This window comes from Labeo rohita, chromosome 9, assembly GCF_022985175.1.
Source record: "Labeo rohita strain BAU-BD-2019 chromosome 9, IGBB_LRoh.1.0, whole genome shotgun sequence".
In the NCBI taxonomy this organism is placed as follows: Eukaryota; Metazoa; Chordata; class Actinopteri; order Cypriniformes; family Cyprinidae; genus Labeo; species Labeo rohita.
In genome coordinates, this window is record NC_066877.1 from 3,862,575 (window position 1) to 3,986,679 (window position 124,105).

At 37.7% G+C, this 124,105-nt stretch overlaps 4 protein-coding genes and 1 long non-coding RNA gene across 11 annotated transcripts; 2 read left to right on the forward strand and 3 right to left on the reverse strand.

Annotated features, from left to right (window-relative positions):
- Positions 1–6,514: 6,514 nt before the first annotated feature.
- Positions 6,515–11,909, reverse strand: prkra (protein kinase, interferon-inducible double stranded RNA dependent activator). Of its 2 annotated transcripts, none has more exons than XM_051119667.1 (8): positions 11,864–11,909; positions 11,371–11,543; positions 10,260–10,341; positions 10,096–10,159; positions 9,560–9,677; positions 9,382–9,476; positions 6,846–7,008; positions 6,515–6,761 (listed from the first exon to the last, which is right to left on the reverse strand). In XM_051119667.1, exons 1-8 carry the CDS (start codon positions 11,875–11,877, stop codon positions 6,604–6,606), a joined length of 867 nt encoding a protein of 288 aa, XP_050975624.1. In that variant the 5' UTR covers positions 11,878–11,909; the 3' UTR covers positions 6,515–6,603. The 2 variants fall into 2 exon arrangements, with proteins under 2 accessions (XP_050975624.1, XP_050975625.1); XM_051119668.1 differs by having other exon boundaries at positions 11,772–11,892.
- Positions 11,910–12,357: 448 nt separating this feature from the next.
- On the reverse strand, positions 12,358–29,784 carry casp10 (caspase 10, apoptosis-related cysteine peptidase). Of its 4 annotated transcripts, none has more exons than XM_051119666.1 (11): positions 29,645–29,784; positions 21,323–21,630; positions 21,068–21,173; positions 20,837–20,978; positions 20,605–20,669; positions 20,044–20,107; positions 19,668–19,724; positions 19,502–19,578; positions 17,438–17,534; positions 15,274–15,772; positions 12,358–13,660 (listed from the first exon to the last, which is right to left on the reverse strand). In XM_051119666.1, the coding sequence occupies exons 2-11, from the start codon at positions 21,628–21,630 to the stop codon at positions 13,504–13,506; spliced, it is 1,572 nt and encodes a 523-aa protein (XP_050975623.1). In that variant the 5' UTR covers positions 29,645–29,784; the 3' UTR covers positions 12,358–13,503. The 4 variants fall into 4 exon arrangements, with proteins under 4 accessions (XP_050975623.1, XP_050975621.1, XP_050975620.1 ...); XM_051119664.1 differs by lacking the exon at positions 29,645–29,784 and adding an exon at positions 29,232–29,593 and having other exon boundaries at positions 20,605–20,666; XM_051119663.1 differs by lacking the exon at positions 29,645–29,784 and adding an exon at positions 29,232–29,590.
- Positions 29,785–37,507: 7,723 nt separating this feature from the next.
- On the reverse strand, positions 37,508–98,162 carry LOC127170905 (disintegrin and metalloproteinase domain-containing protein 23). 3 transcript variants are annotated; one of them, XR_007828422.1, is made up of 26 exons: positions 97,935–98,162; positions 94,697–94,908; positions 91,935–92,011; positions 77,549–77,612; positions 75,504–75,586; positions 75,277–75,340; positions 73,137–73,209; positions 67,800–67,846; positions 65,073–65,138; positions 61,787–61,855; positions 60,770–60,936; positions 60,599–60,683; positions 59,310–59,397; positions 58,922–58,973; positions 58,370–58,469; positions 55,860–55,931; positions 55,663–55,749; positions 55,457–55,537; positions 55,318–55,368; positions 54,330–54,393; positions 50,292–50,397; positions 49,324–49,443; positions 49,012–49,180; positions 48,751–48,862; positions 43,846–47,187; positions 37,508–42,822 (listed from the first exon to the last, which is right to left on the reverse strand). XR_007828422.1 is itself a non-coding variant. In XM_051119230.1 (26 exons), the coding sequence occupies exons 1-26, from the start codon at positions 98,014–98,016 to the stop codon at positions 42,777–42,779; spliced, it is 2,328 nt and encodes a 775-aa protein (XP_050975187.1). In that variant the 5' UTR covers positions 98,017–98,162; the 3' UTR covers positions 37,508–42,776. The 3 variants fall into 3 exon arrangements, 1 of the variants encoding a protein (XP_050975187.1); XM_051119230.1 differs by having other exon boundaries at positions 47,097–47,187; XR_007828423.1 differs by having other exon boundaries at positions 42,806–42,822; positions 43,601–47,187.
- On the forward strand, positions 82,827–85,002 carry LOC127170907 (uncharacterized). The gene is made up of 3 exons (XR_007828424.1): positions 82,827–83,391; positions 83,514–83,581; positions 84,502–85,002. It is a non-coding gene; the product is annotated as an uncharacterized LOC127170907 (long non-coding RNA).
- A 3,364-nt stretch (positions 98,163–101,526) lies between the features above and the next one.
- On the forward strand, positions 101,527–107,100 carry cmklr2 (chemerin chemokine-like receptor 2). The gene is made up of 3 exons (XM_051118252.1): positions 101,527–101,741; positions 102,739–102,832; positions 105,501–107,100. Exon 3 carries the CDS (start codon positions 105,502–105,504, stop codon positions 106,567–106,569), a length of 1,068 nt encoding a protein of 355 aa, XP_050974209.1. The 5' UTR covers positions 101,527–101,741; positions 102,739–102,832; position 105,501; the 3' UTR covers positions 106,570–107,100.
- The last annotated feature ends 17,005 nt before the right edge of the window (positions 107,101–124,105 follow it).

A 124,105-nucleotide genomic window follows, 5' to 3' on the forward strand; every position in this document is an offset into this window, starting at 1 on the left:
ACTTTTAGACCAAAGAGCAGACATATCAGCCCATGCCTTCTTCAGTGCTCATTAGACAGTAAAGCAACAACACACTCATATAGGCACAATTGCAAAATGTTAACAGTTGATCTTAATCAATAAGGGATAGTTGTCAAGCCAACAATTTCCCTTTACAAAAAACATGCAAGATCCATCTCTTCATTTAATCCAGTCAGGGTTTATGATTTCAACTCAAAAATCTAAAAAGCCTCTCTTTGTAACAATTTTCTATCAGGTCCTATGCAGGAGAACCCTCTCAGTTGAGTTTTACAGACTCAAAATGACGAAAGACCGGAGGAGATAGCACTCACATGTTCAACAATTATAGTGTGCAATGCACGTTTCGTTTTACCAACATACAGTAAAGGGCAAGAACAGAGTTATGTATCTCACATGTGTTGTTTTGCATGCAATCAGTCGTTTAATTTTGTCAGTTTTACCCATTTGTGGATGTATACATGATTTACATTTTAAATAATAAGAACAGGAATGGAAATGGAAAATGGAAATGGAAAATTTTCACTGGCATCAGAGAGGGTCCCAGGACAGGGGATGTAGTATCTGTTTGCACCAATTTATCCCGTAGATTTGGAGGCCTGGAGTAAACAAAGAGAGGTGGATCAGTGAACAAACAGGTAAAATTGACAAAATTAAACAACTGATCACATGCAAAACAACATGTGATATACATGCATGTTCTTGCCCTTCACTGTTGGTAAAACAAAACGTGCAATGCACACTAGAATTGTTGAACATATGAGTGCTATCAGGAGACAAGATCACACTTTTCTTGTCTTTTGTCATTTTGAGTCTGCAAAAGATTCTAGTATGATTTCTAATTCTTGGGCATTTAGAGGGTTCTCCTGCATAGGAGAGGTGGTAACTGTGATAGAAAATTGTTACAAAGAGTTTTTGAGTTGAAATCGTAAATCCCGACTGCCATGTCCACACTAATACGTTTTCATTTGAAAACGCATCTTTTTCTCTCGGTTTTGGCCTCCCGTCCACACTGAGACCGCATTTTGGTCAAGGAAAACTGAGCTTTTTGAAAACGCCATTTTCGCGTTGCAGTGTTGACTGTGAAAACGGAGGCTTTTGAAAACGATGATGCATGTTATACCAATAGATATCTTCTTATGTCTCTTCCGTCTGTATCATCTCAGTGAGTTTTTACGCACGCACAGTATGGCGAATTCAACGTTTTCCTATGTTTCAGTGTGGATGAGAAACATTCGGAAAACGCTAGTGTGGACGGAGAATGTTTTAAAATGAAAACTCAGTTTTCAAATGTGTCCGGATTAATGTAGACGATAGATTTTGCATGTTTTTTGTAAAGGGAAATTGTTGGTTTGACAATTATCCCTCATTAATTAAGATCAGCTGTCAACAATTTGCAATTGTGCCTATATGAGTGTGTTGTTGCTTTTCTGTCTGATGAGCACTGAAGAAAGCATGGGCTGAAACATATTTGGTCTCTTTTTAAAGACACTTTGTCACTTCTGCATATGGAAAATTAACAGTGTATTTTTGATAGACCTTTTTTGGTCTGATTGGATTTTTCCATTGTGCTGACTTTTCCTTTTGTTCTACAAAGCAGTGAATTTATAATTTGTTTTTGAGTGCACACAATTCTTGTTTGCTGAAATTAGAAATGTTGTTACAATGTTATCCTTTGGTTTAGTGTACATGCAGTGTCTTTTTAACATTTAATCAGTCCAGAGACAGAAGATGAAACTGGCCTTAACTGTTAATGGATGTGTGCTGTCCTTGATAAATAAATAAACACTGATTATATTTTATTGTTTATTATACATGCTTTCGTATAAAACATGTACAATATAACACAATATAAATATTAAATATTTACAAATGCTCCTTTAAACATATGAATATACTACATAAGTGCTTTAAGATGCCTGGTAACTGTTGATCTCTGATTTTGTTTGCCTTGTGCTGCTTTTTTTTTTTTTCTGGAGGGAGACTAACCATCTTCTGGGTGAGCTGGGACAGGGGTGGAAGGCTGCTCTGAGCTCTCTGCTTCAGGTGTGAAGTGCTTATCTAAGGGGCTTAATGGTTCTGCTTCCCCAGTTTAAGTTTGCACTTTTTTTATGTGGAGGTGGCTCACACACATCTACATGGTCCTGTACATAATTATGTAATGCAGGGTAGGTTAAAGGAGTGTTTCTTAAATCTAAAGATATATCTACCGTTTTAAACTATAATGTAATAGGAAATTGAATAGACAACCTAGACAACATGGGAGCTTAGGTAAAGCCAGGTTTAATTTTTCTAATAAATCTGAAAATAATTTAAAACAAGAGGGAAGGGACTTACTGTTTGCTGCCTCCACACCTTCCTCTGCTTCTGCCTCTGCTGCTCAGTCATCCTGAAGTTTGCTTCCTGTTGAAGGGAACTTGTACTCCCTGTGGGGTCCCAGAATGCACAGGTACACATGTTGTGGTCCTGGATGGCATAGGTAATCCCTGGGTAGTTGAGACATGCATGCTCAGATGCTAAGCCTCAGTTTTTTCTCTTTATGGTCCTGGTTAGCATTGCTGCTCCCTTCAGAGACTTGGTGGGCACTGCCTTTGGTGGTGGAAGCCTGGGAAGCACCCACTGGTGCACCCGTGCCGATATTGGGCTTCTGTCAGGTAAAGGTGTTTCCGGTGGGGACTTGGAAGGCATGGGTGCACCCTGTACAGAATAGGCTTGAGGCTTCTGCTGCATCAGTTCCTTCCTCAGCACCTCAGGGATTTTTAGTCTTTGCCTCTGTTTGGTCTTATACAGGTAATCCCTGAGGAGAAGAGGCTTGAGGTGACAACTGCAGCAGCTCCTACCTCAGTGGTTTAGAGATTTTGGGGGGTTTGCCTCATTGGGGTCTTTTTGGGCACAGGTACTCCTTAAAGAGAAGACGCTTGAGGCTTCTGCTGCAGCAACTCCTGCCTCAGCAGCTCACGGATTTTGTATCTTTGCCACTTTGGAGTCTTTTGAGCTCGGGTGCTCCCTGAACCGAAGAGACTCGAAATGACAGCTGCAGCAGCTCCTGTCTCAACAGTTCAGGGATCTTTAGTCTTTGCCTCTGTTTGGTCTTATTGAGGACAGGTACTCCCTGAGGAGAAGAGACTCGAGGTAACAACTGCAGCAGATCCTGCCTCAGTGGTTTAGGGATTTTGGGGGTTTGCCTCACTGGGGTCTTTTTGGACACGGGCACTCCCTAAACAGTAGAGGCTCAAGACAACAGCTGCAGGAGCTCCTGCTTCAGTAGCTCAGGGATCTTCAGTCTTTGCCTCTGTTTGGTCTTATTGGGCACAGGTACCCCTAAGGAGAATCCAAGAATAAACTCAAGTGTTGTAAATGTATTTATTTTCTGTATAGAGTCAGCTCTCTTACAGCAGAATGTGTCCATTGGTTGCAGTGCTTGTATATGCCATTTGAAACAGGCCCGGGTCAGTTGATCTGCAGGATGTGCAGAATTCTGCGCACACTGATCTCCGACCTGCCATTAGTGTTTACTAGCAACCATCTTGAGATACTGCAGGGTGTTATGTGCTGCAGTGTTGTAGGTATTACTGCTGATCATCCCTGTACCGTGGTACACCATCACCAGCAGACCAAACACTGGTACTGGCCGTTCGCTCTCAGCTCATCTACTAAACACAAACACACAAACACACACATATCAAACATATCCAGCCCTGATGACACAAAATGTTACAAACTGAGAAATGGAAACCAACCGATGTCTATGTATGTGACCTGAAAGCCCAGCTCCAGTGAGATCTCCAGCAGCATCTGAATGGAGTCTGTGTTTGGGATGCTAAGTGACGTCCTCAAGAGGAAAATCTTCTCCCCCGTTTACTGACGTAAGCTCCTGCCTCAGTGGCTCAGGAATTTTGAGGATTTGAGGCCTCACTGGGGTCTTTTGGGCACAGGCACTCCCTGAACAGTAGAGGCTTGATACAACAGCTGCAGGAGCTCCTGTCTCAACAGCTCAGGGATCTTTAGTCTTTGCATCTGTTTGGTTTTATTGGGGACAGGTACTTCCTGAGGAGAAGGGGCTCAAGGTAACAACTGCAGCAGCTACTGCCTCAGTGGCTTAGGGATTTTGGGGGTTTGCCTCACTGGGGTCTTTTTGGTCATGGGCGCTCCCTGAACAGTAGAGGTTTGAGATGACAACTGCAGGAGCTCCTGCTTTAGTGGCTCAGGGATCTTCTGTCTTTGCCTCTGTTTGGTCTTATTGGGCACAGGTACTCCCTAAGGAGAAGATGCTTGAGGCTTCTACTGCAGCAGCTCCTGCCTCAGCAGTTTAGGGATTTTGGGTCTTTGCCTCTCTAGGGTCTTTTTGGGCACATGTTCCCCCTGAACAGAAGAGGCTTGAGACGACAGCTGCAGCAGCTCCTGACTCAACTGCTCAAAGATCTTTAGTCTTTGCCTCTGTTTGGTCTTATCAGCCACATGAGCTTCCTGAAAAGAAGATGCTTGAGGCTTCTGCTACAGCAGCTCTTGCCTCAGTGGCTCAGGTATCTTTAATTTTTGCACCTTTGCGGTAGCACAGGTGCTCTCTGTAGAGACTTGGTGGGTATGGGTGTTTCTTGGGACTCCGCGGAGACTGGTGCTCCCTGTGAGGATCTAGCAGGCACAGGTGGTCCCAGTTCAAAAACAGACTTTAGCAGATGATGATTTCTTCTTTGTTGGGACACAGTAGGCATAGGTGCCCCCTGTGGGGATCTTGCAGTCACAGGTGCCTCCTGTATCTTCTTCTCACTCCACTTCCTTCGCTGTTGCCTCCACTGCTTAGTGGTCTTCAGTGTGGCTTCTGAGAATTCTGAGTCCCTCCACTCAGCTCTCTTAGACCCAGCAGACACAGGGTGCTCCCTATGGGGACCCGCCAGGCACAGATGCTGTCTGAGGCTTCTTCTGCAGCTCCATGGGCAGGTACTCAGCCTTCTCCAATGCATCACTGAAGACCAGGGATGAGGTGAGGTTTCCTCTCTCAGCTTTCTCAGGTCTGGCAGCCAGAGGTGTTCCCCGTGGCTTTTCTGCCTCCACATTCTCCTCTGCCCCATAGTCTAAATTGTTGGATCAGATAAACTTAAGTGCATGGACTCAACCTTTTCAGATGCATCACTGAAGACTTAGGATGTCGTCCGTCTTTTCAGTATAGGCAGGCATAGGTGCTCCCTGTTGGGACCAAGTCTTAAAAAGTGAAGCCAGAACATTTTGTTTGCCCGTGGGTGGCAGGTCCCAGAATAGGTCATAAACCCGGCCCTCTCCATGTAATCTAATGGGACGTGAGACAAACTAAATAATTAAATTTCACTTAAAATATTTTTTCCGAAGATGTTTTTTTGTCATTTTATGTTGTTTTTATCAGTTTTTTATAAGTTCGACAGTTCGTTTTTTAAATGTTTGTTTTTAGCTAGTTATGTAATGCTATAAAAACAGGAGTGTGACATCATGATTGACAGCTTTTATGAGCGAAATGAGGCACAAACAGACATTTTCAGGATCTTCAGGAGATTGGAGTTGTATTGACCTTATTTTAACGCAAGCCTCTTGTACGGCAATCAACAGACCAAATTGGAGCAATCAGGCTAATTAGGGGCATGTGCTTGCAATTGTCTCTGCGGGAGTGTGGGCAAAATATGGCTCCACTTCGCTCTCTACTGCGCAGACTCGAGTCCAGAGTTCACTACTGCGCAGACTCTGGTCCTAAATCAGCACAACATGTTCACACCCTATTGGGACATTGGTGGCTTCACTTTTCTTCAATGGAAGAGAGTTAAAGAGTGATTTAATATACTGAAAGGTATTGTGTTGATTTTAATGAGTCATTAAATTTCAGGAATATAGGAGGATATTATCTGTATATGGGATAATAATGAGAAACAAGTTTAAAAAACTATTTTCATTACTTTGATTATTATTATTATTAATTTACATATTAACATATTAGTTTCTAGCATACTTGGTGTGCTGAGGCTGAGGGCTTCGAACTCAGAATTTAGCCCGAACCCAAAGAACTGTTGTGGGACAGAGGTAAGTTGGCTGTATATACAGTATACTTACTATCATGCTAACTGAACTGATTATCTGAATATGCTTCTTCTAAACTTGGTCTAATCATGTCTAATTTAAAGACCTGTTTGGCAAAAAGTATTCAACTGCAAACAGTATAAAGCAGGTAATGTGCTTGCAGTTTTGCAGACTTGGTCTGAAGATTGAACATAATATGAGTGAATGGTTTCACTGAGTGTGCCTCAAATACAGCTTTTAGTGTGTAAGCTGTTAAAAAAATATGTCTGAGTCAGGCTTCATGCAGTGGCAAACACAAAAACAAGTACATCTGATTTATTCCAGTTCGAGTTTCACTGCAAATTTGGCTGTAAGTGTAGTGCTTTGCAACATCCAAGAATAAACTCAAGTGTTGTAACCCAGAAATTCATTTATTTTCCGCATAGAGACAGCAGAATGTGTCCATTGGTTGCAGTGCTTGTGTATGTTGTGTGAAACAGGCCCAGGTCAGCCAGGATCAGGATGTGCAGGACAGAATTCATGTGCACACTGATCCCAGACCTGCCATTAGTGTTTACTAGCAACCATCTTGATATACTGCAGGGCGTTATGTGCTGCAGTGTTGTGGGCGTTACTGCTGGTCATCCCTGTACCGTGACACACCGTCACCGGCCGGGTGGACAGTTCCACCAAACACTGGTACTGGCCGTTCACCGTCAGCTCATCTGCAAAACACACAAACGCATATATATCAAACATATCCAGCCCTGATGACACAAAATGAAAGAAACTGAGAAACATGAACCAACCGATGTCTATGTATGTGACCTGAAAGCCCAGCTCCAGTGAGATCTCCAGCAGCATCTGAATGTATTCCGTGTTTGGGATGCTGAGCGGCGTCCTCCTCAAGAGGGAAATCTTCTCCCCCGTGCACTGCCGTAAACTTTCCACATACACACGTGAAGGTGGGCTCTGAGGACCACAGGGGACAATGAGTCAAACCTGGACATGTGAGCACATCTGATTTGATTTAAATCCTAACTCCTCCACAGTACAATCCTCAGCTGCTCATTTTGTGTTTGTGAGCGGGAGCGGAAGCACCTCATGGTGACTCATTCAGCCGTGATCTGATTCCAAAACAATTCCGTATGCTGAAATATTAATGCATCGGCACAAGAGCACAAATCATTTATGAGTCAAGGTGACACGTCAAATTTAGTTTTAAGGGTTTTTCTTCAACTTTGGGCTCTTTTATGTTTCAGAGGATGATTTTGCTTTTATTACATGAAGGTCACATTAAAACTGCATTGGTAAAAAGTTCCCAATGCAGTTTTAATGTGACCTCACTTTTGCTACTTAACTGTGCAAATCTTATTAGGTGTATCTTTTGCCCTTGTCCCATGCCAAGGTTGTTAATCTAAAACTATGAACATTTATCATAATGTTATATATTATGCCAGGGTTTACCAAATGCTGAAAAGCTAATTACTCAAAACATACAAATGTGAAATTAAAATAAACCGAACTGCTAAATTAATTGAAAGAGGGTACTTTAGGATATTCCCAGATCTAAACAATGAGTGAGTTACACTACCAGTCAAAAGTTTTTTTAACAATAAGATTTTTAATGTTTTTTTTTCTATGTTAAGTCTCTTCTGTTCACCAAGGCTGCATTTATTTGATCCAAAGTAGAGCAAAAACAGTTACATTTAGAAATATTTTTACTATTTAAAATAACTGTTTTCTATTTTAATATATTTTAAAATGTAATTTATTCCTGTGATCAAAGCTGAATTTTTAAATTTTATTTAGCATCATTACTTCAGTCTTCAGTGTCACATGATTTTTGAGAAATCAATCTAATATGCTGATTTACTGTTCAAGAAGCAATTTTTATTTTGTATTATTATAAATATTTAAAACAACTGAGTACATTTTTTCAGGATTCAGGATCCAAAGAACAGCATTTATCTGAAATTATAGAAATTAATACTTTTATTTAGGAAGGATGCTTTAAATTGATCAAAAGTGATAATAAAGCCAATTACAAAGAGATTTCTATTTCAGATAAATGCTGTTCTTTTGAACTTTCTATTCATCAAAGACACTTAAAAAAACTACTCAGCTGTTTTCAACATAATGATAATAATAATAATAATAAACAACAACAACAATAATTTTTTAGCAACATATCAGAATATTAGAATGATTTCTGAAGGATTATGTGATTGGAGCAATGATGCAAAAATTCAGCTTTGAAATCGCAGGAATGAATTACATTTTAAAATATATTTAAATAGAAAAGTTATTTTAAATAGCAAAAATATTTCAAAACTGTACTGTTTTTGCTGCACTTCGGATCAAATAAATGCAGGCTTGGTGAGCAGAAGAGACTTCTTTAAAAAAAAGAAAAACATTAAAAATCGTACTGTTCAAAAACTTTTGACTGGTTAAAAAGCATTTTACTGTGAGACTGTTATGTATGTCTATTTTTAAGGCTGGGAAAAATAACATGCGGATTTCTGCACTTAATATTAGCTGTGTAATGTGTTTTACTTCCTGAAGAAGCTGTGCAAATATCTTTTCCCCAAATCTGTTGGCTAACATTACAGTACATTTATATATCTACAGTACAGAATATATTGAAAATAAAAGTGAAAAATAAACTTTACTGAGAAAAAAATAATGACAACTCTTAATCAAACGGAGGCAGTGGATAGATGATTGACAGAGACACTGACATTATATAAACTGGGACATTTATTATAATGGGTTTAATGTTTTAAACTCACTTAAATTATTAGCTGTGTAATGTGTTTTTACTTCCTTAAGTAGCTATGCAAATATAGGTAAATATTCTTTACCAAACTCGTTGGCTAACAAATGTTTAATTTTCTGTTCTTGTTAAATAATAAATAAAACCAATATTACACTGTAACGTTGACTGGCTATAACTACTCATATTATCCACAAAAACAGTGTATCAGTGAGACTGGCCTTCACTTTCAGTACTAAAATAACATTAAACAAATATTTAAAATACCAAATACATTAAACATTTCCAAACTGATTTGGAGATATAGTGTCAAGATATATTTATGATTACAACGTTATTTTAACGTTAGATGTGACTCATAATTAATTACAGAAATATGTGCAATAAATTAGGTAAAAAATGTTAACCTCCAATAAGGTTTTCTGAAAATGTCTTCTTAATATTCTTTGTTTAAATAAAGAATTTATGGTGCAGAAACACAGACACATCCCACTGTAACTTTTATGGATGGGTCCAGAATATGAGAGAAAGAATCACAATGCAAGAGTGAACAGATGAATGTCACTTACCCATGTGATCTCCGGAGATCCGGACAAACTCTGCAGTTTCCCCAGCATGCGTTCAGCTGCTGCACGTCTGGCCAGCTTTTTGGAGCTGCCGGAGCCTGATGAGCAAAAGCACATCACAAAGCATCAGTACTTGAGAGCTCAGCGTGACGCCACGGTATGAGAGAGCAGCTAACAGCACCTGACTCCTCCAGTCCTTCCAGACGGCATGTAACAGTGAATTCCTTCATGTGATCAGGCCCTGCCTCCATACACACCACATACTCCGGCAGACACCAAACCCTCTGCATGGCCAGCTCCTGACAAAACACACAGCACCATTCAAATACACCCAGAACAAACAAATACAGTCTAAAAAAAAGACTGACACGGAGGAATAAAATGTTGAATAAAATCATTGTTTTTGTTTATTCTCGTAGCTTCATAAAATTACGGCTGAACCACTGATGTCACATACTTTTTTAACAATGTCTTTACTACCTTTCTGGACCATTAACTTGTCAGTTGCGTTGCTGTCTATGCAGGGTCAGAAAGCTCTCGGATTTCATCTAAAATATCTTAATTTGTGTTCCAAAGATGAACACAGGTCTTACGGGTTTGGTGAGTAACTAATGACAAAATTTTAATTTTTTGCTGAATTATCCCTTTAAAGCTGTAGGAGGTGTTACAGTCAGAAATTTTAATCTCAGACGAAGAAGAACAGTTCACTTTCCTAACCTGCAGTACTCCTACAGGATTGGATGTGTCACCGACTTCAGGAGAAAGACCATCTCTCTGATCACTGTGAAAGATGAAAAAAAACAAAACAAAACATGGATTAGTGTTAACTTAAGCAACTGATCTATAATAGCTCATATCACAATCTACAGTATGGATTTTACTTTAGCTGGGTGTCTCGTTTCAATAACTTCAGGGCGGCTTCTGCAGCTTCATGTTTAGCTGCCTTTTTAGTAGATCCTTGACCTGTAAGAACACAAATATTATCTGTTAAATAACTAGTGCGCACTAAATATTATTTATACTTACTAGATGGTATTTCAATAAATATACACTGCTCTCCAAAAGTTTGGAAACGCCCTAGAAAAGTGGGGTTTTGGAAAATACTGGCATGAATCCTTTTTAATTTCTGATAATTTTGCACTGAAAAGGGACAACACAAACTATGAAAACATATTTATACATAGAAAAAGCTTACATTTTCCATTCATCAAAATATCCACCATTAGCAGCTATTGCAGCTCTGCATAATCTGGGCTGAAATTCATTGTATTCTAAACTTAATTGTCAATTAATTGTTGAGGCTATTAAGGTGTGCTGACTTAAAAATCTTTTAAAAACCTGGGCCAAGTTTAAACCAGTAACCAGGCATCACAGCTGGCAAAGGGGCATGTCTGACTTTGACATGTATATACTACCAATATTATGCAATCAAAATAAAAATTATTATTGCTGGTGTTCAAAGACAATGTCAAGTTACTTTAATGTATTTGCACCAAAAAAATGATAAGGATTTATGCTGATATCGTCCAAAACCTTTGCCAGGGGTGTTTCCAAACTTTTGGAGGGCAGTGTATGTGACCCTGGACCGCAAAACCAGTCATAAGTAGCATGGTTATATTTGTAGCAATAGCCAACAATACACTGTATGGGTCAAAATGACTGATTTTTCTTTTATGCCAAAAATCATTAGGATATTAAAGATCATGTTCCATGAAAATATTTAGTAAATTTCCTACTGTAAACAGATCAAAACTCAGAACTTCATTTGAGCAACTTTAAAGACAATATTTAGATTTTCTTGCACCCTCAGATTCCAGATTTTCAAATAGTTGTATTTCGGCCAAATATTGCCATATCCTAACAACCCATACAACAATGAAAAGCTTATTTATTTAACTTTCAGATCATCTACAAATCTCAATTTCAAAAAAACTGACTCTTATGACTGCTTTTGTGGTTCATGGTCCAAATATGTATGCAAATATATCCGACCTTTGCATGTGATGTCTCCTAAGGTGACACTGAACATGAAGGAAGGCTGATGCGTGTCTCCGTCAGCCTGGATGAGCTCGTACACGGGCGCACTGCCGATTTTAATGCCATATTCGTGCAGGATCTGGATGGGTGTTTTTTCCTGACAGCGCTGATTAGCCATGGTTGTGGCACTGAGACGAGAACAATAATGATGTACCATAATACAAAGATGCTAAATAATACTACAGTCCGCAAAGACAAATACAGCCAAGAAAACATCAGAAACATGCAGATACTGAGCACTGAGTAAAAGACATTCCATTATAACATTAACAATACACCCTGTCTATTTGTGTATACAATACACAGTCTGCCATCGGAAACCCTAAGGATTTTACACTACATTTACAGACACGTACGTGTTTAGATACAACAGTTGTTAAAAATATGTTTCTGTGCGTGTAGAAGAAAAGAAAAACAGCCTGTATGGCAAAACGTAAGAGCTTCTTACTGAGAATCAGCCATTATTGCTATCCGTGCCGCTTCTACGTGGATTGGCAAACGCACTAGCCAATAGTATTCCACTATACTGTCTATAAGCCCCGCCCTCCACACCCTACTGCGCCAGAGCCCCTCCTACAGGGGAAACCCCAGTGTTACGCTAAAATGCGTAACATTGCAGAATCCCGAGGAGGAGACTCGAATGTGTTTTTCTTGAATGAAAGTCAGTGAAGGAGATGTAGACTGCTTTTGTGTGTAACAGCTCGCCACAGTTGATCTGTACTTCGTTTTGGCACGACAGTGAATTGTAGAAATCACAGATGATTTTGCGACAGATTTACGGCACAGCCCATTCACTTCTAACACAGCCATTCGTGTAGACACATTTTGCCTTCGAGTGTGGTATCTCCACTTTCTATAAGACGATCTCTGGCTCCGCCATTCGTAGGCTTGCGGGATTGGTTGTAAGCTATTTTTAACAGTAGATGGTTGCAACCAATTGGAGTCAGATTTAAGCTTTATTTTGGCACAATAACAGGAAGCTTCACATTGTACTAGTAACATCATACAAACCCCTAACGAAAATTAACAATGGTTTTTTTTATAATAAAAGTGTAGTAACCACAGTTTTACTACAAATACCAAGTTTAAATTATGGTTAGAATACCAAAACCATGGGTAATTTGTAGTTACCATAAAGTATACCATTTAAGTATTGTAAAAAAAAAAAATAAATAAAAAAAATATATATATATATATATTTTTTTTGTAGTAAAACCATGGTTAATTTTCGTAAGGGACTGTCACACTTAAACATTCAATTACATAAAATAACTCAAGTGTTTAAAACTTGCATAAACGTTTTTGGTACAACAGTTGTCGTTGGTCGCTGGCAAAAATCTTTGCAGTAAATTGTAAAAATAAAAATAATAATAATGTAGTTCTGTGTTCAATTTCTTTGTGTGCAGCTGTATTCATTTCTCTCTAATAAGGCTTACTTTTCTTTCCTCAATTTTAAAGTCTCCTGAATATTAAGTAGGTCACCAAACTGTTTTTATTTTATTTTTTTAGGATACAGACTACAGAGGGCACTAAACATTATTTACAGCAGCCTTTCCCTTCACATTGAAATGTCAGTCCCCTCTTGTTTTCAGAAATGTATTACTTCTTCATGACTGTGCAGGACTGTTCCGTCAATAAGACAACGCATCAGGCTTCTGTATTCACTATATCAACTATCTGTGACCTGTAAGAAAATACACATTACTGAAAATATGTAAACAGTTATTTAAGGAAATTTAAGGAAAAAAAAAACAAAACAAAACAAAACAAAAAAAAAATATCAAAACATCACATTTATTCTACATTTGGATGTCCAGTAGCATCCCTATGTGTGCAATATATGCTCATGCTCTTTTCATGCCTGAGGATAGCATGAAAGGTCCATTCAAGTTTGTAAAAACACATTTGATTATTATATAACATATCTAGAATATATATTTTTTGTTGGGGAAGTATAAATTACCAGATGTGAATAGTATTTACAGTTCATTTTCCTAAGATAATCACAACACCTAGGTCAACATGTAAACATCGCTGATGAACGTTTGTATATGCTGTCACAGAGGTCTCATGGACTGCAGTAGGACATTATGGAAGGGGTACGTGAGTTTTGGGTGGAGGGAAAACCACTCTCTTGGTGAGGGTGAACTCTGGCTGTGGCATCTGCTTCTTCAAACCGGTTTTGTCCGTCTTTTTGCTCACGTCGCTGTTCACCTGCGTCAGAATGGAGAGCAGATCGAAACCCCTACATGTACATAAGACAGAGGAACACAAGATTAGGGATCCAACCAATGTCAAGAGTCAAATTAAGACACAGTTACAGACAGTGGAGAAACCCCATCCACCCAGTCCCTACTTGAGTTTGAGCCTTTTGTGTGATTCATTAAAAGGACTGGCTCGTAAGAGTCATTCATTCTCATTATTTCATATTTGCAGGCAATATGAAAAATAAAGACAAGGATGTGACAGAAGAGTTTTGAAACTTTTATGATACAAGCCCTCATGTTTTGCTTGTAAATACAGTTGTTCTGACACATCACAATTCCATTGATTACCTTTCGCAACTGTCTTGATAACTCTGGGTACTGTATATGTACAGTTGAGGTCAAAAGTTAACATCCCCCTTTCAGAATCATTAAAAATGTTATTTTACCAAAATAAGAGGGATTACCATATAAAATGCATGTTACTGTTTTTTAGTACTGACCTGAATAAGATATTTCACATGGAAGATGTTTACATCTTTACAGTCCACAAGAAAAAATAGTTGAATTTATAAAAATGACCCAGTTCAAAAGTTTACATCCCCTTGATTTGTCCTAAACAGTTAAACTGCTCGCTGTTCTTCAGAAAAATTCTTTAGGTCCCACAAATTCTATGATTTTTCAGCATTTTTTGTGTATTTGAACCCTTTTCAACAATGACTGTATGATTTAGAGATCCATATTTTCACACTGAGGACAGTCAACTGAGGGACTCATATGCAACTATTACAGAAGGTTCAAACACTCACTGATGCTCCAGAAAGAAACGCGATGCATTAAGAGACTTGCATTACACAATGCATTAAAAAACTTCTTGAATTTGAAGATTTACATTTAAATTATTTTGTCTTCTAGGAAACAAGTAACTATCTTTTGTAGATTCTGAAGGGTAGTACTAAATGCAAACATTCTCCATTCTGTTCAAAAGTTTTCAACCCCGGCTTTTATTGCATTGTTTTTCCTTCTGGCGCATCAGCGAGCATTTTAATCTTCTGTAATAGTTGCATATGAGTCCCTCAGTTGTCCTCAGTGTGAAAAGATGGATCTCAAAATCATACAGACATTGTTGGAACGGGTTCAGAAATACAAAAATGCTGAATTTGTGGGATCTGAAGGATTTTTCTGAAGAACAGCAGGCAGTTTAACTGTTCAGGACAAACAAGGTACTCATTAACAACTATCACTAAACAAAAAAAAAACAGCAATCAGGTAACAACACAGTATTAAGTATCAAACTTTTGAACTGAGTCATTTTTATAAATTCAACTGTTATTTTCTCTTGTGTTACACTATATGTAAACATATTTTATGTGAAATATCTTATTCAGGTCAGTACTAAATAACAAACATGCATATGACTGATATGAATAACATGATATGACTGTTCACACTTTCGCATTGCAAAACATTTGATCTGTATCAGATTTAGTACCACAGATTTAGTAGAAAGTGGCACACATCGGAATTGAAAAGATCAAATTTCATGTGCTTTGTGCTGTTCATACTGTCATGCAAAAAAACAGATCTGAGACACACGTGAGCAAAAGAATTGGATTTGGGCCACATTTTCCAGCAGTGTGAAAGACTTGCTAACCTTGGCACCAGCAGTTTCAGGTTGCGGCAGAGGGACTGTATAAACCAGGTTCCTTTTTCTATTTCCCTGTATGAGGCATAGTGTGGTACAGTGGACATGGCTAACAGATAGTCCGCCATCTCAGGTATGGAGTCTGCAGGTACAGCTGCATCGCTGACTGGCATGTCCTTATCTTCTGAGAAAATTTGAGGAAATGCTGCTGGCTGATTGTCAGTGCCTCTGCAGGCCTGGATGAAGAACAGTTTGGGTTTCTTGAAAAGTGAGGGACAATAATTTGGACTCAAGGTCTTTACCAGCTCCTGATAGGTGACAATACGTCCATCAACCCCGACGATGCCTTCTGCTTGTCCATGGCTCAGCATGCAGCACACCACACAATCCGCCGTCGTGTGGTCACGCGCAGCCAGGTACCTCATCGCCTGCAGAATTTGATGTCTATTACAGTCCTCTTTGGTTAGGACCTCAAAGCCCAACCACTGGAACACAACCTCTAGACTTTCTATATAGACAAAAATGGACACAAGTTTATGTAACAGCAGCAGCTCTGTGCATTTGACCAAAAACATGACTCTTATTGGTTGAGCATTGGTCTCTGCAGCATAGAGTTAATTAGTGTTAAAGAATTACAAACTATAACCAAACCAACCAGCTTCAAGGTAATTGCTAAACTTAATTCAAAGATGCTGGTTATAAATATAGAAAAACATATATGTAAGTTAATTGCAAAATATGCATGTATTTTAGTGCTGACAAAATTAGCGTGTTAATACAGGCGATTAATTTTTCAAGTTTAACGTCATTATTAATAATATTTAAAAGTTAACGCAGGGGCAGAGCTAGGGTTGGCGACCCTACTCATAACTGCTGCTTCTGTCTCTTTTTTTTTTTTTGAACTATCATTTCCTATTAAAGCGTGAATGAAACTACGAGCATGCATGTCAGATCTGCGTCATATTAATAAATTTTAAAACTGATAGCTCTCAGTTATACAATTATATAATTATCTCTAATTATCTCAATCATATAGCCATGTTGAATGGCTATAGTCAATGGTTAAATATTAGGAAAAAAAAAACAATTTCCTAGAGATAACATAGTAACACTGGTATCATTGATACTCGCCTTCAGTCATAAAAAATATTTAACAAATATTAAAGATATACTGTCTTTATGTTGTTTCTACATTAATTTGAAGCCTGAATGTGGATTTATTGCAATATAAAAAAGTGCAATAATAATTAATTGCAATTAATTTCAGAAAATGTGCAATTAATTAGTTTTTTTTTGATCGATTGACAGCACTAATTTATGTGGTTTGAGAGTTTAGGGAGACTCAATTGCAACATTAACTGTGCTTTTTATTGACACTGTTTGCTTCCTGCAGATGACTGTTGGAATTTTCTTTGTAGAATCATGGGTAAATGTTTTTTTTGTTTTTTTTCCATGCATTTTTGTAGATAGGACAGAGGGGAGCAGGATCAGCAAATGTTGTTTGAACATTAATGTGTGTTGGCAGTGTGTGTACAAATCTACCCTATAATGATTAAAATACATGCAGTGGTTTTTAATTAATCTGTAAAAATTAATAATATCCCCTTTTTCAGTTTGAGCCATTCTCAGATGCCTGTCATTGTGGTGTTTCACCTACAACAGACGTGAGTATAAGGGTTTTTTTTATGAATCTTTGCGATCGCCTTTCCTAATAATGTGCTAGTTAGCAAGTTTTGTGGCTAAACACGGCTAAATGCAGCTAAAATAAACAGGCTCGTCACTCCACAGAGAGAAGAGAGGGGCGGGGCAAGCAGAGCTCATTTGCATTTAAAGCAGCCTCAACCAGAACAGGATGATTTTTGCAGAGCTGATTTTGGCAAGGTAAAAAGGGTGTTGTTTTACACTACCATTGAGAATTTTTAACCAACGTATATTATAGACTTTTCATTAAGACGCTAAAGAATCATATCAAAAATATATCGAAAATGGGCACCGATGACCCCTTTAAGGATTTTACAAGATACTGTTAAAAATGGGTTCCCCTATGAAAAAAATACATTTCCATTGTTGTACTCTATGAAAAACATGCTAGTAGTATTATGATGGTTATAACCCTACTGGCATGTGTGTGTGTTTGGTGACTGGTTTATACAAGTGTGTTTGTTACACTAACCTTTGTCAATGTCTGTTCCTTCTCTGGTCCGTAGTGTTTTGAATTTACGGTTGTTGATGATTAGACAGACTCCTCTCTTGTCCCCCTTCATCTCATACTGCTCAATCAACCACACAAAAGACACAAGTGTTTAAGCACTGGTGTCAGCAAGAACAGTAGAACAAGTAGAACAAGAGTCCAGTATAACATAATATAGTATAAATATATAGTTAGCAAAACAGATCATGGCCGAACAAAACTTCTATTGGTTTCCAGTATCTTTGTGGACATATAACACTTGTCTTTGTCGATCCATTCGTTCTTAATCAGCAGCTGTGGTTTCAACCCACGCATCTTCATTTCCCCTGTAGTGACGGTGTTTGTATCATGTCAGTGAATGTCTTTTCTCTGCAGTATTTGGAGATCATGACAACACCTTGAACTTTCATTATGTTCCTCAAATCATTCCTAAACAGTGTGCAGTGAAAGTATTCTGCTGAAAGAGGCCACTACCTTTAAGTAGTCATAATGTTTTGTCCCATTAGTGTATTACATCATGCATTCTCTTTGTACACTGTAAAAAACAAAAAACACAATTTGTTGAGTCAGCTTAAAATAATTTGTTACCCTGTTCAGTCAACTTGAAATGTTAAGTTGTACTAACAACTTAGATATTTGTGTTTGTTAAACTTAAAAGCTGCGTAAGTAACCCAGCTGCCTTACAATGTTAAGTTGAATCAACTCAAATATCTAAGTTGTCACTTAGCATAACTTAACATTTCAAGTTAAATAAACTGTTTTGGAGTTGACTGAATTAAAAATTTTAAGGCAGCCAGGTAACAAATTATTTTAAGTTGACTCAACAAATTGTTTTTTTACAGTGTACATACATATGATAAGCTTCCTAATTAAAGGGGAAGTCCACTTCCAGAACAAAAATGTACAGTACAGTACAGAACAATAATGTACTGTACTCACCTCCTTGTCATTCAAGATGTTCATATCTTTCTTTCTTCAGCTGTAAAGAAAATGCAGTTTAAATGCGGCTTCAAACGATCCCAAATGTGGTTGTAAACGATCCCAGCCGAGGAAGAAGGGTCTTATCTAGCGAAACGATCGGTTATTTTAATAAAAATAATACAATTTATATACTTTTTAACCTCAAACGCTCATCTTGTCTTACTCTACCTGAACTCTGTTTTTCTTCCGGTTCATGACAGTTAGTGTATGTTGAAAAACTCCCATCTCATTTTCTCCCTCAACTTCAAAATCGTCCTATATCGCCGTTTTACCTTTTTTGTTAAGGGTGTTTGATCTTCTTTGCATGTTTACTTTGCAAAACTGGGTCAGTACTTCTGCAGTGATGTAGGATGATTTCGAAATGATTTTTGAAGCTGAGGGAGAAAATACAATGGGAGTTTTTCGACAGGTCAGGCAGAGCAAGACAAGATGAGCGTTTAAGATTAAAAAGTATTTAAATTGTATTTTTTGAATAAAAATAACCAATCGTTTCGCTAGATAAGACCCTTCTTTCTTGGCTGGGATCGTTTGAAGCCGCATTTAAACCGAATTTTGGACGTTCAAACTCGGGGCACCATAGCAGTCCATTATATGGAGTAAAATCCTGAAATGTTTTCCCTCAAAAAACATTTTTTTTACGACTGAAGAAAGAAAAACACAAACATCTTAGATGACAAGTAAATTATCTGTGAATTTTTATTCTGGATGTGGACTTCTCCTTTAATACACGTTGCTTCCTATTCTATATATGGTCATGACATCCTAATGCATCTAACCCTAATTTAACATGGAAACCAATGAAAACAATTCCCAAGTGAACACAAAAATTGTATAAAATTTTAATTTTTCATGAAAGTTTTGCTCTACCACTGATAACAGCAGGCAGAACTTTTAAAGGTACATTCAGGGTTTAGTAAAAGTAATTCACTTCTATTGTCTAAGTAACCTCAATTTTAGCAAGAAATGAGTCAAAATAATTAGTAAGAATCAACATTATGCCACAAATGCTGCTGATTATGCTAAACATGTATTGAGCATCTAAATGTATAAAAGGCTTGATCTTACATCTAGATTTTCAGTCCCTGGCAAGCCTAAACTCTTGTTTTCAATCACCGAGTGCAAATCCGCATGCTGGCTCTGATCTAAAACACAGAGATAAGATTTTTGTTTTTCAGTTTAGGTCACAAACAAAGAACAAACATGATGTTGTATTTGAGATTTACAGAAGTACCTCTGCTAATCGCAGCAGCACCTTCAGTCAGACTTAGTCTGTCTACCTGTGCGTCAACTGTCAAAAAGAGCAATGGCATACAAATACAGATTTGTATTTAAGACATTATTGTTTTGTATATTACAATATGGATGATTTTCATTTCCTTTGAGAAAAATGTTAAAGGAGTATTTTCCAAATTTGCAAGTGGCTTGAGTCTTTATAGGGACACCTCTATCTGTTTATACAGATAAAGTGAACCACACACATCTTTTACATTCCAGCTGTACAGCACGACAGCAGCTACAGAACTGACATCTGCTTTTATGAGTTGTTCATTGTTTTACATGGTGTTCTTTTAACATTATTTCCTGCAAAGCATGCAAAATAATCTTACCTGATGTAAGTGATGTAAGTGATGTAAGTGATGTAAGTGATGTAAGTGATGCCAGCCCTGGGGGCTGTAGAAGGAAGAGAGAAAGACATGGGGTTTCCGCAAAAATACTAGTATATTATAATTACAATAAATGTCTCCTGAGCAGCAAATCAGCATATCAGAATGATTTCTGAAGGATCATGTGACACTGAAGACTGAAGTAATGATGCTGACAGTTCAGCTTTGCCAACACAGGAATAAATTACATTTTACAAGAGAATAACAGTTATTTTAAACTTTTATAATATTTCACAATATTACTGTTTTACTGTACTTCTGATCAAACAAATGTAGCCTTGGTGAGCACATTAAGATTAAGAAAAATCATTAAAAAAAAATGTCTGATGAGTAAAATAAGCATCTGAAAATCTTGCCCTCGAGCTCTTAAACCTCATTCATGCATACACACGGAAATGACCACAAACATATTTTCCTCTTGTGTTCCACAGATGTGGCATGGGCATGAGTAAAACAGCTACAAACATATGTCTATTAATGCAAATTAGGCAAAAGAAGTTATACCGTAGCAGGTGTGTACAGCACAGGAGTAATATCCCCGATCTCCTGAGCAATAATCATTCCACCTGCTGAAGACAGAAAAATTTCAAGTATCTGTAAAATTATTGTTTAATTCTATGGTTCAACACTTTTAACACTGTAGCTTATGCGTAAAGCCATTTCCTCCCTGCAGTCTTGATTTATAATAGTTTAGCCAAAACAAAATTGATAATGAAACAATAAAACAGCCACTCACACTCATATCTATCTGTTTTGTACTGAAGAATTTTTTTTTCTAAACTGGGATTGATCTCTGCTATAATTTTCTGCAGATTGTCCAATTTATTTTCATCTAAAAGGTCTTCCTTCTCCATCTCCAAGAACAACTGCAACAGCGTCTAAAAGACATGATTATACATAGAAAGTTTAGCCAAACATCATAGTTTTGTCACATGCAGAGATGTGACAAAAGAGAGGTGTCTCTCACAGTGTCCTTCTCCAGTTTTTTGCGTGATAGTGTTTTCAACAGTAGGAATTTGATGTTTTTCAGGTCCTGCTCACAGGTGGACTCTGACAACTCGTACAACAACTGTCTGAAATACAGAAAAAAACATATACTGATGATTATTACAAAAGAACGATAAAGACTTTTTGAGGTTCTATAGGTAGTACATATTTCCTAAGTTGGCATTCTGGCCTTTGACCTAAACAGACACGTCTCTATTAGTAGCTGCATCCTCACCTGTATGGAGAGATTTGTTGACTATATGTTGTGCCGTTGGCTGGCATAAAATTATCTAAATTTAGACTGCGGATCAGGCTGTTCCGTTTCATGATCCTGAGCAGCTCTAGAAGCAGAGACGCATCCTCATATGACAGCAGGTCCCTGTTCTCCAGAAGAGTGAACAGCTCTCCAGCTGAGGTCACGGTGCTGAGGTCTTTCAAATTTAGCAGATCAGAGCAGAGGAACACCAGGTCCTGCACCTCATCGCCTGTGAGAGACTCCTGCACTCTTAACAGCACCCGCTGAAACTCCAAATTTATCTCCATCTATAAGACATGCATAACACAGCTGAACATTTATTTTACATACTATTTACTAAATGTAAATTTACCACAGGCAATCTCATAGTGAATAAAATTGAAGATGAATCCTTATCACAAGAGATACATCTAATCTAAACATTTTTGGTTTTATTTTTGCACTGAAATGTAGAGAATGTAAGTGAATTAGATTTTTTTAAATGTATTTTAATATAGTATATAACACAGCATTTAGTTTTGGTTTATTACAGATTATTTACCTTTTGTAGTAAAAAGTTTGGGCATCTCTGTTTTGGGTTATTTGTAAGTGGTTTAAAAATTGTAGAGCTGGGTCTATGACCAATTATTTATTTATTTATTCATTTATTATTACCTTAAGTTATTTGTATTTCAAAACCAATTGATTTATTTTTTAAAGCCATTTTTGCGTCATGGCCCACAACAAATTGTGGGTTACACATACATTTATAGAAACTTAGCATGCTTCTAGCTCCTTGAAAAAAAATCCTTAAAGCACATTTCTATGTTTTAAGGTCAAAGGTCACTGACAAGCTGAAAGCTATCCATAAATAAGCTATCCGTTGATGTATGGGTTGTTAGGAAAGGATAATATTTGGCCAAGATACAATTATTTGAAAATCTGGAATCTGAGGGTGCAAAAAAAAAAAAAATCACCTTTAAAGTTGTCGCCAAATAAAGTTCTTAGCAATGCATATTACTAATCAGAAAATCAAGTTTATATTTAAGGTAGAAAATTTACAAAATATCATCATGGAACATGATCTTTACTTAATATCCTACTGATTTTCAGCATAAAAGAAGTGTAGATCATTTTGACCCATGGCTTTTGTTACAAATATACCCATGCTACTTAAGACTGGTTTTGTGGTTCAGGGTCACATATGATAAGCTTCAACTGGACATTTACGGAAACCTCAATATGTCATCTTAGCACGCTTCTAACTCCTTTTAAATAAATAAATAAATAAATAAATAAATCTTCTATGTTTTAAGCTCAAAGGTCACTGAGGTAAGTATAGTGTGTTCTCAGAACATTTCAGGTTTGAGACTTCTCTTAAAACTGCATATGCTTTACATCATTGTGTGGTTATGTAAACAAACTGGTGAATGCAATAAACTGTCCAAAAGAATGAGCTGACAGAAAATAATCTGACTTCCCCGTTGCCTGAGGCTATGAATTACAGGTTATAGTAATGCTTTAAATAATGTTGAGTGTCTTTTTGAGATCAACTGTTTAACTTCATAAGACCTCAATGCTTTATCAGTAGTCATAGGTATTAATTTTGTAATGCCTGACAAGTTTTTTTCTTCTCAAAAACCGAAAGCTGCTGACTTGCTTTTTATGAATCACCAAGCACTACAGTTTCAGCTAAAAATCTTTACTGCTGAAGAAACAAATTCCCCTACATAACGGGTGAGTAAATTAACAACAAATTTTCATTTTCGGGTGAATTTTCTCTTAATAAGGACATGTGTAAGAGTACTTTGTTAAAATTCATTTCATTCCAAACCTTAATGTAAATGCACAAACACTGGTAACCCCCTGGCTCAGACTATGAAACTGGGCCTCACCCATGATGACATCATGCACAGTGGTTTTATTGGTGCTGGGGTTTCATTATATGGCAGGTCGAGACAGTGATTTGGAGAGTTTAACTACGTTTTTAATACTTTTTCTTTATTATGCCTATTCTCTGTTCAGGTTTTTTAGATTTCTGACATGAAGAAAGTGCAATAATATTAATGTCTTTCAATGTATGGGCAAAAACCACAAAGAATTTTTTTTTAACATATTCTTTTAACAATTTCGTTTTTGTACAGTAAAATACTGCCAAGGTAATCAAATTAGAGAACAAATGCTATAATATTATATCTGATTGGGAAACATAACAGCAAAGTAAAATAAAATGCAGTATTGTCTGACCCCAAAAAGACAATACACCAACATGGCAGTTTACACAGTGACAGATTTTAAAAAAAACAAAACAAAAAAAAAGCAGACACAACCCTGTCATAGTAACCTGCTAACACAGGAAAATGTGGCTGTCACAGGAAGAAAGGTCTCCGCTGAAAAACAGCCCTTCTTATTAGGTGAACGCAATGACTTTTCAATTTTTTTTTTTTTTTAATTTTTTTGTTTTAATTTTCTTTTACTTTAAAATTCTTCCTTATTTCTATGTATATTTTTCTTTTAAAATGTCTGTTCTGGATGTCTTTCTCATATTTCAAATTATATACATTGTTTTGCACTGTCATTGTTGTGTTGTCACTGTGCTTTGTTCTATCTCGCTAGATGCAGCTCATCTGTAAAGCTTTGGCAATATTAATAAATATAAGCTCATATATTTTTTACAAAAGAAAAAATTATATGTATAAATATATATATATATATATATATATATATATATACGGTACTGTGCAAAAGTTTTAGGCCACTAGTACTTTCACAAGCTAAAAAAGTAAGTTATTTCTATCTTTTGCTGTAGTGTGTCAGTAAAAAAATATCAGTTTACATTTCCAAACATTCTGTTTGCCATTAATTGTAATAATCTAGTGAGATTTTTGTTTGCACAGGGAGTCTGACAACAGCCAGTGCTCCACATTGATCTGATCTCACCATCATCCAGTCTGTCTCTGGAATGACATGAAGAAACAGAAAAACTGAGACAGACTAAATCCAGAAGAACTGTGGCAACGTCTCCAAGATTTTTCAAGTAACCTACCTGCAAAGCTACCTGAAAAACTCTGCACAAGTGCACATAGGGCAAAAGCTGCTTTAAATGCAAAGGAGGGTCACATCAAATGCTGATTTATTTTAGTTAATAGAAGTTCTTTTATAAAGAAAATCTATTTATGACACTGTTTTTGACAGCATCCTCATTTTATGTGCCCAACTGCCTAAAAATTTTAACAGTACTGTAGCTTTGTAGGTGTAGGTCTCTTAAAGCATCTCGGAGATGTTGCCACAGTTCTTCTGGATTTAGTCTGTCTCCGTTTTTTCTGTTTCTTAAGACAGACTGGATTGAATGATGGAGAGATCAGATCCCTGTTTGCACAAGGAGTCTGACAACAGCCTGTGCTCCACATTAAAATCTCACTGGATTATTATAATTAATGGCAAAATGAATGTTTAGAAATGTAAACTGATATTTCCTACTGACACACTAGCCAAACTGGTGCTAAAAAGCATTAAAATGTTTCACTGGCTTGTAATCATTAGGGAACCACTTTAAGTGCTGTGTAGTCAAATGCTGTCAAATTGTGCTTATAGAACCATAAGAGGAACCCAATTCTCTACCTTAGATTTTAGATATGTTATTCCACTCACATACGCTTGCTATAGGGATTTACTACAATGGCAAAAGCTGTTGTGAATCATTTAATGCTTTTCTGAGGTCAAAAAGTTTCATTTGGGGGCCTTGGGATATTTCCTCATGGGGAGCCCCTGGGGGCAAAAAGGCTGAGAACCACTTTATCTTCAGGAAATATGCGGTGTTGTAATGTCATGTTTTAATGCTTTCTCTAACTTAACTCAGAGACCAAGAGAGAGATAGAGAACCTTTAAACAACGAAACAGGGGTAGTCGTGCTATATAGCACCTTAACCACCAAAAAGAACCACATAACAATTGTGTGTGTGTTTATATGTATATATCAGTGGCATGCAGTGGTGTTTTAAAATGAGGAGGCACATACTGTACATTCTATTTACACCTAGCAGGATTTGTATACTGCTTATTGCACATAGTGACAACTATCTGCACCTCACTGTAGTATATTATAAAATAGTATGCAATAATAACATATTAAGTGTAAATTCTAATTCAAATTATTAAATGGATGTCACCTTTTTGGGCCAATAAAACTGCCAAACCCTAGCCCTACCCAATACTTTATTTTCAACTTTTCGATTATTTCCTTCATTATTATTAAAAATACATATCTCACCGACGTGATATCTGATTTGAAAAGGGAGAAAAAAAAAGTTTGTCAAAAAGTGGATTTGAACCTAGGTCAATAGCGTTAAAAATGGCTTCAACACGCACTTTACCATCTGTGCAACTGGAACTGATGTATGATGAGCGTCTTATACTGTTGACTAGTCCAATCACCTGTTGGTGGGTGGAGTTAATGTAAACAGCCTCTGCCAACAAGGCGGGCTATATAAATATAAATACATAAAAAGACACTTTTTTTATTTGTGAACAGATGTTCAGCTGTCATTAATAGTCAACCTATTTTCTGGTCATCGTTATAAAAGCCCTGTAAACACTTTCACAGGCGCGAAGATACATCTTTCATTTCATCAAGCCGAATGCTTACTAAAAACTAACCCAGTCTTCACTTTTTTAAGACATTTCATGTTTCATTTTGACGTGCCACAAAGCAGTGATATCTGAAAGAGAAATTTACTTATCACGCTATGGGGTCTCTGTAGAAAGTCAATGGACCGAGGGGAGGCAAGTCTCTGCTGTAACTTTACCTACTGGACAGTATTATGTTATAAAAACGAGTGAATTTTAGACTTTTAATATCATATGTAGTAATATTCCCCTGAGCCTACTGAGTTTTAACAGACCCCCTGTTAGTGTGTAGTGAGTTTGGTGGGGGTATTTGAGAATTAACTGGGGAAAGTTATGTGAGAGGAGGCAATGCAATATGGTTGGATATGACTGTAAATGATCGTCTGTGACTGTTTTATGCAATAAATCCCGCTTCTTGTGTCCTTGCGCATTTAACCTTTGACTAATCGGTCTGAATGAACAACATGATGTTAATGGAAAGACTAATTTAAAAACGTAAGTAAACAACTTACACATAAATTTACATTTGATTAAAAACAGGTGATAAAAAAAACTTTCAGAACACCACACCACTGATGGATAGAAATATATATATACACACACACACATACACACCAATGAAGAGCCAGCATATGCTGTTAGGTTTTAAAGCTGGGATGCTGGTTAGATGGTATAGCCTGGTCCTTGACCAGCATTAACCAGCAAAGAACCAGCATAAACCAGCTAAGGACCATCTTAAACCAGCATCAAAACCTACCTAACCAGCATTCCAGCGTCAAAACATTCCTACCAGCATAGGTTTTTTTTTTTTTTTGTAACCAGGGCACTGACAGGTGAAGTGAATACCACGGATTATCTCTTCATCCTGGCACCTGTTAGTGGGTGAGATATATTAGGCAGCAAGTAAACATTTTGTCCTTAAAGTTGTGTTAGAAGCAGGAAAACGGGGACCAACACAATATTAGGATCAGTGTAAGGGGTAACACATTACAAGTAACGTAAGTTACGTAATATTATTACTTTTTCCAAGTAACTAGTAAAGTAACGCATTACTTTTTAATTGACAAGAAAATAGAGTTACTTTTTTCAAATAAGTAACGCCAGTTACTCCCCCGCCCCCCATTTACTGATTAAAAGCTTTCATTTCCCCATGTTGAGAGAAATCGGGAGCAAGATGTTAGTTCTAGAATAAATGTGAACATGCATTAATTCATCTCACTCACAAAAACAGATTCAGTATTCCTCTAAATGAATAAAGACAGTGAAATTCAACCGCAATAATTCAATATGTTAAGTAATACAAATATTCTTTATGCATTTAATACCATTTTATTAACCCATGTCTTTGCTGCCAACCAAAAATTACTCAAGATAATCTAACATTTATTTTCCTTTTTTTTAATTGCTGAAGAGATATTTTTTCTTCTGCATTCTACTGTACAGACATGAATTTACTTTTCTCAAAGCCTCAGGCTTTTGATGTGAAAAGGCTTTTACATTTGCCAAAAATAGAACTTTTTACATTAAAAACAAACAAGCAAGCCCTGCCCAGATTTAAAAAGTAACGCAAAAGAAAAGTAACGCATTACTTTCCATAAAAAGTAGCTAACGTAATTAGTTATTTTTTTAGGGAGTAACTTAATACTGTAATGTATTACTTTTAAAAGTAACCGACACTGATTAGGATTAATGGGATTAATGTGCCTGATTGGTTTGAGTATACATGTGTGTATGTGTGTGTGTGTGCATCTGTATGTATGTATATATATATATATATATATATATATATATATATGTGCTAATTAAGCTAAGCTTAAACTGGTAGGCCAACAGCTAGTTTTACAGACAGGTCTTAGAATAAGCCAGGATTAGGCCATAGTTCAATTAGGACATTTGAAGTAATTTTTACAAACATGCCTTAGAAAAAACATTATTGGTGTGCATCTTGATACAAAACAAGGGCACTGACACATTTTACGAATAATCAGTGCAAGTTTCTTTTAGTTGAAACAGCTCAGACTTACATTTTAGTCTGGGACTAGACTTAAGCATTTTCTGTGAAACCGGAGATAAGCGTGTTATCCTGCAGCTCAGACAGGTTTGGTTATGCTTCAGCTTTTACTTGAAATCTATATTGTTACTGGAAAAGCCGTAATTTTCGAAAATGCCTGGACTACTGTCATGCTACTAAAATCTAGTTAGGTTAGTGTCGCAATGTTTTGTTACTGTTCAACAGCACTTTGGTGTTAGTCACTCTTAGTGACTCACTTGTGCCACACATACAGTACAGCTTTTCACACGCATGGCCACGGTATTTCTAGATAAGTTTTAAGCTTTAGCTACAGTAGATAAAGTTTCAAGCAAATATCAATAATAGTAGCCATGTATTATTTTATATCTTATCCAAAATTAATCAGCCCAGCACAAAGTAAAACAGCTTCACTGAATCAGACACTGTTCTAATAACACTTAGGTTGAGATAAGAGTACTGAGAGTCGTTTGTTTATTTTGGCATCCCATTCACAAGAAATGAGAGATGAATTAAGTTAAATCATAACACAATCATAACCTCATGGAAATAGTACAGGCAAAAATGAAACCACGTTATCCTCAGGAAATACGCTGTGTTGTAATGTTGTGTTTTAATCCTTTCCCAACTAAACTACGGAAATAAGAGAGAGTTAGAGAACCTTTAAACAGCTATACAGGGGCTTAATGGATTCTTTGTATGGCAGTGAAATTAAGTTAATAAATGAATTACTCATAAAACAAAACAATTACCATGCCTACTGGCACAACGATTCTACCCTTGTAGAAAGGACCACTGAAGAAATCATTTCAATCAGTCTTTTTTGGTCAACGGAAACCAATTTCTTACAGTATAACCTAAACTAAACAATTCGAATTTTGCTCCTAGTGGAACAGAACCGTGTTTTGCACCAACAGGAATTCACACCCATATTCTACATCTGTGTGACCACCATAAATGTAGTTCGTGGCACCTGCGACGAATAATTCATTAATTTTATTTGCAACAACAAACAGGCTATAGGAGCTTCCACGAGACGTGACTCGTCACTTTAAATAACAAACAACAAAACAATGAATTACAAATTCATTCTTTACTTTTTGATCTGCTTTGATCATTGACAATTAAAACAACAACAAAAAGCTTATCCTACGAGTCTTATCGTAGAAAAAACACTATTTTTCATCATGTCTGTACACACTTCATATCCGGGAAGTCATCATCAAATCACGATCCATACAAAGTTTCTCTTACCTCTGTATTTGAAGTCATCAGAGAGCAACCTTAGGTCTGACTGTGAAGATGTCAGAGCTTGTCTCGAATATTTATATGCAACATAACTTTCTCAAACTTCACATTTCGAAAGTAGTTTGTGGGCACGCCTCCTTCACTACTTCCTTACTAAACGGGGTTAAGTTACTTTTGTTTTCGATATTATACACACAGAGCGAAACAGCGATGACCTCTAAACCGCTTATTAAATACTCTCCAAAATACTACTCTACCACAAGCTTGCAAAAGCGTGTGAGTTACCCCTGACTCGAAGTGGCAAGCAAGGAACACTGGAGAAAATGCTTTTTGTTGTTGTTGTAATGGCTTGTAATGACTGCATATCCAATACAAACGTTTCTGGATATATTTTCATATATTCACAATTTGATTTTTACCTCTACAGGGTAGGGCTGCACCGGCCATTCGTTATAAAGTTATTATGTAACCTAGAACGTTACGTCCAAACTACAGACGTGCTACTGGATACTTTGTAATTTATACATTATTCGGTTGCACCAGTTATTCGTAACACAAGGCGTAGCTACTAGTTCGTAAGCTCTGCGTAAAGTAGTTGCGTGATATGACGTTTACCCTAAATGATCCAATAAGAAGCCTTTAAAATACGCAAGTTCTTGTTTAAATGCTGTGAATTCCAGGTTATTTTTCATTCTAACTTCTTTTGCCTCACGTAACTAACAGTAAAAAAATAAGTTGCGATTAAAACAATACTTACTTGAATCAGCATGCATCTTGGTTGTAACTGAAATTTAATATAAGGAAAAATAAATAGTGAAAAAAAACAAAACAATTAAAAACGAGTATTTTTTAGGATGCAGTTCCCATTGCTTCACTGGTTTCTTGTGTTTTCACTGGCTAAACTTCACCTTGCTACAAGGTATGTTAATAAAAATATTACAAATATTAATTATTTACTGAAATTACAGTATTAAGTTATACACGTATTAAATATAATGTAGTATAAAATAAATGTAGGAAAGACCAAATGTAAAAAAAAAAAAAAAAACCTTCTTTACTTTTATGTACAAGATTCTTTTCCCTCCTCCAATTAGCTATGCAAAAGCTGTAGTTTACCATTTGGTTATGCAAGAAATAAGGTCAAAATTTGTTGGGATCACTCTATTATTGATTTGATGTTTTTGTTTTTTATATTGTTGTGTGAGCGTTTTTGTTGTTTCTTGTTAAACATTCCAATAAGATTTATTTTTAGATTTAAGATAAAAACTTTCCAAATGACTTATTGTTGTCTGAAATGGTGTCTCCATATGGACTTATATGGAGAGACTTACTTTGGCGAAGTTCTGTTTCAGGTTTTCTCAACACGAGGTCTACAGTCCTGCAGTGTTTAGCTCCATCTCTAATGAACAACCTAATCGTGGTCTTCAGGATTACTAAGGTTGGAGCTAAACTCAAAGTGTACCTCGAGGGTCAGAGGTGAGAATCCCTGCTCCATTTCATCCGGAAATTACTTTAACTTACAAATGCAGGGTATTGGGGTCTTGTTTTCCTTTGAATTTAGCATTACAAATGCCAATAATAATATTTTTTATTAAAAAAAAAAAAAAAAGAAAACGTTTTACACTAATCTTAATGTATTTTAGATACATGGAAAGCATTTTTGTTGTTTTTAGGTTCTCAAAGGAGAAACAATATGCTTTTTGAATATATGAACAGTTTTTGTGGTTACGTTTGATTTTAATTTAATATAGAAAACTATCTATATAGAAAACTATTATGAACTCCCACTCATTGTCAAAAAATTTAAAAAGTTGACAAATCTTATCTACAATAGACGGTTTGCACTTACGTCATGATTTGGTCAGTTACCTGGATGCGCGGCTATACTGGCGATACTCGGATGTAAACAGCAGCATGGATTACATGGTTAATCCACTACTGAATGTGTTGTTCTGCTAATTTATGCTAACGGTAAAAAACAAACAAACAAACAAACAAAAAAACGTGTGGAAGCTGCTAAATCATATAGAGAAGGACTTAGTAAGGGGGAAAGAGCGCAATATTTTGACAAACTAAAGTTAATAGGTGATAAAGATATGTACGAGCAGCATTAATTAAGATATTAGCCTAATATTTCACCTACCTGACTGGAAATGATAAGAACAAACACAAATGTTGTCAAGATTCTTGCCCTGGAAATTCCGTTTCAGTTTGGCCAACCGGACACCTTTTGTTCCTCAGGCAGTCTTTTGCACTCCTCTCTTTTCACTATAGTACTCCAAAAGCTTCAACAGTAGTTATGTGCTGTCACTAAAACAGGGCCTATCCTAGTCAGTTTCCAAGAATAAAATGTTTCTAAACATAAAATGTTTTGTTGCAACAGAAGTGTTTTTTTTTTTTTTTTTATAATAAATACAAGTAGAAAAAAAGAGTCATTTTTATCATACATATTCAAGAAAAAATAATTGAACTGCTTTGGAAAAACTGTAGTTTAGATGATGTATCTATTAAACCTTTCATTAAAAAAAAAACAAAAACAAAACCTTATTCTTTGGGAAGGATTTTGTGGGATTACCTGGTACATGCTGAAAAAGCCGCATCCAAGAAACATTCAAAAACAATTAAAGGTCCAACTGGCTTTTATGCAGATATTGTTTGGCCTGAAGGAACTTAAAAAGGTCAAAAGTCATTCAAAAACAGGACTTTAAAATCAGACATTTACTTTCATAATGTTGTGCAAATGTCATATTTACCATCCTGCCTTCAGTACTTTCCCAACAAAACTTTCCTATACTCTACCACAGTATGAAAATTCTCTCATCATTTCCTCAACTTAAAAGTTGATGATTCAAAACCCAGACAAAGTAAGCATGGTGACTTTACCAGGTTTGTGTCTTTTTCTAATTAAAATGTTTTACATGTAAACTAATGAACAGCACTGTTAAAATATATATTTTAAATATAGTCTACTCACATGAGACAAAGCCTCTAGACTGATAATGGTTCTAAAATCATTCTGTGTTCATTAGGGCTAATTTTCATGTTTCATATTCATATTTTGTCCATATTTTATTTTTTACTTAAAATACATTATTCTGAGAAATATTCAACTAACCCAAGTCTGATATGGAAGCCCGTTTTCGCCACTGAATAATAATTTAAAAAAAGGTTATTGCGATACAAACTCGCAATTCTGACATTTTTCTCAGAATTGTTAGATATAAACTCACAATTGCAAGTTATAAAGTCGCAATTCTTAGTCATAATTGTGTGATATAAACTCGTAATTCTGAGAAATAAAGTCGCAATTGCATGATATAAACTCGCATTTCCGAGTTATAAAGTCAGAATTCCGAGATATAAAGTCGCAATTCTGAGAAATAAAGTCAGGATTGTGTGATATTGTGACACGGTCAATGACGAATCTTGAGACGTTGGATCCATATGCAACAGTTTATTCAAATCGGACAAAACAAACAGGCAAGGGTCAACACCAGCAGACTGGAGTAGCGTAGGCAAGTCCAAAGGGATAGTAAGTGTCCATGCAAAGGGTCGGGGCCGGCTGCGATCAAAAGCAATAGTCCGTGGGGATAGTGAGGGTCGACGAAGGGCAGGCAGCAAAGGTTCACAAACAAGGTTAACAGTCCGGTTGACAACAGAAAAGGCAGTCCGATAAATAACGCTCAGGATTGAGGGCATGACCAACAAAACTTTGCGATGAACGCGCCGGCTAGGCGTGCTGAAATGGCCGCCCAAGCGGAAGAGAACCGCGGGACCCGGAACCGGGAGAGAGCGGCCCCAGGCACGGGATTGTGGGAAACGTAGTCAAAACTCAGGTGAGGGTTCCCGCTGGCGCGGGACAGGGGAAGCCACAGAGATCACGCTTGTGACAGAGCCCCCCCCCCGCGAGTGCCTCCTGGTGCGAGGAGGCAACCGACGCCGGGGTCTACCCCTGAGTCGGGGCCCTGGCCGATCTGGGTGAGCAGCGTGGAAGTCCATGGTGAGGAAGGGGTCCAAGATGTCTTCGGCGGGCACCCAGGACCGCTCCTCGGGGCCGTAACCCTCCCAGTCGACCAGGTACTGTAGGTGACCGCTCCGGCGTCGGGAGTCCAGTATTGTGTTGACACGGTAGGCCTCCTCGCCGTCGATGAGCAGGGGGGCTGGTCTCTGTGGAGCGGTCTCGTCTAGGATCCCCCCCCCATCCAGGGGGCCAGCGGGCTTTAACAGGGAGACATAAAAAGTTGGTGAGATGCGGTACTCGGGTGGTAAAGCAAGTCTGAACGGTACGGGAGTGATTTGACGTATGATCTTAAATGGACCCACGTACCTGGGGCTAAGTTTCTTGCAGGGTAGGCGGAGACGCAGGTCCCGGGTCGAGAGCCAGACCCATTGGCCGGGCTCGTAGGCAGGGTTGGGTCGACGTCGGCGATCCGCCTGGGCCTGGGTTCTGCGGACAGCTCTTTGCAAGTGAACGTGGGCTCGGTTCCAGGTCTCCTCGCTCCGTTGGAACCAGGAGTTGACCGCGGGTAAGTCAGACGGCTCCCCTGACCAGGGAAATAAGGGAGGCTGGAAGCCTAGGATACATTGAAAAGGTGTTAGGTTAGTAGATGCTTTACGAATTGAGTTCTGGGCATATTCGGCCCAGAGGAGGTAACGGCTCCAGTCCTCCTGGCGGTCGTGGCAATACGAGCGTAGAAACCGGGTCAACTCCTGGTTCAGCCTCTCAACCTGACCGTTGGCCTCCGGGTGATATCCTGACGTCAGGCTTACATTAACTCCCAGAAGACGGAAAAATTAGACCAGAGGCGAGAGGTGAACTGTGGGCCACGGTCAGACACGATATCCTCTGGGAGGCCGTAATACCGGAACACAGAGTTGCAGAGTGCCTCAGCCGTCTCCATGGCCGTGGGTAGTTTCTGGAGAGGGATGAGGCGACAGCCCTTTGAGAATCTGTCAATCACAGACAGAATGGCAGTGTAACCCTGGGACGAGGGGAGGTCTGTGATGAAGTCCACTGCTATGTGGGACCAGGGGCGCTTGGGAACTGTGTAAGGACTGCAGTAGGCCAGCGGGTAGTTGACGAGGGGTCTTGGTGGTACAACAGGTGACACAGTTCTTAACAAAGTTTATGGTGTTGTGGCGCATTTTGGGCCACCAGAAACGATTACGCAGGAGATCGAGCGTGGCCTCGATTCCTGAATGCCCTGAGCTGGGTGTGATGTGGACCTCGGAGAGGACGCGTGGGCGGAGCACTGCGGGCACATAGGTGAGGTTATCTGGACAGTCTGCGGGAGGAGGGTCCTGGACCTGGGCCTCCGTGATTTCTGTCATGATGTCCCAGGCGACTGGTGCGACAATTATGGAGGCAGGGAGGATGGAGGATGGGTGGCGTGGTCTGGTTCGTGTATTCGGGACAGAGCGTCAGCTTTCAGATTCTGAGACCCAGGACGGTAGTTTATGGTGAAATTGAACCGGGTAAAGAAGAGTGCCCATCTCGCTTGTCGATGGTTGAGCACCTTGGCGGATCAGAGGTACTCCAGGTTCTTGTGATCAGTTAAAATGACAAAAGGACGGCGAGCTCCTTCCACTCCTCCAGGGCGAGCTTAATTGCGAGGAGCTCTCAGTTACCCACATCATAGTTCTTTTCGGCTGGGCTGAGTTTGTGGGAGAAAAAGGCGCAGGGGAAGGTCTTTGGAGGCTGGCCCTGTTTTTGTGAAAGCACAGCCCCCACCCCTGTGCTGGAGGCATCGACTTCAACGAGGAAGGATAGCTGAGGATCTGGGTGCCGGAGGACAGGAGCTGAGGTGAACCTCTGCCGAAGCTCATGGAAGGCACTCAGGGCGTCAGGTGACCAGGTGAGGCGGGTTTCACCCCTCTTGACCATAGCTGTGAGTGGGGCAGCTACCGTGCTGAAATTGCGAATGAATCTTCGGTAAAAGTTGGAGAATCCCAGGAACCGTTGCAGCTCCTTAAGGGTTCTGGGTTGGGGCCAGTTTTGTACAGCTTTGACCTTAGCTTCATCCATAGCCACGCCCTCCGGGCTGATGATGTACCCCAAAAAGGCAATACTTTCCTGATGAAATTGACACTTCTCCTCCTTGGTGTACAGTTTATGTTGGATAAGGCATTGGAGGACTGACCTGACGTGCTGGACATGTTCGGCATAGGAGTTGGAGTAGACGAGAATATCATCCATGTACACAATGACAGAACGGTTCAGCATGTCTCTGAATACATGGTATTCCACGGGGATGGTGCTGCAAGGTGGAGGCGTGGCTGGCTTGGGTGGTGTCTGAGGAGCTGGGTGGATGCAGTGCTCCTGACAGTGTGGTGAGCAGTGGGTGATGACTCCTCCTGCCTGGGTTCGTGACGGTTGAGCCATGGATAACCTGAGATGAGGGGTGACTGTGGTGAGGATATGACAAAGAACCGGATGGTTTCCTGATGTCCGGGTTCTACACGGAGGGTGAGGTCTTTGGTGACGTGATTGACGCGGCCTGTCCCTAATGGTCTCTCGTCGAGGGCGGCCACTGCCACGGGGTGAGCACAAGACAGAACAGGCAATCGGTTAGCATGTACGAAGTCTTTGTCAATAAAGTTGCCGGCTGCGCCAGAATCAATCAGAGCCATGGTTCTAACAGATAAGCCGCCTGAGTAAAGCATCACAGGGATCTCGCAACGATTCAAACAGGATTTAGAAACACTCACCGAGGTGGGAGGTCGTGGTGGTCGTGTCGGGCAGGTGGCGCGAATGTGACCCGCCTGTCCGCAGTAGAGACAGAGGTTGTTACGTAATCGACGCTCCCTTTCCTCAACGGTGAGCCTTGTTGTTCCCAGCTGCATTGGCTCAGGGTTTGTGGAGGCTGACGGCTGAGGCTGAAACGTTGCAGGGAAAGTCCGGCTGGGCTTACGGGACCGCATTACCTTGTCGATCCTGATGGAGAGGTCGATGTATTGATTTAGCGAAAGCCCCTCATCACGGCAGGCTAGCTCCACCTGCAAATCCGCGTTAAGTCCCTTGCGGTAGTGTAATTTGAGAGGACCGTCATTCCATCCACTTTGCGCCGCCAGTGTTCTAAAATCTAACGCATATTCGGCGGCTGTACGGCGTCCTTGCCTCAACGCCACAATCTGCTCACCCGCCTCACTTCCTTCTGGAGCAGGCTGGAAGACCTCCTTAAAGCTCCGGAGGAAAGTAGCAAACGTGGGGTAAGTGGATTGTCCGAGGTCCCACACCGCGGTGGCCCACTCGAGCGCCTTTCCAGTTAAGAGAGAGCAAACAAACGCTATCTTGCTCTCATCCGTAGCGTAAAGGTTAGGCTGTTGGTTTACGAACAGGGTACATTGTAACAAAAAACCCTTACATTTATCTGCTGTTCCATCAAATTTTTCTGGGAAGGCGAGTCGGGGGCTGGCGGTGACGGGCTGAACCGCTGGGAGTTGTGCAGGTGGAGGTGGAGGAGTGGCGACGGGAGGTGAAGCTACCTGTAGTCCTTGGGCCGCTTGCACCAGCTGCTCGGTCAGGGCGGTGAGACGTTCTAGTTGTTGCTGGTGCTGGGTTAGCATGGTAGCTTGGGCAGACATCTCCGACGCGAACTGTGAAACTGTCGCTTGATCCGACGGCGGCGAAGTTTTCTGTGACGCGGTCAAAACTCAGGTGAGGGTGGGGGGGAGCCACAGAGATCGCGCTTGTGACAGATATAAACTGGCAATTGTGAGTTATTAAGTCAGAATTGTGAGATATAAACTCTGTGAATTAAATTCTGTAAACATATCAGTCTTTTTTTTTCTTCCCAGAACTGTACTTTATAACTCGCAATTTCGAGTTTGTATCTCATAATTCTGAGAAAAAAGGTCAAAACTGTAAGATAAGACTCGCAATTGCAAGAAAAAAAGTCAGAATTGCGAGTTTAAATCTCAATTCTTTTTTTTTCTTGCAATTGTGAGTTTATATCCTGCAATTCTGACTTTATAACTCGCAATTATACGTTAATATTTCTGATAATTCTGAGAAAAAAAGTCAGAATCGTGAGATCAAAAGTCGCAATTACCTTTTTTTTTTTATTTTTTACTCAGTGGCGGAAACGGGTTTCCCTAGGATTTCTAAACACTAACTTGAATAAACCATGTTTTCAGTTTTACTGAATCTGTCCAATTTATACAGCTGATCCTGTGTAAATAATAAAGCCTTGTGGACTATTCACAGCTCACAATCTTAAACCACACCATGCAAAATATCCCAGATTAAATAAACATGAGAAACTACAGTCAGAGGTGTAAAATACTGTTGATTTTATTGTTTACTTTGATGACTTTCTCTTATAGTTGAGAGTAACAGCAGCAGGTAAATGGAGGAACATTTAGGCTAATAAACAGTGCTGATGAATAACAGAGAAAATATAAAAGGCAAGTGTCCAAAATCGAACCTGAAACCTCAAATGTGAAAAACAACATGGGAATTATTTTTAATTCTGCAAAATGAGTTGCTATTTATAACAAAAGATAATACATTCATTCCTTTTTTATTAAAGGATAAGAAGCAACAAAATGTTATTTTTCCTGATATGTGAAGCTCAGCTTAACTATCATATCATGGCTAAAAACACAGGGTCAACTGTGGTACTTCAGTGTGGTATGTTACTGTTTTAACCCTTCGCTTTGTGCAACAAACTCGTTTGCATAGTAAATAAAAGTTTTGTAGCTGACATGCACAAACAGCACAGCACAGTCTTTGTAATATACATATTCCTATGGGGTTGGGCACTCATACTTCATACTTACAGAGTAATAAGCCCACTATTGTAAATTCATGCAGCAAAGCAATCATTTCCAGTAGGGTTAGCAGCCCTGACAGCTGAGGGAGATGGATGACGAGAAAGGCAATATTATAAGGTCTGAATAATATTTCTCGAAAATCTGACCATCTGTACAATTACAATTGAGTGGCAAAGATGAAACAAAGTAGGACTGATCAGGTTATTGCATGTGTTTCCAGTGATCAGTTATGAACCTCACCTCATCAGTGGAAACAATTTCACAGTAAAGTGCTGTATATAACGTCCCAAACTTACACTTTTACTTTAGATCTTTGGCTTAGAGTCACCGTCTCATTCAACATGGGTGTTGAGGTACAGCATCTATAGATGCGTTCACTCACGTCCAGCTGCTTAGCCCCATGTCAGAGCAAAAGACCGACAAATAACAGACATATCAATGCACAATTTGCCAGATATACACACACTATTAAACATACAAGATTAATATGAAATAAACATGGTTATAGTAACATATTTTGAATGAACATTTAGTCATGAACATTTTTAAAAATGGGCACCAATTGCACTCTGTAAAAAACGAAGAACAAGGCAGCAAAATATTTAATTACAGTAAAATTATGTTAGAAATTATATTATAATTCACCTTAAAAAGATAATTCGTCCAAAAATGAAAATTCTGTCATTATTCACCCTTGTGTCTTTAATAATACTAAGTTAATTTGAATGGAGCCCTGCACGATATGTAGAAAAACAAATTAAGAAATCGTTACCACAACTTATTAATTTATTCTCTCTTGACCACAACCTAGCTAAATTAAAATCAGGAACAAATTAGTATTGGAATTATTTTTGCAATTATGCCTTAAACCATCAGCACAGAGTCAAAGAACAACTATAGTCACATTAGCAATGTGCTTCCCAATCCTCCTCAAGTAACATGTATTTTTATGCTTCAACCTAGTTCAAGCTAGTCTCAGCTTCGTATACCATGTTCATGGACTGTTGGCTCAACATCTAATGCATATGGCTCACAAAGTGGGAAATATTTTGAGATTTTCAAAGTCGTCATCTGATTGGTCGAATTTGATAGGGTTTCCGAGAGAAGTGTGTGTTGCATTTTGTAACGGTCTATCTGGAAACAAAACTGCCATTGTGTCAAATCCCTTTATAGAAGAAGAAAGCCAACTGTGACAATGAGCGCTTATCAGATTCAGCTAAATGCTGGACTTTCAAAAGTATCTGAAGATCACAGGATCATTGATAGAAAACTGAACTATATTCTTAAACTGTCAAACAGACAACCTCTTTGTTGGTTCTTGGCCAATGAAAGCTAATATGGAGTCCAGACCTTCTGCCATCAGTCTGAAGGTCTTACTATGTGAGACTAAAAGTTAGCCTACATTATTGCTGCATTGCAAACGGGATAATTACACTTTCCGAAGTGAGTGCTTTCATGGTCGCCATATAGAAGGATCGTTCCAAACCGAAGTGCTCAAAACTCGCCACTTCAAAGGACCCTTTGGAAAAAAACACATATGGACACTTGCTCTCTTGATTCTTAGCTCACGTCTAATTGTGCAATTATGGCGCCTCCTTAATTGGCTCAGCAAGATGACAGAAGTGTGTGCCAAGGAACAGTTTTCTGGTCCCCTAAACCCTTCATCCTTTCAAAGCTCTTATTCTGGAGGATAAACCCTCAAAAAATTAGATCATAGGAATGAACCCTTCAGAATGGAACTGTATCATTTTGAAGGCTACAACCTCTGGACACAACCCTGCTTTCTAACGTCAAGACACGCAATAAAAGGTATCTTTACCTTGTTAATTTAAGTTTTTGTTCTAACTTATTTTTGTTCAGTTTCTTGATTTAGTCGATCTACTTGACCATTAAACTGAGTGTGATCCACTGATGTCAAACTGACATTGATTTGAAACAGAAGAATTTCCACACTTTGGAAATGATCAGGGGGCCGCAGTAAGACATGAACTTTTCAAGTGTGCTGTAGAACCAAAATAAATAATGAAAAAAGGGCCCTTTCAGTTTCCCAGGCAGAAGGCAGCTTACGGAGGGGAATGAGGGGACATGCTTTGGCCACCAGGATGGTGGTTTTCCCTGGCAGGTCAGTAATGAAGTCTACACAGGCATGTCACCAGGGAGGCTGGAAAATTGGCAGAGGGTGGCCAGCAGACAGTAATTTGGAGGATTTGGATTTTGGAGCACACTTTGAGCAGTTCTTTACAAATGAGGTCATGTCAGAAGTGAGTGAGTGTGGCCGATTCCATTTCCCTCTCTCTCTCCCACTTCCTGCACTGACATATTAAAATAAAGGTAAAAATGGCAAAAAACCTGAGCCCTTCTAGCCAGTGCCTCTAATCTTCGAAAGCTAGCTTCATGGCTAGAAGCTCAGAGTTACCCACATCGTATTTTCTCTCAGATGGGCTCTTAGTTTCTCTGAGAAAAATACACAAGGAAAGAGTTTAGAGGGTGAACTGTAACGCTGAGACAAAATGACCCCCACCCCGGAGTCAGAAGCGTCAACCTCCACCACAAAAAGTAACGTGGGGTCAGGATGGTTCAGAATGGGGGGGTTAGTGAAGAGAGTCTTAAGTTCCTCAAAAGCTTAGAAGGCAGCATGGGGTCCAGTGGAGGGTTTGGGAGGAGTCACGGAGGAGGAAGGTGCGAGGGGCAGCAACAGCATTAAAATTCTGTTTTTAAAATGCTGTTTGAAGTGCTCCAGGGATAACTGTTCGTCCTGACTGGCTAACTCAGCCTGGAGTTGATGGAGTGGATGGTCTTGAATGGGCCATTAGTCCAGCCTCTCTGCACAGTGCAGGGTGCGTAATGACAGCGTGTAATCTGCCGTGGTGTCCCCACCTGATTGGATAGACATTAAGTGATCCTCCACGCTAATGCCTCCCTCCTGGTTATCAAATATGTCCGCGAAGTGGGACTAGAGTAATTCTAGGGATTAACGAGCAGCCCAGCGCTTTCCCAGACAAAATGGAGACAATAAAAGCTATCTTGGCTTCCTCGTTGGTGAATGCTTGTGGTTGCTGTGCAATGTAGATGAAGCATTATAGAAGAAATCCACGGCAGTGGCCGGGAGAGCCGTCATATCTTTCCCAAAGTGCGGGTCAAGGATTCACCGCTAGCGGGGCGAGCAGGAGAGCGCTTAAGATGGTGGCATTGCTGGTTCCCATCTTGGTAACTCAACGAGCGGGTGGAATAACAAAGGATTGCTGTTGAAGAGGTCCGGAGGACCACCATCCTTGGTGGCTGAGAGGCGGTTGAGCTGGTTGTGCTTGATGAGCATTGCGGCTTGTAAAAAGAAAGAAGCTTGAGCTAAAGCCTAAGCTGGATCCACTTGCGGCGAAGTCTTCTGTGACATTGAAGACTCTGGAGACTCAAGAGCAGGGGTCACGAGACTCGGTCCTGGAGGGCCGGTGTCCTGCAGGGTTAAGCTCCAACCCTAATCAAACACACCTGAATCAGCTAATCAAATGCTTGGTTGATATACTTGAAACTTTCTGGTAGGTGTGTTGAGGCAAGTTGGAACTAAACTCTGCAGTACACCGGCCCTCCAGGACCAAATCTGGTGACTCCTGCTCAAGAGGATCCATGCGCAGAGGGTTTTAATTGAGCAGACAAAGCAGGGTCAAAACAGGCGAAGATCATACACAAAATAAGCAAGTAAATCTGAGCAGACAGAGGCGTAAACGGGTACACAGCAAAAGTCCAAACTCCGGGGGGAAATAAATGGAAGTATAACTCAGAACTGTCAACGTAAATCATAAACAAGACTTCTCAAGTGTACTGTGTCAAGCTAGGCCTATAAATACACAAGCTGATGACATTGTTTTGTGTGAACTTTAATACTAAACGTGACAATGGATATTTTGCCTCAGATCTTGAAAATACAGTTGTAAAAGAAAATAAGTGAGAGTTCAAACTGTGAAATCTGTGCATTCAATAGAAAGACTGTATCAATCACTCATTATGTATTTGGAATAATGGTTAATTAGTTTTATATTGAATAATTAGATTATGTACTAATCTTATTTTGCAAGTGAAAGCCCGCTCACACATTCTGGTAGGCTTTTAGATTGATTTTGTCGCATCATATACCATGTCACATCTGGTATAGAAAATTGTCTTATCTATGTGCAATGGTAGTTTGCTCTGTTTCTTAAATTAGATCTTGTTGCCATTCACAGAGTATGGAGAAGTGTTGCCATAACATTCTGCTTGATATCTTCTTTAGCGTTTCACTTAAGAACAACATGAAAGTGAATAACTAATGACAGAATTTCATTTTTGTATGAGCTCTGGCCATTTCTTCATAATTCAACTCAACATTTCTCTCTAAGGCTAAGCCATGAAGCTATCAATTACTTTTGTCAAATAAACAAAAAATGTTTGAGATCGTGTTGGTAGTAGTTCATAGGTTGTTACGCTGTATTCTGCTGAATATGGGCATTAGCCATGCAAAACCTTCAAATAGGTGCCAAGGCCAAGCTGTTGTGATGCTCATGTAATGTCATGCTCCTGTAATGTAAGAATGATCTGATTGGTTGCTAGAGTAGAGGGATGTCTCAGTGAGAGAAGGTGGAGCTTATAAAAGGAGATGGAGCTACATAACTAAGGTACTGTTGGTTGAATTCTTTACTATTATGTGTAATATTTTCAAGTATAACTAATGCCAGAGAAGAGCAGCAAAAACAGTAACCCAGTCGAATACAGAAGCTCTGGAGATCTGAGAGTTCCTTCTGTCCACTAGATGGCAGCAGCATTTGGATCGTATCCTCGCCTTTTGACGTTTCTTGTTGTTTGGAAGAAGAGGAAAGAAAAAAGTTATTGGGAAACAAAACACTGCTGTTCCATGAAATCAAAATTATTCATAAACAAGACTCTGGTTCAGCTCCACTGCATCCAAATAAGAAGAATGAAATTCTACAATCTAACTTAGCATCTACAAATGGTCTACAGCGGTCACTGAAATATGTTGCTTACATACTAAAGTTGTTTACAGATTGTGGAACTGAAGCAGAACGTTCTTCATTACAGAGAACAGCACTGTTGCCATGCCTTACATTAGCGGACAAGGACATAAAGAGCAACAGACTGGCAATGGACTATTTCAGAATGGACTGCTTCAAGAAGAACAGACCATGCTCAGTGAACATGTCATATACTGTAGGGGTGTACGTCTTGAGGGCGTTCACAATGACAGCAATTTAAGCAACCTGAAATACTTCATTTTACAGATTTTAGGTGAAATGCACAATAGTGTGACAAGATGAAAAAAAAAAAAAACTTTACATCTAGTTTGTGTCAAGTTCATAGAAAATATGCTTTGTATCTATGTTGGTTTTATATGGTTCTGAAACACCTTGATGTTTTTAAAACTACATTTAAATGTCATGTACTGTAACCATCAAGTAAAAATCTATTTAGTCAACACCATTAACATGAACTAACAATGAAAAAGACTTCTAAAACATCTTAATTAATGCTACTTTAGTGGTATTTGTTAATATTATTTAACAGACCTGAGTTAACATGACCTAACAATGACAAACAAATCGATCATGATCCACCTTTGATAGTCATCGCATACTCCAATTGAGCAGAAACATCTTCTAGCAGTACTGTAAACTGACAACCTCCGGTGAATTCAGTGAATTGCTGTCAGCATGAAAGGCCCTTCAGATGACCTAACTGCTTATGAAATGATGCATTTTCTGGACAGCCCCATGCAGACAGGGTAACTGTGTGAGGGAGTGAAATGCCAGCTTTTCTGGACGTGGTCATGCAGACCAGTGCCAGTGAGAGCTGTCTATACCAGGTGGGTTTGCCAGCCAGCACCTCCGCAAGGAGACAGGGAGTGAAGAGCGCATGTCATGTCACAAAGGCCTCTTGAGTTTACACAGGACTGAAAAAGAGCGTAAGGGTTATAATGATGTCTCGCCACACTCCTCCATTACTTACGCCCACACACTTTCACATCATTTAAAAGAATAGTGCACTCAAAAATGAAAATTCACTCATGTACTCACCCTCCAAATCTGGATGACTTTCTTTTTTCAAATATAAATAATAAAAATAAATACCATTAAATATAAATAATCCAAAACTCAAATTCTGAAACTCTAACTATATTAAGTTTAATTTATAATTTAGTCAATATAGTGCAAATTGTCCCTCCAGTTACTTTTACATCTGACAGCTAACTGAATCTGGTCTGACTGAAATGTGATCCAATGATGCACCTTAAACATAAAGTGAGGGATTGTAATCAAATTACTCCACAATTCTAGACAATTTTCACTGTGTAAAAAAAAGAGCATTTGCTTGTGCTTCACAGATGAAAGAAAGTCATTTGGAACAGTAAGAGGGTGAGTAAATGATGACAAGATTTTCATTTTTGGGTGAAAAAGCCCTCTAAAACTGCTTGTGAATATGTAGTTCATTACAGAACGTTAGGTTACCAATCATAACATAAGCATAGATATCTATACTAGATACCACATTAGACTGCTCCAGACATGTCAGCACATCCAGTATCTTGGTATGGTTATTTCAGACGCTGCTTATCAGTCACATTATAAACCAATACATTTTCGAAAATATCACATATCTACAATGGCATTTTAGTGCCACATTAAAAAAATCTAAAATTAGGAAATTAAAATGGTAATAGTTTGAGAAAAAATATTTAGAGAATAAAGTTGAAATTATGAGAATAAAGTTAAACTGTTTTGAGAATGTTTTGAATATATCTGGGATTATTAGCAGAAATCATGTGCCATATTTATGATTGGAAATAATATTTCATGTCTGTGTTTGGATTCGTTATTTGTAGTGCGCCAGCCCCACAACAATAGCATTATGCCTTGTGCTTTTGGTACTTTTAATATAAAACAAAGTCTCAGCTTTTAAAATCAGTTTTATAGCGAAATACATACAGTGTGACTTATAATACAAGCTCTTTAATGTGGTGTGACCATAGACTGTAAAAAATATGGACGTAATGTCGGTGACGTCACCTGTAGGTTTCTGAAGAGCATTTTTGAAGCTCTTAGTGGGCGGGAGTCGACTGTTGCCATCTTGGAATCGTGCCACTGCATGTCACTCCCGGATAATCGAAAATCGGCAAAGAGGCGGGGCGTGGGTGGAGCTGGTTGCAGAAACCACGCCCACCTAGCACGACGGTGGTGACAGCAGCGGCAGTCCACCTGTCACTCAAGTGGCCATGCCTTAAATTATGCAGGCTTAGTATAATTTAAACGGATGAGTTATAAAAAATTCACCCCCCTCACAGTTGACATGAAGGGAAAAATTAGCTATATAGACCAAAACCACTTTTTGTACCAGGCTGTAAACATGTTTTTTTTATGCTGTAAAGTTGGGCATTTTAAGATGGGGAGTCTATTGGATTGACTCCCTTTTGGAGCCAGTGTCTAGCAGCCAGTCGATGAATTGCAGTTTAAGTCACTTCTGTGTTGGCTTCAATAGAGAGAGCGGGAGGTTGGCGCTTGGGCGTGACAGATCACTGCATTCATGTGAATCAATTCATTAAATTATAGTCCTTGGTGAAAGTTCCACCACCTCACTCCACTCAGCAAAAACATCTTTCATTCCTCACATGCATTAAATTAAAAACAACAATAAAATGTTGTAAAGAAAGGCTGAAGTGGGTTCCAACTCATTAACATACATTATATTGTCTTTTCTGAGGTATAGACCTATAATGTTAAGTGACTATTCACAAGTTGTTTTATTTACAGTAAAATATAGTAAATGATTGGACATAATATTTAACATCTTCCATTAATTATTTGCAGCACCCCAGCCACCACATAATCACAATAATTTTGTGCTTTGTTGCTTTTTATATAACAGATCATCTTTCAAATTCTGTCAATTTGATCACGAAATACAAATTCTAAATGTGTCATTCCTTTTTATTTCAAGTTTATAGCAAGATATAAAAGTGAAGGAACATCAGAAGGCATGAAAAAAAAAGTATACCCTAATTTAATGAAATGAATGTCTCATTATTGTAATCGTAAAGATGACTGATTCACATGCTGCTTAAACTGAAAAGAATACAGTGATCTGTCACACCACATGAAAGAGTGTGAAAAACAGTTATTTTAAGACATATTGTTCGTATTTTTCTATAAAACTGACATAATTTGAAAGCTGAGACTTTGGAATTTCTCCCAGTGCTCCCAATATCTGGGGCATTTGCATGCTAATTATATTTAATATAATTTTAAACAAATACATTTTCATTTTATTGCAATTAACATGCTATTAAGTGTCTGTAAACACTGCATTTGGTTTGCATTTACGTATATCCTTATATTCTTCTATAAAGTCAAATTCATAAATCCTTAAATTTATTTCAGTTATTATGTATATATTTAATTTAGCAATTACTAGGTTGCAGAATCAGACTTGCTTTTGAGTGTTTACACACTGGCTTTGACTCTTCCAATAAAGCAGATGGCTTACATTTAAGTGGCCTATAGGAACAGCTGCTAATGCGGTATATAGTTGTATGACTGGTTGTCTAAGATGAGTTGTTTTTATGTTATGTAGTTTATAGATTACGACAGTAGAATACTGTGGCTGAATTTAATTGCACAGAACACTGAATGCAATTCACTACATTATTGTCTGAAATTTTTAAAGCTGTTTCAGTTTCAGTTGATTCTAAACTATTCCCGACATGAGAAAACATTTTCTGCACTATGTAGATTCAGCCTCTCCAGCTTGTGCTGTGAATGTGAATGTGAGGCTTGCGGATGGTGAATGACAACTGAGGCTGTGTGTCATTTTAACATGCAGGTCAGGATTTCAGCTGGGCCCTTCAAGCTGGTTTGAGGTTCTGCTGCAGTGACTTTTGCCAGCTTTAGACCAGTGTTAACGCTTTATTCATCTCTGGCTCTCAGTTCTTCACTTTGTAGAGCGTTTCTGGTCCTGGTACAGTGTCTGCAGCAGAAACCCAAACCGTGGTGAGTGTAAGCTGCAGGTATATATTGTTGCCTGTAGTTAGAGCGAAGAGACATGCAGACCGGTGCTTACTTAAACCCCCAGCCCGTCCCACCCAGGACTATAGCTGCCACCAGGATGGCCCCTGCGATCGACCCTATGATGAGATTGGTGGCACTAGGACCTGTTCGGATAAGTGTGGGTAAACAGGACATGAGCTTTGATTCTCTAAATCTCAAAGTTTCTGTTACCAGTAAATTCAAGCATTAATATCTGGTACTCAGCCTGTAACACTGCATGTGAAAACAAAGTAGTAAATTGTGGTTTGTCACGTCACATGTTGACAACAATCCCTTCCTGCCTTCTTAAGTGGGTGGTTGTAAGTCAATTTGAGATTTCTAGATTGCACCACCTTATTAAAAAAAGTTCAATAAAGAGATAAAAAGAAAACTACATTGCTACTCATATTACAATTTTTATAACTGTGTTAATATTGCTACTAAAACAATTACATTACATTACATTGGTGTTCAAATTTTTGGTGCCAGTATTTTTTTTTTAAGAAATGAATATTTCATTCAGGAATGCAGCTTTAAATTGATCAAATGTGACAGTAAAAACTTTGTTATGCCGAGGACCATAACTATAACTGTAACTAGAAAGCTGTGAAAATCCTTCTAATTCCATTAGAACTGAAGTCCACACATTTCCATAATAACACAGTATCTTTGGAATCACTTTAAATGACCATGAGCTCTTTAAACTTCAAAGGGATGGTGATGACATAGATTATTTTATTATTTTGTTCCTTGAGTTTTACTTAGAATGTTAATAAAGTTTGTTAATAATGTTTGTGCCAGGGTGACGTCATCTTGCACCTCGGATCCAAACAAGCCATTTTTGGAGCTTGATTAAATAAATGCTTTGTTTATAGTGAGAAGGATGTTTTAAGCTATAAAACTTGCAGGATATTTTAAAGGGATAGTTCACCCAAAAATGAAAATTTGATGTTTATCTGCTTACCCCCAGGGCATCTAGATAAACATCAAATTTTTATTTTTGGGTGAACTATCCCTTTAATGATACAAAGACCTCTTATATGCCAAAAGATCAAGGCAAATTTGATTTCTAATGTCATGACTTCTTTAAAGATCTTGAGCATTTAAAGTGGCAGAAGACATAACTGCTGCACATTTTTAATAAACAGAGCGTTGCTGGGGACATTAATTTAGTTATCATTATAGTTATTGTTTTTTGGTGTGACTGCAGTTTTTCCAAAATATTTCTATTTCAAATAAATGCTTCTTCTTTTAAACTGTCTCTTAATCAAATAATCATGAAAAATGCATCATGGTTTGCACAAAAATATGAAGCAGCACAACTGTTTTCAACACTGATAATAATGTTTCTTGAGCATCAAATCATTAGAATGATTTCTGAAAAAAAAAAAAATTAAATTTTAAAATATAATACAATTTAAAAGTTGTTTTAAATTCTATTAGTTTTTACTGTCATTTTGACCAATGTAGCCTTGGTGAGAATTAGAGACTTCTTTCAAAAGACAAAAATCCTACCACCCCAGACTTCTGAACGTCTTAGTCTTATTCATGAATTTCTGTGTAAATCAATCACACATCCATTCAAAATAACCAAAGATTTAACCATGATTTACACTGAAATCTCTTCTGCTGGTGTTTTATGACTAAGCTCCATTGTCTCTGTATGTGTTTGTATCAGTGCAACAAACCCTTGGGTCCCTCATCTTCAGCAGGGGGCGGCTCTTTTGGAGGGTCAGGCATACTGCAGTCTGTCCCCGCCCACGTTGTGTCACATGTACATGTCGCCTCATTATTGCAAACCTGTTTCAATTCAGAATGGCCAAAAATACTGAAAATATTAATTATTTCTCAAGCATTACTTTCTCAGTATAATGAGTATTGGATACTCAGAATAACTGAGCAAACCTCAACACCTCAACATTCAGTGTGTGCAGTCAGGTTTGTCTCACCCCGTGACTGGAACAGATGTGTCCGTTGGGTCCAGTGGGACAAGAGCTCAGGTTCAGATACTGAATAGGGAGGCACTTCCTGTCCAGACACATCATAGACGGACCGCATGGAGTTCCATCCTCGACATAACCGAGATCAGTCTGATCATCCAGCAATACGTGACCACCACTGAGAAAACAGTATGTGTGTGTTCAGATCAGAGCGATTTGATACTACCAGCATAATCTCAGAAATCAAGATTGATCATATATCATAGCAATAGATCATACATGATAAAAATTATATTATATATTTGTCTTTGTGTGTCTCACCTGCAGTCGATCAGTCTGCCCTGATGGTTGAAATTTGTGGGAGTGACTTCTCCTTTTATAATTCCTATCCGTGGGATTCGGCCAGTGTTAGCACACAACAGATATCCACAAAACACATCACTGCAATAGAGACAGCACAAAAATCACAGTGACTCCAGAACATCTGGGGACCCCAGGGGCCACAAGAGGGTGTTAGAGGATCTGTTAAACATTTTAGTTAAAAAAGATTTAAGATATTAAATAAATGTCTTTAACACCATCATTTTAACACATTCACAATATTTGATAATACTGATTCTGCTAAAGAGCGTTAAAAGCTGAACATCAGAGCAAGTGTAATGATCTTATTCTAATGACAATGGCAACTTTTAACATATAAATATGCATAAGTGTTAATAAAAAAAAAAAACAAAAAAACAACAACACATCTTTTGAAGCACTGTAACAATATACAACATAAATTATGCATATACTGTTACTAGTCAAGAATTAATGTTAAAACATATGACAGCGATTATAAAATATTTAAGCTGTTCGTCTTTGTTCTACACCTTTACTCAACAGTTCCACAGAGTTCAACACAAAATACATGAATATATGAAATGTACGGACTGAAACAGTGATTGTCGTTTAAAATGAAAATAGATAAACAATGGTCTGTAGAGTTTTGTGGCATTAGCATCTGTCAGCATCAAGTCCTGTTTTATGACTATTTGTATTTAGCTGTACACCGATTCCAAATCGAAATGTAGCAGGCATTACAAAGCTAAAGTTTTAAAAAGGTCTGAAGCATATAAGCTCTATTATAACCAGTTTAACCAGTAATGATGAGTAAAAACTTTGGAGTGTTTGCTCTACTGTTTGTGGTGCAGAAATTAATTATACTTCCTATCATGCAGTTTAAGGAGAGACTACTCATAGTGCCCTACAGCACTGTAGCATTGAGTTTTGCATGGTTTATAACTCACTGCTTACTGCACTGGATCCATTTGTCTCCATCTTGGCCACAGTTGCCCTTCTCTGAGCCCTCTGTGTTCAGTTTCTCATAACAGAACTTCTCTGAACTCGCAGCCTCTGTATGAAAACAGAAAGAAAAACGGTGAAAGTGGGAAACAATTTGTTGCAGTTGCAAATATTTTGGTATTCACGTTTATTTATTTGTTTTTTGTTTGCATTGGAACAACACACACACACACACACACACAAAAAAAAAAAAAAAAACACAGAAGAAAAGTCAAATCTGATACAATTCCACACAAAACCCAAAAATTGCACTGGGCAAAATTACTCGCACTTAATATTTGGTAGCACCCCCTTTGGACAAAATAACGGAAATCAATCGCATCCTGTAACCATGAATGAGATTCTTACATCTCTCTACTGGAATTTTGGACCACTCTTCTTTTGCAAACTGCTCCAGGTCATTCAGATTTGAAGGATGCCTTCTCACAACTGCTGTTTTGAGATCTCACCACAGATGTTCTATGGGATTCAGATCTGGACTCATTGCTGGCAATTTCAGAACTCTCCAGCGCTTTGTTTGTAACCATCTCTGAGTGCTTTTTGAAGTGTGTTTAGAGTCATTGTCCTGCTGGAAGACCCATGACCTCTGGTGGAGACACAGCTCTCTTACACTGGTCACTACGTTGCGCCCCAGAATTCTTTGGTAATCATCAGATTTCATGATAGTGTTCACACAGTCAAGGCATCCAGTGCCAGAAGCAGCAAAGCAACCCCAAAACATCTTTGAACCTCCACCATGTTTGACTGTAGGGACTGTGTTCTTTTCTTTGAAGGCCTCATTTCTTTTTCTGTAAACAGTGCCATGATGTCCTTTACCAAAAAGCTGTACTTTTGTCTCATATGTCCACAGTACTTTCTCGCAGAAGGATTGTAATTTTGTCACATAAGTTTTGGCAAACTCCAGTCTTGCTTTTTTATGCAGTGGTGTCCTCCTGGGTCTCCTACCATAGCCTCACTTTTCATTCAGATGGTGACGGATAGTGCGAGCTGACACTGTTGTACCCTGTGTCTACAGATCAGCTTGAATTTGTTTGGAAGTTAATCTGGGTTCTTTACCACCATTCAAACAATCCTTCATTGTAATTTTTCATTAATTTTGCTCTTCCATCCATGTTCAGGGAGGTTAGCTACAGTGCCATGAGCTGTAAACCTCTTGATGATACTGCGCACAGTGGACACAGGAGCATTAAGATCTCTGGAGATGAACTTGTAGCCTTGAGATTGTCTATGTTTTTTCACATTTTTAATCCACAATTTTGTCCATTTTTTCTTTTTAATCCACAACACTTCTTTCTTTTCTCCATGCTCAGTGTGACACACAACTCAAAGGTTGAGTCAATTTTTCTCCATTTTAACTGGTTGCAAGTGTGATTACTATATTGCTCACACCTATTACTTGCCACAGGTATGTCTAAATACAAATTACAGGAGCATCAATTTTAACATGCTGCAAGATTAGAAAACTGATACTTTCGAATGTTAGCATTACACATACAGTTTCCTGTGTGTTTTCTAACACAGTAGGTTTGGTCAGTATGGTGCTGCAATTGAGAGGTGAAGCATTGTGGTACAAATCCCATGAAACTACATTCAACAAAACAGTCCAGCATATAAGGAAGTTAGTGGCATGGCTGCATAAGCGAGTGTGAGTGTGGTCAGTATGTCACTGTCGAACATGATAGAGCATTAACCTTTTAACAACCAGACATTTCAATTCTGAACCGTCAAAATACGTACTTGAAGCAACGCAGCAATGTAATTACCAATGTAATAAAAACATGCCACGGTCACATATTGAACACACGTTTTAGCATCACTCACTGGACATTTCACTTTGAAACTGCTGCAAAACGTGCAGCAAGGTACATAATATCCATGTTGCAGAAACAGTACCACAAGCATATATTTCCAATCAGGCTGCATTTGTTATTCTTCTGGTTGAAACTAAAATTATATTATAAAACATATTGAAAGAAAACTATAGAGCCTCGAGGGGACATGGTGATGAAAAAACATTTCATAGTGTGAAAATCAATTATTCTGTCACTCTACGGTAAAATAAATGCACAAGGAAAATGAAGATCAAGTCAACAGTCTTTAATAAATCCACAAAAGGGTAAATCCACAGAAGGCAGGCGGGAGACACATAGGGACATAGTAGAACGGACTGAGAACAGTGAACTGACAACTTAAATAGGAGGGCAAATGAAGAAAATTAATGACACACACCTGAACCATACGACACAATCAAAGGGAGACAGAAATTAGGTCACACTGAGCACATGAGGGATGAAAACAAAACAGTCAATGGGTGTGAGAGTTCGCCCCCTCCTGGAAGGCGCGACCCTGCACCGCAGGAACAACAAAGGGTGGGACGTAGTAGGAAGAGGACAAGGAAGAGGATGTGGGATGGTGACAAGAGGTGGCAAAGGGCTGGCAGGAAGGTGGGCTGGCAGGAAGGCAGGCTGACAGTACTGGTGGAGGTTCGGGGGGAGGACAGACACCCGGGAGAAGGACGACGAACAGAGTCAAGGGCGGATCAAACAGATGAGGGAGCCAGGACACAAACAAAAGGAGCCAAGGCCGATCAGAAGGAGGGAGGAGCCAGGTAGAAAACAGGAGGGATTTGGAGCAGCAGAAGTCAGGCCAATGGAAGGAGGAGTCACGGTGGAGGAAGGTCTGATGACTCCACGGGGCTGACCGACAGTGGTGGAGCAGGTGGGAGTGGAGCTCAAGGCAGAGATGGAGAGCTGACAAGCTAGGGTGACACCAAGGATCTGGATGGCCCTGGCAACCTAGGCAGAGACAAGGATCCGGAAAGCCCCGGTGGAGCCAGAACAACAAAGGACCAAGGTGAAGCCGGGGGGAAGGAGGAGCCTGACAGAGCCAGAGGGATGGAGACACAAGATGTAGGTGGAGGAGTGGAGTCCCGAGCCGGTGGATAGTCGACGACTGACCAAGGCAGAGCTCGAGGGATGAGGGATCCCAGCGGAGCTGGTGGACTGACGGGTCACTGTGGAGATGAGGGAGCAAGGTGTCAACGGGCCACCACACAGTGCAGAGGTGGGGGAAGATGGGGAATGGGCAGGAGTTTGGGAAGATCAAGGGGGTTAGAGATGGTATGTGCGGTATGGGCAGATGGACATTTCAACAACTGCCTCCTTGGCCGAAACAGGACAGACAGAGAGTTCAGGGCAGGCAGATGACAGGGGAAGAACTGTATATACACAGTCTACTGAGCTCAGTTCACCCTCAGCCAGTGGGCAGAGCTTGCCTCCGCATCCTCGCTGTCCATAGTGATCTCTCACATGGTGAGCGCTGTTGCCGGCTCACACACCTGGACTGACGATCCAAGAGATCTGGGTAATCTACAGATCTGTTGATGGCTTGTTGATCATGGTGGCCAAAGGCTCTCTGTGTGCGGTGGACTCGGGCTTTAGCTCTGCACAACGGGGTGATGGTGGCCTGGGGTCTGAGCCTGGCTGTGTTCTGGATCAGGGGTAGACGCTCTCCAGACACCGGATGATGGCCGGTCCAGTCCAATGGTGTCTGGGAGGTTGACAGGGCTATCCAGAACAGTGAGTTCAGCGTTGTGTCATCAAAAGGTGTTAAATGGGGAGCTGACCAAAAACAACAGCATAGTGCAAAAGGGGAAGGTCCTTATGGGCTAAAGAGGATAAACATGTGGCGATATCCATGACCAAAAAAAAAAAAATGAAACACTTTCCAAAACGAAAAAAAGGCGCCTCCTTTCTCTTTTTCTAGGGAACTATGGCCTAATCCTGGCTTAGTCTAAGCCCTGTCTGTGAAACCAGGCCATTGTGTTCACTTGCAAAGCTTTTACAATCCCCAAGAAACTTTTGGGGGGGGTTAAAAGTTTTGTGAGAAAATGCGAAGCACCAAAATATACAAGGTGGACATGCTGTTCATAGCGGAGCACACTGCTGTTTGGCTGTTAATGATGAAAGGAAGTGGTCACTCACTTGGACCCCACACATATTTACACTGACTATCTCTTGTCTTGCACTCTCCAGCATAGCAGCGACCCTGCAAAGAAAACACAGTCTCACTAATTAATAGAGAAAGAGACACTGAGGTATGGATCAGGTAGATTAATCAACTGATTACTGGCCTTATTAAGAAAATTAACAATTATATAAATAACGGTGCCTGCGTGACCAAAATATGCTAATTATTAAAGGTTAATGCAATTTTCGACTTAATTTTGTCTAATAATCAATTTAATACAGTTAATGCTTTGTCTTTGTCCCATTTTGTAAAAATAAACGAAAAGAGAAGTGTTTAATATGTGAGTGTGGATCATGATTTTGTGTATAAAATACAGTTAATGCTACCATTAATTTTTTGTTGTTTTTTACTACTTATTCATTTACTTCTTATTGATTTAATACATTTCTAACAATATTATTACCAATAGAGTAATAGTAGAATAAATCATCAAAGCAATGAAATGACACACATGTAAATTATGTATTGACCAAAAAAGTAAATGCAAGTAAGTAAACAAACAAATGAATAAATAACACTGCTTAAAACTCTTTTCTTATCATGTGATTTCTTAATATCTTTGAAATAGTTAAATTTGTAAAGAAATTTAAATTGACGCACTTACATTTGACTAGAAAACTAATTTCCAGCATTCTAACATAAGCTTTTATATCAGAAGGGCTTTAAGATCATGAGAGGACTGGTCTTCGCTCACCCAGCTTTCTACTGTAGATACGGTTAATGACCATTTACAAAAACCCTTATTGGTTGACCACTAATAAATAATATGGATGATATATTTATTAGTGGTCAACCAATAAGGGTTTTAGTGGACTAGCCACTTTAATAGCTTTTATAATAATCAGTTTATGAATAATGAATTGAGCCATCAATGTGTCCACACATTATTATTTTTTTCAAAGTATATTGGCACTGTCGCGGTTATATTTTTGTTGTTTGTACCTGGTTGAGAGAGCAGAAGTGACCGTCCTGCTTGTGTAGGTTTGGAGGGCACTGCAAACGCACATAAAGAAAGATTCAATAAAAACATGGATAATCAGACCGTCATATGTGTTTGAAGTAGTGCTGATATGTCACTGACCAGCCCTGAGTCTCCTGAGCATGTCTCTGAAATATCACAGTCATTTACTGCATAGCGGCACGAGAAACCTCGCGGATAAAACTGAGACAAAGAGAGAAAGAGACACACATCTGATTAATTGTGTTAAATGTGCAACCACTACAAACATACTAAAAAATACATTATCAATATCTAAAAATGCATTTAAAAAACGGTATGACTCTCACCAGACATGTGTTATTGCAGCAGGGTCCATCGCTGCAGTGAGCACCGTTAGACAAAGAACACTTTTTACAGCACTCTTTAATGCACTCCTATAGCACACACATACACAGAAGATACACACACACCGCTGAATACTGTAAGCTTATATAATATTGATGTGTAAAATTCAAGTGCGGTCTAGAGTATCACGTGAACTCACTTCTCTTGGTCCACAGTCACACTCTTCTCCCACCTCCACATATCCATTTCCACATTCTGTGTCTTCAAACAGCTGCAGGACACGCATGCAAAAACAGGCATCGCAATCTTGGTAAAGAGATTTCCAAATAGCTGCGCCAAACAGATGTGATATGAACTTTTCTAAGGTTCAGCAGATGTACTCGGTTACAGTTAAAGGCATTTGGAAGGAATTTTCTGTGATAACGTTCTGAAGATTTTAGCGTGGTAATGGATATGACGATGTTAACGTATTTGGTCTTGGAGGAATACAGGGGCTGGACAATGAAACTGAAACACTGGCCAATATAGTGTTGGTGGCTTAATGGCTATAGTTGCGCAGCCTGCTGGCCATTCTTCACTGATTGCGCATTCCACCAGTAAGAGCAGAGTGTGAAGGTTGACTATGTGCACCCAATGGTTCAAACATTGTACCCTGAAGGTGGTACCGTGTATCAGGATGATAATGCACCAATACACACACCAAGACGGGTGAAAAAATGGTTTGATGAACATGAAAGTGAAGTTGAACATCTCCCATCACTAGTCACCAGATCTGAATATTATTGAGCCACTTTGGGATGTTTTGGAGGAGCGAACCAGGAAACGTTTTCCTACACCAGCATCATGTAGTGACCTGTCTACTGTTCTGCAAGAGGAATGGCTCAAAATCCCTCTAGCTACTATGCAGGACTTGTATTTTTCATTCCCAAGATGAAATGATGCTGTATTATATACTAATTGTGGTCTAAAACCAGGTGTTTTAGTTTCATTGTCCAACCGCTGTAGATCTGTTATGCTGCTAAATTGCTGCTGCAAAGTAAATACTGCAAAGCAAGTTGCTACTGCCAGTACATACACAATATAATGCTGTGAGTATTTAAGACATACTGCTGCTGCACAAATAACATATATAATAACCTGCAGCAGATCTATACAGGTGGAGCTGGGGAGGTGGAGGCTTTCAGAGGAACTCTAAAAGCACGCTGCGAACTGCTCTAGGGAATGCTAACCAGCCATTTAAATGTAAAGCAGTAAGCTCATTGGCTGAGTATGCAACATGAACCAATCATCTTGCGCCAAGTAATTTAACACAGTGAATTTCATTAGTTTGCATTAACAACCCATCAGCCCGTGCAATCTAGAGTTTGATGGCAGAACTTGGCTATTTCCTAAATATGATTTTGCTAAATAGATATGGTAAAAAATAATGTACAAGAAAATACCAAAATGAATTACAATTTGGTCATATTTGAATTACTTTGAACTGTGGGCTGAACCTCGATTGAGCCAATATTACAGTTTAAAAAAGCTCACATATGCTTATATCAGTCAGAACAGAGGTCACCTTATGCAGAATATCCACCGTAACCAAACATATATGTCCATTTTCATAAAAAAAGAAATGCACTTAATTGAACCGAATATGCCCTTGTAGTGTATTTCAAATCTTAAACATATTTCAAAACACACTTAAATACACAAAATGTAATAAGGTCAAATTAAAAGTTTGGTTTAAAGTACATTTTAAATTACTGTTTTAATATTCATTTGTTGTGCATTAAAGTACAATTATTTTGATGTGTTGACTAATATACTAAAGTGCATGTAAAATACTATTATTATATTATAATTGGATAATGAAGTTAACAAATTTAAAATCCACAAAAATTGCAACTTAAATCATTACACGTGTAATAACATAATGATACACAGGTTTTAAATAGCAATGACATTAAAGTATATTTTAGTTTACCAAAAATGCTAGTCAGAACATTCACTTTAATCATATTCTAAAGACAACAGAAGTAATTATGAAATTACATATAAAGACGTACAATACTTACATCCCACTTGGGTTAAAAAATACACATAAAAAAATCATCTAACTGCATTTAATATTAACTCATACTATTATACGTTCATTTTCATTCAAGTCTCTGAGACTTTACATTCATTAGACTCAGTTTGCACTCAAGTATATTCTTTTAAAGTATTACTCTTCTTAAGTACACTTAAGTGTGCTACTTTTTCACAAGGACAAAAATACAGGTGCTTCTGGGAGATGTTGGGTACATCTAAGGAAGAAACACATTTTTGAGAGAGGAAAATCTCTCCTTTTTTATTTTTTAGCATTTTACTTTTTTATTTCTTCTTTTGTAGATGTGTATATGTGTGAAAGATGCTCTGTTTTTGTTTTTAGGCTAAGGGTGACTTTTTAACATTCTGTCAAGGGTCTACAGATAAAAAACAGCCTTTCTGGCTAATTATGTTTATTATATTAATAAACATGCCTGGGAATGTGCCAGAATGCTGCATTGTCCCTGTAAACAACTAAATCAAACTAAACTAAACTAAACTAAACTAAACTTAGAGACATGGATGTGTAAACCTGGCAAACTTTGATGATATGCACCAGAACAGGACACCAGAAAAAAACCCTCCTTATACTGAATAATGATGATGATAATAAAGATAATAGTGATGTCTGACCTTGGTGGGTTTGTTAAAGAGGCATGATCCTCCTCCCTTCAACAGGAAGTCTTTAAAATCAGTGATACTGCACTTAGAGAAAGTCTGCGTGCGCTGGACCCTGAGAAGAGAGACAAATGCATGGAAAAGGCTTTCACAGATGACATAAAGCCAAAGTTCCCGTTTTCAGTGTTTGTCTCTATTTCTGTTCTATCATGCAAATGGTGTGCATTCTAATAAATTACCCCGCTGACAGATGCATTATATTTAAAACACACAAAATTAAGAAATAACTACATTGAGTACATACAGTGATAATCTGCTATCACACACATGCACACAATCTATAAAACACACATCAGCAGGTGAGCTGACATTAATGTCTTAATGTTAAAATCTGTCGTATTTTTGATGGTGGTGTTTGTGTGTAGTATGTGATGATGTCTGATAGCTGAAAGTGTACACACACATGCACACATACAGGAGTCATAATGGTAGTGTACTTTGCATATGGACTAGACTTGTCATCGTATATCTCTGTATATCACAAAATATGTCTGCGTATCATCTTACCCAGTGTCCTCCATGATACAGCCTATCAAAGAGTTCATGCACCCACAATCCTCTGAAACAGAATACACACATGCACAAGAACAATTCTTAATATTTTATCCCCCAGCTTCACAGACAAGGCTTAAGCCTAGTCCTAGACTAAAATGCAAGTCTGAGCTGTTTCAACTTAAAGATTCTTGCACTGACTGATCTTAAAATACTGCCTTTGTTTTGTCTCAAGATGCACACCTGTAATGTTTTTCTAAGGCATATTCATTAAAATTACTTAAATGTACTATTTAAACTATGGTGTAATCCTGGTTTAGTCTAAGCCTTGTCTGTGAAACCAGGCATGTTTATGTTAGTAGCAAAGTAGCTAGCTAAGCAAATTATTTAAACGAGTGTGTACTTCTCTTTGATGCTGAATCCCACTGAATACCAAGATTCTGAGCCAAACTCTGGGCCAGCAGCGGTGCCATCGTCCATGTAGCACCAAACTGTACAAACATCAAACACACGTGGGAATAAAGCAGCTATGTAAGCATACACTTCATTTGAGTTTAAAGTTGGCATGAAGAAGAACTTGCAATTGCTCTTCTTCCCTATTGTGACGTACATATCTGAGTAAAACCACTTCCCAAATGTGAAAGGCTGGACTTTGGGAACTGATTAGATTATTCGAAATCACTGAATTGTTGCGAGGAGACGAGAATTTATGAAATTAATTAAAGATTATGAGGGCAGATGAATAACGAAAAATCCTTTAAATGAAATCTATAATTATGAGTTTAGAGTCATTATTTGCATAATGTATAATCAGATAATTTCATACAAAGGTAAAAATGTGAAAACTGTTATAGTCTATGCTATAGTCTTACATTCAGTAATTTAACTGACATGGGGACAAAATGCACTACCAATAAATTCTTTAGGGTCAGCAAGATTTCCTTTCTTTCTTTATTTGATTAAAATCCACAAAAATATTAAGCAGCTGTTTTCAACATTAATAATAATCAGAAATGTTTATTAAGCAGCAAATGTATGTAGAAAACTTTTTTATGAAGTGAACTCACTTAAAGAGTTATTTAGCATAATTTTGCCAGAAAAAGTTTTATAATTGTTATCATTTGTTAATGTAACAAATCTTGTGTAATATAACTTGTGTTTGTTTGCTGGTTTTTATTGTATTTGTTATACTTGTATTTTTTTTTTTATTAAATAGTTAAACTGTTAAAACAATTAAATTGCTTTTGCCATGAAAATAACTTAAGATGCTGACATAGAATTAAATAAAATATACTACTATACTAGCAGCAAATCAGCATATTAGAATGATTTTTGAAGGATTATGTGCCATTAAATTCAGCTTTGATCACAGGAATAAATTACATGTTAAAATATATTAAAATAGAAAACAATTATTTTAGTTCTTACTGTACTTTTGATCATGTTCGTGCAGTCTTGGTGAGCACAAGAGATTCAGAAACATTAAAAATTGTACCTTATGTACATTAGTGTAATTTTTGTAGGTATTTTATGTGATTTTTGCACATTTACACTGAAAGTACTGCAAAATGATAAGGCGACTGTGTAAAATAAGCTATAACATTCACTCCTATATAGGAAATTTAAAAAAATACGATGATTTTTGATGAATTAGATATTTGCTGTGAGCCAATGTACATGTGATTCACTCACCTCAATGATACCAACCCCATGACTGACAGAACAGATCCCTCCAAAATACGCTACACTGCTCCGAGCGTAGTGAAATGTCACATTTCTGCAGACACACACAGAAACACACACTTCATTTTCACACATATGAGCGTGTGTGTAAGCAATTATTATGAACAAAACTGGACTCACGAGAACAGATGCACTGCATCTGCGTGCTTCCTGATGTGCTGCTGTCTGTATTTGGAAAAGTTTCGCAGCATTTCGAATGGTATCACGCTAACGGGAATGTGATCCTTGTCCGTCCAGATCTCCACAGCGACCAGCACCACACGCGTGTTCAAGTGTTCTTTAAAAATCTTCCATTGGACAGAAAGAAAGAGAAGGAGGGGGAAATTAGTACATTTGCTTATGACATACCAGAGCTGTTGTGTTCACTCACTTTCTGTCTAACCATAAATAAATTAAAGGTGAACTGTATTATTTATGTACCACTGCCATACTGAAAAAAATATACTAAAATGTATTTAAAATATATTTATTTCATGCTAAATATACTACAAATACATTTACATATTGACATACTTAATAAAAATACCCTGCAGTTGTACTTTTAGTGTAAAGACTGATATTATTTAAAGATCATACAATCTTCATCAACAGCGACATAAAAACATATGTTAGGCTTAATATTAAGAAATGTGCATTGTGCGCACGTAGTACTCCAAATAAAGTTTAATTACAATTTTTATATTGATAAATCTCGAGCAATATGTCAATAGACTTGAACTATCCTTAGTATAAACGCATTTTAAATCTATTACTTTTTTACTTGGTTAGGGACAACAAATCAAAATTAATTGAAATTCAAATTAAAAATCACTGTTCTAAATAAGAACTTTCAATTTCATGGCTTTTAAAAAGTTACACACTTTCATATGTTACAGGTTACACACAAGAATACGGACATCATTTCCTAAGTAATATTTCATAATGAAAATGATCAGTTTTTAACAACATCTTTCCATATTCAATGGAAGAATAATATTTTTTCCATTGAAAAATAAATTTTTTATCTATGCGTTTTTGTTTAATTTAAATTGGAACTGCCATTTCTATCACAATCGCTATTCCTTTAAGGTCCACAAACTATGAAAGGTTTCTAAAACCCAGCAACAATAGGTTGTTTTAATAACATTGAAAACTCACAGCATCCACCATGTTGACCACAGATTTGGCATGGTTGCGTGTGTGCTGCATGGTCTTCGTTTTCCTAAACTGTGGGATAATATTCACATATTTACAATTATATAAACATTAAATACATTTACTGCGGTCATTCAGCATTTCCAACACATTAATACTGAAGGAGGGAATGGAGATGTTACATCATAACTGATGTATTTGGGGTCCTACTTGGGGGCCCAATCACCTCCGAGCTTAAGAAAAAAAGGCCAAATGAATATTGGCGAGTGGAATTTGCATGGCAAGCCACACCCCCGTACATATGGGTATATAAGATGGTGACGTGTATCCACTCATTCAGGTTTACACTGAGGAGCCGAGACACATCCCGGCATTCAGTGCAGTTCAGGATTGTGGCAGGAGGACGTAGCGTCTCTGTTCCCTCCTTTAGGGAACGAGGGTTACAGATGTAACCGAGACGTTCCCCTTCAGTCGTACTCTACGACGTTACGTCATAACTGACGCATTTGGGGTCCCCTCTGGAAAACGCCACAATCCTGAACCATGTTACATAGTTGAGGAACAGATGCTGACAGGCAAGCGTGACAAATTAAGCTCAACACGTAACCTTCCCATCGCCCTGTAAGTCAGATAATGGGCCCACCAGGGGTGCCAGGTATCTGAAGCAGCCATTGGAGGACAGAGCACAATGACGGAATTTAAAGCCATGTGGAGACTGGGTAATAATAAAATATCTGATAAGATACTGGGGGGAAACACGGTGGAATAAACCGTGGAGAAAAATCCTGAGACATATGCCACAACCTACAGGGGGTGAAGGAGACCCCCTGTCAGAGCACAGTCATGGACTACTCTGCCCTAATCCGGACTGAGGGGCAATGGAGGACCCAGAGTTCGATGAGGGGAACAACTGGGAGAAAGCGCACAGATCCATAAGGAATGGTGCAGCAAGCCGACACTGAGCTGTCCTCTCGCCAGTTATCTGAAGTTACCCGCGACACACGGGAGGACACAGCTGAGCAAAAAGCAGTGGGAGGACTTAGAGGAAGCAAAACAGGTCTACCTGAGCCTCGCCAAATCGACTCTAGATGAGCTGGACACCCGGGGTTGGAATCGCCATTCTCGGGAAGAGTGCATTTTTTTTTTTTGGTCCACAGCTGCCTGTAGGAAACACAGGGTCTGACCAGTGGCTGAGAAGGTGGCAACACCAACCCGAAGTGTGCCACGGTGCCATGCCCATCTCAAGATCCGGTCGTGTAGTTAGTGCTGAAGCGATCTCACATGGAACAGTCGAGCGGCCAAACCGTGACTATGGCTGCCATGTGTCTCAGGAGCCTCTAAAAAAAGTTTAGAGGGACCGCTGTCCTGTGCCTGAAAAGAATCAGGCAGTTCAGCACAGACTCTTTCAGCTGACATGTCTCGACCAGATCCAACACCATACAGAGAAAAGAGAGAGCTCCGTTCTCTTTTTAAGAGCTCACGCTTCTCCCAGTTGACCCGAAGTCCCCATGGCTGGGGTGCGAAGGCACAAAGTTCCTGTACTTATCCAACAAATCTCACAAGTGAGGTATTCATACCCAGTACTCGTTGAGGATCCAGGGCACCCCCCGCGAGTTTGTAAAAAGCGGGGAAACAGATCCCTCCGAAAAGCAGGGAAGCTGAGGGGAAACCTGTGTTCTGATACGTTGGACCCCTGAAGCAGACCGAAAAACGATATGCTTTTGGGCAATCTGGGCATAACAGCACGCGCCCTTCAGGTGTTTCTGTTTCAGCCACCCGAATAGTAGCCCGAAGAGGGGACCGATTTAGAACTCAAGAACCAGGAATGGGTGAAGCCCACTGCTCTTTTCGAATGTATGGACCAACCAAATTGACCAGCAGACGGGCTAGGTAGAATTAGTAACCGGGCTGCTGTCTGCATTAAATAGGGATTATAGGAATGGAACCAACACCCCTGCAGCGGGGCAAGCAGCTTTTTTTTTTTTTTTAGGATGGCTCAACCCGGAAAGCAAGCGTCCCGAAGTAGCGCCAGGGGAACCCAACCTTCAGCCTGGCGGTCGAGGCTGCCCAGGGGAACATGTCCGTCAATTTAGCCTCAGACTCCGGCTGTGCAGCCGCCACAGCAGAATCTCCGGTGTCAGAAGACAATAGCCCCTCTACTGATGCGGCAATAGACATCTTAACTTCCTCATGAGCACTAAACGAGATGCAAGGCTGGGATGAACCGGCATCGACATTCAGAAATGGTAATATTAGTCATTCATCAAAAATCTTAGTGGATGCACGCTGCCATCTTATATACCCATATGTACGGGGGTGTGGCTTGGCATGCAGATTTTTACTCGCCAATGTTCATTGGCCTTTTCTTTTTAAGCTCAGAGGTGATTGGGCCCCCAAGTAGGATCCCAAATACGTCAGTTATGACGTAACATCGTAGAGTCCGACTGAAGGGGAACAATCTGTGTAGGAGAAGCAGAGCACCCTCTAGTGAACACAACTGCACTGCATCCTTCAGTGCAGTGCAGATAAACGATAAACATGAACTCACTCAAGAAAGTCATTACAAACAATCAAACAATAATCCTATGCCTATCTTAAAACACAACTCTATTACACAAACCATGTGAAAAAGAGGTGCACTTCATTTAAACTGAATGTGCACTTCAAAGTAGTGTACTTCAAATCTTAAAAGTATTCCGAGCACGGAATATGGCCCGAACCCAGAGAACTCCCCCATCCCAAGTATGGGATGAGAACAGATTAAGAGCGAGGAGTTGGAGTGGAGGGGGGATGCCAAAAAAGTCAAGGTAAGTTGGCTGTGTGCATACATATGACTTGTGCTAGTTCGGATGATTAGCAAGACGAACTGCACTTGTGCTCCTCCTGAACTTTGTTATTAAAACATCACATATTTAAAATGTAGGCTGCTATCATTACAAATATGTATACAAATTTTCGTTTATAATAAATTCTTGTCAGTATACATTTAGCAGTATTTTAACTATATTTTAAAAACAAAAATTAGGAAATTACAATTAAAGATCAAAAAAATCCAAAACAAACTAACCACACTACAATACATTTTCATTTAATAGCAATCAGCATGCATGCAATTTAGTGTCTGAAAACATTACATTGCACTTAAATGAATTCTAATAAAATATATACTATTTTCATAATAAGCATTCTTTTTAAAAGTATGCTAAAGTGTTCTTTTCTCAAAGGTAATCAGAAGGCCAATGATACTTTCACACATAGTGCTATTGTATTCAACAGCATTTAAACACACCAAGCTGTGATCAATGACGATCATGAGTTCTATGTACTTCATCTCCTCAAACACGTTCCTCGGCATCTGGAAGAGAAACACGACAATACAGCAAAATCATGGCTCAGCTTATTTCCCATCTTATGTCCTAAGCACTTTCAGACATCACAAACCCTCATAATGGGCTGCTGTTACTTGGGAATGAAAGAATGTGCATTGTTCTGGATCAAAGTTTTTGGCTGGATCCCAATTTACATACTTCTACAACATAATAATTTAATTTATAAGCTTTAATTTAATTAATGGCCTCAAGACTGACTGCTTCCTGTACACTGAAAACATGGAGATGGGAAAGTGCAGAAAATACTGTCTAAAAAATTTGTGGTTGGTATAAGAGTTTTTAGTGTTATTGAAAGAAGTCTTTCATGCTTACCAAGACTGCATTTGTCTGATCAAAAAATATACCAAAACAGTAATATTGTGAAATTTTATTACAATTTTAACATAACCTTGTCTATTTGAATATGTTTTAAAATGTCATTTATTTCTGTGACGTAAAGCTGAATTTTCAGCATCATTACTCCAGTCTTCAGTGTCACATGATCTTTCAGAAATCATTCTAGTACGATGATCTGGTGCTCAAAAAACAAGCGCTGACTAATATTTTTGTGGAAACTGATGAGTAAAAAGATTGCTCATTTGGAATTTTTTACTGTAATACTATAATGTCTTCACTGTGTCCTTTGATCAACTCATCCTTGCTGAACACATGATAATTTATTTCTTTCAAAATGGGGTTTTGCAATCACAAATAAAATTGATTTTTAAAACATATAAAAATAGAAAATAGCTACATTACCAGTCCCATTACCAGGGGTTTTGAACAGTAAGATTTTTAATGTTTTTTTTAAGTCTCTTCTGCTCACCAAGTCTGCATTTTTCTTACCCAAAGTACAGCAAAATATTTTTACTATTTAAAATAACTGCTTTCTATTTGAATGGATTTTAAAATGTAATTTATTCCTGTGATTTCAAAGCAGAATTTCTCCAATCACATGATCTTTCAGAAATCATTATAATATTCTGATTTGCTGCTCAAAAAAATATTATTATTATTATTATTATTATTATTATTATTATTATGTTCAAAAAGAAAACAGCTGAGTATAATTTTTTCAGGTTTCTTTGATGAATAGAAATTCAGAAGAACAGCATTTATCTGAAATAGAAATCTTTTGTAACATTATAAATGTTTTTATCATCACTTTTGTTCAATTTAAAGCATCCTTGCTAAATAAAAGTATTAATTTCTATAATTTCTTAATAAAAACTTTTTTTTATAAAGTTGCAAAAGCATTTTATTTCAGATAAATGCTAATCTTTGAATCTTTCTATTCATCAAAGAATCCTGAAAAAAGATTACTTAACTCTTTTAAATATTGATAATAATAATAATAATAATAATAATAATAATAATAAATGTTTCTTGATCGGCAAATCAGCATATTAGAATGATTTCTGAAGGATCATGTGACACTGAAGACTGGAGTAATGATGCTGAAAATGTAGCTTTGATCAAAGGAATTGATTGCTTTTTAAAATATATGCAAACAGACAGCAGTTATTTTAAATAATAAAAATATTATAAAAATATTACATATTATTATCATTTAATATTAATATTAAATATTACTGCTTTTGCTGTATTTTGGATCAAATAAATTCAGGCTTGGTGAGGAGAAGAGAATTCTTTAAAAAAAAAAAAAAAATCTTACTGTGCAAAAACTTTTGACTGGTAGTGTACAATGATAAACGGAAGCATCAACGTATGTTTTAAAATAATAAAAATGTCTTAATCATAAAAAATGTTATTGTGTTGTTTTCAGAAGAACGCCATTATTGGGAAATACTCTCTCTCTTCTTCGGCTTGCTCACTCAATCAGGGGTCACCACAGCGGAGTGATCCACACAGCCAATTTGGCACATGTTTTACGCCGGATGCCCTTCCTGCTGCAACCCAGCCCTGAGAGTGCACTAACTTGTGCATCCCCAGTGCTGAGACACACTCACTCATTCACACACTACGGTCAATTTAGATTGTCCAATTCACCTATACTGCATGTTTTTGGATTGTGGGGGAAACCAGAGCACCCGGAGGAAACCCACACTTACACGTGGAGAACATGCAAACTTCAGAAAGGCATCCTAGCCGAGACTCGAACCAGGGACCTTCTTGCTGTGAGGCAACAGTGCAACCCACTGAGCCATTGTGCCATTATACTACTAGTTCGAAAACTGCATTAAATATAGTTTTCATTTCCATGTATCAAATGACCTACTTAATTTATAATTACTTAACATTTTAAGTTTATTTAAAACTGGCAGCTTTAACCTCACATTTGTCTGCATTTTTCTAACACTGAAAAGTTGAGTCATGAGCTCCTCCTCCTCCTCAGCAATGCCTTGGGTTGTGTGCAACATTAACCCTAAAAGTATAAATGCATATTTTTTAGAAGACATTAATACAACCTAGTATAGATAGTATGCAAATTGAGATGTAATATTTGTGTACTAGAAGTGCCAGTACTAATGCTGCTGCTATTGCACAAGCCTAAATCAATCTGTCTGTTATTATGGACTGTGTGCTGGTTTGCATAGAGTGTCATTGAGAGTGTTCTTGTTCTGCTCTGCAGTGGATCACTTTGTGGCCTGTATCCAGCATCAGCTGCGTCCCACTCAGACTCTTACAGCTCGCTTTTTCCTCCGTCGAAGCCAAGACAAATCCTCCTCCATGCCTGTGCACACACATACACACAAACAAGTGTTTGTTTGTCAGCTTTTTCTCAGAATTTTAACCTTCTGACAAAACTGTAACATTGTATTAAGTGAAGAAATAAGCACATTCTCTATTCTCCAAATAACATGCAGACTATTTTACTGATTAAAAACAGTGGGCATCCAGTGCTCCTGCAGTATGATGAACTCAACAAAAAGATGTGCTACGAAATCTTTTGTATTGGCAAAGGACTCTCAAAGAAACTCGTATTACTCACTGACTTTTTTTCACTCTAAGCTTGTAGTCGTGGCAGTAGAGACTTTTAAATACTCTTCTTCTTCTATTTATTTATTTATTTATTTATTTTTTACTACAGTACCACCCAGAAGACCCATACAGACATTTGCTGAAATATATATTAGAAGGGGTTCATTAATGAACAAATAAGCGCTGGCCACATGGCTATTGCTGCTGTAACAGCATCAGTTCTTTTGTCTTTGGGTCGTTATATTTCTCACAGATTTCTGCTCATTCTAAATCAGAATCAGATAAAGTAGCATGGTAAATATTACATTTATATGAATGCATTAGTGAGAGAGCGATTGTGTGTGTGAATTAAATCTTCCTACCAGTGTCTTTTTACTAATAGTGAAGCTGAAACATATGCTACAACTTTTCAGTTTCTAACATGAAGCCTCGGCTATCCACCATATTCTTCCCGTAAGAGCGGATGTGTCTGGCTTCTGGTCTCATCTGCTTCCAGCTGTTTTTAGCTGCACAAAACAGCCTGTTTTGCTGCTAGATATTGTAAACTGGTGTGTCTTACCATATTATTTTAATGTATTATCTTAATTCTGAACACAATGCATTATAGTGCAAGCAGTTTTACCGCTTACTGCACTTTTTATTATTCTTCTCTTTGTTTCCCTATGGCAGCTTATGAACTGGAAGTCTAACACATTACGAGAAAACAGCTTACCTCTGTACTGAAAAATAAGGTGGATAATCCAGTTTGCACGCATACACGGCACATCCTGTGGCACCCTCTATAGGACCAGTGACTGGTCGACATCATGGCACAGCATTAAAGGAGAACTCCACTTCCAGAACAACAATTCGCAAATAATTGACTCACCCCCTTGTCATCCAAGATGTTCATGTCTTTCTGTCTTCAGTCGTGAAGAAATTATGGTTTTTGAGGAAAACATTTCAGGATTTTTCCTCATATAATGGACTTCATTGGTGCCCCAATTTTGAACTTCCAAAATGTAGTTTAAATGCAGCTTCAAAGGGCTCTAAACGATCCCAGCCGAGGAAGAAGGGTCTTATCTAGCGAAACGATCGGTCATTTTTTTTCCGAAAAATAAAAATTTGTATACTTTTTAAGCACAAAAGTTAATGTAGCACAGGCTCTGGGATGCGTGTTCACGACGCTACATACTATTGAATCACGTCGAAAGGTCACACGGAACTACAGACCCAGTGTTTGCAAAGACTAAGAAACTGCAAGTAAGTCAAACGCTGTTCACAAACAAAAATGTACAGTGTCGGACAATTCTGAAGTTGTAGTAGAAAATAAGATGGAGTTTTTCACCATACCTTTTTGAGCCGGAGTACACAGACGATGAACTTATACGTGATTCGTTGTAGTGATGGGAAGTTCGGATCATTTTACCGACTCTGACCTTTGAATCTTGTTCAGCAAAATGAACAAATCTTTTGAGTCATTTCGTTCATTTTAGCAAAATATAATTAAAATGTTACGTGTTTCTTCCCTAACACATCTACTGCTTACACAAACGTTGATCACACTACAAACAAGACAAAACTATAATGCTATAAGAAACAGAAAAGATTAACTCATTGTTTACCTGGGTCTTTAGTCTATGATTAGCTCACCTCACCTCTTATCTGACAAGTTTTCGGGTTTGAGTCATTTGTTCATCACGTGACAGCTCCATAAGCTCAACAAATGCAGTGTGAGCCAGAAAAAGAATTGATTAGATCATCTCTCAAGTCTTCGGGTTCAAGTCGTTCATTCATCACGTGACAGCCCCATAAGACGAAAAAAAACCCGAAGACTCGAAACAGGTGAACTAATTCCAGTACAGAACCTAATAGGATGTTGCGCATGCGTGACTGAACGAATCACTCCCTGAGACGACTCGTTCTTCCCAAGTCACATTAAAGATATGTTCAAAATGAACAAATCGTTCAATCGCACCCATCACTAATTCATAGCATCGTGGATGCACATCCCAGAGCCTGTGCTACATGAGCTTTTGTGCTTAAAAAATATACACATTTTTATTTTTCTGAAAAAAATGACAGATCGTTTCGCTAGATAAGACCCTTCTTCCTCGGCTGGGATCGTTTAGAGCCCTTTGAACCTTTGGGCACCAATCAAGTCCCATATATGGAGAAAAATCCTGAAACGTTTTCCTCAAAAACCATAATTTCTTTACGACTGAAGACAGAAAGACATGAACATCTTGGATGACAAGGGGGTGAGTAAATTATTTGTAAATTGTTGTTCTGGAAGTGGACTTCTCCTTTAAATTCGACTAGTTGACTAGTCCAGTGGTTTACAATCTTGGTCCTAAGGACCCATTGCTCTGCACATTTTGTGTGTCTCCCTTATTGAACACACCTGATTCAAATCATCAGCTTGTTAGGAGAGAGATCCATGTGCTGAATTAAGAGTGTCAGATAATGGAGACATACAAAATATTATTTTTCACCCCAAAATTACAGTATTAGGGGCAGTCTTGACCTAATGGTTAGAGTTGGACATGTAACTCAAAGGTTGTGAGTTCAAGTCTTGGTACCGGCAGGGACTGTCGGTGGGGGGAGTAAATGTCCAGCACTCTCGTCCACTCTCAATACCACGACTGAGGTGAGACCCTTGAGCAAGGCACCAAATGCCCAACTGCTTCCCAGGCACCGCAGCAAAAATGGCTGCCCACTGCTCCGGGTGTGTGTCCACTACTCACTGCTGTATGTGTGCACTTGGATGGGTGAAATACAGAGCACAAACCCATCCCATATTTGGCCACACGTCACGTCCTTTCCATCCTAACACTGTACTATATTAAACTGTAGCATTTTGAAGTGAAGAACAATGTAAATTCTACTCAGTCCCTTGCAAAAAGCTACAGAAATATATAATAGTTTACAAATCATTTGAGCTGTGTTAATGTTATGTTTATGCTGTTTTTTTCCATATCTATTTCTGGTCAATTAAGAGCAGCATGAACACTCTTCAAAACATCTGCCTTTATGTTCTACAGAAGAATACAGGTCGTCTCGCATGTCTCACTTCTTCATACAGGTTTGGAACAACGTGAGGGTGAGTAAATAAAGTAAAAAAAGTGTACTTCTTTAAAACACAACTATTGATTATTAAAGCACAATTATTTAAAATGTACTTTAAACTTTTAGTTTGATGTTAAAAAGTGTACTTTTTAAAAGTGTACATAAGTATGTTAAGAAACAGTCTCTAATGAAAGTGTCTCACTTTAAATACACTTAAAGGAGAAGTTCACTTCCAGAACAAAATTTTAAACAAAAAATGTTTGTGTCTTTCTTTCTTCAGTCTTAAAGAAAAAACATTCCAAAATTTTTCTTCATATAGTGAACTTCAATGATGCCTGTGAGTTTGAACTTCCAAAATGCAGTTTCAGTGCAGCTTTGAAGGGCTTTAAATGATCCCAGCCGAGGAAGCCACTTATCTAGCAAAATAATCAGTTATTTTCCAAAAAAAACAAAAAAACAATTTATATACTTTTTAACCTCAAATGCTGGTCTTGTCTAGCTCTGCGATGCACATGCGAACTCTGTAACCTGGGAGAAGTACCAACCCAGTGCTTACAAAGTGAACATGCAAAGGAGGGTCAAACGGGTAAAACAAAAAGGTAAAAGCGACATAGGATGATTTTGAAGTTGGCTGAGAAAATGGGATGGGATGAGAGTTTTTCAAAATACCCTAACTGTATTGACCCGGATTACACAGACTACACATGTGCATCACAGAGCTAGACAAGACAAGCATTTGAGGTTAAAAAGTATATTTGATTTTTTTTTTTTTTTTTTTTGAAAAAAAATTATTCTTTTACTAAATATGACCCTTCTTCCTTGGCTGGGATCGCTTAGAGCCCTTTGAAGCTGCATTTAAACTGTATTTTGGAAGTTTAAACTAATGGGCACCATAGAAATCCTGAAATATTTTTCTCAAGAAGCATAATTTCTTTACGATTGAAGAAAGAAAGACACAAACATCTTGGATGACAAGGGGGTGAGTACATTATCTGTAAATTTTTGTTCTGGAAGTGATTTTCTCCTTTAAGCTGCCTTTTTATAAATATATAAGTTTAAGATTTGAAGTACACTACAAGTGCAAATACAACTGAAGGGGTCTGGAACTGCCTTTTTCATTATTTTGTACTGTTCTTTGAGGTCCATTCATAAAGTTATCAAGATTTTTACATCAAAAACATCTGTCCTAGTTTTGATCCCCCTTATCAGAAAGTTCTGTTTGAACAGGCGTGGTGAATTGTAGACTTGGAAGTAAACAGCCACTGCTATGATTGGCTAGCAGTGTATGTTTGACAGCCTACATGTGATGAACCTGCTGCGATTTAGGTTAAATATGCATAAATACTCAGGAAATATCAAGCAATCTGTAATAACAGACAAAGCAATAGTGAAACCATAATAAAAACAGTTACTCACACTCACATCCGTGGCAAAATGAAGTGAACAAAGGACTGAGTTCTTACTGACATGGTCTGGAACTTCATTAAAAATAAAGTTCATCCACTCTTTCCTAACACTGGGATCAAAAGGAAGGCAATGCCAAAGACTGTTTTTCCACAATTTGGCACTGCAGAGTGTCTTGTCGTATTCGGAGCGATTGGTATCATTTTGGACCTGCGATTGCCTCTCGTTATTTATACTGTGTGTGTAAATTGGTGATCAAGGCTAAACAGGCAGTGATGTAGAAGCTGGCGTTGATCTTCTTCTGTGGATGCGGTGTTTAGTCACACTATTACATCACAGAGCGACCCATTCCACAACCTGTCGTTTTGGCAGAATGGCTTCAATATAAGCTGTTTTTAGACTAATGCGAAAGAATGATTTTTATAGTACAATGACCTCTTATATGTTAAAAGATCAAGGTATTGATCAAGGTTTCTCAGTTCATGACCCCCTTAGGAGTACTTCTTTTACACAGGATGCTAGTATTTTAATTTTTGGGTGAGCTCTTCCTTTATCTGATGTGAGAGTTGACAGAGCTGTGCTATATTTACCTTCCTTTCCTGCAGGTGTGGTTTGCTCCAGGATAGTCGTCCTGCGTAACACATGTGGTCTTGCTGTTCCCTCCTAATGAAACAAACAGAGCATGAGCAGGCAGATCTGACCAAGTTCATCCAAAGTGACTTCAGCTGAGCATGTTAAATTATATGTACACATGCTGTGCTGCATTAAAAGGCCTAGTGCTTTTGATGAGTGTTTATAATTAATTGTGCAATTTGGTTTTTTTTAGGTGAGGGTTTGTTAGTATAAAATTAAAGCTCAGAGATTTAGCTGAGGGTGTGTAGAGTCAGTGTGTGTGTAGGGGGAGAGTGTATGGAGTTCATTAAAGTGTTTACAGTTGCAGTTGATGTGCAGAGGAAATGGCTACGCTAGAGCTACAAAACAGCAGATTTGTATATGTTCTGTCATATATCTCATGTTCTCACTGCAGGCGTCCCAAAGTAATGTTACGCAAGCAGGTAAAGTAATGGAAAATTATGTGTTTTTTGTATGTTTACAGGACATACACATATTCAACATTCTCAAGAGGTTGCTCAAACATATGCTATCAATATGTTCAGAAAAACAGCAATATTGTAAAACATTACCTTATTTTATTTTTATTATTCTTTGACGAATGGGAAGTGCGACTAAGATCATTTATTTGAAATGTATTGTAACATTATAATTGTTTTCACTGTAATTTTTGATCAATTTAATCAGTCCTTACCAAATTAAAGTACCAGATTAACCAAATATTGCAAGCCAGAAACATGTTATTTATCACCTACAGTTGAGGTCATAAGTTTAAATAAGAGGGATCATACCAAATGAATGTTATTTATTTTTTTTTTTAGCAGTGACCTGAATAAGATATTCACATAAAAGACGTTTACATAGTCCACAAGAGAAAATAATAGTTGAATTTATAAAAATGACCCGTTCAAAAGTTTACATACACTTAATTCTAAAAACTGTGTTGTTACCTGAATGATCCACAGCTGTGTTTTTTTGTTTAGTGATAGTTGTTCATGAGTCCCTTGTTTGTCCTGAACAATTAAACTACCTGGTACAGGTCCCACAAATTCTTTGGTTGGTTTTTCAGCATTTTTATGGATTTAAATCTTTTCCAACAATGACTGTATGATTTTGAGATCCATCTTTTCACACTGAGGACAGCTGAGGGACTCATATGCAACTATTACAGAAGATTCAAATGTTCACTGATGTTTCAGAAGGAAAAAAACATGCATTAAGAGCCAGGGGTGTAAACTTTTGAACAGACTGATGATGTGTACATTTTTCTTATTTTACCTACATATCATTTTTTTTTTTCAGAAGCTACAGAAGATACTTACATGTTTCCCAGAAGACAAAATAAGTTAAATTTACCCTGATCTTCAAACTCCTAAAATCTTACAAGGCTATTAATGCATCATGTTTCATTCTGGAGCATCAGTGAGCGTTCAAACCTTCTGTAATAGTTGCATACGAGTCCCTCAGTTGTCCTCAGTGTGAAAAGATGGATCTCAAAATCATACAGTCATTGCTGGAAAGGGTTCCAATACACAAAAATGTTTACAAACCAAAATTTGTGGGACCTGAAGACATTTAAATGTTCAGGACAAACTATGGGCTCATGAACAACTATCACAAAACAAACAAACAAAAAATATGTGGATCATTCAGGTAACAACACAGTATTGAGAATCATACATATGTAAACTTTTGAATGGAGTAATTTTTATAAATTCAAATATTACTTTCTTTTGTGTTTGGCTATATGTAAATATCTTTTATGTGAAATATCGTATTGAATCAGTACTAAATAAAAAATAATATGCATTTTGTATGATCCCTCTTATTTTGGTAAAATAACATTTTGCAGATTCTGCAAGGTGTATGTAAACTTTTGACCTCAACTGTATTAGTACTTACGTACACATTTCAGGTAAAAGCTATAAGAATGTGTACAATTCGCTTAAAAATGATAGTAAAATAATTCAATATTGTGTAAAATAGTAAAATAATTAGATGTGCAGTTATCAGTGTACTTAAGTTTCATGACCTTGCATGGTACAGAAATGTTTTTAGAGTTATTCTGTAGGGCTGGTTAAAGTGTGTATGAAATTACGATGAAAAAGGAAGACTTACAATAGAGTGATTCTGTTTAAGTGGCTCAATTGTGTACACATGAACTCCATCATCAAACATGCCACTAAAAACAAGAGAGAAACAAACAATTACATTTATTAATTTAGCTGCTTTCATCAACTTATAAATAATAAAAATAAAAATACACACACAGCTGAGTAAGTCAGTATATAGTAATGAAAGCTTTGATGCATTGTTTAAGCAGATTGATTCACTCCAGTACTCACTGTAAACCGTTACATGTGGACAGAGCAGCATGAGAGTTGTCATTCCCTCTGATCTGGCCGTGGTAGTAACAGTGCTCACCACCCTGACAACACACAAAAATATGTTCAGTTTTGTCCTGTTCCACATGGTGCATTTGTTACCACGAAAGATGTATTGTGCAAAACCAGAGATGTTTTAATTAACTGCATAGTGGGTTTCTGGTTATATAAATGCATGAATGGCAGTGTTCAAAACAGCCAATTTGTATACTCTACGTATTAAAGCGATTCAGCGTGGAGTGTCGGCCTCTCTCTGCATTGCTACTGCAGCGTAACGTCTGCTGGTCATGTGAGCTGATCTGCAGGTGAACTGAGCCGCGCTGATTCAGCAGTGAAGTCACAGACTCTTTCTGATTTAACACCACTCAGCATCTCCCTCTCTCCTTCCATTCATGCTCATTTCTCTGTTTTTCTCCCTCTCTCTCATAATCTTCATGTCACGTCTGTCATCTTCCAGAAACATCTGTTTTATATTACGCTGATTCAAAATTGAGTTGTTCCAATACAATTCAAAATAAATTGGTGGCCCTAGAACCAATTAATCCAATTAATGAACAGCTAACATAGCCCATGCTAAAAGTAACTTATTAAAAATGTAAATTTGAACTAGTAAGATGTTACTTTTCACTGACATTGGTAGAGTCATTGCTCATATGGTCAGTGGTGTAAACCTTCATGTATCAACCCACAACCGAACCACAAGCTCTACTCTTCAGCACAATGGTAACTACAAAAATCAACATAACAGAAACTCTTTTAAATTTCAAACAGCATGAATAGGACCTAATTTAAAAATGTAACGAAATTCACTGCCCAAAGTTATCAACAGTGTTGGGGGTAACGCATTACAAGTAACTCGAGTTATGTAATATTATTACTTTTTCCAAGTAACTAGTAAAGTAACGCATTACTTTTTAATTGACAAGAAAATAGTTACTTTTCCCCCCATTTATTGATTAAAAACTCTTCTGACCCCATGTTGAGAGAAATGGGGAGTAAGACGTTAGTTCTAGAATAAATGTGAATGCATTAATTCATCTCACTCTCAAAAAACAGATTCAGTATTCCTCAAAACGAATAAGAACTTGAAATTCAACTCAGAATATGATGCAAACCTGCAATAAATGTTAAATAATACAAATATCCGTTATGCATTTAACCCCATTTTATTAACCGATGTCTTTGCTGCCGATCTTCGTTGATCCAATTCAACCATACTAATAAGTAAAAATTACTTTTAAAAATAACTTTCCCCAACACTGGTTATCAAGTAGTTACTAAGTAACTAAACAAGCTAAACCTAAAATAACAATAATAATAATAAAATAATCAATTAACACATACATTTCAGTTTAAATTAATACAAATATCAACATTATTATATAAAGGTAACTCATCAGAATAATGTTTGCAACTTAAAAAGTTTCATTAAATCAATAAATTCACATTTTTAAAATGCAAGCATGTATTTATGTTGTGGTAATAAATCCCCTGAATTTCTTTATAGTGTGTACACAAAAAAATAGTATTTTCTTGTAACATGTACTCGAATAATCTGTTTTATTTACAACCAGAATTCTTCAGAGACATTCCCATGACTTCTCTAAGCTTTAGATTGATATCTCTCCTGATTGTAGAGTAATTATAAGTTTATACCATTAGCACATTCTCAGAAACCATTTTCAGTTTGTGTTCCGGTGATGTAGTACTGATATCATTACCAGGAAAGATAAAAAAGGGTTTATTACAAGGCAGACCAAAACAGCTGACACTACCATAACTTACACAATATAAATTCTAAGTATGAAAGCAACTGTACTGTGGTGGTTCCTCAATTGTAAAAAACATTGTGGTGTGTGAGGTATAACAGTTTTCAAATTTTCAAATGAACTGATACTTAGTATTGCAATAATTAAAATAGCTACTGCATGACTATCTATTCTCTTCAGTTCACACAGTTCAGAGAGAAATGACAAAAAAATGATTAAAAAATGCACAGTTCATACCTTCCAGAGGATGGGCTTCCCATTCTCATAGTGTATCTCCACATAGTCTGAGGACAGCAGGTCACTGGAACACACAAACACACACCAATATGAATTGGCACAAATGCATGATCATCTGTTGATTCTGGATATCACACGGCTCTGGTATTCTGGCTCAAGTTAACACACAGCGAATGTTTTCTGCACCATATCCTTGGCTGAAGAGTATTTGCTTTGAAAGGAAAGTATCTGAGTTCAATTTTGTTGGACTGGACCCTATAATTCAGGCCAAGTGTCACTGTACTCAGTTTAACACATGTGCAACATATGTTTTCTGCAGCTTTTCAGCATTTCTGTTACAGGCCCTACATTTAAGTGCTATTACTATACCTATTTTAAACAAAAAAGAGAGTATATTTAGTAGATATAAATGCACAGTTGATCCAGAATGATTATGTAATCATTCCTGCAGTAATTCACTCAATGACAGTGGCAGAACAAGCGTTAGTTAGCTAGTCAGATCTAGCAACAGTAAATAAGGGGAAAGGGCTGCACATATATACTGTATATAATAGCATATTAATTTAAGGAACACATATTGACTGTTAACTAGTTGCCTTTTAGCATGCATTTTACATATTAATAGTCAGTGGCATTTTCTCCAAGAAGTTAAGGGAGGCAGTGCCTTCTCAAATTATTAGATGAGAAAAATATTACAAAATATAGCATTAAAAAGTGTATAAATCACTCATTTTTCTATATTTTTCTAGCATATTACTAGCTTACTGGCTATAGGGGAAACTGAAGGACTACAACTGATGATTCATTATGAATATAAAGTTTCATCCTCATGGTAGTTGTAGTCCTTATTTAGCAACTTGTTAGCAATTTACACTACCATTCAGAAGTTTGCGTCGGCAAGATTCTCTAAAAGAAGTCTCTTAGAATGTGCATTGTTCCAGATAAAAGTTTTTGGACTAGATCCCAATTTACATACTTCTACATACTAATTTAATTTATGCGCTTCAATTCAATAAACGGCCTCGGACTGCTTCTTGCACACTGAAAGCATGCAGTTTTTCATGGAGATGGAAAAGTACAGAAAACTACTGTCCAAAAGTCCAAAAAAAGAGATTTTTTTTTTTTTTTTAAATATTTCTGAAAGTATGTCAGTAACATTTTTATTTACGGACCAATTATCAATTAACAAGCAGCAAATTATGAGTTTATTAAGACAAAAGCCATAGTAAATAGTTAGTTAATAGTGAGAACTGGTTCTTAAAGTGTCTTATGTTTACCAAGTCTAATAAGCAACTAGTAAATAGTAAATATGTCTTCCTTAATCTAAAATGTTACCATACAGTGTATTAGACAGCCATAAACTAGGCTATATAGTTTATATGCCATAGACTACATAGACTACTGAAACTATAATATTAGGCTATACACATAGGCATTTCCTCAGTTGGCAGCCCTAATCATCTAGCAGGACAGTAGTGGTTTTGTGTGTGCCCCACGATGACTGTCCCATCTGCACTGCGGGGATCACATACTGTAGCTGTTGGCCTTGTCATTGCACACCTGATGTGCTCTGTCAAAAGAGAGCAATCTAAGAGGTGTTTTAGACTGAGACTGACATCTTCACATCTGTCGTGTGAGTATTTGTGTAATATAGAGGTAGGCACTGTTTAGTGTGTGTGTGTCAGGAAGTGACACTGATTCACCTTCAGCGTCCTTTAATCATCACATGCCTCAACTTGAGTCAGCGAGGCAGAACACGCAAATATGCACTCTAGCTGACAAACCACTAGCTGTCTCATTCTTAGCTGACTGCTCACTTCAACGGAGGCCACTTTCTGCCAGAACGGCGTTTTCCTGTAACCTTGTGGAAGTGACTGAAACACACAGTGCAGGTTAGCTCTGGAGCAAACAGGATTGCAGCAGCATCTGAAGGCTTGGAACAGAATATTAGACGACTTTTAGCATTAGTGGACCCGTGGCTAGTGCGGGCGTATGTGAGGGAACAACAGGACATGGTGTGAAATGAAGAACTGTAGGTACTACACACTTCCCTCTCTGTGTTTGGCCTTGATATAACAATGGTATTGACCCAGTGTGACCCAGATTTCCACACTAATCCATCATGAACTGATAAAGCAACCCTAGTGCTACAACACTCTCAAAGTATCCCAACAATTCTTCCATCTTTCTCACATTAACATTAATTAAATTCATGCATTAAATCAACATTTGCATCTGTTTAGGTGATTGTAGCCACAAAGAGGAAGTAGCTTTTCATGAAAGATTACAAAGGCAAGATCTGTTTTCTGTGGAATAACATCTGGATTCATGCTCAGTATGACCTGGACTGTATATTCGGACAGGCTTTAATTCCATGTTGACTTTAAAATCCCACCGCACAGAGATGTTTATGATTTCAGTTTGTAGGGGGAATACTTAAGGACTACAACCACTGTCCAATTCATTAAGCATGTAAACTCACATCCCCAAGGTAGTTGTAGTCCTTATTTAGCAACTTGTTAGCAATTGACACTACCATTCAAAAGTTTGGCTCAGCAGATTTTTAAAAGAAGTCTCTTAGAATGTGCATTCATCTGGATACTTCTACACTGTAAAAAATAAAAAACACAGTTTGTTGAGTCAGCTTAAAATAATTTGTTACCCTGCTGCCTTAAAATTTGAAGTTCAGTTAACTAAAATAAGTTTAGTCAACTTGAAATGTCAAGCTGTACTAAGTAACAACTTAGATATTTGTGTTTGCTAAACTTAACAGATGGGTAAGTAACCCAGCTGCCTTAAAATCTGAAGTTGATTCAACTCAAATATCTAAGTTGTCACTTGGTTAATTTAACATTTAAATTAAATTTAACATTAAATTTAACATTTAAAGTTGAATAAACTTTTTTTTGAGTTGACTGAACTTAAAATTTTAAGGCAGCTAGGTTACAAATTATTTTAAGTTGACTCAACAAATTGTTTTTTACAGTGCACCACATACTAAATTAATTTATGCACCTTATTTTAATGTCCTCAAGACTGACTGCTTCTTGCACACTGAAAGCAGGCAGTTTTTCCCTGACAGGGGAAAGTGCAGAAACTACTGTTCAAAAGTTTGTGGTCAGCAAGAGTTTTTTATGCTTTGAACCAAAAAAGTTTCTTCTGTTTACCAAGGCCGCTGTTTTTTATTTAATAAAAAACAGCAATATTTTGAAATATTATTACAAGTTTAAGTAAATGTTTTCCATTTTAAAATAATATTTTAAAATGTAATTTATTTCTGTGATGAAAGCTGAATTTTCAGCATCATTACTACAGTTTTCAGTGTCACATGATCCTGTCGGGATAAGAAATAGAAAGAAGAACTGTCAGGTCGCCAGTCTGCGACAAAGAAAGCAGATCGCACAGATATTTACCACCTATTACAGGGCTTGACAATATGGACTGCCCTATGGTCCGTGCAACTCATACATTCACTACACTGCATTCTGTCACACCTCTGGACTGTGTGTGTTTTTCTCCCCATGTGCTCTCCGTGACCTAGTTTTCCCTCATGGTTTATTGTGCCATTTGATTCAGGTGTGTCATGTTAATTGTCCTCATTTCCCCATATATTTAAGTCTCAGTCTGAGCTGTCTGTATTTGTCGGGTCTAAAAACATCAAGTTTGTGTGTCTTTCTGTTACTTGTGGGTTTATTTTCCCTTGTGTTTGGATTGTGTTTGATCCATGTCTCTGCATTGTCTCTCCAGCACAGTTTGTAACAGAAGACCCGACTGATAAAAAAAAAGTTTATCTGCGTGTTTTTCCTCTGTTTTATTTCTGTGTTTTTGTTTTTCCCCTATGAATCCCTTCCCCGCCAAATTCACCACCCTAGCTCGTAAAGACCTTTCTATTTTGGAGTATGAGGTTGAGTTCAGCCAGCTCACCGCTTTAATGGTGTTTGACGACGCTGCGCTACACTCACTGTTCTGGATCAGGGCAAATTACCATTGCCCCAATGACCTACCAGACACCACTGGACTGAGCTGGAGGGAGGTGATCATTCAGTGTCTGAGGAGCGTCCGGGCCCAATCCAGACCACAGCCCGAACCACAGCCCAGCCTACTGATGATGGAGAACCCGGGCCTGCTGTGCCAGATGAACCATCGCCAAATGGAGTGACAGAGCTGAGGATCGCCATGGAGCCAGAGCTTCAAGTGATGTCAGACTAGGTGCAAGAGCCGGCTACAGTGCCTGCCACGAGGGAGAAGACCGTGGACAGTGAGAGCGTAGAGAGAAGTTCCACCCACTGCACCATGGCTGAGGGTGAATCTGGGACTGTGGGACTTTGAATGAGAGTTTGAGATGGATATATATGCCGACCTGCCTCCTCTCCTCCCGCCTTCGTCTGAATTCCCATTCAGTCCTGTTTCAGCCATGGAGGCCACTTGTGAACTTCTTGTCTGCCCTAAAGTGCCTGCCAGCCCTGTCAGGCTCCTGGTGTGCTCCTGGTGCTGGGAGTCACAATTTGGTGTGTGTGTCCACCATGGCTCCTAGCTCCTTCCTCTCCGCTGTGTCCCAGCAGTCCACCGGCTCCGTCGGGCTCCCTCATCCCACCGGCTCTGCCTTGGTCTGTCGTAAACCATCCATCACCTTAGGACTCCACTCCTCAGGCTGTGCCTCATCCATCCGTGCCTCTGGCTCTGTCAGGCTCCTCTTTCCCTTTGGCTCCACCTTGGTCCTCTGTTGCTTCGGCTCCACCGCGGCCTTCTGGATCTCTGCCTACGTTGCCTGAGCCATCTGTTCCACCTTGGCCCTCCAGATCCTCCTCGTCTCCTTGGCTCATCGGCTCTTTGTCTCCGCCTTGGGCTCCTCCTCCACCTGCTCTCCCGCTGTCAGTCAGCCCCCTGGAGTCGTCAGCCCTTCCTCCACCATACGGCTCCACCGTGGGTGCCACCTGGCGCTGCCTACTCCAAGTCCCTCCTGTCTCCTCCCTTTGTCATCTCCCTCATGGTTTATGTCTTTTGATGCAGGTGTGTCTTGTTAACTGCCCTCATTTCCCCATTTATTTAAGTCTCAGTCTGTGCTGTCTGTCTTTTTGTCGGGTCTCAAAAATGTGTCTTGCTGTTCCTTGTGTGGATTTTCCCACAAGGAACAGATGTTTTTAGATCTTATTAAAGACTTTTCCTTGATCCATGTCTCCGTGTCATCCCTCCGACACAGTTTGTGACAGAAGGCCCGACCAACAGAAAAACTTTTTTGTACGCTGGATTTTTCAACAGGGTACACTGTAAACCCGGATTTTGTATCTAATTAAACCATTTAATTACAATTGAACACAATATTTAAGTTTTACTGCATTGCTTATAAAATATAAGTAGATTCTACTAATTTGTAGACATATTTGAACCTGTGAATAAACTTAAGTTAAATTAACTCGTATTATGAAATTTATCTCCTGACCACGCCTCCTCCACCGGTGCTGCGAGTAACAGCGCCATTTTGTCACTGTGATTGTGTATGAATTTAAGCTGTGGATGAATGTGGAAATTTAGATTTAGATAGTTCTATTGGCATTGTTTTCCGCCATTTATCTTTTATCACGTCCCTCGAGAAACTCTTTGTGATCGGCAAAAGTTGTTGTTCGTCTAAACGACGGGACATTTCTCATCCGTTGATAGCTAGTGTTCTCACTCGCCTGCGCTTGAACCCCTGACTGGCGAGTTCGACTAACATTTTTTGCCTTTTTCTTTCAATGATTTCTTTTTCACTCGAGGAGCTGTTGTTTGTGAGGAGTGTAAATTTAGTTTTACTCATACAGTAGCCGCGATTCCAGCCGAGGAGCGACAAAGGTGGAGCTAATATGGTGAGTGCAGTACGTTAATGTACCACGTTTAATTTAGACATGGCTATTGTTTGAAAGCGTAAGTTTTCGTTAATTAGCGGTATAAATACAAAGGCGGATGAATATACTTCTGTTCTATCTAGGTTCAGAGTCCTCTTAACGACTATCTTGTTTTGGAAGAAAGAAGAAATGGAAGAGATGCTTTGAAAGTGTAAGTATGATCCTAATAACTGATAAGAGAGCACTGCTATTTACACATTTTCCTCCTGGTTTCACAGACAAGGCTTAAGGCCAGTCTCAGAATAAAATAACATGTTTAATAACATGACAAGGAGTCTTTACTGAAAATACCTTGTAATGACATATTTTAAAATATGTCAGTGCCATTTTTCTTTTCTCAAGATGCACACCAGTAAAGTTTTTAAGGCGTTTTTATAAAAGCTATTTAAGTATCTTAATTTAACTAAGGCCTAGTCCTGGCTTAAGCTAAGCCCTGTCTGTGAAGCCCTGTCTGTGAAACCCTGTCTCTTTGTTCAAACATGGAAATTATTCAAGAACAAAACAATTTCCTTGTTCACATTTATGCCACCTTCACACCAAAGTTCAAGATCAACTGTATGTCGTGGGTTAACTGAGACCTGTTCTGAGGATGATCACTTTGACTAGCACAGTGTGTGTCAGAAGATTATTCATAATGATGATGGTGTGAGTCTGTCCTGCACTCATTCCTGTTGTTTACAAGCTTTCCTGAATAACACCGATCTTCCTGACCATATGCCAGTAGTGTTTGTATGTGGATTTTACTATAAATATTCTGTAGATGTACAATTAAACGTAAACCCTAAAGTCTAATTACCATCTGTAAACTGGAAATTTTCTGAGAGCTGTACCACCTAACCACTGTATCTGACTGCTCCAGATTAATTTAGACATTGATAGTGTTGCCATAGAAAAGCGCAATTCCCAGTCTATTGACATGAACAGCTCACAAGCTGAACATCACAATGTTGTCCTCTCAGAATTAAAGTAATTATGACATGGTGTGAAGGCAGTATGACTTTGAGTATTTAACAACAGCATTGTCTAACTGACTTGATAATGTATTTGTCGTTCTGTTTCTTCCTCTGTTAGGAGGCAGCTGACAAGACAGACTTCAGTAAGGATCCTCAGCGTTGATCAAGAAAGTTCACAGCTCACCTCATCTAGAGTGGGAATCATCTTGGAAGAAAGCTTGGTAATGGATGAACTGACCAATCTCAGGCCTTCTATGTCCATTGTTTTCAGACTGATTTCCCTGCCTACACCTGGACTATCCTAAGTGTATGAAAAGCATTTTATATTTTTTGTCGGGAAAAGGTGAGCTGACACCTAAAATTCAGTATTGCCAATAGTGTGAGCTCAGAGTGTGGAAAAAACATATCGTTTTGATGCTGTTTGTTGCGATTCTGAGGAAAACTTGTTTGTGTGCTTAACGATAAGTTAATTTGTTGAACTAGTATCTTTTTGAACTTTTTTTTTTCTCCCATGTTTTATGGGGAAATGTTTTCAGGATATGAAAAAATGGTTTTGTTGTGTTTTCAATTGAATATTTGTAATTGAATTGATTTAAAATAAAAGGGAAAATTGCATTAATGTTCCTTTATTTGTTTGCTTTTTTCTTAATTTTCTAGGTTAACAAATTGGAAAAATAAAACATTTGATATAGATTTAACCTGGAAATTAGTATATTTGACTTAAATATAATAGTTATAATAATTGCAAATGAAATGATGTTACAAAACATTTTAAGTTAAATGAAATGACCTTTGTAATTCATATTACAAAACATTTTAAGTTAAATAAACTTTACATTACTTAAATTTTTTAGGGCAACCAGTTTCCTCCAATTTTTTAAGTAAATTCAACTTATCCGGGTTTAGAGTGTACTAAGTCCTTCTCTTTAGCAGCGTATACACATTTATCAGCGTACACACATTTTCCATGGCTTAGATAAATTAGTAGAACAATGTCTTCAGTGGTACATTAACCATGCAATCAGTGCTGCTGTTTACATATGAGTATTGCTGCAATGGCCGCACATCTGGGTAACTGACCAAAACGTGACATCGGGCAAACCCTCTACACTGTAAAAAAAAAACAAAAAAAAAAAAAAACACAATTTGTTGAGTCATCTTAAAATAATTTGTTACCCTGCTGCCTTAAAATTTTAAGTCCAGTCAACTAAAATAAGTTCAGTCAACTTGAAATGTTAAGTTGTACTAAGTAACAACTTAGATATTTGTGTTTGCTAAACTTAACAGATGGGTAAGTAACCCAGCTGCCTTAAAATTTGAAGTTGATTCAACTCAAATATCTAAGTTGTCACTTAGTATAATTTAACATTTCAAGTTGAATAAACTTTTTTTGAGTTGACTGACCTTAAAATTTTAAGGCAGCCAGGTTACAAATTATTTTAAGTTGACTCAACAAATTGTTTTTTACAGTGTAGAGCTGGTCAGTTTGTATTCCTGATATTAGCATTTCAGCATGAAATTAGCATTTTAGCATGGGTTCCCACAAGAGTTTAAAATGGGTTTTTAGAATGATAAACAGTTCTGAATTTATGAGTCTGTAGTTGACATTACTTGAAGAGACTTTCACATTTCTTGTATACACTGTAAAAAAACAATTTGTTGAGTCAACTTAAAATAATTTGTAGCCTGGCTGCCTTAAAATTTTAAGTTCACTCAATTAAAAAAAAAGTTTATTCAACTTGAAATGTTAAATTATACTAAGTGACAACTTAGATATTTGAGTTCAATCAACTTCAAATTTTAAGGCAGCTGGGTTACTTACCCATCTGTTAAGTTTAGCAAACACAAATATCTAAGTTGTTACTTAGTACAACTCAACATTTCAAGTTGACTAAACTAATTTTAGTTGGCTGAACTTAAAATTTTAAGGCAGCAGGGTAACAAATTATTTTAAGCTGACTCAAAAAATTGGGTTTTTATTTTTTACAGTGTATTGTCTAGAACTACGACACACCAAACAAAACACAGTTCAAAGTTATATGCTAAAACACCTCGGCATGTCACTTCAATGAAACTAATCTGATACAGGCAGTATGATGACTGAAGAATCCCGCAGCTGCTGGGAGTGAGGAGGATACAGGAGTAGGGTGAAGCTGGGTTGTGATGAGTGATGTTTTACAGGTGCAGCCAGAGAGGGATTCTCTGAGCTGCAGTCGCTCAGCTGCATGCTGTGGGGCGGCTATATTTAGATCAAGACTGTCGCACAACCACAACACTGGCCACACGCTATTCACATGCTACCCGCACACACACACAGACACTGCGAGTGAGAGAGACATTGAGTCTGGAAGGCAAACCGCATATCCATCAAAGCGGTCTGACAGACAGACACCACTCCTCTTTGACAATTACAGCATTTTTAGTCTCTCAGGACTCGGGTCAGAATTGTCAGCCACAATTAACTCGAGCATAATGTGCAGCAGTGGAACAATGTCAATGACTTTAGCCAGTTTCTTTTTTTAACCAATGTTTTTTTTTTTTTTTAATCATCCGCGAAGCAAAAATTCAAAGATCAAATTGCTCTGAAAAGTAATAGCACTTACAGTAATCAACAAGCAACATTATTTGCTACATCATGAATGCCTTTTACACAATTGAACTTTAGAGCAATAGTAAACCATAACAGGCACTAAATACTAATAATCACATTTTTTTCCCTAATCGGAAGTATAATTTTGGTGCAAAAGCACATTTATTTTTAAAAAACGACTTATTATGGAATTAATATACCTCTTCTGTTTATTTGCTGTTTGGTTACAGAGCCCTGACGCTCCTATCTTCTTGTCATTGTGTAAGTATGCGGCTACGAGTTGGCTTGGGCCTAGGATTGCCAGGTGTGCAAAACAAAATCAGTCCAATTGTTATTAAAGAACCTATTATGCAAAATCCACTTTTACATGGTGTTTGGACATAAAGTGCTGGCAGTGTGTGAACATAACCACCCTACAATGATAAAAATCCACCCGCTCCTTTTTTTAATCCCTATTAAGCCAAATCAGTCTCATTAGACTGGTTTTGATTCTCTGTGCAGTGTGATGTCACATTGTTTAGGCCCCGCCCACGGCCGCTGACTGACAGTCCTGCATTGTCATTGTTTACAACCTCAGCAAGTTGTGCTGTGTACAGTCTCTTCCATTTTCTCCATGCTCTAACAGCTGTAATGTCAACAATGTATCATAAGCAAACCCAGTGCTCTGTGTTTGGATGTAAGACTACGTAAGAGTCTTCATTTTCTCCCAACATCTGAGCCACTGATGACGCAGTGGATTACTTCTTTTTTTTCAGGGTAATGTGCCTCAAATTCTATCTAAATACATTTATGTTTGCACAAATCATTTCACTCCAGACTGCTTTGTGAATGCCCTGTAGTTATACTGCTTAGCTAATGTTTTAGCCTTATTTGTGTACAGTTTCAAAGTATTTTAATTGAACAGTACTGTGCTGGTGAGATTAGTTTGCTCCGTGCTGTTTGTTTGACAATATTACATCTTGTCAAAAGTTTTCCAGTTTTCCCCTCGTATTCTGGGCGGTTGGGGGGAGATCGCTTAAACCTGCGGTAAAACTGAGGACTTGGCAACACATCCATGTGCTATGTATATGTGTGGTGTGTGTGTTTGTTTCAAAGGCTGTGTTTAGACTGCAAGCAAATTGGATTTTTTCTCAAGTGGTTTTTTTCAGGCAAGTGATCAAATTCGACGTGTGTCCAGATAACCAACTTAACTGCAAAGTATGTTTGGTTACAATGCACATGCACCCACATTTTTGATAAGCCTTTCAAAACAGATGCAGGAAAAATGTACATGCATCATCTTGGTAATGTCCAAACAGGCGCCTGTTGAGTCACGGTGCAGAACTCCTCTGTTGTACAAGAAAAACTCAGTGATGGAGGAGACATTTTGACGTTATTGTTGTGTGATGCATTTAAGACTGGATCAAAATCCGATTTTAGCATCCAGAGAATCCAGACTGAGATGCATCTGTAAAAATTCAATTGGAATCACATTTCAAACCACCTCAATATGTGGTTTGAATCAGATTTAAAAAAAAAAACAAAAAAAAAAGAAGAAGATTTCATTTTTTTTTGGGGGGGGTTCTTTTTTGCTGTTCAGACTTTCAAAAACCCACCTGGATAATATCTGGATATGCAAAAATTGTTTTTTTGCTGACAGTTTGAGCAAGGCAGATAGGTTCTCTTCTATCCTCTTTTAGTCTCAACCCCATGCCTTTTTACCTGCAGGTACCATGCTTATAATTATCATGAGTGTCATGATTTATGATAAATTATCATGATCTTTGTTTCATTTACCCCACCTGTCCTCATTTCTTTCCCTGTTTATTGTCTGTCCAGTGTGCTTTGTCCTTTGTTAGATCATTTGTATCCCTGCCCATGTCCCTAGCTCCCAGTCAGTCAAGTAAGGTTAATCTGTTGTGTTTGCTAGTTAGGGGTTCAAGCACTGAAACCCTATTGCAATTAGAATGGTCACAGCTCAGCAATCTCCATGTAAAACTTATCGTGCAGACCAAACTGTAAGTCATAGAGACTTGAAACTTGGAGGGATGGTAGTACTCACACCGCCTACAACATGACCAAGGCTGGCCCCAATCAGCCTGACGAGGGTGCTACAGCAATTGAAAGTATGAAATCTCTCATAATTCCTAAACCATCAGTCGCAGGTTCAAGTGTCTTATGTCACTGGAATCCTTGGCTAACATCGGACAAAACGCATGTCGTGAGCCTAGCAAAATTTTGGGGTATTTCGGATTTTTTGAAAAATCCACTTTTGCGAACAAGTCCTAGGTTTTTCGCCCAACTGGAACCAAACCAGTGCAGAGAGATTCTCTGAAGAGTGAATATCATAATTATCAAATGTATTATCAAAAAAAGTTGGAGTTTCAAATCAATGTCTCAAAGGGGGCACCAAAACGGGTGAGAGACACTTTTGGTAAAATGCCTATAACTCCTGAATGAAATGAGATATCTTTGCCAAACTCAGAGCACTAATGTTAGAGCTCCATTAAAAAATCGCTGAGCTTGGCCACTTCGTGGTGCTATAAGAGGGAAAAACATAAAAATGGCTACAATTGCACAACCATTTGTCCTATCAACATGAAAATCACTGTGTCTTGGTTAGGAGTGCCACAAGTGTCTACAAGGACATCTGTGTATCCCAAAAAACATGGCCACCACTGGCTGACGAAGTTTGAGCACCTGTTAGACAAGGTTAATGGAGGCTGATTGGAACGAAACTTGGTGGGCCTGTTTGACTCATGGCCCCTAAGCTCTGAGAGAAATCTGAAAGAAATGGGCCACTGGGGGGCAATATGGCATTTTTCAAGGATGTAAACGATTGTACGTTGTGCAGTTTTTCACACATATGCACAATATTCCTATCATATGACAGAACTCCTCATTCCAGACAACTTTGCCTTCAGAACCACTGCTGTCAATCAAATAGTTTGTTAAATGATTAACAAGATGTAATCCTACTTTTGCAAACTAGTTTGGAAAAACACACTGCAGTACAATTCTCTGGACTCTCTAAACCAATAATTAAATTAAAAAAAAAAAAAAGGTTTAAATTTACCATTTGTGAAGCTATAACGTGGTTGTTTAGAAAAGGGACTTGTCCAAATATACCCAAATTCCTATAAAACTCAAGGAAACAAGGAAAACTCAAAACTTCATGAAACCTGCTGACATTATCGGACAACAGCTGGCGCTATAAGAGTCATAAACAATAAAACAATAAACATCATATTTATGTGGTAAATTACCTGGATTTGCCAAAAATGCTTTTTTAATCATTGATTTAGGTGGGTACAGCCTTGCTAAATAATATGTAATGTCTTTTTCCGTATATGCTTAAATGCCTTAAGCACTTGAACCCGGGTAGTCACTGCTTGCAGCTATATTTTTATATAGGTTAATTTATGTTTTGCCCTATCACAGTCTGGCCATCTGTTTTAGCCCTGTCTTTGTATTGATTTTTTTTAATTTGTTAGTAAAAATCTTTTGGATTTCTCCTGAATGCTCTGTTTTTGGCTTCTGCCTGCAAAATGTGAAATTAAAAAATTTATTTTCTTTCATTTATAGATACTTTCTTAAAATAGTTTTATTTTTTTTTTAAATAAACTTTTAAGTTCGGAAATACACTACAGTGCACATCAGGGGCTGTTCACACAGAATGCGTCTTTGCATCTAATATCGTGAGACACAGCACTCAGGAATGGCTTTTTTAAAAAAAGCGAGGCCTAGATACTTTTGCTTTTGAACAGAAATAACAGAAAGTTGCCAAACAGCAATATAGATAGAGATTATCAGGCTGTTTTTTTAAGGAAACAGGTTGTGATAATCGCTTGGGAAAAAAAAGTGTTATATCTGAACACAACTGCTAAAACACTAACACAACTGAAAACGCATGTCTCATGACCATTCATGCAGGTCCGGCTATGAGCACGATGTTACTGTTTACATGATACGTCAAAGATACGCAAAGCAAATGTAGGCAGCTACACTATTGTTTTTAAATCCATTGAAATCTCCATTTTGGTCTGTTTACACTGAAACGCAACCTCTGAGTTTTCAAACTAAAACGGGCTCTGCAGTGTTTTTGAAAGTCACTGGAGTAGCGTAAACAACAGGCAAAATCGTAGGAAAAGTTATGTGTTTTAAAATTAAAATGCACCAGTGCTTTCTCCACCATGCTGTTGTCAAATAAAACCATTGCCACACCAACCTGGTACTGTAAACAAAAGCTTGCAATGCTTGCCCCACCTTCAGGGTCTTCTGATTGGTCCACTGTTTTGGAACTGACATTTATGAGCGGTGCTTATCAAAAGTTGAATCTTAACATGACATCCTAAAAAACGTGTGAGACGCTACAAAAGACGTGAGGCGCAATGGTCATACACGTCCGTCTAGCATGTGTTTACATAGAAAAAACAATGGAAAAGTAGCACATTGGTATGGAGAAATACGTTATGTGTGAACGGCCCCTAAGTTTACTTCTTTTTTATGTAGGATTTTGTGTGCGTGAGTGTGTTTTAACCACACATAAACACATTCCGTTGAGATGAATGTCTGGCTTTGGAGCTTCTAGATTATTGAAGGGTGTAGTTACAGTATATAGTGTTTTGGTTACAAAACCTGCAATAACCATTCAGGGAGCCAACACCACTTGATATTGAAAAAGAAAGAAAGAAAGAAAGAAAGAAAGAAAGGATATGGTGTTATTTCCAGTGTAATTCTGTGAAGCTAAATGGAAGTGGATCCGAGCACAGAAGCTTCCAGTAACACAAAAGAGAGGCTCTGTATTCCCATAAGTGCATGTGTTAGGTTCACAGAGACACAACACATCAATAGTCTGGCACAGCATCATGAGAGACACATGTCTCATGTCATAAGTGTGTGAGGCCTATGAGAGTGTGCACATGTAGATACAGTGAAATGACAGAACAGCAGAAATACTCAGTTGACTTCGCAATACTCACTTGTTTAATGTGAGATCCAAAATGAATCGTGATCCAAAGGCCTGAAGTTGAAATGAAGCCTGAGCGAGATGGATCTCCTATTGAAGGAAGAAAAAAAGTGAAGATTTAGTGTCTGACCAGATGCTAAAACGACTGACCGTTACTGTTTACAGAACAAGCCCCTCGAGCTATCATCGGAAATGTGCCTATTTTTACTGTCCATTCAAAACAAGGTGAAGCAATTACAAAGCAACGTCTGTGTAATGTTAACAAAATTATGGAAATTTGCAGCTGCAATAATCACAGACACATTATCTCATTATCATGATAAGGCCAAGGACTGGGGAAAACATGGCTTGCCCAGTCCTGTGTATGTAATACTGTCTGTTTTTATCTCAAATGGTACATAATGTAAAGTTGTTTTGAACATTTCTTTTGGTTTGCTTCTGTTAAGTTAATGAATAATATAAAAAATGAATTATCTTTCATTTGCATTTGAAAAACAACCCAAAATAAGAACCTAAAATATAAGTAAAAGTTTGAAAATGATAAAAATCCATATATATATATATATATATATATATATATATATGGGTTGCTGATGTGACATGGAATTTTCAGTGTCCCACAAGATAAAAATGAATATAATTAATATTGTTGTTATTTAAAATGCAGTAACTCGTTAAGCATTTCTTTGTCCTTCATTGACCTGTTGTTATAAAAGCTGCAGTGTTATTTGATTTTTTATTTTTATTTTTGAGCCAAATCACAAAATTGTCCAATGGTGTGACTGATTCAAGCATGGTTCATTAAATTACAACTTTTATACATTAAAAATAAAAGCATAAAAATGTTAATAAATACCTCTGTCAAAATTGTACAAGTGTCTGTTTTAGTAAATTGCAATCATATTTTTTCATATATACATTTCTGAAAGCATAGGTACTTGATACATTTTGTTTCTGAAAACCCTGTGCTCTGGTGTGTCACCATATCTTGATTTCAGCCAATTCCAAAGAAATCTTTAATTAGTTAAAGGACCCCATTTATGATCATGTTATTGAAGCCCCCTTTTAAGCCATGACATGTGCACATGCAATTTTTGTCTCTCAGAATTGTTCAAATATTTAACTTTTTTGGAACCACTACAAAAGAGTTGCATTTTGTTGTCTTTTGGTGTGACATCCCTAAATTATATATATTTTAATTAAAAATGGTATGTTAAACTACATAATCATGGAAAATTATGCAAATGTGTCTTGCTAACTGCTAATCAAGGTCATTAATTGAAACAAAAGGCTGAAACTTCCTTTGGTGTACGAAAAAATGTGATGTCACACCAGAGGACAAGGTCTCTTTAAGAAGCATTTTAAATAATTAAATAAGATTTGTTTAACTGCTTTTTTGTTCTTTTTTGATCAATGTCAGTGCTCTTAAAAGCAATAGTTACATTAATTAAACTATTTTCTGATGTTTTTGCAGAAAACTTGCACTGTTTAAAAGTGTCATGAAAATAAGTATAAAATGTGATACTTTGGGGCTAGAATAGTTTCAGTAACAAACTGATTGACTAAGAGACTGAATTTTGTTGATGAAAATTATTTTGTGTTGTTTAAAAAACATGTTGATATTATTCGTATCAAAATGACACTATCTTTCTTCTTTGACATATTCAAAATTAAATAGAAATACTTTAATAATTACCGTTTCTGTCCTTTAGTGTGACATAATGTCCTATGGTGTGACACATAAAAGAACCACAGCTTTTTACCTCAAAAAAAAAAACAAAACAAAACAACAACAACAACAACAACAACAACAACAACAACAAAAAAAAAAGTATTGTAATAGGGGAGATATAAATATTACTCATCTTAAAATGCTATTGTTTTCAGCAGTTTTGAACAGAAGACAGAAAGGTTTGTCTTGTTGTCAAAGTTTGTCTTGAAATTGTCCAACAAGTCACGGGGAACAAATTATGTTAATTATAATTTCACAATAAATAAATAACACTATATGAAAATGAGTGTCTAACAGTGAAGATAAATATCTCTCATGCTATTTAATTTAAAATATTTAATTTTTGCTATGTCAAACCATAGGACAAATTTATGGTACAGTTTAATAAAAATGTAAAAAAAAAAAAAAAAAAAAAAAAAAAAACAACAATGAAAGAATTGGTAAATATTAAAATATAAGTTTACTATCAAATAATTGTTTTTTTTTATTTAATACTCCTTTTCTATTTTAAAATATAATAGTATTTCTATAGTATGGTATTTATCACTTTATTATTGTATTATTTTATTTAAAAAAAAACTACATTAATAAAACGCAATATTATCAATAATGTTTTTTTTTTATAGTAATGGGTCACACTATGTAAATTGTGTTTTTGTTTTTTAAAAGAATAGTTCACCCAAAAATTAGAATTTTTATAAAATCACTAATCCACTAGAAATTCACACAAATCCAGTTTCTAATGAACACATGCATCATTACAACGTTTTAACTTTAAACCATTGCCTCATCCCATTCACTGCAGAGCAAATAATGTAATGCTAAATTTCTCCAAATCTGTTCCAATGAATAAGCAAACTCATCTACATCTTGGATGCCCTGAGGGTGACTACATTGTCAGCAAATTTGAATGTCTGGGTGAACATTTCAATTAAAACTGTTTCACGTCCTGCCTCAGCAGTGCCATATTTAGATTGAATTTCTATAGATATAACCTGAGGTGTTATGTTCTGTAACAGATGCTGAGTTGAATCTGCTCTTACCTGTCCTTGTGGGTCAGGAATCTTAGCGCGTGTGTTCAGATCATGATAGGTGCTCTCAGAAGCTTCGTTCAGGTAGTATATGAGGCGAGACGGGTATGTGAGTGTGCGCTCTGACTCCTGCGGCCTGCTGGCATTGTGTGTCTGTCCGGCTGCAGTATCATCCTTCTGTAGCAGCAGTGACACTGCCTCCCCAGGGATCTCAGCCTCCAACACTGACAACACACATGCACACACATTCGTTTGATGAACACTCCTGACACTAACGCCATCTAAACTAGGCCAATCTGACACTGAACCACAAAGAAACCTCAAATTAAACTTTGGTGTCAGGTGTACTGTGTGCGGACTACAGTACGTGCGTCACAAGCTACAAACAATCGGGATAAGCATGAGCTATTTAAACTATGATTAATATCATTAAAATGAGAACAATGCCATAAAGCTCTGCTACTCTTGTTATGTACTCCATCATTGCAATATGCCATTATTTATTATAAAAATATATATATATATATATATATATATATATATTTTTTTTTTTTTTTTAGGTTTATTTAGGTAATAGTGAATATGTGTCCCTAATCTAAAGTCTTACAAGACTTATTTGTTGGTGCATTATTAATTAATAATATATTATATGTATTTTTATATACTATTAAAATGTTGTCATATATATAGTTTTATATAATATATATTTATATAAATATATATATATATTCATTTATATTATATAATATTTCATATATATATATATATATAACAATTCCATCTGAGAAATAAAGAAATAAATACCAGACTCAAACTAATTAATTTAGTTCAATTGAATATAATTATATATAATTATATGTATGTGTATTTATTCATTTTACATTTTTCATTAATTTAACTCATTATTAATTATATAAATTATATACACTGACCAAAATTATAAACGCAACACTTTTGTTTTTGCCCCCATTTTTCTCAAATATTGTTCACAAATCTGTCTAAATCTGTGTTAGTGAGCACTTCTCCTTTGCCGAGATAATCCATCCACCTCACAGGTGTGGCATATCAAGATGCTGATTAGACAGCATGATTATTGCACAGGTGTGCCTTAGGCTGGCCACAATAAAAGGCCACTCTAAAATGTGCAGTTTTATCACACAGCACAATGCCACACGTGTTGCAAGTTTTGAGGGAGCGTGCAATTGGCATGCTGACTGCAGGAATGTCCACCAGAGCTGTTGCCCGTGAACTGAACGTTTATTTCTCTACCATAAGCCGTCTCCAAAGGCGTTTCAGAGAATTTGGCAGTACATCCAACCAGCCTCATAACCGTGGACCACATGTAACCACACCAGCCCAGGACCTCCACATCCAGCATCTTCACCTCCAAGATCGTCTGAGACCAGCCACCCGGACAGCTGCTGCAACAATCGGTCTGCGTAACCAAAGAATTTGTGCACAAACTGTCCGAAACCATCTCAGGGAAGCTCATCTGCATGCTCGTCGTCCTCATTGGGGTCCCGAACTGACTGCAGTTCGTCGTCGTAACCAATCTGAGTGGGCAAATGCTCACATTCGATGGCATCTGGCACTCTGGAGAGGTGTTCTCTTCATGGATGAATCCTGGTTTTCACTGTATAGGGCAGACGGCAGATGGCGTGTATGGCGATGTGTGAGCGAGCGGTTTGCTGATGTCACCGATGTTGATCGAGTGGCCCATGGTGGCAGTGGGGTTATGGTATGGGCAGGTGTATGTTATGGACAACGAACACAGGTGCATTTTATTGATGGCATTCTGAATGCACAGAGATACAGTGACGAGATTCTGAGGCTCACTGTTGTGCCATTCATCCATGACCATCACCTCATGTTGCAGCATGATAATGCACAGCTCCATGCTGCAAGGATCTAAAATTCCTGGAAGCTGAAAACATCCCAGTTCTTGCATGGCCTGCATACTCACCGGACATGTCTCCCATTGAGCATGTTTGGGATGCTCTGGATCTGTGTATATGACAGCGTGTTCCAGTTTCTGGAAACGAGAGTGGACCATAAAAGAGGAGTGGACCAACATTCCACAGGCTAAAATCAACAACCTGATCAACTTTATGTGAAGGAGATGTGTTGCACTGCGTGAGGCAAATGGTGGTCACACCAGATACTGACTGGTTTTCGAATCCCCCGGACCCCCCCAATACAGTAAAACTGCACATTTTAGCATGGCCTTTTATTGTGGCCAGCCTAAGGCACACCTGTGCAATAATATTCATAATGCTATTCATTTTAATTTTTGTAATTTTTTCATTTCATTCATGCATATATATATATATATATATATATATATATATATATATATATATATATATTACATTTAAGAATCTTTTGAGAAGTGTTTGAGCTTTCTGTGCTTTTCTTGAGCAGAGTTTGAGACATTTGAGACTTGTATTGTACATAGTTCATACACTCTAAAAAATGCTGGGTTAAAAACAACCATTTCTGGGTTATTTGGCAACTTAGTGCTGGGTAAATATTGGACAGAACACTTGCTGGGATATTTTTGGAATCTCTTCTGGAAGATTACTAAAGTCAGTTTCTCAAAATAAGATGCATAACACTCCAGGCTCTGAGCAATAGTCTCATTTTGCTGCCTATCTGCACTCCTAAAAGTCAAGAACCTTTAACATCCACGGAACCTTTCAAATGCAGAAAAGGTTGTTTATAATCTTTAGATGTTTAAAATGTTCTTCAAAATGGTTCTTTTAGGAACTGTTCACTAAAAGGTTCTTTGGAGAACCAAAAATGCTTCTTCTACGGCATAACTGCAAAAACATCCTTTTGGAACCTTTTTTTTTTTAAGAGTATAGGAGAAACAATTGTTATTTGATATGTTATTTGTGATGGGCTAAAGACTGAATAATTGTTACAGTACAGCAAGAAACAGACGCATTTGTACATCTGCAGTGTTCTTTGTGAGCTCAGACCATATCAAGTAGCAGAGCCACGTTAAAGCTGTATTTGCATGCATGTCTCTGTCCCTCTCAGGACACTGTGCTCCCTGCGCCGCTGCTGATCTCCGCATGCTCACACAGGATGCCCTTGCACAAGCACAACTCGCAGAACACATCCCAAACCGGACACTCACACAAGCACATCACATTCCTTTATAACCCCCCACCGCAGCAAGCAGATTCCGCACTGGCGGAAAGTACAAGTTCAATACAAAGTGATTCAGTTAAGGTTAAGTACGTACCGGCTGACGCTGACGCCACGGACTGCTGGAGACAGGAAGCGAGGATGCAGGCGAGCAGATTTGAAAGTACTATCACATACATGATTCATAGCTGGTCTTTGGAATAGCGTGAGATTAACGTATGGATGCGGTGACTCGCTCGGGGCTCATTGTCCTTGATGGTCCTGATGCTGCAGCGAGTGAAGGCGGTGGCCAGCCCGTGATCTCCGCGAACACGCTCCAGATAATGATGCGCCCGCGCAGGTGCCGTGCATCTGCCCACAAGGTTGCCCTGCCCACTGTACCAGCTGATCTACTATGTCTACACTTATTAGCATAAAGTACATTAAAATATATGCAACTATGTATGCAATGGAACTATAACTATTGCATACATAAGACTACATGTATTGCACGCAGTTCATACACTGTTGGGTTAAAAACAACAATTTCTGGGTTATTTGGCAACCCAGTGCTGGGTAAATATTGGACAGAACACTTGCTGGGATATTTTGACCCAGCTGGTTGAGTTAAATATTTTAAGTCAACTATTGTTTCAAATTATGATACTGGTTACTTAAAACAGGCTGGAAATTAAAATTCATGGACAAAAATATAAGAATATTTGAATTTAGGCTACAGCATAGTTTGCAATATTACATAGATTTAAAGTCGTTTAACAAACATTTTAGAAATAAAAAATGTAACATTTAAAAGTAGCATTTTAATTTAAGTGTATTCAACCAATACTTTGTAATCACCTTTCACTGAAATAGTGCTAATTCAGTATTATAATGAATAGAATCTTATTTGTGATTGTGATGTATCTTGTTGCAACAATGGATTGGATTTAAAATCTTGTCCTTTTTTGGGACAAGAATGCTGAGATTATTTCAGTTTGTTAACTGTCTATGGGTCATCTGGGATGGTGTCTTATTGAGACAACTATTTATGTAATTTTAATGGGGAATTTGCCCTTTTAAAGTGCAGTCTACAATATTAAAACTATGTGTTATATTTAAGCTTGTTAGCTGAATCCAATGGCAGTTAACAAGGACAGTAAAGGGAAAGGGATGGAGAGGCCAGATCAGCAATCTGGAAAGATGTAAATCAGAGAAAATTAAAACAGTGAATAAAAAATACAGTTTGCTGGCATGCATTTAATAAATGAAATGCTTAAAAAGCAAAAAAATAATAATAATAATAATAATAATAATAATAATAATAATAATAATAATAATAATAAAAAAATAATAATGTCCCACTTTGACAATAAATGTGTTCCAGTATGAACAATGGTGAATTGGGGTGTATGAATAAATGTAATACAATATGTTAATATTATTGTAATTAAAATATCTTTTTTAAATGGAGTGCAGATATTTAGTAGGATATTTTTGTGAGTCTAAGTCATTTGGCATTGTATTTTATAATAACCAATGTTCAAAAAGTGTCTACCTTTACCTTTATTCACTATATATATATATATATATATATATACATTCATGTACACAGAAATATGTATAAACTTATAACCCAAGTTTTCTCTAATCAGATGTATAAAATGTGCATTATTGTGTAGGTTACAAAAGGCATAATAAGGTTACTTAATATGCACATAATAAGATATGTATATGAGATATTTTTAAATTTAATCATACTTCGGCTATGAGATTCTTATCCACTTCTTTTTTCACGTAAGAGTGGGTGTGGCCATTTGTGAATTTTATGGGTTTGGCTTCCGTTTTCATTCACGTCCAGCTAATTTTAGCTGTACAAAACAGCCATTTTGCTGCTTGATATTGCAAATTGTTGTGTCTTACCATATTATTTAATTATGAACACACTGGTTTGTAGTGCAAACAGTTTTACCATTTACTGCATGCTGTTATTCTTCTCATTATTTCCCTATAGCGGATAATAAACTGGAAGCCTTGCCCATAAGAAAATGTGGATAGTATTCTAAATGTAGGCAGTGAAATCAATGTGTATGCATACTCCTATGTGAAATGTGTAACTTTACCTTTAAAGAATTAAACTTTTCTGGTCATTGTAAATCTGAACAATGATTTTGAGTGGGTTTCAATTAATTATTATACCAGAGGTCAAATATGCAAGAAAACAACAGCTAATGTTGAAAGGATTAAATTAAAATTTAATTTAATATGAAAGAATACACAAATAATGCATTCCTGCTTAATAATGTTTATCTTGTGGTTTTGTTTTTTTTTACAGTCCGTCCCAAACATTATAACATTCCAGGACATCCTGTTAGAAATTATGAGACCCCAGTGGAGCCACTGCAACAGCTGAAACAGATCCTGGATGATCAGCTTGAGATTTCAGCATTCAGATTCTGTCGACTGCCTTAAACCACTACCCTTAATCAGCCCCTTCCTTCCAGGTTCAGATGCCTGCACTGACCTTATTTCCAAAGAACAGACCATTTACTTACATGTTCTCAGAAGCCACATTCATCATCATCAATGACGAATGATCACGCAGATCATTTAAATACAATACATGATTTAAAACAAGTCACAGCAAAACTGCTCTGCTTACCTGCCGGACATTTACATCTCTTCGTCACCAGACTTTTAAGTCTGTCTATAGTGTGGTATATATATCTGATGAAAAACGATGTACTAAATGATTTAAACGATGTTTAAATTTAGCTCTTCATCTTTAGTTCCTATGCCAATGAAATGACTCACAGGCATCCCTTAAGGTTGGAATTAAATAGCACATACATCCTGTTCATGTTAAGCCACACTGAACTGCAGCAGGGGGCAGTGGTTGCCCAGATGTATAGATCTTAGACTGTGTACTGACAGACTGCAAAGATTAGAGCTGATTACAACCACAGACATATGTAGGGCATTTGAACTGTAAAGGGTCAGACTGTTGTACTATCTACTAATGTAAGAGATTAGAAGTCTTTACAGCTTGTCACTGCCAAGTACCCTCAAAAGGTACCTTCTTAACCCCTAAAGAGTGCATATTAGTATTTTAGAGCAGACCACCTTAAGGGTACATATTATTACTTTAAGTTATGGGTAAAGACAGGTTTTCTGAGTGTACAATATATCTTCAGGTAAATATGGCAAATAAAATGGTGGTTTAAATCATATTATAGCAGGTAATGTAATAACAGAGACATTTTTTGGTTGTGAACAGGACTCGTTTTTTTTGTTTTAATAAAATGTAATCAGTTCCTGTGATGCAAAACCGATTTTCAGCATCGTTATTCCAGTCTTCAGTGTCACATGCTTTTACAGAAATCATTCTAACATGCTGATTTGCTTCTTAAGCCTACATTTCGTACTGTATCAATGTTGAAAATAGATGTGCTGCATAATATTTTGTAGCAACTGTGATATATTTTATTCAGGATGTTTTATTTATTATATATTTATGTATTATTATAAACCAATTCACTGTCACAAATTAATGTCTTCTTGCTAAACTGAAGTATGCATTTCTATCAAAAGAAAATGCATTAATTTGTTTCGCATTGGCCAATTGAGAGCGCGAGTGAGAGAGAGAGAAAGAGAGAGAGAGAGAGAGAGAGAGAGAGAGAGAGAGAGAGAGAGAGAGAGAGAGAGAGAGAGAGAGAGAGGACGTGTGCACACAGTTGTCTCTTTGTAGCGTCGGACATTTAGTCCATTTACCAGCTCTCGAGACTGCGTGAAAAGTCTCCACCAAACGACTGTTAGTATATGAGGACAATTTACACGGCTTTACAGCTTCCAGCAAATGGGAGAAGCATTTGCGTAAACTGGGGGTTGCGACCTACTCTATCGAACAACATCCTCGACAACAAACAAGGTATGGAGACGTTTTTATTACAGTATATTTTAGTTTATTTCACTTGGTAATTATAAAACTGTATTCTGGTTACGAACTGTTAAACGTTTTCCCGTTAATTGGAAGTTACCACAGAGGCACTAAATGCATTATTAATTACGCTCGTTACACAGTGAAAGTCCTTCATTCGTTGTTTTTGTGTCATTTTAAGTTATAACAAAGCATTTCTGAACTTTATGATGCTTAGGAGTTTTAAAAGTTTTGTAAGTCTAGATTAATTCGATGTTAGTTTATGGATTTTATTTTTTGTTCTTTTTGTTTTTTGTTTTTTGTTTTTTGTTTTTTTGTCATAGTTGTTTTGTAAAGGACTACAAGTGAAAAAAGTTCTTTGAGAGACTAAGCTTCAATGTCATCACACCATAAAACCTTTTTTATTTCCAATTTTGGTTCCCATTTTGCAGGGCAGGCTGTAAAAACATCTCTGCCCTTATTGCTCATGTTTTGATTCATTCTGCAGCCGTGTGGCATAATTACTCTATAATTTAATCTGTTGCTCATTGCACTATTTGCATGCAATGACAGCTCAGTTGTGACATGAGCTGATTTGTGTTGACCCCATCATATAATTGCAGTCACGTTTCTTAACAGATCACATTTCCAGAGAGAATTTTCATACTTCTCTCATTACTAGGATCATAAAGTCCCCTGGAAACACATATGGAAAGATCCTGCAGTGAAACATTCCTGTAGACTGAGAGGTTTGTGAGTTAGTGACAGAGCTGAATCATAAAAACTCTCTGTACGCATGCTGGGAGAACTCTGACCACAGACCCCCAGCTCCCCTGACAGCACAGAAAACAAAACACAGGAGTGATTTTATTAAGGGACAAAAGTGTGTGTGTGTGTGCGTGTGTGTGTGTGTGTGGAAGTGCCAGACTCTGTCCACATCCCTTCTTTTCACTCATACCTCTCTTTCTCTCTCTCCCTCTCTCTCCTTCTGCTCTGGGAACAATAACAGGGAAACACCCATCAGGGATATCTCAAGTCTTTTTGTGAAATCGACACAGGAATTCTTGCAGAGGAATTGAAGTCTGTGAGCAGGACGCTTTCAGGTAATTCTCTAACTCTGAAATGTCTTTCAAAGAGTGTGTGTGGACTGAGGCACCATGATAGTTGCAAAAGTCTGGGATCAATTCCGATATAGGCCCACTCAGAGAAAATACCATTGTAACAACATGTTTAAAATTTTCATCTTGTAGACATAAAGTAGAGAGACTCTCTGTGCGTGTCTGTTAAAACACTTATGTGTGATTCTCAGAGGAAAATCGTATTGCTCAGGTGTGGCTCTCTAATCACTATTGGAGATCTGTTATGTTTTGACCATGTACCAACTTCCTTTAAAGTCTTAAAATCTCTTAGAAGGAATAAGAATAGTTGCAAATGAGACAGATGTTGACACACAGTAAAAGTACTGAGCTAAAAACAATTATGTAATTAATGTAATGTAATTGACTGGAGACTGTTTTGGTACATATGAGTTTGAAACATTGTTGAGATGAAATGAAATGAAACCTAGAGGCAGTAAAACACCAACAACTTTTATTACTTTACTTCTAAACTAATACAATTTGATATATATTCATTTCTAATATAGTAAACTTGCTCAGAATCTCACCTGGTACAGCATGGCATTTGCAATATATAGTACTTGGTACAAGTCTTGTGAACACAACTCATAATAAAAGACTTATAAAAGCAAGCTAAAATGGCATGATTGCTAGAGCAAATGTATTTTTATCTCACATTTGCTTTTGTTAAAGGGATAGCTCACCCAAAAATGTTTAGCCCATTATTTACTCACCCTCCAGGCATCCTAGGTGTATATGACTTCCTTCTTTCAGACGAATCCAATCGGAGTTATATTAAAAAATGTCCTGGGTCTTTCAAGCTTTATTATGGCGATAGGTGGGTGTTTTTCTTCAGCAGGTCAAACCAAATCCAATATAGCATCCATCCATAATAAAAAGTGCTTCAAACTGCCCCGGGGGGTGAATAAATGCCTCCTGTTGCAAATTGATGCGTTTTTGTAAGACAAATACGCTGCTTCGGGTAAATGCGCATCCACCACCCAAAAGTGACCAAAACAAAACATTAATTAGAAGTATAAAACGAAGATTTGTAAAGAAGAATGTCATAGGTTTTGGATATAAGCCAAGAGGAGACTGGTTTTCCTTTGGTAAAATAGGGAAACTTTGCTTCCTTTGCTCCTGTAAACAAACAATGGATTTCACAAGACCCAGAGGCCCATGTGCAACGCCGACGTCCTAACAGCTGCTTCCGTGTAGTGAGTGCAACAGTGAGTGCAAGCTAGTTTAAAGTGACTATTCCATTTTAAATATGGATATTTTTCTTACAAAAACACATTGATTCACTACAGGAGGTCTTTATTCACCCTCCGTTTGAGGCATTTTGCATGGATGCACTTTATTGGACTTGTTTTGGCCTGTTGATGAGAAACTCCCGCCTATTGCCATGAGAAAGCTTAAAAGAGGCTGGACTTTTTTTTAAATATAACTCCGATAGGTTTCATCTGAAAAAAAGAAGTCATATACACCTAGGATGCCTAAAGGGTGAGTAAATAATGGGCAAATTTTCATTTTTTGGTGAACTATCACTTTAAGTAAAGGTCAATACTTAAAGTATTACAGTGAAGGTACTGTCAACTGTAAGTAAAATATTTGTACCCTCATTCCCATGAAAAGGGTAAACACTCCATGGTGCTATCAAAACATTGCTCCGTTTTGAAAACGATAAGCAATTGGAAATATGTGCCTCTGCCAACATTTTTGCAAAACTGCAAAAACAGTAAAACAGTAGAGGCAGTAAAACACCAACATTTATTTTTTTATTACTAATACATTTCAAAATATGCATTTCTGATATAGTAAACTTGCACAAAAGCTCACCTGGTACAGCATAGCATTTGCAATATATAAGTCTTGTGAATACAACTCATGATAAAAGAGTTCAAAGACAAGCTAAAATAGCATGGTTGCTAGAGAAAATGCATTTTTATCTCACAATTGCTTTTGTTAATGCTGTTAGTTAGGTTTAGGGTAGGGTTTACAGCAGGGGTGTCAGCCTCAGTTTAGATTCAACCCTAATTAAACCTGATCTAGCTAATCAAGTCCTTCAGGCTTATTTGAAGACTGCATAGTATGTGTGTTGGAGCAGGGTGGGAACTAAACTCTGCAGGGCTGCATCCCTCCAGGAACAGAGTGTAGGTACCAAGTTATTTTCAAACGCATTAAAGCATTAACCTTCTATCGCCACTCACTTTTGCGTTTTAAAAATTTTACAGCGCATACAACAACCAACGTAATAAAACATTGCAGAATTCACATTTATTTGTTTTGCAAATGAAAGCGCTTTTAGCGTCACTCACTGGACATTTTGCTTTGAAAGTGTCACAAAACGTGCAAGAAGCAACGTTATGTTATTTCACAAAAATATCACTACAGGCATGTTTCTCGAATGAGCCTAGATTGTCTGTTTGCTTGAACGTCCCAAGCAGGCCGACACAGTAGCATTGGCTCAACCAATGGTGTGAGAATGGGGCGGGGCTAAATGTTTAACAAACCAATGGCATGGGAGGGGAGTGGTTAAGAAAAAATGTTTGATAAAAACATGACCTTTACACAAAAATCTCCATTTGGTCTCCATTTAATCAATAAATATTAAAGATATCTTGATGATATTTCTTTCCTGTTTTGTCTATAGAATGATGGCCCAAGAAGACGCAGACTACGTAAATGACACTGAATACATGGACTATGGATATTTAGGGGAGGACAAGGCTGGAGGCTACACTCAGAGAGAAGCTCTTCACATCATATCAGTGATCATCTACAGCCTGGCATTTACTCTGGGTGTAATTGGGAATGGCATGGTCATTTGGGTTACTGCCTTCAAAAGCAAACGGACCGTGAACAGTGTTTGGCTGCAAAATCTGGCCATCGCTGACTTTGTGTTTGTGCTGTTCCTGCCATTCTCCATTGACTACGTGCTGCGAGATTTTCACTGGCTCTTTGGGAAGACAATGTGCAAGCTGAACTCATTCGTGTGCACCATGAACATGTACGCCAGCGTGTTGTTTCTGACCGTCCTGAGTTTGGATCGCTACATCTCACTGGTCCATCTGAACTGGTCGGAAAGATATAGAAATGTCCGGAGGTCCTGGTGGGTGTGTGCGCTGATTTGGATCACGTCGTGCTGTTTAAGCAGTCCGGCCCTGATATTCCGTGACGTAGTCCAGCATAACGGGAGGGTTGTGTGCTTTAATAACTTTCACGAGGAGAGCAGGCACGTTATAGCAATGAGACACATTGCGATGGTGTCGCTCCGTACCACCGTGGGCTTTCTGCTTCCATTTGCGACCATCACCGTCAGCGGCGTGATGCTGGCTATTAAGATGCGCCAGTCCGACTCGGTACGTGTGTCTAGCTTTTCCAGAACCGTCTCTGCCGTGATTCTTGCCTTCTTCTTGTGCTGGGTGCCATTTCACACATTCAGCCTGATGGAGCTGAGCATGCATCACACCATCTACCTGCACTCCGTGCTCATCGTGGGCTTCCCGCTCGCCACCAGCCTGGCCTTCTTCAACAGCTGCGTCAACCCGATTCTGTACGTACTGCTTACCAAGAAGGCGCGGAAGCTGATAAAGACGTCGTGTTTGAAATTCACCAAGAGCTCGCTGAGGGAGCTGAGTCAGTCTGTGTCTGCGACTGAGTTAGACTCAGCACTGCCCAGCTGCTCTCGTGATGAACCTACGGCCAACTCCTCCGTCTGAAAAGCTCAGCGATCACCCCACATGCACCTGCACTCAAAAAAAACTTTGAGCTTTCTTCTTTAAAGAAACTTTTAGAGCTCCAACTGGATTAAAAATAGATTTTGATAAACTGGTTGGGAAATGCTGGCTTTCATTCTTTATATAGCACATTACAATAAATATGTAATTAATGTGTCATCTATTTTATATGCTGTGCAATTAAAAAAAATCTACAGTAAAAATCATATATAGTTACACCTGTAACCATATGAAAGGAATTAATATACTTTTCTTCACAAAGTATTTCTGAACATCTCTGAGAGTAATATTGATGAATGATATTTCAGCTGTTTGATTCATTGTACTTATTATTGTGCTGTTTGAATGCACTCCACTGTATCAATAAACTTGCTAATGCTATGTTGTAGAATTATACTGCTTTATAAAAATCTAGGTTACAGTGAAGAACTTATAATGTAAGTGGATGTAAGTGAATGGGATTGATCTTTAATAAACAATAGTATAGCCACAATACGTAAACAACAGGCATATTAACATGTTTTTACTGTGAAAATTACTAAAGTTTTGTGTGCTTTCTAAACTCTTTGCTGGTAAACAACTATAAAATTGAAATGACGTTTTAACACATAAGTTAACAAAACATTTCTTGCTTCACATTTCTGTTTTTATATCCTCCAAAAACTGACCTCATGTCTATTGTGACTCACTATAGCTCGTTTTTTTATGGAAGTGATGATTCAGAATATTTTTTTTTGTGGTAATCAACATTATCATGTGCTATAGGGCAGCTCACATTGTTACCACATAGAGTAGGTCCAACTTGTATGATGATTCATCAAAACGAGAGAATGCAGAAAACTTAGAAAATTTAGTTCTGTTTATTTACTAGAAACATACTGTATAAAAGTCAAAAAGTAGCTGACAGAAGTACAAAAAAATCAGAGAACTGGTAAAAACGTAGCCTATTGTTTTAGAGCAATTGACAGTACACTTAATACATAGATTAAGTGCTTTCCTTAAGAGCACCATAGTCATCAGTTGCTATACATTGAGGAACACAAAGTAACAGTTCCATTGAAATAAGAGCAACACTGTTTACATATGTATATTTTTGTCGTTACTTTCGTCGTTACTTTCGTACTAAAGCATACAAAGAAACTCCCACATGTTTAAACAATGACCAGATATAATTCAGGGCTGGACTCATGAACATCTTCTTAAGAAATAAGATAAGAAATTTCTTAAGTTCTTAAGAATGTTCTTAAGTGCAATTCTTGAAAAATTCCTAATAAGTTCTCAAATATGTTCTTAAGAACATTTAAATTTTTTTCTTAAGAAGAAAATGACAGTCTTTATTTTAGTGAATACATGGCTGAAGACGGCAAGACGCACTGATAAACTCTCACTTCAAGGATTGTCTTTTTGCGCTTCTTGCAGATTAGGCCCTAATAATCATAATAAGCGCACACACTATTTTCATTGTGACCAGCTTAAAGGAGAAGTCCACTTCCAGAACAACAATTTACAGATAATTTTCTCACCCCCTTGTCATCCAAGATGTTCATGTCTTTCTTTCTTCAGAAATTGTGTTTTTTGAGGAAAACATTTCAGGATTTTTCTCCATATAGTGGACTGATATGGTGCCCCTAAACAAGACAAGTGTTTGAGATTAAAAAGTATTTAAATTGTATTATTATTATTTTTTTTTTTAATGAAAATAACCAATCGTTACACTAGATCAGACCCTTCTTCCTCGGCTGGGGTCGTTTACAACCAATTTGGGATCGTTTGAAGCTGCATTTAAACTGCATTTTGGAAGTTCAAACTTGGGGCACCATAGAAGTCCACTGTATAGAGAAAAATGCAGAAATGTTTTCCTCAAAAAACAATTTCTTTGCAACTGAAGAAAGAAAGACATGAACATCTTGGATGACAAGGGGGTGAGTACATTATATGTAAATTTTTGTTTTGGAAGTGGACTTCTCCTTTAAGAACAAGAAAAAAGATAAGAATATTCTTAAGAAAAAAGTTAAGAATATTTTGTATTCCCAAAAATTGTTCTTAAGTTAGAAAATAAGAAGAAAATGGCAGTTAAGAAGAAATGTTTTCTTAAGAATGTTTTGTGAATCCGGCCCCAGTTTTCCACACTCAGTTCTTGCATGTTTATCCCTTAATACCTTAAAATAATCACTATTTAAGACGAAGCTTGAAAAATAAATAGGCCAAAGTTACACCACAGATGCCTAAAATGCCATATGTTGTTTTTATCAAGCTTATTTGGGACTGATGATGCTACTGAGAAATTTCACTTTTGCCTAATTTTTTGTGTAATCAAGTTAAAGAATTAAACATTTCATTACATTTAAAAACATTCTTTTTTTAAACAGTTTAGTGAATAAATCCACACAACAGTTTACTGTGGGTTCCCCTTTGCTTGTTGCTGTGGCGTTACACAATCATTCGCTGTTAGCCAGATTTAAAAAGGAGGAAGGAATAGAGCCAAACTCCCAAAACACAAGCCAAGGAACGAAGCTAGAAATAGGGCAGGAGCAACAGTGGGTTTACCAGTAAGAAAAAACAGAGATATTTTGAATGACAAAATACACTACTTACAAAATGTGCTTTCACAAGGAGCCAGTAGACTCTTAAAATCAAACAAAACTTAAGCAGACTGTGTTTTGCACTCTAGAGAAGAGGCACTAAAGCCCACATTTGTATTCATACCACATACGGAGACAAGATTTACATCTGTTCAGAGTTTGCATGTCCTCATCCTTGTGAAAAAGAATGTGTGTGCAGTGCAACAAGAATAAATTAATTTATTCTTTAAGATGAAGTTATTAATTTTTTACACACCAAGTAAGAAATTTGAGAAACCAAGGTTTTCAAACACCTACCACTGATTGTTCAAACAGATAGTCCCGTCCCCAAACCCATGTTATAAGTGTTGCTGTGGCTGGTCAGGTAATGGGTTAAAGGTTAGAATAACTAATAAATAAAGCACCATTTTGTGACAATGAAGCAAGCTGAGCCACTGGACTATTTGTCTTACCATGCAAAGTATTATTATCATTTACTACTGCACATTTTGTGTAGCTTTTCAAAACTGTACAAAAGCCATCATGCCACAGAACTTTAGCGATGCTCGAAGGAAAAGTGACCCAGACAATGCAGACTGTTAGCTGCAGACTTCGCCAGTGAATTCTGCAACCAAATGCAGAAAATTCCATTACATTGGCTTGATTGAAATCTGGCAACAAAATAGAGACTAGATTTCTGAGCTGAACAAATCAGTTTTTTTAGGTGTGTGAAGCCGTATTTTTCCTACAAATTATGTGCCAAAAATAAATCTTGAACAACAACTGGATCGTTGAATACTTTCACATCAACAAATCTTGCCTTATTTAGTCTTTAAGGAGAAATCCACTTCCATAACAACGATTTACAAAGAATTTACTCACCCCCTTGACATCCACAATGATCATGTCTTTCTTTCTCCAGTCGTAAAGAAATGATGTTTTTTGATGAAAACATTTCAGCATTTTTCTCCATATAATGGACTGATATGGTGCCCCGATTTTGAACTTCCAAAATGCAGTTTAAATGCAGCTTCAAACAATCCCAAATGCGGTTGTAAACGATCCCAGTCGAGGAAAAAGGGTCTGATCTAGTGAAATGATTGGTTATTTACATAAAAAAAATACAATTTAAATACTTCTTATTCTCAAACGCTCGTCTTGCCTTGCAGTCCTTCAACTCTGTGCATTCTGACTCAAGACAGTTAGTGTATGTTGAAAAACTCCAATTGCATTTTGTCCCCTTTAACTTCAAAAATCATTTCAAAATCATCCTACATCATTGCAGAAGTACCGATCCAGTCTTTAGAAAGTGAACATGCAAAGAAGATCAAACACCCTTAACAAAAAAGGTAAAACAGTGATATAGGGCGATTTTGAAGTTGAGGGAGAACATGAGATGGGAATTTTTCGAAACACCTTAACTGTCATGAACAGGAACAAAAACAGTCCAGGCAGAGTAAGACAAGATGAGCGTTTGGCATTAAAAAGTATATAAATTGTATTATTTTTATTAAAATAACTGATCGTTATGCTAGATGCATTTTGGATGTTCAAACTTCACCATATCAATCCATTATATGGAGAAAAATGCTGAAATATTTTCCTTGAAAAACATAATTTCTTCACGACATGGACATTGTGGATGACAAGGGGGTGAGTAAATTATTTGTAAATTGTTGTTCTGGAAGTGGACTTCTCCTTTAATCTTTAGCACTTTACAAAATAAGGCTTAAAAATTGTTTTTCATTTTCAAGAACTGGCGGTGCTCAGCCTTAAGAAAATGTTGATGATCAGCTTTAGTAGGTCAAACAGGGACAGATTAACGCACAAGCCTACCTGGCACGTGCCCAGGGCACTACACCAGAAGTGGGCCCAGCCAAAATACTGTTTCTCCCAGAACGTGATTTCAACTATGCCCAACTATTTCAACTATGCTGCATCAGGTGGCTTTTGAATGCGAAGACAAAATATGAAAATAGCTGAATAATATTTTCTTGTTTTTAAAATACGATCACACCGGTATGATTAGATTGTTCAGTGCAGCACATTGTCAGTTTCCAAATTCAGTTTATGAATGCGGCAACCAATCAGAGACGTTCAGATTGACTGACTGAATTCTGCTGTCTGGCAAATTCTCTCATGAGAAACAACAAAGTGCAGATGAACGTATGATGTAAGTAAGATATTTATTTCACAATGTAAACAGCTTCTTATGATGGGAGTTCTTGGCTAGACTGGTTAATGATAATGTTCTTTGAGAATGTAAATATGCTTTGCTTTCTGTACAATGAAAGTGTTCTCATTAGTAACTTACAACTTCAAAATCACCCTAAATCACTACAGAAGTACTGACCCAGTGTTTACAAAGTGAACGTGCAAACAAGGTAAAAAAAAAAAAAAAAGGTATAAATTGTATTTTTTTTTTTAGAAAATAACTGATTGTTTCTATAGATAAGACCCTTTTTCTTCAGCTGGGATGGTATAGAGCCCTTTGAAGCCGCATTTAAACTGCATTTCGGAAGTTCAAACTAGTGGTCACCATTGAAGTCCACCATACGGAGAAAATTCCTGAAACCTTTTCCTCAAAAAACATAATTTCTTTACGACTGAAAAAAGAAAGACATGAACATATTGGATGACAAGGGGTGAGTAAATTATCTGTAAATTAAATTTTTACAGATGAATAATTGTACTTAATTACACTAACATTAGGCTACTTGCCCTTCTCCCATTATAGATCAACTAACATGAGAAATGAAATATTTCATGATAAAGTTAACACGTTTGGGAATATTTTGAAAAAAAAAAATTGTCAGAGCCAGCTATAGGGCACGGACTTTCATAAATGTTATTACGGTTTTTGTATTGGGGGAAAAAAATAAAAATCATGCAGTAACAGGGGTGCATGCAAAATGTAATTTTTGTCAAACTTATGATGTTATATGATTTTCAGTCAAAAAGGTCAAAACATGTGCTGTGTAACTCAAAGTGTACCATGTGGAGTCTTTGTTTCTTTCTAAGAATTCTTGTTTCTGAAAGCAGAAAGGGTTCTTTTATTCTGTGTTCTTTGTTTTGTGTTGGCTCCTTGAAGCTTTGCTCAGTGTCCACAAATTCCCTAACTTCCATTACTTTCACGGATCTGTAAGATGTTTCAGTGAATCTTTTGTGGTTGATTTATGGATGCTGTTAAGAAAATAAAATAATGAGAGCAGCAAAAAGATCTGGAACTGGATAATGCGTCTTATTTATTTGTAATTATACCCCCTAAATTGTTTAATTTGCCCCAGATGGACCACGTTTTTGTGAGGTCATACTTCAAGGCTCAGCATTATTGATGCTTAGAATTTCAGTGCTTATAAAATCTGAGAACTAGTTCATCTTACCTCACTGTCCATTAGTGCTATGAAGTACATACTTTACTTAAACACTACTTTATGCATAGTACATACATTTAAAGCAACTAATCCCAAAATACAAATTATCAAAGAATGAGTAAAACAAACAGCCAAGTAGTGTTATATTCATTTATACTGTATATAATGAATGAAGTTAGTTCTTTAAAAGTTATTTCAGTCATAAGACACACATGGAGCCCAAATGCCACAGTTTCCTGAGAATTATTCATTTGGTGTCGTACCTGAGCTTTCTACTAGAAAAATATATGGTAATTATAATATATTATAATTAAAATATAGTAAATACGTTTCACTTTAGTTTAACTAAAAATCTATATCTTTTATATTGTGATGTCAGTATCATGTTGAACTTGAAGATGCACACTGAGGGCTGTGTTCAGCAATTGTAATGATTTCAACATGAGGGCAAATTTTTGTATATGCACCGCCGATCTAATCTGTGTTGGTATCTGCTGTGGGATTACCTGCATGATGAGCGTTGTGATTGTCAGAGTTTTGGACTATTTTGTGTGTTGTTTTGATTCCCACATGTTCCTGGTCCTTGTTTTCCCTTGTGTTTTCCCATGCCCTTGTTTGTAGTACCTGTTCCTTTGTTCCATGTGCTTCACCAGTGTTCCCCTCATTAATCTCGTTATGTCATTATTTCTTAAACCCTGTGTTTCCTAGTGTTTGGCGTCCGGTCTCAATCGTCATTCCTATATTTATCCATATCAGTCTGTATTCCTTTAATTTGATCATTGAAGTCATTTTGGTTCAAGTTTACACCTCCGCTCCTCGCTCCTCGTTCCCTCCTACGCACAGTGACAGAAGACCGGACCAAGACAAGATGACGGCTGAGGACAAGCTGTGGGGTTTGTGGCAAGGTGTTCAGAGGTTGGAGCGATATGTGGAGGATTTTCTTGAGCTCTCCAACCAGGTGGCACAACACCAATCTAGGTGCATGCTTCCAGCTGGGGTTAGGCAACAAGACTATCTGCTGCGATCTTCTTGTGTGTGTGTGTCTGGAACATGCCACATCTCCACAGCTCACCCCACGCACATACCTCACCAATGGCTCCTACCAAACCCCTTCTAGCTCTCAAGCCTGCTGGCCACTGCTCACTCAAGCACACCACTCGTTCCTGTGTCAAGCCAGCCAGCCGCTTTGTTGTCAAGCCAGCCAGCCGCTCCTACGTCAAGCCTATGCCAGCTGCTCTCTTAAGCCTACTGGCCGCTGCACTCACAAGCTCACTGGCCACTGCACTCTCAAGCCTGCTGGCTGCTTTATTCCCGAGTCATGAGATGGCTTCAGCCCCAGACCAGAGTCGAGAGATGGCTCTAGCCCCTGACTTGAGTAGAGAAAGAGACTATGTTCCCGAGTTAAGCCCAGAGAGGGCTCCTGATCTCACGTTCAGCCCAAAGTGAGCTCCTGACCCCAAGTTAAGCCCAGAGAGGGCTCCTGATCCCACATTCAGCCAGGAGTGGGCTCCTGACCCCAAGTTAAGCCCAGAGAGGGTTTCTGATCCCAAGTCCAGCCCAGAGAGGGCTCCAGTTCCCAATCCATTTTCCTGTTCTGCCATGGCCTCCTGAGCTCCCTGATCTGCCATGGCTCCCCGAGTTCCCTGATCTGCCATGGCTCCACAAGCTCCCTGTTCTGCTGTGGCCTGCTGAGCTCCCTGATCCACCATGGCTCCCCGAGTTCTCTGTTCCGCCATTGGTTCCCTGAGCTCCCTGTTCTGCCGTGGCCTCCTGAGCTCCCTGATCCGCCATGGCTCCCCGAGTTCCCTGTTCTGCCATGGCCCCCTGAGCTCCCTGTTCTGCCGTGGCCTCCTGAGCTCCCTGATCCGCCATGGCTCCACGAGTTCGCTGTTCTGCCATGGCTCCCTGATCCTCCTATGTTTATCCCTATGTCAGTCTGTTGGAGCGATATAATAATAATAATAAATAATAATGCATTTTATTTAACGGCGCCTTTCAAAACACCCAAGGTCACCTCACAAGAAAAGTAAGAATAGTTAAAACGAAAAAATACAAAATCACTACACAGAACAAAACAAACAACAAACACTCCATATGTAAAAACAGAATACAATAAATACTGAAAACATATTGTAAAAAAGCCTGTCTAAAAAGATACGTTTTAAGACGTTTTTTAAAAGTCACCAAGCAGTTGCTGTTGCGGATATCAAGGGGAAGAGAGTTCCATAAGCGGGGGGCAGCATAGCTAAAGGATCTGGCACCCATAGTAGTTAGTCGAATCCGAGGTACCACAAGAGAAATTGAAGATGAGGATCTTAGAGTAGGTGAAGGGGTGTAAACCTGAAGAAGTTGAGCGAGATATTGAGGTGCAAGATTATGAAGTGCCTTATAAGTGAGTAGCAAAATCTTGAATTCAACTCGATACTTTACTGGAAGCCAGTGCAATTTCTGAAGAACTGGAGAAATGTGCTCCGTAGAAGGTGTTCTAGAAAGGATACGAGCTGCAGAATTCTGAACCAACTGAAGCTTATTTAGCAATTTAGAGGGAACACCAGTTAAAAGGGCATTACAATAATCAATACGAGAAGTAACTAGATCATGAATAAGATCTGCTGTGTTATTAATTGAGAGAAAAGAACGGAGACGAGTAATGTTACGCAAAATGAAAATATGCAGTCCGCATGATATTATTAATTTGAGTTTCAAAGGATAGTGTGCTATCCATGACAACACCCAAACTTTTAACCTGCGAGGAAGTTCTTGTTGTTGTTGTTGTTTAACACGGTCATATATCTGAAGTTTCCCCTACAATATTTTGTTACACCCTCAGACAAATTATTCATTTTTATCTGCTTTTGTGAAAACAAAGTAGGCTACTTAAAAAGTAAATTATCATTTTTAAAAAAGAATGCTTATTATGGAAACAATGTCATTTTAAAGAATATACTTAAGTGCAAATTGAGTGTAATGTTTTCTGACACTTAATTGCATGCATTATAGTTCAAATATATATTAAATTAACTAGGACTTCGCTAAATCTTTATTTCAAAATTACTTCTATTGTCAATATAGTTAAAATATAATGCTAGATGTGCTAACAAGCATTTACCGTAAACTACCAAATACTTACATAATGCAATTGCTATTGAAACGTGAATGTAATGTAATTACACATTTGTAATGATGTTGTACATTAAAAAGGTGTATGTACATGTTACTACATTTAAAACACAACACGCTACAGTTAAATTATAATCAAGTATGTCAATGTGTTAATGTTAATACATCAAAAATAATTGTACTTTGTGAACGCAAATCAAAAGATTATTTAAACAATGATTTACATACTTTTAAAGCAAAACTTTTCAATTAGTAACTATTACAAAATACATTAAAAATGCTTAAGTGTGTTAAGAAACTGATGAAAGTCAACTCTCTTTAATTACACTTAAATGAATATGAATTAAAATTATATTATCTGCAAGTGCAGTTTTTTAAATATATTTTTAAGATTTAAAGTTCACTACAAGTGCACATTCAATACAATCAGGCTCGCTTCTCTTTCAAGACAAGGGTGTGTCTGTCTCTGCTGTTGAAGGGTGGTCACAAACATACTCAGAACTTTATCAGTGTTGTTGTTGATGATGTATGGAACAGCTGTTGATGACCATCTTGTCGAGGTAGTTACAGATTAAAAATATTTGCTGGTAAGTCTAACAGGAGAGTAACTCCTGGTGGAGTTAAGTGGGTACAGTATGTATTGTCACATATCGGTAAAATCGCTGGTCCTTTCAGCAAGTCTCTTCACATCCCTAAAACTACACCAGTTCAGAGAAAGAAATGTTGTAAACATGTCTTCAATGAGCGCTTCTACTGTTGAAAACTGGTGAAATTAACCTGAATGTTGACATATACATGTAAAAACATAATAGTGAATTACCAGCTGTTTCACTGTAGTTGAGTAATACCTTTTTTTTGCAGCAATGCTATAGAGCAGTGGTTCTCAACTTCAGTCCTTGGGGCCCACTGCTCTGCACATTTTGTATGTTTCTGAATCTGACACACTCAGTTCAGTTCATGGATTTTCTCTTAATGATCTGATGATTTGAATCAGGTGTGTTAAATGAGGGAGCCATACAAAATGTGCTGAGCAGTTGAGAAAGAGTGCTATATAGGTACAGTTCTGGGTTCCCCAAAGTGAACATTTCATAAATTAATTAATGAATTTATTTACTTATTTATTTATGTTAATTTGAATCTAGAGAATCTTTTTTCTCTCCACCTTTTGTGCAACAGAATGTTTCCAGAGATTTTAAAGCTTCTTTTTGGAACCACATATACACATAAAGTATCTTTATTTTTAAAAGTGCACTGATAGGCCTTATATACTGTGACTCTAAACTGTCTGAATGTCATCTACACTTAAATTTCCTTTTCTGCACCGTTTTTGCTTCCTGTGTTTTATTCAGTCATTTCAAGTTCACACAGGTGTCCTAACAGAGGAACCACAGGTGTAGAGAATTCCATTAACTATCAACACGATCAACTAACGTTTGACAACCACAAAGTTTCACAATATTGTTTGCCTTCATGTTGAAAAGTATCTCACTACTTGGGGCAGAGAGGAGCACAACATTTTTTGACGTTGTGTAAATCCATATGGGGCTCAGAGTATACTTTTTTATTCACATTAATTTAACACTTGTCTAGTATAAATATGTTGCTTTGTTTCATAGTTAGAACCTATACCTTTTTCTTTATTTACCCCAAAACAATGAAAGTGAAATGTGACAACATGCCCAGTAGGTGGGGTACATTGTAACATGTGAGGGGCATGTTGTAACATGACCATATGGCAGCTTAAAATCTTATCTGGTCTAATGGAAAATATGAAAAATGTACTTTTTATCAAACAGACTGATCAGTCTTCTGCTGGCTGCTTTGTCGTTACTTTAAAAAAAAAAAAACACAAAAAGTTATATTTAAGAACAGCAACAAAAAAAATGTTTCAAAACGTTTTTTCTAAATTATCATGCTAAAAAAGACATATAATCACTTTTCCATTGCATACAAAACTGAACTATTATATTCAATTGCTTTTGCTTTCATTTGAGGGTATTTAGCACCATCTAGTACCTCCGTACAACTGGACCTGGGCATGGCTAACCGCTCCAACTGCAGCGTGTTGACCACCGCACCCCTTACTATTTAAATAAATGTAAAAAAAAAAAAAAAAAAAAAAAAAAGATCAGAAGTAATCTAGAAGTAATCAAGAAGTAGTCTGATTATCTTACCTAAAATGTGTAATGAAATGGATTACTTTACTAACTACAATTTTTGTCAAGTAATTTTCCAATCAGTAATAGATTACAATTGGTAAATAATCTTCCCAGCTCTGGTTACAACTAACCCAGCATCTGTGTTGGGGAAAGTTACTTTCAAACGTAATGCATTACAATATTGTGTTACTCCCTAAAAGAAAGAAAAAAACAAAACAAAAACGTTATTTAGTTATTTTTTATGGAAAGTACTGTGTTGTTATTTTTGCGTTACTTTTCAAATCTGGGCTAAGCTTGCTTGTTTGTTTTAAAAAGTACCGTTTTTAGTAAATGCCCTTTTACACCAAAAAGTAAAATGAATAAGCCTCAAGCTGAAGGTAAATTAAATTCATGTCTGTACAGCAGAATGCAACAGAAGAAAATTCAACACTCTTCAGCAATAAAAAAAGAAATAAACACAAATGTGACCCTGGACCACAAAACCAGTCGTAAGTGGCAAAGGTATATTTGTAACAATAGCCAACAATACACTGTATGGGTCAAAATTATAGATTTTTTTTTATGTCAAAAATCATTGTATTAATTATTCCATGAACATATTTTGTAAATGTCCTACAATAAATATAGCAAAACTTTTTGATTAGTAATATGCATTGCTAAGAACATCATTTTGACAACTTTAAATTTAGTTTGTTTTGCATCCTTACTTTTGATTCCAGATTTCCAAATAGTTGTATCTCGGCGAAATATTGCCCTATACTAACAAACCATACATCATTGAAAAGCGATTGAATTTGATTATGATTGAATCTGATAATCGAAGCTCATCAACAAAGACATTGGTTAATAAATTGTGATTAAATACATAAAGGATATTTGTGTTATTTACCATTTAATTATTGCAGCTTTGCATCACATTCTGAGTCAGAGTTTGCATTTCACTGTTCTTTATTCATTTGGAGGAATACTGAATCTGTTTTTGTGCAAGTGAAAGGAGTAAATGCATGTTCACATTTAGTCTAGAACTACTACCTCTGCACTCGATTTCTCTCACGGGGACAGGAGAGCTGTCAGTCAACATATGGGAAGCCAAAGTGACTCCGATTTTTTCTTGTAAATTAAAAAGTAATGTGTTACTTGTTACTTGAAAAAAGTACTCTGATTACGTAACTTGCGTTACTTGTGATGCACTTCCTACAATACTGCCCAGCGTTAGTTCGTGCCCTGCCCACCCCTAATCATTTAAAATCTGTTTGCTACCTACCTCGTGAAGTGTTTCTTCCTAGCTTCTAACTTTCTTTAAAATAAATGCTATTGCTGTAACATTAATGCAGAGCTAAAACTGTCCAGAGGCCATCAGGTTTTGAACTCTTGTAATTGTTAGAGCTTCAAACACAGTCACAGTTCACTTTCATTGTGTGGAAAAGATCTATATCAACATTGTGCTAACCGCCTTTTCTATTTCATGGTTGAAAGAAAGTCATGCAGGTTGGGAACAGCATGGGGGTGAGTAAGTAAGGACAGATTCATTTTTTTCATATACTATTATTCACTATTCATGAATGGCTTTAGTTTCGTGTGGGCAAAAAAAGGATGTTTCTTACAAAAAAGATGAATGCCTTCAGTTGTTTTGTTTAAGATTACAGATGCCATTGATGTCATTTCACTAGTGAGTCACTGCGTTTCGAATACAAAAAAGAAATCCTTAATGCGTCTTTGATTTTTGGTTTTGTAACGTTTGCTGTGTCTGTTCTGTAAGCTCTTTAGTATCTACTGCATTATCTGTTTACCATTTATGTTTGAAATCATCAAAGACTGCAGGACCTCCGTTAATTCTGTTGGATCACTTATTTCAGGGGATTGTGATGGACATGAGTTTTGGCTTATTGCAGAAGAGGTGCAACTGTCCGATCTGCCTCTGGACTGTCCTGTTTGTGACCAAAGAAGGGAATTTGACCTGCAGGTCAGCATCATAAAGTGTAATCTTCTCAAATCACCGTCAGCTAGCGCAGACCAAACACAGCTTCCATATGGTTCCTGTTAAGCTGCTGTACACAAAGCATTTTCCTAGAATTACTTGAATAATGTTTTGTGATAATGCAGTTACTCTTAAAAATAAAGATGCTTCATGATGCCATAGAAGAACCTATTTTGTCTAAATGGTTCCACAGAGAACCTTTAACATCTGAAGAACCTTTCCTTTCACAAAAGGTTCTTCAGACTATAAAAAGGTAAGAAAGATACAGTTCTTTAAAGAACTATTTGGTTCTTTGTGGAACCAAAAATGATTCTTTTATGGCATCGCTGTGAAGAACCTTTTAAAGCACCTTTATTTTTAAGAGTGTAATTGTACATTATCCGGTTTATCCTGTTTATCACATGACTACTTACCAATGAAATAAATAAATACACTTGAAATAGTAATCCTCAATACTCAATAATTTTTTTTTCAATACAATGAAAGTCGGTGAGGTCCAAAAGAACAACAGGTCTCATTTCATTGGACAGATCGACATACACACATACACAAAAGACTTTATTGCACAAAAGACCAAAATGGTCTTCATTTGTTTGACAGACAGATAAAAAAAAAAACACTCTGAATGTACACAAATTATATATTTTGCCCCCACAATAAAAACTACAGGGGTTTGATCATAAAACTAAGCATTTAAATCTTGCCTTACAGACATATCATTGGTAAATACAGAATGACAGCTGATATTTATATGAATTTTATGTAAGTAGTCTGTTATATTTCACTGATTTATCACATTACATTGCAAGCTATCAGAATTTCATCTTAATTTTTGGCTATATAAACATCACCAAATTGCATATTTTTACTCAGTTTGGGCCTATAAATAAAATGTATTGCCCCCCACATTCTCCTATATCATACTAAAGCCATAAAAGTGTGATGTATCAAATATATCCAAAATTCCATAAAGTGTTCCATTAAAACATTGATTTTTCTGACTATTATTTACAGGGTTATTAATACTAAAAAGCTACTTGTCTGCTATTTTGTCTCTCATCCAGCTCGTTGAGACTCTACTGATATATTTTATAATGCAGTATGAAGCATGAAGTATGAAAACCACCTGGATATTTTCACCAGCAAAACAAAGACATTTGTGTCTTCTGTCTGAAACATTCCTGACGTTCCATCCTTCTCTGACAAAGCTCATTTTTTCGCCCCTGTGGTGCAGAACCCGTCCGTGATGTTTGGCAGCGGCCCGAGTTGTTTCGCAGTCAAAGAGAGCAGGACAAAAACAACAGTCCACTCATCGAAACCATAATGATACGCTGTATTCAAGCACTCGGTGTGTCCGGCTTGAGCAGGATGGAGCTATTTCAATCTTATCTTCAACATTATGAAAATACGAAGGCATATCAGACAAAAGAAAACAAATTTTTGTCTAGTTTTTCTGGCGTTGAGGGACTGAGCACCACAGGGAGAGGAAATGCCATAGAGATCGCTACATATGTGAAGAAAACTGCTGTCTGGGAATGTTATTGACATCTGCCCAGTAGGAACACTGACCACCAAACCTAATGATTTCACCTCCTGACCCCCGAAAAAACAGGTGCAGGAATACTTTACACCCACTTTGATCTCTTACAAAGTGTTCTTTAGGAAGTTACTGGATCAGAGTCCATCAGTGTGAAAGCAGTAGACTGTAATATTCACTGTTAAAAATTAAGGTTGGTATTGGCATTTTTGGTTCCACAACACAAAAAGTTTTGTTATAGTAGAAAAAATGTTTCAGAATAAGGTTTTAAAGGACTTCAGAAGATTTAAATATATTTCAAACTAAGAAAAAAGTTCTTTTAAGAACTGCACTGAAATGGTTTATCTGTTGCATCACTTTTTGAATGTTTATTTTTAAATGGACAGTTTAACCAAAAATAAAAAGATGTAGATGAGTTTGTTTTCTTATCTAACGAGTGCATTTCCTCAAACTAAACTCAGCAGTGTGGACACACGTCACCGTGCCCAAAAAATAATGCTAGATTAACAATATGTAAAATTTGTTCTTCAGAACTGAAAATGTACTCACTCTCAGGCCATCCAAGATATAGATGATCTTATTTCTTAATTGGAACAGATTTGGAGAAATTTAGCATTACACCACTTGTTCACCAATAAATCCTCTTGTGAAGTGAAAAGCTGAGTGTTTGTAAGAAACAAATCCATCCATTTTGGGTCAAAAATTAACATTTCATTAATTACTCACCCTCATGTCGTTCCAAACCCGTAAGACCTTTGTTCATCTTCAGAAGACAAATTAAGATATTTGTGATAAAATTCGAGAGCTTTCTGACCCTGCATAGACAGAAACACAACTAACACGTTCAAGGCTCAGAAAGGTAGTAAGGGCATCATTAAAATAGTTCATGTGACATCAGTCGTTCAACCTTAATTTTATGAAGCTGCAAGAATACTTTTTGTGTACAAAACAAAACAAAAATAACTACACTCTAAAACACTAATGGGTTAAAAACACCCAACTTGGGTTATTTGGCAACCCAGCGCTGGACAGAACACGTGCTGGGTTATTTTGACCCAGCTGGCTGGGTTAAATGTTTTTAATCAAACATGCTGGGTTATTTTATTTAAGTCAACTATTGTTTAAAAATTATTATATTGCTGGTTTAAAATGGACTGGAACTTATAAACACACACACACACATAGAATTACTAGAGGCAACAGCAATAATCAAAAGATTAACATTTATTATTAAGGAAGAACACATGGACAAAATACAAGACAAATTGAATTTATTTGGGTGAATACAGCACAATATTACATACATTTCAACACGTTTAACAAGCATTTTACACATAACATTTACAACATTTAAAAGTAGCATTTTAATTTTAATGTATTCAACTGTCCTCTGTAATCACTTTTTACTGAAATACCTCTAATTCTCATGCCGGCGTGTCACTGAAATCTGGGCTGGTAAAGGGCTGCTTCGTGGCCTCGCATTTCACTCACTGCTGAAAGATGCCGCGACTGACTCAAACCTGCCCAGAAATTAACAGTACTGACATTAGAGAACATATTTTAACATCAATTAAATTGAACTCAGTATTAAAAGGAATAAAATCTATGTACCGGTATTTTATGCAAGATAAACGGCGTTTCCATCCCGGGAAACAGCCGCTGCTGACGCAGCTGACTGACCTCTCGTCCTTATGTTGTGTTGAGTAAAATAATATAATTTACAGCACTTTATAAATGAAATAAAATGTATACAAACGTTTTTTCGCCAAAGAAGTGCACCAAATTGGCGGCGCTGAGAACCGCTCTGTACTACTCAAAAAGCCTGTGCTCTGACTGTAACTCAGCAGCTGTGCTGTTTCGTCAGAGACAGGCTTAACCAAGTGGTTGGGTAGAAAAAATAACCTGGCGTTAAAAACTACCCAGCACCTGGGTAAAAATATTAAAAATAACCCAATAAAATGACCCAACAAGTTGAAGCCAGCACTTGGGAAAAAATATTAAAAATAACCCCAAAAAATTTTTAGAGTGTATATTCAACAATTTCTTCTCTTCCATGTCAGTCTTCACAAGTGCACCACGTCACATGCACTATTTTAACAATGAACCTTGAATGTGGTAGTTGCGTTGATTTCTATGCAGGGTCAGAAAGCTCTTGGATTTCATTAAAAATATCTTAACTTGTGCTCTGAAGAGGAATATATATATATATATCTACAGAATATCTACAGATATATATATCTACATTAATTAATTAATTTACAAAGGTAAATTTATGAATTCTTTTCAAGGTTTAATAAATTCATCCTTGCTTAAACTAAATGTGGAACAACTAATAGTTATGATCAAAGAGGTTAGTCAACTAGCAGACCTGCATCTGGGCTATAAGCCAAGGAAAGAGGCCATGAGAAATAATCCACCCAAATTGCTGGGAGCAGACTGCCCAGGGACGGCTTCATCATTTACAGGTGAAAGACACTTATCAAAAATGTTTTGATTTTAAAAGGTTTATTAGGAAAAAGTTCCTCATAATGAGAGGTGTGGTAGACTTTCTCAGCAACATATTCATCAATTTTGCCACACAAATGTAACATGCACACCATCAGGAGACTTTTAAGAAGGATGTTTGTACTTGAGATCGTAAGCAACCTCCAAGCACACTCCAGCAACAAAAGCAGCTTACTATTACCACCTAGAACACCTTAGAAACCACACTACAATGTCCTGCCAACTACTAACAACAGCCTAGTTTTGCACAGACAATCATCACTCACTCTAGTCAGCATTCTAGC

Coding starts and splice junctions, on each gene's coding strand:
- prkra (XM_051119667.1), bottom strand. Junction 10,342..11,370: donor AGGAGACATCACATGCAAAG/GTCGGATATATT, acceptor GTGTTCTTACAG/GTCAAGGATCTACTAAAAAG. Junction 9,477..9,559: donor GGAAGGACTGGAGGAGTCAG/GTGCTGTTAGCT, acceptor TTTGCTCATCAG/GCTCCGGCAGCTCCAAAAAG.
- casp10 (XM_051119663.1), bottom strand. Junction 20,979..21,067: donor AAAAACTGGAGAAGGACACT/GTGAGAGACACC, acceptor CATGTCTTTTAG/ACGCTGTTGCAGTTGTTCTT. Junction 17,535..19,501: donor CAGGGACTGAAAATCTAGAT/GTAAGATCAAGC, acceptor TTGATTGAGCAG/TATGAGATGAAGGGGGACAA.
- LOC127170905 (XM_051119230.1), bottom strand. CDS start 98,016: ATGTATGTGATAGTACTTTCAAATCTGCTCGCCTGCATCCTCGCTTCC. Junction 60,684..60,769: donor GATGCAGTGCATCTGTTCTC/GTGAGTCCAGTT, acceptor GTGTGTCTGCAG/AAATGTGACATTTCACTACG. Junction 55,369..55,456: donor GCTCAGGAGACTCAGGGCTG/GTCAGTGACATA, acceptor GTGCGTTTGCAG/TGCCCTCCAAACCTACACAA.
- cmklr2 (XM_051118252.1), top strand. CDS start 105,502: ATGATGGCCCAAGAAGACGCAGACTACGTAAATGACACTGAATACATG.